General features: G+C 44.6%; 3 protein-coding genes across 6 annotated transcripts in view; 1 reads left to right on the top strand and 2 right to left on the bottom strand.

Annotated features, from left to right (window-relative positions):
• Positions 1 to 5034, bottom strand: part of LOC119442243 (uncharacterized) — a 110810-nt gene extending 105776 nt beyond the window's left edge. Inside the window, exon 1 of the mRNA XM_049661999.1 lies at positions 4694 to 5034. Within this exon, the coding sequence (XP_049517956.1) occupies positions 4694 to 4807 (114 nt within the window). The 5' untranslated portion in view covers positions 4808 to 5034. The remainder of the gene's footprint in view (positions 1 to 4693) is intronic.
• A 51589-nt stretch (positions 5035 to 56623) lies between these two features.
• LOC119442240 (threonine--tRNA ligase 1, cytoplasmic-like) lies at positions 56624 to 80535 on the bottom strand. 2 transcript variants are annotated; one of them, XM_037707041.2, is made up of 17 exons: positions 80468 to 80535; positions 80056 to 80094; positions 78783 to 78964; positions 77464 to 77579; positions 73408 to 73655; positions 72061 to 72204; positions 66929 to 67075; positions 65893 to 65991; positions 64626 to 64721; positions 64466 to 64536; positions 63286 to 63448; positions 61614 to 61751; positions 61442 to 61519; positions 61165 to 61265; positions 60366 to 60467; positions 57893 to 58080; positions 56624 to 56806 (listed from the first exon to the last, which is right to left on the bottom strand). In XM_037707041.2, exons 1-17 carry the CDS (start codon positions 80522 to 80524, stop codon positions 56664 to 56666), a joined length of 2112 nt encoding a protein of 703 aa, XP_037562969.1. In that variant the 5' UTR covers positions 80525 to 80535; the 3' UTR covers positions 56624 to 56663. The 2 variants fall into 2 exon arrangements, with proteins under 2 accessions (XP_037562969.1, XP_037562968.1); XM_037707040.2 differs by having other exon boundaries at positions 80346 to 80476.
• A 210-nt stretch (positions 80536 to 80745) lies between these two features.
• Positions 80746 to 140272, top strand: LOC119442238 (cytosolic carboxypeptidase 1). Of its 3 annotated transcripts, none has more exons than XM_037707036.2 (25): positions 80746 to 80911; positions 82158 to 82219; positions 83082 to 83200; positions 86124 to 86191; positions 88163 to 88232; positions 90579 to 90716; positions 93449 to 93580; positions 93960 to 94088; positions 100467 to 100640; positions 101359 to 101571; positions 105303 to 105406; positions 111005 to 111112; positions 111187 to 111272; positions 111938 to 112072; positions 112809 to 113028; positions 113635 to 113791; positions 116876 to 117084; positions 121392 to 121518; positions 123537 to 123608; positions 126828 to 126936; positions 127756 to 127885; positions 129744 to 129860; positions 131065 to 131241; positions 132827 to 132963; positions 137800 to 140272. In XM_037707036.2, the coding sequence occupies exons 2-25, from the start codon at positions 82206 to 82208 to the stop codon at positions 137903 to 137905; spliced, it is 3051 nt and encodes a 1016-aa protein (XP_037562964.1). In that variant the 5' UTR covers positions 80746 to 80911; positions 82158 to 82205; the 3' UTR covers positions 137906 to 140272. The 3 variants fall into 3 exon arrangements, with proteins under 3 accessions (XP_037562964.1, XP_037562965.1, XP_037562966.1); XM_037707037.2 differs by lacking the exon at positions 80746 to 80911 and adding an exon at positions 80968 to 81101; XM_037707038.2 differs by lacking the exons at positions 80746 to 80911; positions 82158 to 82219 and adding an exon at positions 84549 to 84619 and having other exon boundaries at positions 83137 to 83200.
• The last annotated feature ends 3907 nt before the right edge of the window (positions 140273 to 144179 follow it).

Genomic DNA, 144179 nt, shown 5'->3' with positions numbered 1-144179 from the left:
TTGCATTAGTTTCAGTGCACTAAGCTAGTGAAACTGGCCATCTCTTGGCGACATACACAAAAGCGACGTGCGCCTACATGGTCTTGCCAATTTTGCTTCACTGAGCCTCGTCGCGATGAGTCGTTGAGGAAACAGCTAGTGTTTAGAGCACAGTGAATACTTTCCCATGAAAAAAAAAATGGAAAAAAAAAAAAAAACAACCAGCCGTAATCTGCAAGACAGAATCGCGGTGCCCGGTCAGCTTACGAACGACGACGACGGTGCAATAACAGCAACCATATTTGTTTGCCGCTGAAGTTTCGTCAGTGTCGTATTTTCTGTTAAAGTGCGCATAAAGTAAATGTTGAACTTTTAACCTAATTTGCTAACTTGATACCGCATGTAAAAGGCCGTAATATTTATTGACATCAAAGAGCAGTATCGCAGAGAAGGGAACACGGCAGGCGGGAAGGACATAAAACTGCGAGCGTAGTCAGCCGTAGTTGCGCGCAGCACGTGTCCCATGGCGGCTGCCATGTCAAGGCGAGGCGTCACGCGAGGCATGCGTGTTAGTGAATGAACAATGTGTTTTTAAGGAACCCGTGGTGTTAGCGCCTGCGCAATCTCATTTGTGCAGTAGTATATTTGGATAGATTTATCTATGGCTGCTGTTAATACTTCAAAAACAACGCAAGGCAACTGTTTTACCCCTGTCCTTCGCGACTTTGTGGATCTATCAGCGTGCATCATGTGCAGCGTTTTCCCCGGCGCCGATTTACCATTTCGAGGTAATTATACTTCTTATTTATGCTTCTGTAAAACAGTATGAAGTGCTTTCGTTCTTTTTTTTTTTTTTTTATCCTGACGGTGGACACAAGTACAGTGCCGTCGGGCCGATTGCTGTGTGTGTAGCAGCAATAAGATGCCCGTTTCCGACAACACTGTGCAAAATTTCTGCCTAGAATTCCTTATATCTGTCCTACAGTTTCGATGGAACACACATCTTATGTTGATTTTGTGTGCTTTATAATTGTCCTGTCATGTCAGGTAGTGTCATTTTTTATTATGATAAACATTTTGAGCTAGCATATATCAACTGTCCTAAACTATTGGCGATCCACATTATTCTAATTTGGAAGCAAATATTGCCAGCTTAAACGTTTAGTGGTAGAACTAGCACCCCTGCTTTCAACTATTTCTATATGTGTGTATTTTTGCGCCCAGGTTTTTTTAACCACTTCCTCAAAAGGAACTGGTCGAAGTCAACGAAAAGCTCTCAATCAAGATTGCTGACCTGACGAAGATCTCGAAAGAGGAATCTGTAAAAAAACGTGCTGTGCTAATAAATGCTTCTAGCAATTTTACCTGTTTTTCGTTATCTGGTGCATCACAACATTTTCTTTCACAGCAATAGAACTATAAGACTAACACTAATAGGCCTATTAGACCAATACACTAATAGACCTACTAGAATAATACACTATTAGACCTACTAGAATAATAGGCCTATTAGACTAATACACCAATATCTATTAGAGTAATACACTAATAGACCCAATAGACTGTATTAGTGTCAATAACCTAATAGGTTATTAGTTTTCGTATTAGAATTTTTGCTAGGGTATTTATAGAGAATTCATAAATTCCATCGTCAGTCGTAGTCCGGATGGACTTGCCACACTGGTACTGGACATGGCTGCCCTTCCGACGTTCAGTCCTTGCCATCTTTTTTCGCGGGTTGTTTCCCCAGACATTTCATGCTACATTGCATGTGAACTTCTAATCCTTCTTTTTAGAATTTTAGAAGTTTATTAATTCACTCATGCAGACATACAAATGGTTTTTACACTATAGTTGTGTGGAAAGAAGTGGCAAAAAGGCAACATAAATGCCTGACAATGTGCCAAAACCCACCCAAACCACCAAATTGCACAACGCAATGCACAATGAGCTTTTACATAATTTTAGAACTATAGGTTTTTAAATTTTTACATTAGAAAAGCACGCAATTAGTATTCCACAAGCTGCTCACAGAAATAAAACTACAAAACCTTGATTGTAGCAAAAGGGTCATAAAAACTTCAAAAGAACGACAAATCAGAAAGCAGACTACGAGACTTAATTTAACATTGCATGCAACACTTCCATATGCCATCGCGCATCGCACCTATGCAAGTAACAGCCTTCTGGAAAGTGTAGTGTAGGGGATAATAAGGGAATCGAACAGCGCAAAATGCGGGACGTATAGTGAAGATGCCGGACACTGGCACTGCCTTAGGACAGCTTTAATCCAATCATGCCATCATCAGATAAGTGCTAGTTTCCTACACCAAGTGCAAAGGCTGCAGCTAGCTGGCTTTTCGATCCCACTGCTGACTTCTATAGCAGAATGGCTATTAGCCACCTTAAAACTGCAAAATGAAGAAATAAATGATGCAAATGATCTAAACAGTCTTCATTCTAGTACGGCAGTTATTCCTCGTACATGAGGTATCAAACAAATTTAAAAAAAAAACAAACAAAAGGATTGCAAGGAAAATAGCAGTGAAAGTGCTGCTTTGCTCACGGAGTAAGCTCTCAGCTCTATGCCATAGAGTAAACAAGGTCCGAAGAAACGGGAGTGTGAAAAAGACACATATGCAATGCTTTGTTGAATACCGTGAGTGCAGTAGTAATAGGATATCCTTTTCATGTGGGCACTGTTACAGGTCGATGTATGAATGATCGTGTACAGGAGCAATGCATCCTCGCTTAAAGGGACACACTAAGGCAAATACTAAGTCAAGCTAAGTCAAGCTAAGCAACAGAACAGAGCCTCAATATTAACGCGAACAGAGCCTTAGTAATCGAGAAATTGAGGTAAATGCAGGACACGGTTAGAGACTCCCCCAGGACATTCAGCTACTTGGCCGATGACGAAGGCACTCATTTAATTCTGTCGCTAATAGTCAACCACTCATAAAAACATCATTGCATTGTACTATAAGACAAAAGAAAATGGTACTTCACCAGTTCTATTTCATTTTTAGAAAAAGAACTCATTGACGTTGCACCGTTGACGACGCGGGCGGTCGAAAGGTTTTGTTTTTGCTGACTCTGCGCCGCCCGCACTTTCGAGTTTCAGTAGTTCCGTTATCACGTAGTGCTATGCTGGGGTTCTTTATTTTATGGCGCTGGTTTTGCTGGCTTGGGAACTTTCCACAAACTGCAAGTAGCAGAGAATTCTACTTCCATGTGATCATAGAATAGAGAAGCGATGCCGCGGGATGCTCTAACGGTCTATGCCGCTTGACCAAAAGCATCTGCCGCGGCGCACCATATCATCGTCTGTCGGGCACTGTTTTACTCGCCAACGGCAGCAAAGGGCGGTGGTAGCATATGCAACGTCACCACTCCCTGATTGGCGTGGCGGGAGATTTGAATTGCCAAACAAGCGTTACGAGGTTTCTGGAATGGTATTTACACAGTCCATGTCGACTCAGTATTTGCCATTAGTGTCCCTTTAAGGTCTCAGTTGCCAGTCATTTGGCCGAACGTCATATTAAATTTGCTTGCAAACCAAATCTCGAAAAATGCACGTTCTAATGTCGCTACAAGAGCAACGTGCTCGTGAGATTAGCAATTTCTTTTCACATATACCAACACGACTATTCTTGCATCAGCAAGCCTTCTATATATCTCTACGTTGTGGGAGGAATACGCTAGTTATCGAATGCATGATAGCCTGTCAACAACAGAGGCTGGTCATGAAGCGGCGTTTTTTCCTGATCTCTGCGCAGATTCTCTTTCCTATATATAGCAACTAACATGCAATAAACACTGGTTGTTGGCAGTGTCTGTCGTTTATACTAAGCCTCCCGTACCTTGGGCTGTTCAATTCCCTTCTAAATATACAGCAACCAGGGCACATTAGCACACTCCTGCAAGGGTTACTAAATTCACTCTAGATATTGTATAGAAAATGGCCGTTATATTCGCCTAAACTTGTTAAAAAGCAACATGAGTATTTAGTTGATCCAATAACAGGACTTGAAATCGTATCTTTGAGCAAGCTGTCGCTATTTTGCCCTATAAAGCGCGAAGGCACAAGATGCTTTTCATCGTCCGAGGCGGTGAAGTCCGTAAATACTTGCGTGAGTTGAAGTGTCTTGCCGCCGAAATACAAGAGGTGATAAATGTTGACAAGCATTTTGCTAATGTTTTTACAACAAAAACTTTTTAGCGAAATTCATGCTCGTTTTGAAATGAGAGCAATTGCACACAAACACAATAAATATTTGCCAACTGCTTATTATGTCCACCATGACATAGTATCCAGTATGCAGGTAAGTTGGTGCGCAAAGCGCCTGGACGCTTTACATCATGTTTTGTAGCCTAGCATTTGTTTCTTGACTCAAAGTTTCTCATCCATCTATCTATCTATCAAACATTCAATCAATCACAATGCCCTTTATTGGTGCGACTTAAGAAATACATACAACATACTTGAACCAATAGCATATGGGGCTAGTACCTGGTTCAATACAGACAATATCATTACGGTCAATCACACACATATTTGTTATATTTTACAGGACAAGAGAAATCATTTGCATGCAAGTTGCATGCAGGCTACATTTTATTTCAACGGGCACTGCGTTACAAGTTATCATGGCAAATAATTCTAATAACTGTTCACATTCCAGAATCTCATGAACATCACATTTTTCCTCACCCATTTCGAACTCGCATGACGGCGCAGGTGTTGCAGCATGTACTCCCCAAAGTTCCTCCGCAAGTCAAAGAGGTGCTCCTTCGGATCAATGACGCTCTTAAGTGGCGATGCCATATTTCGAAATTCCGCGGTGCCCGCTTGTTTGAGTCAGCAGGAAAAGAAGCCGCTCGTCCACAGTGGTCGCTAGGATGACGTCCCTCGTCTCGTCCTTGTGGGTACTGATGGAGAAAGACGGCTTAAGTTCTTTTCGTCTAGTCTTTAGCAAACTCTGAGGCGCTGAGACTGCCTTCAAGAAGTCCTCAATAAGAATACCTATCGACATTTCCACTGCTTTAGTTCCCCGCCATATCTTAATCACATTTCACCCTTATCGAAATTCGGCTGCCGCAGCTGGGGTTCGATCCAGCGCCCTCGAGCTTAGTAGCACAACACCAAAGCCACCCCTGTGGGTCAGAATAATCCTTAATTGCTGTATAAGCATATCACCGGAGTTTGGTGTGGGGCTGTACAAGAATGAGGTTGGCATTGTTGCCATCCCACGGCACGAGTTGCCTTAGACGCAACTCTTTCAATGTGACTTCTCCAGTTTAGTGACCCATCATACGTGATTCCCAGATATTTAAGGCAATTCACCTGGGGAATGAACTCTTGACGATACACCAATGAAATATTAATGGGAAGATCTAAAGGAAAGACAAGAAGTGCACTTTTACTAACATTCAGAGACATATGTATAAATATCAATCCAAGTTTCAAGGATGCATAAGTAATTTTGTAACGATTGATACAGTGAATTTATATCATTGGACGCGAAAAAAAGCGATGTCATCGGCATAAACGTACACATGAATGTCCTGGAGCGATGGAGCTTAAAAATATATTAAATAAAACAGGAGATAACACTGATCCTTGTGGTACTCCGCGTTTATGCCTATACCTTGACGATGAACATCCGCTTTGAAAACAGTAGAATTCCCTTTCCCTTAAAAATTCTGCGATCCACGCCATGATGTATTTCGGAAACCTGTACATCTCTAGTTGCTTTATCAGAAGTCCATGCTCCACGGAATCATCAGCTTTAGCTAGATCTAAAGTCACTAATGCTGAATATTCTCTCCTACGACCTGCAAGTTGTACTCAATTCTCTAAATGTACGTGCGCACACCATATCGAGCACCCTGGTATAAAGCCAATTTGACTGGGGCTAAGTATTGAGTTTTCAGCTATGTATGTCATCATTCGGCCATTCAAAATTCTTTCTATTAGTTTAATCAAGTTGGATGTGAGAGAAATTGGTCTAATATTATCTAAATAAAAATCCACCTCCCTGTTTTTTGAGTATCGGAATTACCTTAGCAACTTTCTATTGTGAGGGTATCCAGGCATTTTCTAAAGAATAATTTACCATATTCAAAATTTCATGCGGGGACAATTCCTACAGAATTTTTATCACGGCTGTGGTAACTCCATCTGGTCCTGGCGCTGAAGAAGGCAGAGAGCGAACAACAGCCGCCAATTCTTGAAACGTAACTTGCTTAAATTCTTCTAGCGGTAGTGATTTCAATTGGTATGATGGAACTATTGAAGTAAACCTGTCTTCTAGGTCCCTTTCCAATATTTTCCAATGATTCGGACAATTCGCGTGGCAAAAGGACGAAAGAGTCAATATTTGCTGGAACCAGAATCATCTTTCGTGAGCAGTAAAAATCTAAAAAGGGCTTTCTTGTTTTTAGAATTAGAGAGATAAGTGAATTTATTCTCGTCATACTCATATTTGGCTTTAGCTATCGTACACTTGAAAGATGCAGTAACGAATTGGTAATCACTCCCAATTTTTCGGACATTGATTACAGAGAAGTTTCTTCCAGGCAGCTTTCCGTTTTCGCTGAGCCCACGTGCATTCTGAATTCTACCACGAACTGAAAGATTTACCTGTGGCAGAGTTTAAATTAAAAGCTGAACTCTTTAAGGAACGTTTTAAAACTGCACAGAAACTCATATCTCTAATATCCTCTTGTATATTCATACGGGAGAGCATCGTAGACTTCAACTCCTTTTGAAGTTTGTCATAATTTACAAATGTGTTATGTTTCCTTCTGAAGGAAATCACAGAGATATCAATCTCAAATAGGAAGGTGGGCGCTGTTGGTTGCAGCAGTCTATAGTTTTCTACGAGGATATAGTTAAAGATGAGCTAGGAAAAAGGTGAGATCTAGAGCTGATAGAGAATGGCCGCGAACAAACCTAACAACTTTTGAATTAGGCAAGAAAGGTTATTGTCAAGAGTGCCATTCCCACAGGCGTTTTTCCACCCAAATCAGCTTTAAATCCCCAAGACACATGATGAGAATTAAGTCACCAGCAAGTATTATGTCTTTTTTGCACGAAGCTAATGCGATGTCTAGAGATCAGGTATCCTGCACTCCTGCCGGGAAATATAAATTAACTAGGGAAAAAGGGGAGCAGTCTGGAAGTGTTATGTCTAATGCTAAAATTTCACATTCAGCAGACATACATTGATAATGTATCGTGGCCTTGTGACTAAATTTTGTTGAAATCAAGAAAGCAACGCCACCACCTCTGGTAGGGCAATCCAAACGAAATAATAATCTTTTAGGAAAAACTTTTGATCATTTGAGAGCCAGGTTTCTTGTAATACAATTATGTCTGGGGAAAATTCAGAAGAAATATATGATAGCATATATGAATGTAGTAGCAGAAGCAATCGAACGGCAATTGCACTGTAAGATTTTGAGAGCCTATGGTGAAGATAGAACGGTAGCGGAAACCTGCCTGCTCTAAAATACTGTCTTTCAAGAAGTCTTTCTTGGAAAGATTCTTTTACAAATTTTTTAGGTTTTGACTTAGGGGAAATTTTGGGGGGAGGAGATCTGGTGCATTTCAGACTCTTAACTTCCATGTCTACATCCTGAAATTCTTCATAATCTGTCTGTTAGGGGTTCTGGTTCCGTCTCTATATGAGTAGACGGTCCTGCGCAAGGAGAGTTAGTTACCGGATTAGGTGACTATGTTTGGTTTTGAGCTAGATTTAGAATACTATTCGAAACTTGGGATGCTTGAACCTGGGTACAGGTTGTGTTAATGAGCTGCGCCAGCTGACTAGACAGCATTTGTGCCAAGGACTCAAAAATAGTTGTCGCAAGACGTTCCATGGCCTTTTCTGTAGCCTTCTCTACTGCCTCTGCTATGGCCTTGGATACAGAAATATCTAAGCCAGCGGGTTGACGAGCTGTTACACCTGCATAGCCCTGGGCTCTTCCTTGGACCTCAGTAAACGCTTCTCTACGTGAGCATCGCCTGCGTTCCACCACTTCAAGTATTCTTAATTCTTGTTCCTTCGCCGTGCAGTTCGAATAGTCTGCAGCGTGAGCTTCGTCTCCCCCCCCAACCTAAAAACCCGCGCTACTTCAACCTCATCCCCACTGGCACATACCCGCGGCGATATAGTTGTTCCAATGGCTCCCCCCTCGCAGAAAAAAAAAAAAAACATCGTCCCGATGACAGAGGCTTGTCAACTGCGATTAAAAAAAAAAACTGCACAGTCTTGTAAGTACGGCTTCATACGAAGCACGTGAATGACCTCGGGTAAATGACGTCGGCACTTTGAACAGTGAGAGCCATCTGGAACAACTTCGTAGATGACGTCACTGATGCGTCGAAGTATCTGTAGATGTAGGGCCCGAAGTATCTGCACAGGAGCTTTTCAGAGAGCCCACGCCGATGAATAGATGTCCAGACCCACACTTTGTCGCCGATGTTGTATGTTACGGGTCTGTGCCGAAGATTGTAGCGTCTGGCGTCACAGTCCTGTTGTTCGTGGATTCGCCAACACGCAAGCTGCCTAGCTGCTCCTGCTCGTTGTGTGATCTCTTCAGCACCCATCTCGTCATGAAATTCATGGGGGAGCATTGCGTCTAATGTTGCCGTAACCTCACGGCCATACACGAGACTGAAGGGTGCCTTGCAAGTGGTCTCTTGACGAGCCGTATTGTACGCGAAGGTGACATAAGGTAAAACCTCGACCCAATTCTTGTGCTCTACATCGACGTACATGCTTATCATGTCAGCCAGTGTCCTGTTCAGCCCATTTGTTTGAGGGTGATAGGCCATGGTCTTCCAGTGGGCGGTACCCCTTAAACGTTCAACGATGTCCAAAAACTTAGCAATGAACGCAAGGACCTCTGTCCGTGATTACTGCTTGATTAACATCCAGCGACAATATTCGATTTTACTGTGACTTATAAAAGTGGTATGTACCCAAAATATGCAACTACAATACTGTATTCAGATCATAAAAATAATCATAAGCAAGGCTAACTATAAAAAATTGTGTAAATTGTTTTGAACAGGCTGTTCAATGAAATGAGCACATAATATGTAGATTCTACATGAAGTATACCAAGCATTTCAACTGAAATTAGCGACAGCTTACGTAATGAGAGTGTAAATTGCATTCACTCGCCCTTCCTGTGCTAGCTATCTAATTGCTTGCATTTCTTAAACGATTTAGAGAACGTCCTTTAAAGCAGATGAGGGAAGATGCCCCGATGTTCACATGTTCTCCTGCTCTTTCACCAGGGGTCCCTAAGTTGACGCCAGTGGACTGAACGAGAACAATCAGTTGACACATTGCAAGGGAGCAATAACAATTAAAGCCACTATGAGCTTAAAGCAGTATGAGGTTTAGGTCACCTGTCAACTGCTGACTACCATTCAAGACACCATGCAAAGTTACCATGAATTAGTCCGATACTGCTGCATTTATTGGCACATTGTCGCTTTGTAATCACATTTTTTACTTCGACCTCCAGGCAGGGATCAATCTATGCAATTAATCATGCACGAATCAATTCCGCTTCGTCATGGCTAAAATTGCTCTGTAAATAACCAGTATTACATGGACTCTATGCAGCAAATGCTATGTACTTTTATTGATCAACTTACTTAGTGCATTGACATATGCCTAAATAGAGGTTCCTGTCTGACGTTCGCTAGGAAAATTTGTTGCACAAGGACCAAGAACCGCGGCATGCCCTGTTGCGCAAAGTGCACGAACAACGCACACACAAAAAACGAGAGAAAGAGGGGGGGAGGGAGCACTTCTCAAAATCCGTGCGTGCACATGGCGCACGTACGAACTTGGCTGGCGGCCGACTAAATGCCGCGAAGGCAGCGCAGCGTAGAGTCCGACACCAGTCACAAACTGCGAAGAATCGTGACTACCTGGATTAACAGGATACTTAACGCTAAGGGGATTCACAATTCTCACGTATGCAGTATCCACTAGATAGTTATGCACGCGAACTAGAAAAACTATAACAAGAACAAAGCTATAGTATACAAGCAGCGTAATATATTGCTACCAGTTCCGAGGCGCCAAAGAAAATAGAATTTGGCCATCTCATATTGAACAAAAAGTTCCTCTTAAGACCATGAAATACCAATCCCGTGGGATAAAAGGGGCGAAAACACAATAAGCAACTTCAATCGCAAGTGATAACAGCACGGTGCAGTGCACGCTGTGTGGCGCACGCAATATTCTGAGTGCAATGTAGCTAGCACAAGGCAAGGAAATAGGAACAAATATAGGACGAGCACTTGACATCTTCTCTTGCGCTAAAGTACTCGTAATGAATTATTAACAAAGAGCCCGTTTGTCAGTTCTCTTGTCGGCAACATTCTTGCTGAACGGGACCGGAGACTGAAATAGAGCGCATTGTCAGCAATTCCCGCCTTTCTTCGCATCCGGCAAAACTTGAGAGTTTCACGCATGACGGCCGAAATCAGTTTGAAGAATAAATTAGTGCCTTCCACTCAGCGCTCTCCAATGAAAAACTCAGCTACTCTCCAAATCTATACAAACAGATCGCTGCACACGCAGTGCCAAGTAAGAATACAAAACACTGCAATACTTGCATGACAAAGGTCAGCACAAACACGACAGCCCGGAGTGAGCGCAATTACGGAACTATGCACAACACGGCATAGAGAAGGAATTGGGCGGTTTAACGTGACCACGTGGCTGCCTTGGTCATGTGACCGACGACCTCCGAGATTTGAGGAGTGGCCTCCGGTGAAAGCGAAAGCTACGCCCTTGGCTATGCTCGCATTGCGCACTATGCTTCGCGCTCGCCTGCGAGTTTTCCCACATTTCCCTTCCCAACTCCCTCCGTCGTGCTGCGGAGGCGCGAAATGTGGACACACGCTTCTAGGAGCAATACAAGAAACACTGGGCAGTGAGGGCGGTGGAAGTTTCCGTACGTCTAGCCTGAGCGTCGCCGCTGCATCAACTGCTGCCAGTACAGGCGCGAAAACATCGTACGTGTGTGTGGGCGCACGCGTGTGCGTGTGAAGGAATGGGGAACTTCAGCGCGTTGTGCTGCCGATAACGCGGAGCTCGCACAGTTCCGTACTTTTCTCTCGATACCGCCGTTCGGAGTATGGTGCGCGCGCCGCTTGAATAAACTTCTGACGTTGCCGCTGTCGCAACAATTTTAGCGATGCCTTTTTTCTTTTTCTTTTTTTAGTGCGACGCATTTCTTGGCGAACATTTGCCACTTTGACAGTATCTATTTAGCCGCCTACGTCTCTTGGTCGTTTCGTTAACTTGGTAGGTACCAAAATTGACCTAGTATGAAAGAGTGTATGACGAACATAATGATAAGTCATGACATAAATATCATGACATGCAGTGTCATGTAGGTCATGAGAATGACCCAGCGAAAATTGATTAACACTCAAAAACCAATGGAATGGGTTCGGATGTAGTGAAGGAAACACTAAAGGATGATGGTAGAAGTCATGACCATGACTGAGCAAAAATGACAATGACTCAGCGAAAAAAGCTTAATACTCAAAAACCACTGAAATGAGTTCGGACGGGGGCACTAAATGAAGGAAACACTAAAGGATTGTGGTAGAAGTCAGTCATGACCATGACTCAGCAAAAATGAGAATGACTCAGGCAAAAAAATGATTAACATTCAAAAACCAATAGAATGGGTTTGGATGTCGTACTAAGTGAAGGAAAAGGCTAAGGTTGATGGTCGAAGTCATAGTAATGATGACTTAAGGCTTTCGCCTTAAGGTATCTTTGGTGCAGCTAAAGGGACTCCTGAGGACTCATGACACGAATGCCATGACATGCGTGTCATGGTGGATATGAAAGAGCCGCCTACGTCTTGGCGCTCTCTTGGTCGTTTCGTTAACTTGGTATAGGCTCCCTGCACACTGCTTCGCATAACATCGATTTTCACACGGTGTGGGATCTGCCGGATTTTTCCTGCTTCACGCCTGCCAATGTTCACTTCAACAAACACCGCACGAAAGTCTATGGCTTATGCGGCGTTCAGACTACGTGCGCTACGTAGGCGTCATTCGTAGAGATATCGTAAGCGTAAACGCAAAAAACGCTCTGCATTAAATTAAATGTGAAGCATTTCTTGGCGAACATTTGCTACTTTGACAGTATCTATCATCTATCTAGCCGCCTACGTCCTTGTGCTCTCATGGTCGTTTCGTTAACTTGGTATGTACCAAAATTGGCATACTATGACAAGAGCACATGACGAACAACAATGATATGTCATGACATGACATGTATGCATGTCATGTAGGTCATGAAACAGCCGCCTACGTCTTGGTGCTCTCATGGTCGTTTCGTTAACTTGGTAGGTACCAAAATTGGCATAGTATGACAGGAGTGTATGACGAACATAAATGATAGGTAATGACATAAATGCCATGAAATGCCTGTCGTATAGGTCATGACAATGACCCAGCGAAAAAGATTAACTCAAAAACCACTGACAAGTACTAAGTGATATAGGATAGAAGTCAGTCATGACTCAGCAAAAATACAATAACACTAAAATCAAAACCACTGGTTCAGACGACTAAGTGAAGTACATAGTCATGTGACTGAGCAAAAATGACAATGAATCTTAACAGGAATGGGTTCAGACGTGGGCACTCTAAATGATGATGATGGAAGTCACAGTCATGACCATGACAAGATTAATACTCAAATACCACTAAAATTGGTTCGGATGTGGTACTAAGTGAAGGAAAGGCTAAAAGGTTGATGGTCGAAGTCATAGTCATGAGCATGACTCAGCAATAATGACAATGACTCAGTGAAAAAAAGATTAATACTCAAAAACCACTGATATGGGTTCGGACGTGGCACTAAGTGAAGGAAACACTAAAGGAGTGTTGTAGAAGTCATAGTCATGACCTTAAGGTCTCTTAGGTGTAGCTAAACTGACTCCTGAGGACTCATGAGATGAGTGTCATGTAGGTCAAGAAAGAGCCGCCTACGTCTTGGTGCTCTCACGGTCGTTCCATTAACTTGGTAGGCTCCCCGCACACTGCTTCGCATAACCGATTCCCACAGGGCATGGGATCTGCCGGCTTTTTTCACGGGCTATCGAGTCATTGTTTCGCGTTTCAAGCGAAAATGTAATTTGTATCATGCAAAAAAAATTTAAAAATACTTACGGCCGGGGATTTATAGAACGATACAAGGAGGACGCCAGGAAATGTAGTCTAAAACTGACAGAACATGCGCTGCGTTGTTCCTGGAGTCGTCGTGTCACGCTGTATTTATCAGTCATAATAAACCCGCCGCAACACGCTTATCTTTTAGAGTCCCCGGCCGATAAATCGGACACCGATAATCCGGACATGCTCGGTAATTCGGACAGCTTCTCGGCACCGCCAATGGCCCCATAGACTTCATGTGTAAAGACGACCGATATTTCTGACATCCGGCAGATCACATTCGATTATCCGGACTCCGTCTGTAGTTGTAGCGTACGCCGACTCTGCCGCCATTATCTCCTCTGGCAACCTCGACGAGACATAAAGTATGGCCTCAGAGATTACAAGCTAGATCGTAATTCTTGAGGTCTTGCCTTGGTTAGCCTACCTTGGTCGCAGCACAAGGCCTCACAGATTTAGCTGCAAATGCCGATCTTGGAGGCTTTGCCTGAATTGTGAGGTAGCATCAACGTCGCGATCATAAGATCAGAGGCATCCTCGCGCATGGTCGTGGTCTTCATCGGCGGCGCGGAAATCGAAACCACAAATTTAAGAAGCTGTTTCGTTACATCCTTCTTTGCTGAACTGGTTGAAATTCTGGGTTTTTCATATTACGGGCTGAGAGGACCGAATACAGAGGTGTTGAATGTGAGAGGAATACAAAATGTTTTGTAAATCTTTTGTTTTTCAGCCGACATATTTAGAAAAAAAAAAACGCATATCTAAAGGCGTGTAGGTTGAGTGTGTTTGTATATTTATTCCTCCACGAATATGCAGAACCTTACTATATTTTTTTTGCGCTGTAGTCGCAATTGTTTTCTTTTTTGCTATGGCTCGGTTTATATGATATATTTTTCCAATTGGCAAAGAGTCAGTGAATTCGTCTAGAATTCGCCAGCACTGACGCACGTGACACTTTATAGATACGTTAGCCCACGCCTAAGGTCGTGTGTCAGCCTTGCTTCCACTTGTTCTGAATGAGCTTGTATTTATACAATATGCTTTACGTAAAAAACAAAAAAAAAAAAAAAAATCTTCTATGACCAACTTTTGCTGGGTTCAGACCTTAAGCTGTCAACCCATCAGCAGATGTTAATTATAACACATTCCCGACTGGACAGTAAGTGAAATCACTTGTGCTGAATATTAATCACCCTTTGCTTATGTAACTTTTCTTATAACGGCCTTCTTTTCGGAACAAAGAAGAATCAGAATACTGTTTTTCTTCAACACGTGAACATTTTTTTCAGCCGGGAGATATGCAATGCGATATCATTAGGGAGGGGAGGGGGGGGGGGGGGTTATCAAACTATGATCTTTCACGAGACATTCGCATTGGTCCGAACCGTAAAATTTCAGTGATGCACACTGCGAGACATTCTGTCCACGAATAATTCCACGAAGATTTCAGTCGGAATATTTTTCGGTTTTCGGTGAGTAGTACAGAAGCGGTCCCTTAAAAAAAAAAAAAAAAAAAAAAAAAAAAAAAAAACTCACACTAACGACATGAAAGCAAAGGTGAATCAAAATTATACACTGACACTTAGAACTAACGCGTACAATACAAAACCAAGTCATAATCGAAATTAAGACTTTAGGCGTTGCCTAACCTAGATATACGTGAAAACAACAAACAAATGAAAACACTGACGCTTTCTCTAGTCGAGTGTTCAGCAATCAGGTCTCAGTAGAAAATTTAACAAAAAACTAAAAAAAAAAGTGTCTGTGTTTCGCGAGCAAAAGGGACCAGAGGATAAAACAAGCGCTCTTCTTAACATCTCAGCCCTTTCATACGCCCAACACGCGACTGCATTTCATCGCAACAAGACACACAAAAATTAATACTAAAAGACAAATAACAGAATCGGCTCTAAAAGTACCATGTTGTCAATCACTTGGCGTTCGCAAACACACATCTTTAGACGCGCACGAGCCGGTCGCCCATTCTCAGGTCTACTCGTTGTCCACTCGCGACACCACAACCAAGCTGATATGCCCGAAGCATCTTTGACTTTGGACCCGCGGCCTTCAAATACTGGGAGAGCGGCGCATTCATGGACACGCGTGCACGCTGACCGTTTGACCGCTGGGCAGTCGCCTTTCTTTCCCCCAGGAAGGGAGCGGCCATTGCAGCAGACTATCGAGCATACCCAATGCTTCGCTACGTTCCTCTGCTTACAATTCCTTGACATTGGTGAGAACCGGCGGCATTTGCGGCGTCCTGAATTTCCGCGAAATCCTTTCTTTACAGACGCGCGTCACGCATATTCTAGATTTCAGCAGCCGCCTAAGCTGCGGGTTCACCCTAGTCCGCTTTTGGCGCTTCACCCGGCTCGTACCGCCGCCCGAGTCCGACTTTCTCGGCTTGCGCCTTCGTCGTTTGCCCTCGGCGCGGCTCGCAAAGCTCGCGGTCTCGGCACTCGTACTCGCAGGTGCCCTGCCTTCTCGTCGCAACGACATAGCTCCGGGCGGCAAAACCAAGCTAGCCTCGTGGTCGTCGCTAGATGTCTGCACTTCTAACAGAACATAACTGCATCCGACGCCATCTGAGCTAGCCGGTTCGCCCTGCGGTCTCTCACCGACAGGCTTCGCCTTGTGGCTACTATCTAAATAACGCCTCCTAAATAAGTCTGTATAGGAGGCGTTGATCTAAATCAAAAGAGCCACTGTCAGCCACTTTTCCCAAAGCGGCCTCTCTAGACGGCGAAACAACATCGTGTTTGCGCTCGTCACATAGCGTGTGCACCAATGGCATCACATCATTTGCTACGCATCCTGAGCTTGTAGCCATCATAATAGGCGGCCTGTCCTCGACAAGCTTGGCCTTGTCGCTATCGCCCTTGGCCTTCGCAGTCAGCCTGACTTATAGCTTCAAAATGCCTCAACAGAGCCATCTTTCCCTCATCATAGTGCCGATTCGCCTCATCAAGCAGGCGTTCCAAAACGCATGCGTGTTTACAAGGGAGCAACAGGATCAACCGCTCGTACCAGAGGTCCCGGTTGACACCTTCTTCTTCGCAAACTTTTTCAAAGTCAGCAAGAAAAGTAAGAATATTCTCGCTTGCCCTGAAAATGTGGAGACGGTATAGTGCGGAGCGCCATGCCCATGCCTGAATTTCTCGACGGCGCTCTCGCCTTGCCTTTTCCTCAGGACTTTCATGCTCCTTCGCTTCTAACTCGCGCCTCTCACGCCTCTCGCGTTCCTTTGCCTCGAGCTTTCGCTCAACAATCATCTCCCAAGCCTCGTCAGCTTCCTCGACCGTAACGTCCTCCGCCCGCATCACGTCGAGAATCACTTTTCTTGCTTTTTGGAAGCCGGCGGAAATGCCCAACTCCTTATAAATTTGAAGGAGGTCCTGCACTTGATATGACTCCATCGTGATCTCGTACTCTCGTGTTGTTTCCTCGCTAAAGTTACTCTCAATTCAAACTAAAATCCACTGTTTAAAGGAGGTAAATTAAGTCATATAGTCTACAAAACAAAGCACTCTACTAACATCTGCCTGTGCTAGAGAGGTCTGGCGACTTGACAAGCATACATCGGGCACTCACCCAGCCAAAGTGGTTGACGCCGGTTGGTCTGGTAGCTGTCATCGAGCGGTCTAGCAGGCGTCTTCGGTCCTCGTATCTCGCAGCTTGCCATCCGCTGTTGAGATACTGGTTCGCAAATCCCACAGCTGTCATCCACTATTGTGACTCGGGGTCGGGGATGAGAGACGGAGTCTTGAAGCAGACGAAGAGGAGACGAAAACTTTATACAATATGTACAAATATATACAGATATAGCAGGTAATAACTAGCAATAGTTTCCATTAGCTGGTAAAAGCAGTAAGAGCGCACCAGACCGACGAGGCGGCTGGTGGCGACTCTGTCTTCACAAAAGGCCGGTACTGCCTTAAATCCCTTTTTGGTCTTCTTGTCGGCAGGAACGAGGCAGGGGCGGAGAGCTGACGTCACCCGCGTCGCATTCTTCTTTCCACGAGGGGGAGGGGGGGGGGAGAGCTGGTGCCGCTTGCAATGTCCCGCGTCTAATTGCTTCGTCGCGGCAAAGATGGGTGCTTCTTGAAGTCCCCTTGCGCGTCGAATTCTTTATTTGTCGCGTAGAGGTGGGAGCTCCTGTCGCCTCGATGATAGGCACGTTGGCACGGCACAACAGCGGGGAGGACTGGTTGCGGTCGCACCACCCGTAGTGGTCAGCGGAACACCCTTGGAGGGTATCTCCTCAACTTCGGCAGAAATTTACAATGCTGAGCGGCAGGATAATCACCGGCAAGACCTGCGACCAGCGCGCAACAGCCAGTGCCGCCCGCCAGAGAAGCTGGTTACGCGCTGGACGGCTTACCAACGGCTTCACACACTGAACAAGTTGCCTCCATGGTAAGTGGCGTGTTTGCAAGCCATGCCGGAAACTTGCAGGGTGGCCGAGTGTAAAGATGAAGAGATGCACTCGGGCTATGGCGCTCGCACACCGGGCGCTAGGGGGCGAACGAGGAGAAGACGAGGATGAAGCAGATAATAGAACAGCTGGTCAGTTTGTATCAACGAGATTCCACTGTACATCCGAAAATTGGTAAAACCAGTGGGTGTGTTCAGATAAAGACTAAGGGGATCCCGACTATTTTTAGCTTTCAGCGAAATTTTTGTGTGAGGTGGGAGGGTGTCTGTAAAAAGGAATCAAGCTTCATTTTATGAAACTTAGCATAAATTTCTTGAAAAAAATTATTGTCACTAAAGGTGGAAAACAGCATTTTAACGACTTGCAGATTTTACAACGAACAGCGAATAAAATTTTAAATCCCTACTTTTACAATTCTCTCAGAGATATTTCAGTTTTAATTCATGGCATTATTATTATAAATTATGCAGTTCAGGAAAATTAATCGGTCTGTTCTGATTACTAAATTGCACATTAACTGTAGTTCCAGAATCCATATCTAGAAGTTCAGGCGCTCAATTCTTGGCCAATCCCCCGAAGTGGGTACGAGCCATGTGCTGAGGACATCATCATCATCAACAGCTGGTCCAGGAACGGGTGCTGTCTCTGTGTCTCTGTTCCTTTACACTGCTTTAAATGCAAGTTTTGCAGACAATTACTAAACCCTCGTTTTTCCATGTGTTTTCGTGCTTCATACGAGGGGCGTAGTTTGTTTCTCCGGTGTCCTCGGTGAGCTAATTAAACATGTCACCTTGCTCTGCAAAATGCAGAGCATGTTGTGGGCAATATGTTGGCAATGTATAAAATGAGTGGTTTAAATTCGCCTTTTCCGATAGAATAGACGGCTGCGCTGTCATAGTTACAACTATCACTGAGGTAATATTTTGCGAACATAGGGGGAACAATACGCCAAGTTTATGTCCGATGGTAAATGCGTGTTGATCAAATACAGCTTTAAAAAACTGTAAGCACGTATTCGGAAGTATCACGCTGCTGTTATTAGCTGGGTTTCGCAATGTGCCCAAGAGAACTCTGCATTTTCAGATATTTTATAATTTGACGGAATATAGGCAGCATTTTAAGTACAATGTGTCGCGGAGTTTTAACGTTTCTGGCTTATTTATAAGCGTTCCGAGTATTTATTGAACCCTCATTTTTTCCATTTTACTTTTTCATGCGTGATATATTGGGTTGGTCTGGTGTTCTCATTGAACTAAAGGAAGCAGCTTCGTTATTTTTGTGACTCTGAGGACCAGGTAATGTTTGATGTGTAGGCAAAGTTCAAAATACACGTAGATGGGTAATTAGGACTTTCGCAATAAATTACGTATGCAAGCACTCTAGTGTTTTATGAACGTGTCTAACGAGCGGGACAGAATTGAGCCCACTGCCCTGACAGAACTGTAAACGCCACCAAGACAAAATCTAGCGAAAATTGGTTGTATGCAATGAAAACTCTCTGAGAGAAGTTAAATAAGGTTGGATCAAACAGAGTCTTCCTAAAAAAATGTCGCAGTTTCGCCCGAAAGGCGAAGCATCGATTGCGATAGCAAATTATTAGACAGCTATGCGCAGTAAGGTTAGCAGTTTTATCAGCTGCATAAACTGCTGTAAACATTCGCTTACTAACTAACTTAACAAGCACAATGTCACGCGCGCACAGGCAGACACGAACACATCTCTCTCGATGACCTCGTACAGGATCGACCACATCAAAGGTGAACACCTCATTAGTATTCGAGACATCATAGAAGCTGATGTTCAGTACATGATTCGAAAAATCACTATTGTGTTTATCGACACCATGATTACACATCGTATAACGAACATTTCACTCGTGTAGTAGAATAAACGCTGTAGTTTTGCCATCTTGAATACTAATGAGGTGTTCACCTTAGATGTGGTCGACCCTATACATTAGCTGTCGAACGCTGGCGTGATGAAGAGCGGCTGCAGTGACGAGTGAATTCCCTTTCGCGCTGCCTCTCGCTTAAATGCGAATCAGGTGCGCGAGAATGCAGCGCACGCGAAGCCATCACCTATCTCGGGCCGCTTTCGAAACCATCGCAGATTACCTGAAAGATAAGGTGCGCGCAACCACCGCAGCCGGAGTGCAAGAGGAGATGCGCACTAATCCAGCTAAAAAAAGAAAGACACCTGGTATATTACGCCCACATACTTTAGTGGTTCAACTTGTGCAATGACCTAACCCTCATACACAACAGAGAAGTCTGGACAGGAAAAGTCAGGGTGAAAAAAAGGAATGCACAGTGACATGTGCAGTACAATAAGCCACACTTTAGGAGTATATACTTGAGTATGGTTGCAGAATTTGGTAAAGTAACGTATATCCCTTGAAGCCGAAAAAAAAAAGCCAATTTCGTCAACATAAACGTACACCTGCACGCCATAATAGAACATAGTAAAATGTTAAATATTATAGGGGATAGAACTACACCTTTTGAAACACTCCTTGTCAGTACATGCCGTTGTGATTCCCCTTAGGAAAGTATGAATCCGCGGGAATATACACCGCGGAAAGTTTATACAATAAAGCCTATCGAGCAACATGATGCGCTCTACACTGTCACACGCCTTAGCAATTTTCAGGGTCAGCAAGGCGCATGTACTGGTTTCTGTGCCGAGAAAGCCGATTTCGACTTTAAGTCGACATGTGCACACCAAACTGAGCAGTCAGGTCTGAATCTGATTTTGCAGTCAAATATACGGTTCTCACCTGTTCCAATTTCCTATCAGGCCGTATACAGTATACCCTCTCTATTAGTTTTACAAGAATTAAGGTGCATGCAAATAGGTCTAATGTTAACTGAAGTGTAACCAGCGCCTCTTACTTGAAGTAACGGAATTCGGCTACGTCCCATTGAGGGAGAGTTCGCGGATTGAGGCTAGAAACATCCACGCGGTGACCAAGGAAGATTATTTCCTTTTGCCGAAATTTACATTTGTCGCGATTCAGCCGAAATCTGCGTCAGTGAGGGAACAACAGGGAGCAAGGATGATCACGGTAGATACATAGCAGGGGGTACAACGAAGACATTTTGACCAAGTATGACGACGGGAAGTACCAGTGAGTAGCCAACCGTCTGAAACAAGATCGAGAGCCAAGCGACAACGCAGTGCTGGGGCCGTCTGGTGTTGTGCCGCAAGGACATAACCCACCAGAATCGGCCAGCAATGGTCTGCAGGTGCACAAGCCCCAACCCCAGAGACTTCACTCCGAAAGTAAAGTAGACAACGCAGAGCCCCTGTGCGCCTCAATTTGTAGGGAAAAGCTGATGATGTGTCTTCAGCATGGCAACCCAACTGAGACTCCGGGACTTCATCCGGGACTCTAGGCACGTGACGTGTACGTCACGGACCTCCTATAAATAACCCAGTGGAGTGAACAATAAACCTTCCATTTCTATGTTCACAACGTAGTTGTTTTGTATGCCATGTTGCGACATAACAATATGAACATATAAAATAGGGGTACCTGATTCTTTTATTCCGTCACGAGGTCGCGGCATCGAATCCTGGCCACGGCGGCGGCATTTCGATGGGGGCGAAATACGAAAACACCCGTGTACTTAGACTTAGGTGCACGTTAAAGAACCCCAGGTGGTCCAAATTTCCAGGAGTCCCCCATACGGCGTGCCTCATAATCAAATTGTGTAGGGTGCCTCGATGCCAGCGCCGCTTTACAGGGTGGGGACAGCCTTTGAACCGCCCCGCTCCGCCGCTCTGGCTTTTCGGCGCCATGTTGGTTCTTTCGCACTGGCTGTCGAGCTGAACGGACGGCGCTCATTTGCTTTCATTGTGACGTTGTGGTGTGAGAGCTTGTGTTTTGTGTAGTGGCTTGTGATGTTCGTGCTTTTTAACGAAATATAACGGGCTGCTTTGTCGCTCTGTGCACTGGATCGACCGCAAAAGAGCCGCGGGTATTTGGTTACCACCGCGACGTTGAACGAAGGAAGGGCAGCGCAAGTAAAACGTGTGTGATGGGGGAAACGACGACAAACTTGCCGGTGTTTCCAGTTGGGCCCAGGATCCGTTTAATAATGACACGGCAGACGGGAGCTTGCTACACGAAACACAGACTTTAAACAGACACGCTAACAGGATACAGACGATTTACATACACATGTACGTGGCCTATAGTTCGGAAGTTGTCCTTCCATATAAAGCACGTGCCTATCACTCATGCTTCAACACTCGCCCGTGTGCATCGTCGTTGCGGTGCCCGTGACGGTGGTTGTGACGGTGGAGCGTCGTTGTGGCTACGTCGCTGCTGTCGCGCTGCACCTTGTCGCGACGCGGAAGCAAGAGGAAAACAGCAGGCCGGTAGAACACCAGGCCACTGCTCTAGCTGGCCAGTAACGCCTGGCCTGTAACGCCTCGGCCGCTATAACGTCGGGCTCGGTCAGCGGACAGGTAGCTCAGGCGCCCCGGTGGCCAGCAGGAAGCACTGCACCAGGCCGCTATCACAGCAGGCCGCTGGTACACAGGAGAGCAGAGCCACGAGCGGGATCCACGACCAGGTCCGCACGGTAGCAGGACGCCCGGTCGCCAGTCCTCGGGCTCGCTCAGCAGGCTGGTAGCTCAGGCGTCCCGGTCCAAGCAGGAAGCACTGCACCAGGCCGCTATCACAGCAGGCCGCTGGCGCGCAGGAAAGCCCAGCCACGAACTGGATCCCCGACCAGGTCCGCACGGTAGCTGGACACCCGGCCGCCGGTACCCGAGCCTTGAACCGCCGTTTTGCGAGCTTGCGTTCGAGGCTGCCGCTCGCTTGCTTGCTTGCTTGATCCTCATCCGTGGCGCTTACCCACTACGGGGGATTGGCCAAGAAGCCGGCGGTTAAAGGTTAAACGGAAGGGGGAGATGGAGATGGAGGCTGCCGCTCGCTCTCACGCTCTGCGTGCTCTCGTGCCACTTCTTTGTTCATGGCACGTGGTGGTCTTCTTCCATTATCATCATCACCAATGCCCTTCTTGGTGCTGCCATACAACCACCAACACTTCAAGCTGGCTTGTCACGCACTTTGTTTTGGCACCGCCACACGCCACTATCCACATCATCACAACGTGACAGCTGGGTACCGACGGACACAACGAAAATATGCGAGTGAGGATCATGATTTTGTTAAGGATAATGTCCCTTTGTAATCCTTTTCATTTTCGCAGAGAAGTTGCTTAGATATGTTGGCGTGCCTTTTCTAGAGATTATAAGGCTGCAGTATGGTGTGATTGCCGTGTTTGACTTGTTGCAGCGGCGTAAGTTTATTCCAGACGTTTGTGAATTGACCTTTTTTTTTGTAGCTAGAAGTATTGAAGCACTTGTAAACTCGTTTCCTGGATATATATATATATATATATATATATATATATATATATATATATAAGCTTTATTTGGCTGGTAAATATTTTAAGGAGCGGTGGTAGGAGCCCCTCAGTCCAGGGCCCCACTGGCCTCTGCCGCCTGCCTGACCTGGCTAATTAAGGACTTTTGTCCTGCCAAGTCGGAACGGGCGAGCTGTGCCTCCCACTGCTCCATTGTGATATTATTAGATGACCTATGAGGGTGCTTAGTACACTCCCAGGTTACGTGTATTAATGTAGGTATGCCACCGCACCAAGGGCATGTGGCCCTATAGCGGGTGGGATACATGGCGTTTAGCAGTTTTAGATGGGGGAATACCCCGGTCTGTATTTTGCGCCAATCGGCGGCCTCTTCCTCGCTAAGTTGTGGGTGAGGCGGCGGGTATTTTCTGCGGACTCCGCGCTGATGAGCAAGGATGTCTTTGACATTTAAATTGATGGGATTTTGTGAGGGATAGTGTGAGGGGTTGCGGTTCGAAGATGACGCCATCGCTCGGTTAGTAGACGCTCGAGCTAACGCGTTAGCCTGTTCGTTTCCCTGTACCCCCGCATGTCCCGGGCACCAGAATAGGCGATGGCGGTGGTTGAACGATTTGGGGATTATCGCGAGGCTAGCCGCAGTCACGTGCCCCTTGAGAAACATCCTGGATATGCTTGAGAAACATCCTGGCACGATTCCTGGATATGCGATCGATGACAGTACCTACCTGGTCGATTTTGTCTCAGCAAAAATTAAACAAGCACAAAGCATCACTCAGTCGGAAGAGAGTGATGAGAGAAGCGACTTCATTCTCGACTTAGAGGAACTTTCTTCTCTTAAGGAAGATGTGCTCACCCACTTGGCAGGATTTTTGTTAAAGCCGATTATCCGCACTGTGAAGCACTGCTCTGCATGCTAGCGGCTGAAGAACCTGGACAGGAACACCACCTTGATCAACTAAATTAACATGTCCAAGGCGGCAAATTTTAATTTATGGAAGCAGACAAATTCTGTACTTTGTTTTTAATGTGAGGGTGTTCTCAAGTCTTTTGCTGAAGCTCAAGATCTGAGCTGTCTGAGAAACACTATTGAAAGCACTGAAGGAAATTATTGTAAAGAATGTAACCTTGCCAGAAAACCCATGTTATCAGCACAAAGATGTGATTGGAAAACTTCTTGAGCGATTTGTGTCCACACATCTCCGCATCTATCTGCGATGGCTTAACACTCCTGAAAAGGCAACTGAGTGTTATGCTAGCAAGACTGTCGCAGGTACGAGCGTGCAGTAGGGCAACCACATTTTAACCATGCAGATAACCTCGCTGAGAGCTTATAAAGTGGATTAATTAGTGCTTACTTTTGTAAATAAATTGTTTTTGACTGTTGAAAACTCTTTTCAGTGCATTCTTCTTCAGCAGGCACTGAACTGCTGCAGGCTAATTACGCGACGGCTCCTAATTTTTCACCCAGTTTCATAAATATGACGGGAAAACCATAAGAAGCAAGATTACCATTAAAGGAGCTTCAAACTTAACATTTCATCAAGTGTACAATTCGAGTAATATTTGTGAGTCGTTCACCAGTGATATGAGTAAATAAAAAAGGGGGTAACCTCGCAAACATATCGTGCTACCTTCAGGTTGCGATACACGCGAAAAGTGTCGGACAACCTCTTTTGAAACGAGCATCCTATGCAAGCAAACTGTTTATCAGATGGTAAAGAAGAAAATCTGCATTTAAATCGCGTCGGTGTCGTCCCTAGCACGCCCGCCGCCCTTTCTTTCTGCCCAATGGTTAATCCGCAGCCGCCACACGCCCAGCGCCTCCGTATTGGAAAGATCCAAGACGGCGCCGAAAAGCATGGGTGTCCCCACCCTGAAAGCGGCGCTGGGCATTGAGGCACCCTAAGATCGTGGTTTTGGCACGTAAAACCCCACAATTTAATTTTTTTCTTTTATTCCGTGCACTTGCCCCACAACCAGTTGGCGAACGCGCGCTTGCATTTCCCCATTAGGATTTCGAATTTTCAAAACGTTTTATGAATATTTTATTTGCTCATTCTCTGCGGTTTTATTTTACAGTTAAGGTCTTCCTGTTACGATTTCGCAAGTCCATCGTTTGCTTTGCTGCTCTCAGGAAGTGGGCTAGAGGCACGCTCTTCCGGCAAACCTCAAGGCTTTTCCTTTCATTAAGCATTCTCTATCTCTCAGGCTAATCCCTGGTTCCGATAACGACGAAGAACGTCCTCGTGCGCTCGCGCACAGACTCGCGAGGAGATCCGCGTTCTACTGAGATAGGACCGACAGACAGCCCGCCTTGCCGCTTCGTCATGGCTAGCTCAGAGAGCGAGGGCGAACCGTATTCTGGTGGTGATGTGCAGACTTCCTCTGACTCGAAGCCGCCTGATGTCAACGCCTCGCGGCGCACAAAGAAGCCAGAAGTCACGTTTAACGTGAATTGCTCCAGCGACGCTCCGCCCCCAGCTGCGGTGGCGTCGTCACCACCCGAAAGCACCACGCCTCCTGCAGACCACTGGCAGAAGCCCGACGATGGTGCACCATCGTCAACTACGCCGCTCATACACCAGCGGGAGCCTTCCGTCGCGTCTTCCAAACCGGGCAGTGAGTCGCACGCTGAGCCTAATGGGACGGATTCGCAAACCGAAAAAAAATCGCGAGAGGATGAAATGGCGACGGCGACGACGACGACGGCGACGACCAAGCGTAGCGAAACTCCGAGGGCGGGAAAACCTCCGGCGCAGTCATCGGGGGGTGCAGCAGAGAACTCACCGATCCCACTTGCAGCCGAGTCAAGCGCCTCATCGACAAAGGCCTCGGGGTCGCCGAAAAAGAAGAGTTCGTCATCCCTGCGACGGAAGGTAGAAAGCCCCGCTCCGACAACATCGACTGCCGGCAAAGATCTAGAGACGAAGAAGCAACGGAACCCGGAACGCGAGCTCCTCTCGACGGACGACGTCGGGTGCGACGTGATCACTTTCGAGCTCCAGTACCCGCCCAGAGAATTTTCACCGTCTAAACACACCACAGAGAGTAGTAGGTCGACTGCTGCGGAAAAAGGCGGTTCTGTAGCAAGCGCCCAGGGCAAGGCGCGCGGGGCTATTCGCGAAGACGCCAGAGCAACCGTCAAACCGGCATCCGAACGGACTAGCTTTGGGGTCGGAAACAGTCAATTGTCGCAGAAGGTGATAAAGAATGCCTCAGGGGCACTGCCAAAACGACCGATGGAAACGCATGGCGAACAAGCCGCGCGTTCTTTCCGCGGCCAAAGCCCGAAAGTGCACACCTTCGACGTGCAATTCCCGCTGGAGAAGCCGCGGCCATCAGGCGACCAACAGACGTCGCTAGCGTGCGAGACGGTTCCACTTATTAATTCTTCCGCCAGGAGAAGCTGCCGTCTTGAACAATTCAGACAAGCTGTCACAAAGGCACAAAGTCGATCATCCACTGGCTCGACAATGGGCGATGCAATTGGCGATGCTGTGGAAGAGCAAGAGTTGCAAATAGGATGGATGAGGAAGCAGAATGGCAGCAGGCGCACGAGTTCGTCCGTGCAAGCTAGCAGTAGAAGCTGCCACTCCTCGGATATCCCCGGCTCGCAGGAGCCGGAGCGGACCGTCGTCCAAGCTAACGAAGGCTCTCTTCACGAGGTGTGGGGACCGCTGGTCTTCAGGGAGAGCTTCCTCTATCCTCTGGCGCTGTCGCTCTGCCTCGTGCTTGTGCTAGTGCTCACCGCTCTCTTCTACCCGCTCGGTGCTTCCTCCCCCTCCTCCAGTCGTCGCGCGAGGGCGGTCCAGGAGCTACCCACCTGCACCTCTACCAGCTGCCTCCAGAATGCGATGTACCTCGACGGGCTCCTCTCCTGGGACAACGTGGATCCCTGCGACGATTTCTACGCTTTCGTCTGCCGTCGCTGGAAGAGCCAGTTTCCAGCGCCCTCCGCAGACTACTCCATCTCTTCCGACGACGACTACACGGCCTACCTCGAAGAACGGCTGCGCGCTATGCTTCGGAACGCGTCCCAGACCACCAGGAGCCTGCAGCCGCTGCAAGACCTCTACGGGAAGTGCATGGACGTGAAGCGCACGGAGGACGAAGGCTGGAATTCGTTGCTGGAGCTCATGTTCAACGTGTCCCTCGATGGCTTCCCGCTAACGCCACCCGTGCGGAGAAGCATATCCGTCTGGAAGGCGGCTGCCAAGATGCTTCGCAAGACGGGCAGCTGCGCTCTCCTCAGCGCTGGCGTCGGCTCTCACCCTTGGGCGCTCAAGGACGTCGTGTCGGTCGGAGCTCCCGACTTGCTGACGTCGAAGGGCGGTGTGGACATCAACGAAGCGGTACGCCTCTACACGATGGCCGCCTTCTCGGCGACCAAGACGCTGAGGAAGGACTTCCTGCCGCCGTCTCTCGCGCTCAGTGTCGTCAAGTTCGCGACAGAGATCGAGAAACTGGCCGAGCTGACGTTGGAGAAGAGCAGACCCGTACCCTACGTCCTTGGATCGGTGCCGGAGGTCTTGGATTTCGTCGCCGAAGTGTTTGCCGGAGTGAAAGGAACTCCCTCCAGCGAGGCCGATTCAGACGTGTTGATCGAGTCGCCCGCTTTTGTAAGCAAAATGCTGGAGATAGTGAAGGGCGCCGAGACCCACAGTGTGATGAATTACCTCGGCGTGCGACTGATGATCGAGACATCTCCGTTTATCCCCCACTCAGATCTGACCGATTTCTACGGAGTCCTCCTCTACGGCAAGCGTCGGAGCTCGCTGCCGCGCTGGCAGCTGTGCATCCGCGTCGTTGAGAAGGCGCTGTTTCCACTAGTTTATTTCTCGCTATTCACTGACCTTAAACTTCACGTATCCGTGAGAAGATTTGTTGACTTAACCAGCGAGATTATCGCCGAGTTCGTGCGCGGCATCAACGCTTCTTCGTACCTCGGTGACGGCTCCAAGGCCGCTATCCAAAACGTGATCTCCAATACGCACTTGCGCGTGCTCGGGCCGAACTGGCTGACCGATCCCGCACTCGTCGACTCCTTCGCCGACAAGACTCCCCCCATCACCGGCAGCAAGAAGGCTCTCGAGTCGTACGTGGCCACTTACGAGTACACGTTCGTCGACTCTCTGAAGCGCGGATCAGCCCAACGCTGGGCGCGCCCTGCCTTCGGCGCCGAGTGCTGGTACGAGCACAGCACCAAGACCATCTACGTGCCCATCTTGGTGTTCAACGTCACGCACGCGCTCGACCACACCATCGATGCTCTGCAGCTGTCGCGGGCGGCCCCGCGTCTGAACAGATGCGTCTTCGACGCGCTGCTCAGCGAGGCAGATTCGACCAACATAACGGACCACTGGCTTACCGAGGGCACCCGGACCAAGCTGCAAGAGCTGGAAAGCTGTCTCGGCGTCGCCCAAAAAGCGCAACCTTCCTTTGGCACGCTTAGGGACTCCTTGGCGGTGCGGCTCGCCTACGCGCACTTCCAAAAGAGCGTGAGGACCTCGGACAGGGTCTTAGCCCTCCGGCTGCAAGGCAGCCGCGTGCTCAGCGAGGCCCGTCTGTTCTTCGTCTACTTGATGCTGCAGACGTGTGAGAACAGCGGCCGGCTCGACACGACACGCGCCTTCCTCGCCGGACGACAATGGATCGTCGCGCTGCGGAACAACGGGGATTTCGCGGACGCGTACAATTGCTCCGCGGGCACCGCCATGAATCCCTCGAAGAAGTGCATTTTGTAAGAGTGGCTCCGCACGCGCTTGCGTTCAAGGACACGTCGACATTGTACGCGGCGCCGTGTGCAGCGAAATATTGTTGGGACCAGTAGTATAGTGTTTAGGTTTTCTGAAGGACCGCTCGAATCAACGCGTCGCTTCTTACTTTGTAGATATGCTAGTAATCACCGTTGTATGAACTATTTTTCGTGTCTTTTCATAGTAACCTTTTATTAGCCAAGCGGACAGACAAGACTTGACTAAGTTTAGTATTGTTCGATGCTCATGCACATTGCAAGCATATCGCAGAAATAACTACCAATTTCCTTTCTGGTGGAAGTGTGTATTCTTGTGGAACTAGACTCGAAACGTCCCGCCGACCACATGCTAATATACCGACTGTCACCTTGGTACGATGTTCCATAGCCATAGGATCCGAGCAGCCGGATCTGTTAAGTGCGTAAATGCATTTACTGCGAATGAACGTTTCAATGAAATTGAATATGATGCTTATAATATAATGCCAAGCGGCCTTCGATAGTGCTGCTTTTGAGAGGGCTTTCGCTAAAACAAGTACGGCTAAAAGTGACCTCGGAAATTTATAACGGTGCTCGTTTATGCATATTGAGACAGCAATGAGACATGTTGCTGGCAGCTATAGGCACAGAGAGCGTGCTTTCCTGGTCTTAGCACGCAGAGACGCAGTTTTATGTCTAAGCGCTTGCACATGCGTATATTAGGGCAGCATTGCGGGCAAGTTGGTAGTCCATTACTAAGGTGTTATTGCGCAACAAAAGGACATGGACGGCAGAGAAGAATACACACACCAAGCGCACATTTGCGCTTGGTGTGTGTATTCTTCTCTGCCGTCCATGTCCTTTTGTTGCGCAAAAACACCTTAGTAATGCGTATATTAGATTCAATAAAATTAACATTCCTGTGACTGTATCCAATAATGCAGACATCAAAATAGAAATGGTATCACTGTTTTATGACCCGATACCATAGAGCTATCTACAAAACTTTCTAGATTGAGCTCTGGCGCTACGGGTCCCATAATGGTTCAACTACCGTGGAAATAATTTTTAGTACCTGGGGTTCTATTCTGGTCAACGTCAAATTCCGCCATAATGTCTAATTCTGTAATGGCGGAATTTTGAGCCAAACAAAGACCCGTAGCAGCCGCCTGGGGCAATCGCAGCTGTTAAGATTGCCTAAATATTTTCCTTATTGGCTTCGAGCGGCTCCGCGATTTTGCAAATTGACCACTTTCAATAAAATATTTCGTTGCCAATTGAAAACTCGCAATGATTATGCATGTTCGATCGCAAAGACTTACCTATTGCCTCGCCGTATTTAGGAAACTATATGACTGCTTGAAAATGTAGAACGATAAAGCGTAAAAAATGATAAATATAACGTCCCAAGAACGTTTTAAGCCAGGTTGGAAAAATGCATGTACTACCCGTCATTACCATGATAACCGAACGATCGCAGCGCCAAAACTGCCTCTGGTAATTTTATAGGGAACTCTATGCATGACACCAAAGTGTTTCGTCGTCGTCCACCTCTCTAGGCGCGAGATCAGGGACCCGATAAAATGGCCATATTGCGATGAGTAACATAGCCATGAGAATCTAAGTTCTGCAAATCGCATAAATCGTCTAAACAAACAAGTTACACGCATCAGCGCCAGCGGTACATTCTTCGGGTGCTGCGACTGTGGTTCTTCAGCGCTTGTCGCTCTCCAGCGAGAAAGCACCGGAGCACGTTCAGAAGAAGACCGGAGCTTCACGTCCGCCGCTAGCCCGTTGCCCTTGTGACACCCTATTGAAGGTGAGTGCACGTCGCGATAATCTTTTGCTTCCACGCAGTATGGCCAGCGCTTGCTCTTTCATTCGACACACGCGGCTTTGAGAGCACCCACTTCTTGCCGCCCTATTGAAGTCTAACCTACTAATACGGGCGACTCTGTCACTGTTTTACCCACTGTACGTTGTTGTTGACCACTCCGAAAGATACTAGGTGCTTCAGCGGGAAGTCTTCAGCATTTGCACCCAAATTTACCAATACCATAACGAAATTCGTCCATAGAGGGATGGACGCTTTGACGTTTGGCGATGAGTAACATAGCCATGAGAATCTAAGTTCTGCAAATCGCATAAATCGTCTAAACAAACAAGTTACACGCATCAGCGCCAGCGGTATACATTCTTCGGGTGCTGCGACTGTGGTTCTTCAGCGCTTGTCGCTCTCCAGCGAGAAAGCACCGGAGCACGTTCAGAAGAAGACCGGAGCTTCACGTCCGCCGCTATCCCGTTGCCCTTGTGACAGGTGAGTGCACGTCGCGATAATCTTTTGCTTCCACGCAGTATGGCCGGCGCTTGCTCTTTCATTCGACACGCAAGCATGCATACGCCGCTTTGAGAGCACTCACTTCTTGCCACCCTATTGAAGTCTAACCTACTAATACGGGCGACTCTGTCACTGTTTTACCCACTGTACGTTGTTGTTGACCACTATGAAAGATACTAGGTGCTTCAGCGGGAAGTCTTCAGCATTTGCACCCAAATTTACAAATACCATAACGAAATTCGTCCATAGAGGGATGGACGCTTTGACGTCCATCTCGCTGTCCAATATACAGCGCTCACTCGTCTCGTTGACGCGCTTGTAGCAACCAATTGCATGTACGTCAATGGCATACCGAACACGGGTATTTAAGAACGTAACAGCCATGTACACAAAAATTACATTTCTGTTATTGCAGCGGCCCCAGTCTTGAAATTAGTACGTGGTATATATACCAACCGACACGAGCGGTCGTCACATTTATCTCTTCGCAATGGACGATATGCAAAACCCGCAAGTGCGTTTCTCCCCTCACCTAGTCTGACCTAACCAAGATAGCGAACCTCGGGCTAGAATCGTAAGTAAGGTGTCAACATGCGGTCTGGTGAAGTCATTCCTGCCGTCTTCCGTTCCCCGCGATGACGTCCAAGCTTTCATAACCCTGGCCCCAGCTCTAACACAGTTACCAGCGGGAAGCAGCCATCTTTGTTAGGGCAAGTTAGATGCGCGGGAAAGCTTGCTTACAGATTTGTATATCACGCACTGGTGTAAACACTGTAGTTCAACGAGTTCAACGTGTATTTCTATTGTCCAACACGTCCGCAAAAACATATGTGGGCACATGCGCTCATTGGCGCAGGAACACACAGTCACACACATATGCAAACATGCGCGCGATCGCGCGTATACGTGAGGGCCAAACTGTTATTCAGGAGGTGTGCTCCAATCTGCGCGATGTCCTTGATACCACGTAGCAGTTTTGCGCTGGACGTCTACCATATTTACGAAGTATCCGCCTTGCTGGCGACCTAGCTCCTGCGACGTTCACCTGAGTTTGCATGCTATTTATTGAGCGCACGAAAATGCGACGTCCTGCTTCGCCGTGTATACCAGTTATGCGAATACCAAGATTATCATTTATGCTTCTTCGTTTGTCAGCGTTTCCACATCCCAAGATTGTGGACGTGGGAAGAGCCGCCGCAGTAGCACAATTGGTATAGCGGAGCTCGTGCATAATGCGGAGGTTGTGGGTTCGGTCTCCACCGGCGACAAGTTGCTTTTTTTCGTCCACTTTCCTTATCGTCCCTTTACCTTATCACTTGTACACTGTAATTAAAAATTAAAAATATTTTCCTATATGCTTTCTTTGGCTTCTGTATCTGTTGGCTTCATATGGATGTGGCTAACGAAAATTGGACCCCTCAGTTCCCCTTGTGATTCATTTGAAAGTGAACTAGTTAAAATTATTTGTGATGCGTGCGCATGAGCATAAAGCAAGGAGAGATATGCACCTGCCATCTCGATTAGCTTTACACGCACAATAACGCACGGAAAAGAATATGAGCCTGTATAATAAGTTTAGAAGAACTTGTTGTTGGGCGAGTTTGTACATATAAGCGAATATTGTTTAACTGCGCCAGCAAACGGACCACAGAGACAGCATGGAACAAGGACGGGCGCAGACTTGCGCAGTCTCTGTGGTCCGTTTGGTCGCGCAGTTAAACAATGTTCCCCTGTATAATAAGTTGTACACGAGCCGCGGCGCGAGTGACCAGATGAATTATTTTTTTCTTCATTTTTAAGAAAATAATCCAGCGCTACTTTTTATGACGAGGACACAGAAAGACATGACAGGGCGGCCGCTGTCATGTCTTTGTGTCCTCGTCATAAAAAGTAGCGCTGGATTACTTTCTTAAGAAAGACAAAAATAATGCATCACCAACTAGCCCCGCAACGTGTTTTGTTGGCCAGATAAAGACACACAAAAAATGTTATGTGAATAATATTGTGGAAATGGGCGGCATCTGGTGACACGAAGCTCAAGCTTCCATCACTGCGACGCGAAGAGTGCATGTTATGTCCTTTCAGGCACCAGATGACGCCAACATAATGTAGATCATAAGGTATCGACGATCTAATGACGCGAAAATTAAAATAATTAAAATAAGGGCGACGACAAAGGAACGCGCATCGACAAGGATGGGCATGCGGCATATTTTCGAAATGCGCGAGCCGGGCATATGTTTTCTTTTTTTCCAGGATGGCTTGGAACCCAAAGGCACTGATCGACCCGGTTAAAGCTAAGAAGGACGACCAAAGTAAGGCGCAAGTTGTTGTCTTTAGTGCTCGGTAAATTGTAATGTCTTGCCTCTACGCTGTTTCAACAAGCGGTAGCTACCGTATACAGAACATGCTGCACCAGGAGTTCACTTCACCATGTGCACATTGTAATCTGTGTCTAGTGACACCGAAGAGTAGTGCTACTGTTACTTTTGTTCAATCTATAGTATACTAGATTAGGGCGAATTCTTGTTCTTTATAGTTCAGTCGCTATGTTCGACTTTCAGAGGCCCCAAAGGTTGCCAGGCCAGTGTACTTCGTAAGTTGCCCTTCCAGGCGGTAAACTGCAAGGCAGGGCAGACGCTAGGATCGTATGTCATCACCTCCTCCAGGAGATTATTCCTCCTCATGGCCCTCTGATCCATAATCTGCGTGAGGCCCCAGGTGTCTTTATACGGCAGAGTTCACATATTCATTGTACTGCCACGGCCGCTGGATTAAAAAAAAAAAATGTCGCAGTTTCGCCCGAAAGGCGAAGCATCGATTTCGATAGCAAATTCGTAGACAACTATACGAACCGAAGATAGTAGTTTTATCGGCCGAATAAACTTGTAAACATTCACTTAATAACCAAATTATCAAGCACGGTGTAACGCATGTACAAGTAAACATGAACACATCTCGCTCGATGACCGCGGAAACTCGCCGTCAAAACGCTAGAGTGAGGAGGCGCGGCAGCAGCAACGAGCGAATTGACCTTCGTGCCATCTCTCGCTTCAACGCGAACTATAAACGTCGAAAGCACAGTGCATACGAAGCTACCGGCACTAGTTGCATTCCAAGCACGTTCGACAAATTTTTTATGCCCATCCAAGACAACAGTCCCCGACTGGCGGCGCCGCGGCGGATGACCCCGTTTTCGATGCACGCGGCAGGCCACTTTTTTTTTTTTTTGTCAATATCGCAGATCGCTTTGAAGATGAGGAATTTTATACGGAACCTCACGGCGACTACGACGGCAGAAATGCGCTTGGAGTGTCCATATAATTGCTATCGCAATAAAGTACGGCCAGGCGGGCTACTATGGGAGCGAACGTGACAGCCGTAGTTGCATTCTCGGCCGCTTGGCTGGGCCGAACGGCGCTAGCTGACGGGGATGGGACGCGTCGGCTTCCACGGGCGACGGCATTCCAAGCACGTTCGACGAATTTTTTATGCCCATCCAAGACAACAGTCCCCTACTGGTGGCGCCGCGGCGGATGACCCCGTTTTCGATGCACGCGCCAGGCCACTTTTTTTTTTTTTTTTTATCCAGCGGCCGTGATACTGCACAGGCCCCTACGCCACGGCAAGGGAGAAGTGCCAGGAGAACAGTCGCTCAGCTTCGATCAATAAATAAATAAATTAATTAACCAACCAACCAATAAATCAATCAATCAATCAATGGTCACTGCACACGTAAGACGCCCTAGCATTTTTTTTCTTGTTCTGTAAAGCGTGCTTTTCCTCGCTATAACAACTTATGAGAGGAAGACAAACGATTACAGCACGTGGGCGAAAGTGACACGAAAATGTTATTTGTGATACGCGAGGTCACACCTCGTCACTGTTGCGAACAGCGAGCTTCAGCTTTTCTTTTTTCTTGATGAAATGACTCACATTATCAACCGAGTGTCTATGCTTTAGCTGTACATAGAGGAAAAGGAAGGGCTACCAGGTACAATGGCGAGGCCTTGGTTCCCCAGCGTTATATGGCATGCTTTTAGTAGATAGTCAGCTAATCTTATCACAGCATCAGCTGTTAAGAGCACTTCCAGCAAAAGCCCGTCCTTTCCTGTCCTTGTTCACCCCCTTTAGAGCCTCATGTTGACGTGTACTTGGCACTTTGCAGCTCCTGCTGTTAACAGCCTATCCGCGTGAGATTTTCGGTGGAACGCCACAGGCAGACACGAAAAAATACAGAAGTGAAACTTTGCACAAACCGAGAGTCACCTTGAGTACAAACTGGTAAGAGCCCTGAAGAGCGTATGGCGCACTTATAAAGCCACTAAATAATTGCTAAACTTACAATGAAACTTGGCAGAGCCAGCGGGCGCACAGCGGCAGTCGGTGGAGCGCCTCCTCAAATGTTTCTGACGGTCTTTTTGTAACCTTCTAAGGATTTCAATGATCTCTGTGCAGACTGTGTAGCTCAAGTTAAATACCGTATAGACTCACGTAAAGGTCGCAGTTTTTTTCCCTCAGTTTTGACTAGGTGTGCCCTTACACGGGACCGAACCATTTGGTCAAAATGGTGCCGGCGCAGCCGGCGACTTGTGCACACCCCGGTTGTACTAACGCGAAGCTCTCGCAGCGGCACGCGGAAATATGCAGCACGCGGAAATATGCAGCACGCGGAAATTCGCCGATGCGTACACGCGACATCAGGGCACCGAGCGCACTTGCTTCTTCGTTGGAATTTTTTCCCTCCAAATTTGGGGCTGCCAAATTGGGAGTGTGGCCCTTAGATGGGTGCGGCCCTTACACGAGTCTGTACGGTATTGTACACGAGTCTGTATGGTATGTGTTGCGCCCTGCAGATGCGGACAAACCCAAGCCAGCAGCCTCCAACCCAGGGGCGCCGCCTCCTGCTGCAGCGCCACCACCCGCCGCGCAGCCGCCGCCACCGCTGCCGATGCCCGACATCTTGGAATCCCCAGGCGAGATGCGCGCGCGACTCCTCTCTTGAGCGGTGTCTAATTTTAGTCTAGTATGAGGCAAAGAGACTTTACATTAAATTTCTCCATCGGTGCGCGAGAACATCGGCTCTCTGGACTGTTGGGTGTGGCTGCCATACACACGTGGCGCTGCTATCGCTCATGCTTTGGAGCACGTGTTCACGAAGCACTCGCAGTGTACCCGTGAAGCTGCATATGCAAGTATGCAAGTAGGAGCCATATTCTCAGTTGGTAGCAGCCTCTGCAGAAAAAAAATTCAAGGGTCTTCAAGGTCTTTCAAGGCCATGAGAAAGCATTTTCAAGGATTATGGTGGCTAACAGCTGGAATACAAAACAGTCCTAAACAACGAGCAAATATTTTTTTTTCTATTGCACACGGAACGAAAAAGTGTCTGCTAAGCCTTTTTCGCATAACCCATAACCAGCCACTACAGGCTACCTATATTACAAAGATAGTAATTGGATCACATTGGCTGAACTCCTGACCTCCATAAACCTCGTGGTCAAATACACAAATAAAACCCACTAAAGTCGAAAGCAAAACTCAAAGATATTTAAGCACTCTGTGAAATTTAAGGGCTTTCAAGGCTAGGAAAGTGAGAGTCTAACATTCATGTGTTTTTCTATGGTTTCTAGGACCACTACGTAGCCTGAATATTATTGCGCAGCATTATATAGCGAGTCGGTCGTAAAAAGTCTATGTGAAGCCAGAAAACCCCTTTCCCAGTACAGGGAGAATGTGCCCTCGGTGAGCCCACTAAATAAGCCCACTGTGAGTGCGGTTGATAGCTATCATTTGGAGTACAATGACAAAGGACTCATTGTCCGCGACAACAATAAGCGCGCCAACGCAAAACATTCTAAAAGCTCGTCCGCCATACGTAGAAAGGAGGCGTTAAACCTAGGCCAGAAATGCCTAAACCTATACTAAAAGCGGGATAGTAAGCAGTAGGGGAAGCCCTGGTAAACACCAAACCAGTGAGGATTGAAGGTAACCCAAAACGAGATAATGAGCCGCTCGTGCATTCATTACGCTTGCACTCGCAGCCGGCCCCCCTCCGCTACATATGACGGATTAACACGTTGGTTGTGCCGCGCCGGGCATCGCGCAAACCAATTAAGCATTATATGGCGGTCAGCGTGGTGCGGAATGGATATGTTAGGCAACGTAAATGCGTGTATGTCTCTACTCGTATTCCTCATGCATGTATAAATTGTAATGAAGCAGAGGCCGCCCCTGTGTATGTGCCGACTGAAGAGGAAGACTAAGTATCGTGCCGTCATCGTGAGTGAGCCCCGTGCTACGAAAAGCCCTTGCAGTGCCTATACCTTTACGTAGCACGGGGCTCACTCGCGATGGCGGCACGATACTTCGTCTTCCTCTTCAGTCGGCACATACACAGGGGCGGCCTCTGCTTCATTACAATTTATACATGCATGAGGAATACGAGTAGAGAGATAACGCACACTGAATCAGCATAACGCCCGCGCACACATAATTACTATACGCATAATACATTCCGCACCACGCCGACCGCTATATAGTGCTACGCATACCTTGGACAGATCCCGTTCAGGGATCGTTACATTTAATTTTTTAGGGGCGAAGCTCCTTATGGCGGCACCCGTTCCGTCCCCGTCGTAGTAGTAGTAGTAGTAGTAGTGTGTAACCAGTCTGAGAAAAATGAGAAAAAAAATTCCGAAGTTGTGTCCGTAGCGCGGAATCGAACCAGGGACCCCTCGCTTCCGAGCGCGCGGCGTTAGCCCACTACGCCACGAAGCGGACATGGACAAACGCACCACGATCCCAAACATTAACGAAAGGCCGCGTTTCTAGCGCGTTTCTAACGCGTTTGTGCTAGCGCGTTACGGCCCGTGTAAGAAGCTGGTGTAAGACGCTGTGGCCTCTCCACCTTACCTTCAACGCGTTTCGAACGCGCTGCCCAAAGCGGTGGCAAGTCAAGTTCAAGTCGAGGAGCGTTTATGAATACGGGGGGTATACTCTCTCAGCAGTCATGTGATGGCGTCGGCAAACGCGGTGCACGTTCCGGCATGTGTAAATGGCTGCGTAAGACGCTGTGGCCGCTCCCCCTTACTAGAGAGTACTGCACGTTTCTAACGCGTTTGTGCTAGCGTCCCCTTAAGCGGGACATCCGATGATTCCCTCCGGAGCTTCGCCCACTCATCATCATTCACCTCGTGGATCTGCTGTCATTTTTTTTTCACACTCGAGCAAGCGCGAATTAATGGGGGATGTTTTTAACAGCTCTTATTTCCCTCACCCCTAGGGTATTATATTGCTGAGCAGCGTGCTATTCAACCGTCTAGACAATTCAGCCTATATGGCAGATGCCCTCATACACTGGCTCACCAGAAACAAAATTAAGGTTCAGGGAAATGAAAAAGTATGTCGTCTTCACCATCCTATTTTTTAATTAGCTATCACGTATAGCTGACCCTTAAAGCCGGATTCACAGGACGGATGGGATTGCGCAGGGCCAGCTCGTCTGCCAGCTCTTGTGTGCGGCGTGATTAGGCGGAACTAGGTTACTACATGATCGTCGGCCGACTGAATCGATATTTCTGTTCGTCGTGTGAATCCAGCTTGACCGCACATCACCTGCCACTGAGTTCAAAAAGTTTATGCGTGTACCGATAAGCAAAAAAGACATGCTGCACTTGACTACTCAGTGACGTCAGAAGAGAATGTTCGCCCTGTTGGCTCGAGGCGTTTCGGCCAGGAATCCACTAAGCCCATTAATGAGTACATGCAGTGTAGAAAAAGGAAAAATGGTTTAATTTACATTACGTACACTGGCCCCTGGTACGGAAGCCCACTCCATAAGGAGTATATTAAACGCCTGAGTTCGCATCAGGACACGTCAGAACCACCTCACTGCACCACACGTCCCCGCTTTTCATCCCTTCGTCTTCCCTAGGAGACTGGACTGGGGAATCTGATGTCGGTAGCTCGGCCAATCCCAATCGTTGAATCCGTTCAGCCGGGCCCGCCTCCCATGCCGTAACCCGCCCCCGCATTCTTGAGTATGCGTGGCCACCTGGGAAACTTAGCTCGAAGCTGTTCTCACGGTTTTGGGCGACGATGGCCGCTTTCATCAATTAGCGGGCTCTGCGTGACGGCCCTCTTGTCAGGATCAGGATTTGGTAGTAACATTCACGGTAATTACCGTTTCCATCGATGGTAATGGTTGTTGACTCGACGCGAGCTCCTTTTTTAGCGCGTCAAAGTCTATGACACGCCTGATTGCTGTCGCTGCGCGAGCTGATTAATGGACCGCCTCGTGGGAAACGTCCAAAGCATGCGCTTGTCCAGGTTGAGACTTAACAGCCCCTACGCACCCCATCCGCAGACAGTGAAATGTAAAGAATGTATATGGCGGTCATGTCTAGCAACGGTCATTCGGGCCCACTTGTCATAAAGTTTGTTGTAAACAGAGCTAATTACGTGCGACCGAAAAATGGCACCGCGACTAGATGACTGACAAGGGGTGACGTACACATGGCGCTGCGAACTTTGGCCGTACAGTACAACAAAGAAATACACTAATTTTAAGTATGCTCTTACTATATACACACGCTCGTGGCACCTTGCCTGTTTACAAGTTTCTCGCTTTGCCAATTTCCCCACATATGATCCAATATCGACAACCCACCAACGTATAGGGACTTCTGGTCAATAAAGACAGTTGTTGTGTTTCTCCTCGCGTGTCTTACAAATATGATGGAAATTTACCATATATACTACAATTAATCGTAGTAAAATGGGCTCTTTTGGGTTTAAGAAAAGGAACCAGCGTGTGCTCCGCGAACTTCTTCGGAACGTTTCTCGGTCAAGCTCAGTGTTGATTTTCCCACTATAACTCCGTAATTCCCAAAGTATCATACATACTACGCTAAGTTTGATACCTCACAATTCTGATTTAAACACGGGAAACTTAACCCATAACCTATTGCAGGGATTTTATATACGCTGGAGCGAGTTTTCAGTTGTGAATAGTTCAGCAAAGCAACTATTAATAACTAATTAATTACTATACTGATTAAGCTTTCACGCAAGCAACCTTTCATTGTTTTTGTAATGTAAATGTGCTATCCACGGGAAGAGAGAAAAGGTGGAGAAGCTGTTCTAATTTTCACTGGTGTAGAACTGTGTTGCATGGGGTGTTATAGGGTTAATGTAAACAAACACGCCTACTGTTATCATGTATAACATTATTACAGCCCACGGTAATACGGAGTTATAATATCGGCACATGTCGTGCGCTGCGTCTCGTGCACCGCCGATGCAGAGGGTTTCGGCTCGCGAGTGCCTCCGCCCCCCGGAGGTGGTTCGACGTGGGATCCGACCAAGCAGCCCCGACGGCCGAGCATCGCAGTCTTCAAGCCCGAGGCCTTCGAGGAGGCACTCGCCGGATTCAGTGAGCACTCACCCCCTGCTCGCGAAATACAGCAGTCACAAAAGTGACTTCGGAGCGTCACAATCAAAAGTTTGAACTCTTCTAACAAGGAGTTAGGAGAGGGTAAAAATGAAAAACTGAACTATGTGGGACGCGCTGTTGCATCCCACGTCTCTCGGTTACGTCAGAACGAGGCACCGATCTGTTTTGGTATTTCGTAGCATAGAATTGGACCCCGGTGTTCCATAATCAAGTTATGCGTGGCAAAACCGAATGTACACGGATGGTCCAAACAATACTTTTTTTTTCATAGAAACACAGATAGGCGGTAAACTTGTAAGCGCGTCGTCTTTGCTCCCGTCAAGAAAAAAAAAAAGTCGCAGTTTCGCCCGAAAAGGGAAGCATCGATTGCGATAGCACATTAGTGGACTGCAGCTATACAAAGAAAGTATAGCAGTTTTACCGGCCGTATAAACTTGTAAACATAGGCACACTAACTAAATTAATAACCATGGTGTCACGCGCGCACGATCAAACATGAACGCATCGCACTCGATGACCGCGGAAACTCGCTGTCAAAACGCTGGAGTAAGTCAGCGCGGCAGCAGCAGCGAGCGAATTGAGCTTCGTGCCGGCACACGCGATCTTAGCCGCGAAAACACAGGGAGGGCGGACTCTGCCCCCGCCGTAGACGGCTTTCAGGATACAGCCGCGCGGGCGAGCGCAGAACGCCTCCCGGAGCCTTCGCCCCCGGAGCGTTCCGACCCTGCGGGAGTGCGCGGCCTCAGTAAAGCGCGGTCCCTCCACCTCCCTACCCTCCCTCCGCAGCCTTGTGCGCGACTGGAATACTGCGCGCTTCCTTCGCGCTTCGCGCCCTTGCGTGCGCGAGCCACGATTGCCGGCTCACCGTCGCACGCTTTCACTCGCACATACAGCATACGGCGCGCGGCGACGATTTTATCGCTCTTGAACTTTATACGGAACCTCACGGCGACGGCAACGACAGAAATCCTCTTGGCGTGTCCATATAATTGCTATCGCCATAAAAAGCTTCCATTTCTGAATGCACGTTGAGTGCGTAGCGGCGCAGCTGGAACGGAAAACATTTGTTTGACATCGCTGAACACGAAACGACCGCGACGTGAACTCGCTCATCCGTCCAGTACTAGTTAACTCATTGCTATGGTGTGTATTTGTCTCTTCTTACTTCCTGTGCCGTAGTCTGAACACGAAACGACCGCGACGTGAACTCGCTCATCCGTCCAGTACTAGTTAACTCATTGCTATGGTGTGTATTTGTCTCTTCTTACTTCCTGTGCCGTAGTCTGAACACGAAACGACCGCGACGTGAACTCGCTCATCCGTCCAGTACTAGTTAACTCATTGCTATGGTGTGTATTTGTCTCTTCTTACTTCTTGTGCCGTAGTCTCGATAGTTCCACTAATCTAAGAAACGCTATAGTGTCAACGTGAACTGCGGCATTGTGACGCATTGTACGGACGGCAAGAGAATTCGGCGTTATTCTAAAGCAGCGGCTACACAGTGAATGTTATTTTTATGCTGCAGAAAATGGACTTTTTTTTTTTTTTTTTTTTGCTCGTGTCGAAAGATGCAGGCACTGCCAATGCTCGCTCAAGCTGGTGCAGATCACAACTATACAATGCTAACTAGAGGTCCCCCACATGCTTATGTATAGGAGGTAATATGGTATTTACATGCAGTTACTATAATAGAGACCAATGCTGTAGCCTGCAAATCACGCGTAAAGGCGAAAAAAAAAAAAAGAAAAGAGACGACGAAATTGATTGCTGACGGGAGCGCCTATATACACAGCTGTCCGCAAAGCGGGCCTATATACAAGATGCTTTAGGTACATCTGATGCTTCGTAAGTGTACTGCGAGTTGCTTGAGCCATTGAATCACAGCGCAGGACCTATTAAAGTATTAAAGTAGAAACTGTTTGCGTTGCACCAGTGGCGCACCGACGGGGGGGGGGGGGGGGGGGGGGGATTTCGGGTGTTGTAACTCCCCCCCCCCCCCCCCCTCCCACGCGTCCAGCCCCACCAGTACAACGTACGTGTACCTTCAGCGCTCTGTTCACATTGCCATTACAATTCAGGAGGTGGCTTGAGGTCGAATTTTCCTGATTAACAAAAACACTCTATCACTGTCTTGTATTTATTCATTCACTCTTAAATTACTTTGAGTAAAACGCTGAAGAAACAAACATATCGTCATCATCTTTGGTGTCACTATATTATTATAATTACTAGGCATTTTATTTGCTGTTGGATTCCTCTGACGGAAATTGCATATTATGCAAAGTGCTTGCTCCCCCCCCCCCCCCCACCACAAAAATTCAACCCCCTCCCCCCCTGGCCGAGATCCTGGATGCGCTACTGCGTTGCACTTCCTGCAGTGTTGCAGCAAACAGACTTTTGTCCACATATTTTCCAAACCTGTACCTCCTTTCTGCATTGCCGGACTACCTCTTCGCTATTCGTTCAGTTGAGATTGCTGTCATCATTGGACATTGTTATAAAACGCGATTTCTTTTTCAAGGCTCCAACGCCGTAATCGTGCCTTGCTTGTCTCTTGCTTTTGTATTTCAGAGGCGAAGAAGCAGCAAAGGCGCGTGTAAGTTGGAAACTTTGTTTCTAAATTAAGAAATATTGACAATAAAATCATACCATCTACTCGCTCCGGAGCATGTCAGCTGAGCTTTGAAATTTTGAGGGAGAACGGCACACAAGAAGCAAAACAAAGCACAGTGCACTGGGTGAAAGACATAGTTGAGCTGTGAGTTGTTTTTCCGTCCATGCCCTCACTGTTCGCCACTTAATTACTGTGTCCTCGGCGTAGCTCTGTACATTTGAGGTGTACCGGGTCTTCAGCGAACATTTTCAAAAAAAATTTAAATGTTGCCTGTGGCAGATAGCGCAATTGTAGTTCAGTTTACTTTCAGTTAGTTTCTTAACAAAACGTCGTTTTATGCATTGAAGCACAAAACTAACTGGAACGCCAATGCATTTCTCCGCAAAGTTCGAAAATTTACATCTCGAAACTGGTGCCATCCTGAGAATTCGTTCCAAGTGGATCCGCCTTGCGAACTTCACGGCTAGAATGTGTAAATTGCAATATGGGCCATAAGGTAATCAGTTAAAAAACTTAACATTAGTGATGTTTTGTTAATTAGTCGATTATGCAATCCAATTTTTTTTTGCAAATAAAGTCCGCCTCTCCAAGTAGACCAGCTCTTCAACTAGAATTGTGCTATCTGCCACAGGTAACCTTTAAACACTTTTAAACTGTTCGCTGAAACGATCAGGCGCTTAACGCACGAAACAATATATACAGGGTGTCCCAGCTATCATGAAGCCCGATTAAAAAAAAAAGAGGAACGGTGTTACGCGAAGCAAACCTAGTGTGCATTGTTTCCAGTACAGTGGAGTTGCCGCCGGTAATATTTTAGTTACTGAGATTTAATTAGGTAATTGTAATTAATTATCTAACTCGAGAAGTACTGTCCTAATTATCAAAGTGTCGATGAGAAAGTTGTAGAGCAACGTGAAAAACTACCAATACAGCTTTCTGTTGCTCAATGCGTGCTACATGAAAGTGTTTTTCCGAGCGTGAAAGAAGCCCGCAAACGCACGCAAAGTGCCTCGAGCAGCCAGTCGCGCGGCAATTCTGCGTGTATTCGCGGGCTTCTTTCACGCTCGGAAAATCACTTTCATGTAGCACGTATTGAGCAAAAGAAAGCTGTATCGGTAGTTTTTCACGTTGCTCTACAACTTTCTCATTGACACTTTGATAATTAGGACAATACTTCTGAGTTATATAATTAATTACAATTACCTCATTAAATCTCAGTAACTAAAAAATTACTGGCGGCAACTCCACTGTACTGGAAACAATACACACTAAGTTTGCTTCACGTAACACCGTTCCTCTTTATTTAAATCGTGCTGCGTGATAGCTGGGACACCCTGTATAACTTATGCGTATTTTAGTCAAACGTTTTACTATATTCGATAAAACAAGCCGCAACATTATCGTACGTTGGCCCACCTTTACCTTTGTGCTTTATTTGGTGTAATAAAATTGTAAGAAAAAAACTTACACCATCTCCCGCCAAAGGGAACCATATGTGGATGCGAAGCCGCGGGGAGATGGTTAGCTTGATCCGCCGCTCGACGTTGACGTTTCGATTCGGCTTCGCGTTGCCGCGCCGCCTCTGGATCCACCGCTCGACGTTGACGTTTCGATTCGGCTTCCCGAGCCCGGAGTTCAGGGTCCGCTTGCCGCCGTTCACGTTTCCTTTCAGCTTCGCGAGCCCGAAGTTCGGAATCGCCACGTCGCCGCTCCCGTTTCGCGGCAGCGGCCCGAGCGCTCATCGCGGCGCTGCACAGGAGAGAGAATGAGGCGCGCGCGCTCCGTCATTTTCATACCGCGGAACTACCGTGGCGCCCCCAGCGGAGTATGCAGCTGTCGCACCACCTGTCGTGCGCGGCTCCGTAGAGTAGAGGATTCCTAGAGGAGAGAAAGAGGGGAGCGTAGGAGAGGAGAGGGGACGCGCATGCGCTGTGGGGGTGTGGGACGCCGCGGGACGGAAGGAGGGACGGACAAAGCCCCCGCCATAAGCTGCTTCGCATCTAAAAAAAGGGGGGATCCGTGGAAAGGCTTTCCCTTCCCGCTATTTAGAGACAGCCTGGATGCACGTTTCGGTCATAATATGCGGCCTAGCCTGTCCTGCGTGCAACAGGAGGTCGGCAAGTGCCCACGATCCCACTGGAGGTCATACCCACCGCCGAACAGGGAACGCGTGTGCATCTTCTGCTGAGGCAAAGCCTGTTCTCCTCCCATTCCCGCTCAGGCACCTTGGCCACGGGAATGGTGACTTCTGTACGTTTCAGGAACTATACATTTGCGTTGTATTTGGTGGAATGAAAATGTAAGAAAAAAAAGTGGAACCATGGAAACGCTTTCCCTTCCTGGTATTTAGAGACAGCCAGGCTGCACGGTTCGGTCACAACAGCTGCGACCTAGAACACACAAAACACATAGTGCGACAAAACGCCGTGAAGATGCGTCAACGCTTTCAACCATCGTGCGACGTGCTCGGCTATATGGTGCGTACGTCTCGCGAAAATGTGTACTTCGTTGACCAGACGCCTCAATCAATCTTGGAAATTAGTTTTACGCGGGCAGTGACGTTACGTCAATCCGATCCCACAACAGCGAGAGTTTGCGGTTGAGTTTGTGATCTGTAAGGCAGCTAAAGCTATAATATTACTGTTTACCGACTGGCCATGAAACCGTGCGCACCGTGGTGCCATTTGAAGAGAGTTTCGTACAAGGTTTCGCACACTTAAGATCCCACGATGTCAGACACAAACAGTGTCAAGTATTCTCATATTGCCAAATCCGCCATCTTCTCAGCTCTGATTGGCCCACACTGCAGGGCTGCCACGCCGTCTCTGATTAGCTCAAAGTACCGCCATTGCTGAATTTCATGGCGTTCAAGAATACCACCCTGAGTCGTCTTAGAGCCGCTTCGCCGAGGTTGCCTTGTGCTGCAGGAAATAATGTTCCTCGCAGCCACTTCGACGTGACGCCCGGCGAGTTGGGCATGAACCCGCCGTCCATCGCGTGGTTCGTCTGTCTCACTTTCACCATGTTCTCGCTCACGCTGGCCGTGCTGTTCATCGCCTACTACGTCAACAGGCCAGGTGAGACATACGCGTACAAACCGTTCTCCCCGTTTGCTGCCTCCTCTTCTCTTTAATATACCTCAGCGCCGGTTGCGTTGCTGAGCACGAGGTTGAGGGTTCGATCCCGGCCCCGGCAACCGCATTCCGACGGTGGCAGAAATTTAAAAAAAAAAAAACGCTACGCCATGGTTACCTCAAAATGTAAAAAGAGAGCACACAGCGAGACGCTGCTGAACAACGCCGCTGAACGACGCCACTGAACAACACTAAAACGTCGCCATGGGCCTCCAAGATTGGGTGGCGATCTCGGACGTCGTGGTATAACCAAACAACTTATGCAGTGTAGCATCCGCATCGCTGCACAAGCTGACCCAGCATCGCGTTACTCTTTAACGCCACAGCGTTAAGGGCCCCGTGTCGAAGAAAATCCGGCGTCGGCGGCCGTTGTCCGTCGGAAAAAAATCATTCCGCACCGCAACCACGCAGGCCCTCCGCGTGGCGCATAGGCGTTACTGGACTATTTGAATTTCTCATTCTCAAGTAAAATGCCTCGGAAAATTCATAAAGTACGACTTACCCACAGACATGATATCGTGGGATTGTAATTTGGATATACGAGAAAACATTAATTCTGCTATGCGGAGACACAAACCCCTTTTTGCTTGTAGCCTCTGCCTTACGGGGGTATACTCGTATGAGCCGTTGCTCTGCCCTGCTCTGCCGCCGGTATCGGCCCACCACTGTTTTATTGCGATAGCAATTATATGGACACTTCCACCGGATTTCTGCCGTCGGCGTCGCCGTCGGCGTCGCCGTGAGGTTCCGTATAGATAAAGTCTTCGCCGCGCGCCGTATGCCCGAGCGGAAGCGTGCGGGGACGCACGCTGTCACGGAGAGCGAACGCACTCAATCTTCCACGCGCAAGCAAGGAAGGAAGCGAGAAGCGAGCGCCGGAGGGAGCGTAGGGGGGGGGGGGGGGGGGGGGGGGCATTTCTACTCTGCCAACACCCGCGCTCGTCGCTCGCTCGCACCGTCTCTTATCTCCACACGGCTCTGACCTTTACATTCGCCGCTCAGTTTCCGTTGAAGCTAGAGTGTACTAGAATATGGTTGAAGCGATAGACCGCACGTACCTTCCCCGTTGCGGCGTATATGCGCTTGCTGCCAGCGTTTTGACAGTCGTTGTCTGCAGTCATTCAGTGTGATCTATTCATGTTTGTTTGTGCGCGCTCACACCACAGTTAGTAATAGTCGGGCCACATTTTCCAACGCACGCTACACATGCAATGCTGCCCGGATCGGCAGTGCAGCGCTACAGGTGTGTCCCTTCGCACGCGCTGCCCACGGGCAGCGCTTCTCATCAACACCACCGTTTCACACGCGCCTTCTCGTGGTCATCGAATCTCTCTTCATGTCGGTCTACTTACGCCGCAGCACACCTGCTTACTTAATCAGCTCATGTTTACTACAATTCATATTGCTACCAAAGCCGCTCACCTTACTTCGTATGACATTGCTGTGTTGCTATCGCATTCATTGCTTCGCCCTTAGGGCGAAACTGTGACATTTTTTTCTGTCGACGTTACGTCACGAAGAAATCCCGAAATCCCTAGCCATAGACAGCTGCGCTGTAAAAAGGAATGGAGCTGGGTAGCCCATATGTAATGCGTAGGGCAGATAACCGGTGGACAATTAAAGTTAAGTACAGCATGGATGCCAAGTGAAAAGAGGACGGCAGAAAGCTATAGGTGGGGGGATGACATGCAAGCTCAAGTTGGAATCAGCTAGCGCAAGACTTTGCATGAAAAATTTCTTTGCGTTATGGATGTACAAAACTTTTTTTTCATTTAAGAAAGTGTTTATATATATATATATATATATATATATATATATATATATATATATTCCGTGAAGTAATAATGAACTGGTCTTGGCAGGGTCCTACGTGCCGCCTGTCACAAACGTCACCAAGAAGCCCACAGCACGTACGTATAAGAAGTCATGCATACTGGAAACTGGAATGTTCAACATTTGTACGACATTATCTTGCTGATGTTCTCTTACTATGTTGCTATGGCTGTTATCTAAACTCCCGTTGTCTCCGCCTCCATAATATAATGGCCAGGAGGCCCACATGCAGTATAAGAATAAACGTGAATAACTAATTGCCTATATAGGTATACAGGTATATGGTATGGTGTTGGATACAAATCTTCGGGTCACGCTTGACTAGATTCCGAGGTGCGCGTACGTGGGCTAGGCCGCAAATGAATTCCAGTTATATCGATGCGGCTAGTGGCTCTGGAATTCGGTTATTTCGAAATGCAACTACCCTATCGAAATAACCCATTAACCCCATATCCAATAATCCTATGTGAATATTAAGGAGTCCCATGTAAAAAAAAATATGGGGTTTTACGTGCCAAAACCACGATCTGATTATGAGGCACGGTAGTAGTGGGGGACTCCGGAAATTTGGACCACCTGGGGTTCTTTAACGTGCACCTAAATCTAAGTACACGGGTGTTTTCGCATTTCACCCCCATAGAAATGCGGCCGCCGTGGCCCGGATTCGATCCCGCGACCTCGTGCTCAGCAGCCCAACACCATATCCACTGAGCAACCACGGCGGGTTCCCAGGTAAAAAAAAAAAAAAAGAACCGTATGTTCCCATATATATCGGGGACGCCACCACATATGATATATGGGAACATGCGGCTTTTACAGCGCAGCTCATAGGCGCCCGTTCCTACGGCGAGCGTCTTCGTCCGCGGCGTAACCGAACGACCATAGCGAAGGATCAAAGAGCGAACGCGGAGCGCAGCGAGGGATGAAAGACGGCGATAGCGAAGAGAGAGCGAGGAGGAAAGCGGAGAAGAGTATGGCGAAAGCGTGAGAAAAAGCACAGTGGCGCACGACGGGCTCTGCGTCGACGATGGCTGCGAGATGGCGCCAGAGTAGCGCACGTCGTCTGTTCACCGATGACGCCAACGATAAGGCATGCGGCGAGCGCGTCCACCGATACCATGTATGAAACAAAGCGCTCCATGAGTGGAGGTCAGTCTGCGGCGGCTGCTATGAATCGCGCCCACGCGTCACCCACGCACTGCCTCTCGCGATCTCCCGATTGGCGAGGAAGTCACGCCACTTTGCTGCGTTTGCAACGTGCCGTACGAGACATATTGTTCGCCCCAGCCAATAAATCGCGATATGAAAACAAGTATAGATCTGCGCTCAAGTTTCGCATTAGGGAGCATCGTAATGGTCAGTGAATTTTTTTTTTTATATGGGACCCTCGTGTGTTCATATGAGATTATTGGGGCTTAGGATGGCACCAGAATTGTTCTTCGCTTATAATTCGGCAACCAGGCTATATGCCGAAAACTGAGCTTACGATACCGCTTGACTAAAATACTGCTATCACATTAAAAAAAGGGGGAGCTCTATCAGCAGCTATTTCTTCACGAAAGCTTATTCACAATTAACGTTCTGAGGCAACAAGTGAGCTACGATAGCTGCCGCAGTGGGGAGTTCCGGATTCATCCAGATTTCTGATCCTGACTAAAGCTTCTGTATTTCTGTAATTAGCATATTCAGACTTGCAGAAGCCTTAATCCTGACTGGTGTCCTGCATAGGGCTCGTCATAGGGAGTGTACACAGCAATTAACTCTCATTCTGACCACCCAAATTTATTTAATGTGTACCTAGGTCTACACGAGCGTTTCTGCGCATTGCCTGCATGTGGTGTTTAGACTGTAATGCTCATGCACAGAGCTGGGATTCATATAGCGGTACCAGCTTATTACTAAGGAATAGGCACAGTGACATCGCGCTGCGTCACGTTGACATATACATGCAATTTATTTCATTAAAAATTTGCCTTTTCGCGTACCTGCCATTATGAATTATAGTAAAAATCTCATGGACACGAGACCGCGGACGGCCGGAGCGAGGGAGAAGCAGTTTTTTCTCAGTTTAGCCTGAGCACATCTATTTTGTCGGTTACTTATGCACTTTATTAACTACGACTTAATTTTAGATGCAGCACACAAGTAACAGCAAGCCTGGATCAGTAGAGAGTGGACAGGCAACACATTCTTTTGAGGTCAATCTTGCTGTTGCCAATTTTGCCTGCTATAGGAACTTGACTGAATAAAATTGCTCGAAGCATGTACTTCTCTGGTGTGCTTTCAACATCAGAAGACATCCAAGGGTGTGGTCGTAGGGCCAATGAGCGGCAATTCCTTTCACGAACAGAAAATTGTCATAAAGCTTTATGCAACATTCGTAAAATTGTAGAACGGGCCCAAATTCATAAGCTCAACCGAAAATTCAGGAGAGTGGCAGGAATGCTTTTGTCTCGTAATGATACAGCACTGAATGCTTAAGAGCAAGCTTTAGTTCGGGCCCAACTCCAATGCCGCCTATTCAAATACATGTAAAATGCAGAAACACTTTTCCGAGATAACCACTGGACCAATTTTAATGAAATGTGTTGCATTTGAGAGATAAAGTTAAATTCTAGTGACTGTTTGAAGCGGAATTTCGATTTAGGGCGGCAAGCTTTAGAAAGGGATTTTCAAGAATTGGCAAGTTTAGAAAGAATAGAAGCACTAAGTTTACAGATTTGTAGCTCTGCACCAAGAACAGAAATCACAGTTATGTAAACTGCATCCATCAGAACATTTAATGTGGACAAATTTGATATGCCAATTTATAACTTACGTGAAATTATTACGTTGATTACACGGGTATTGCGAAAGCAACTGACATACTAGTGGTTTATTTGAAAACCATGTATAATATATAGATTTTGTCCACTTTAGATGTTACTATTAGGTGCAATTTACAGAATTGCAATAACTTTTTTTATTGCACAGTTGAAAACTTCATAGTTTCGCTTTCTGAAAGTTAGAGATTTTTGCCAATTTTAAGAAAAAAATTGCCGATCTAAATCAGAAATTCACAACTAACAGTCACTAGATTGTAACGTTTTATTTTAAATGCAACAGACCTCATCAAATTTGGTGCAGTAGCCGAGAAAAACGATTTCTAATTTCCCATGTATTTAGATAGGAGCCCCCGAGCTAAAGCTCCCTCTTTTTTCAATATAGACGTTGAATCACAGCAGTGCTACAATTTTACAGAACTGCTAACTAAAAAAAAAAAAAAAAAAAAAAAAAAAAAAAAAAAAAAAAAAACACACACATTAGAGGTGTGTCTCCACAACCAGCTGCTGTGTCTGTACTTATTTCTGTTATCAAGTGGCACATTTATTTAACTTTCTCATTACAGCACCAAAAAATGACACCGTCAAGCACCAGGTAAGTCTACACACACTAACTTTTCAAGACCTACAACTGATCTTCAACAGGTTTATTTCTGATAGTTTAAAATGCAGCATAATTGTGAAGGCTGCCAGCTCAGATGTCTCACATTTCTGACAAAAATAATTCTTATACAGGCCCGGTACGAAGCTGGTCTTCCTGATGACTACAGGACAGATGACCCAGTCGACATCGATGTCCTTTACAAATTAAAATAAAACTCACTTCATCTTTCCAACAAATGACATTCCTTGTCTGCTTTCATGTAAGCATTGTAAAGCTAGCTTTAGGAACTATGTTACCAATGCATTTACAAAGGCGAGAGAGCCCGGGATGTATTAAAAAAAAAGAAAACCCCAACCGCGACTAAACAGCCAAAATTACGCTCAAATGTTCCCAAGTGCAATGGAATAAACTCTCATTACTATCTGAACATTTGTATGTCTCATATTCTTCGATGGTGGCTTCTATAAACGACAGCTGTGTGCAGGGTATCCCAGCTCTCATTCACCAAGTTTAAAAGAAAAGTGAAACCTTCTGTGCAGATAAAACCAATTGTATGTTAGCTGCAACCTGATGAAACGTCCCATATTCGTTGCTTTGCCTAATTAATTAGTTTGCAATGATTAATTAACTGGGTTTTTAATTAGTATATTTAGAGCAAATGTGTCAAGACAAGGTATTAGAAATCCGTCGAAAACATCAATTTAAATTTTGTGGCACATTATTTATGGCATGGCTCCTTTTTAGGCGTGTTGAAAAGACATTGATATTACTATTAGTAGAATGACATAATAATAGTTCAGCGGAAACCCGCTAGGTGGAGAGAAGTAATAAATGGGAAATGAGGCATCCCCCCAATTGTAGCAATTGCTATAAAGGAAACCCATACGGGTTCCTCGAAAGAAAAGCCTCGCAGTTGAAAGAAAAAAAAGTTGTCGCAGTTTCACCTGAAAGGCGAAACATCAATTGCGATAGCAAATTTGTAGAGAGCTATATGGAGTAATGATATTAGCTTTATCAGCTGTATAAACTTGGACATGCAGCAGCACCGGCAACACGCAGAACTGTTGTCGACGCCATCGGCGTTTTGCCCGTGTTCGCTCAAAATACGTGCGGCGTTGGTGACTGTTGCCGGAGCCTCTGATATAAATAGGCACTTGGTGCCGCAGCTAAACGTCGCCTCCCTTCCCTCCCCCACGGCCTCTCGCGCGTCGGAAGAAGGCGCGTTTGCTCTACATATATGGTGATTGTAAAGGAGGAAAAAGACGAAAGAAACGCGCCGAACGCGCGTTTGTTCTCCGCCGTGCGTTCACTCCCCGTGAAAGCGCGTGCCCCTCGCGCCCTTTCACTCGCACATACAGCGTTCGGCGCGCGGCGACGATTTCATCTCCATTGACGTCATACGGAACCTCACGGCGACGGCGACGCCGACGGCAGAAATCTGCTTTTGAGTGTCCATATAATTGCTATCGCAATAAAAAAATTGTCCTGGTTTTCTTCAACTGCGAGGCTTTCTTTCGAGGAACCCATATGGGTTTCCATTGTAGCAATTGCTACGATTGTGTGGATGTCTTATTTTTCATTTATTAGTAGAATATTGAGTAGAATATGTCATAGGGTGAGTTGGTCCAAGTCTAGCGGTTACATACTAGCACGACATGGAAATAAAGACTTGGTAGGAGGGACTAAGAAAGAACAGAGTGAGCACTGAACTTCAACTGTTTATTTGTAGTACAACACATATGCGTGCGTGCAGCAGTCACATTAAAAAACTCACAACATTATTGCGAAACAATTCTCTTGCCAACATGTCACGAGAATTGTCGGAGGCTTTCCATATTAAGAAAAGTGCCAATAACTGCATTAGCAATATATCTGTTTATCTTTGAAAACGAGTTCCAAATGTTCGACACAATGCTGCGACTTTTTTAACGTGACTGCTGCTAGCATGCGGAGGTGGTGTATTCCTGTGACTTTGTTCCACAAATGAACAGTTGAAGTTTAGCGCTCACTCTGTTCTTTCTTACTCCCTCCTACTAAGTCTTTATTTCCTTGTTGCGCTAGCATATGCCCCCTTGACATTATTACATTGAAGTAACTCCATTTGCTCCGTCTGGACAGTGTAGCGTTCACATTCAGTGATCCATTTTTGTTCTAGTAGGGCAGCGTGGGCCTCAGGTGTCTAAGCTGCATAATGACGACGAGTAATCTCAACACACTCCGCTTACGTTCCTCGAACTCGGCTGGTTGAGAAGCTTCTTGGGTGAGGCATTTTAGTTGGAAACGGTCCTGTAGAGCAATATGGTGACTATGTAACTCCCAAGATGCACTGAAGCAGGAAGGAGCGAGCCTCTCTATAATTTTATAGAGTCCTGACGTTGCTTACACGCACCTAGGGCACTTGGCTTTGTCACTTAGATCACTATACGCTAGGGCTAACGTCACCTATCAGCACTTGTGGAAGAAACCGAGCGCACTTTTCCGGGAAGCCGAGAGCGGATGTGTCAAGCGATAATAAGTGATTGCAGAGTTTCATCCACACTTCAGACACTACTTGAGCATTTTATAACTCTGGCTGCTTCGCGGAAACAAATAGACAGATGGCAGGAAACACCGGGCGACACTTGCAAAGAGTGCTACACACTTAAAATACCATGCACAGCCTGTCGCGTTTGAAAGCAGGCGAAGCATGCCAATGATGCCCGATAGAAAAATCACACGCACGCATGAACGTGGCTGTGGCAAAGTGATAACATGCACCATAATCCAACTAAAAGATTGGGTAGAATTTTGCAGCATTCATCATTGTCACAATGGGAGATCGGCAGATAGACTGAAACAATACTGCCCACAAGTTAATTACCTTCAGAGCCAGTGCAAATGTAATGCGCTGAGTAAATTAATTAGACAGGACACAACAAATATGAGATGTTTCTTCGCGTTACGGCCAACACACAAGTGGTTTCATCCGCACAGAAAGCCTAGCTATTTTTTAAAACTTGGTGCATGGTAGCTGGGACACCCTGTACATTTGGTGCTGTTAGAAGCGGGCCAGAGAGTAGCATGTCTACCAAGTAATTTTAATTATGGCATCTTTACGTGCCAAAACCACGATCTGATTATGAGGCACACCGTAGTGGGGGATTCCGGAATAATTTGTGCCACCTGGGGTTCTTTAACGTGCACCTAAATCTAAGTACACTGGTGTTTTAGCATTTCGCCACCATCGAAATGCGGCTGCCCTGGCTGGGATCTACCAAAGATCTAAAGAAATTTCAAAATGTGGTTGAAATGAGAAGTAGTGTATTAGCTTGTCCACATTAAGAGAACATTGAACATGTAGGTGGCAGCTGCATTGCTGGTAGCAATCTTGTAGGGCTCTGTTCAACCACAAGGTGTTATAGACGTCTTCCAAGTAGCATGAGTGTTCTTGTCAAAGAAAAGAAAGAAATTCAGAGCCCTTACACAATGTGAAAATGGAAGACCAGCGAAGCTGTTGGTTTTGTTTAATTAAATTTGAATTTTTTTTATTTGGTGGTTATGTTAAATGGTTAAAAAGTCAACACATAACTTTGTTGCGTCGTCACACTCCGTAGGCTGTATGTGCGAGTGAAAGAGAGTTCAGGAGACTAGATTCACACCAATTTGCACCATCGGCCGCAGCACGCTGGGCCACTGCACGTTCGGCTTCTCACTTGCTTTCGCATCCATTCGCGCTGTTAAGCATAACTTCGTTGCGTCGCCGCACGCCGTAGGCTGTATGTGCGAGTGAAAGAGTTTAGGAGATTAGATTCCCACAAATTTGCACCATTCAGCCGCAGCACGTTGGGCCACTGCACGTTCGGCTTCTCATTGCTTTCGCATCCATTCGCGCTGTTAAGCATGCCGGCACTCCTTGAAGTGCACTCTTCCTCATCGGAGTGAGCGACACGGGTCTTACCCATACCGAGTCCAAGGGGCAACTGATAACGTCGCTAGGGAAATGGCTATGTCAAGAGAGAATGAGACACAGCTATTGGTTGGTAGACTATTACATTTTATCACTGACGTTTTGACACTCATCGTCATAGACTAGCGTGTGGGCAACAGCGTTCATCACTCCGGCGTAGTTTTTGCCTCTGGGTCCCACGTGTGAAACGAGCTAGTTTAGGGCACATTACAGGTCTCCGAGCCCACAGGGGCATGTGCCCCATTTTGCTCGGAGCCTTCCTGCACAATCACCAGGATCGGCCCACTTCGTTGTTCTACGCATCGTTTAGTGCGCGGACGCGATCCACCAGAACCTAGCCATATACAGCTTCGCTGTAAAAAGCCATCAAAGATTAATGAATATGTTGTTGGCCACACCTTTATGCCAGCAGCTAAGTACTGGCATGTAGTGCATTACCACAATAATAGTTTTCTGCACTTCAGTTGAACTCAACGTCACAAGATCATACCATCAGCACTCACGTCTACATTTCCAGTATTTCGTAAACGGTAATATGTATACAGGTAGGGTAAAATTCTACTATCCAACCCAGGTGCTCTAAATCGTTGTCTACGTTGCACAGTGCACATAAGATTCTGAAAATTCTATGAAAAATATCAAGTCCTTGGTGCCGTTATTGAATTCTAATCCACCAGCACATTAAATAAACCATCATGCCATGCCGCGCTAGGCCATGCCTTTTCTCAGCCCTTTCATTGCATGGACTGCCAGAATAGTAGCCCTTGCTTTCATGCAGTAATAACACTGAAGCAAAGAGGCTTTCTAAAAGCAGTGACCTTAGAGGTTCACAGCAGGTGCCTTTGTTAAAAGCTTGTGGCAGTACACATAAAGCAGAACTTTATCCTACAAAATCTGTTTCTTTGAGGAGATGTTCTAATCTTCACTATACTATATATGATATGACCACACAACAAAAGAATGCCAATGCCTCCACATATGAACAGTGCATGCTGCTCAGAGTGTGCTGCCAGTCTGCAATCTTTCAAGTTTGTGAATGGGCTCCTCTATCACGGCTTGAAGTGTCAAAAAAATTGTAAACACGTGCTCCTTGGTTCACAACAAAATTTGCATTTAATGCCGCTGATGACTTATTCAAAACTTGTCATCGGGGAGGAATTCCCTCCTGAGGCGGTTCAGACGTTCCACAAGGTCATTCAAGGAGAACTCTCCATGCACCTTGTTATCACGTGTACGGACATTCACTGTTCCAGATGTCTTCTCCTTTTCACCGACAACTGCAAATGTGACAAGTGAGTTACATAAGTACAAATAGTTGAAAGCTCTTTGCTTATCATACACTAACCTAGAGTATGTACCAAAGGTAAGTATGAAAAAGAAGACAGAGAGAGATAAGAGAGAGTTGGAAACGAGGAGCTAATTGGAAACGGGGAACAAGGCATTCAAAATGTAATGCTGCTGTTAACCCTCCGAGTGCTGGCAAAAAATAAAAAAAAAAGCATTCAGAAAGAATTTTTACTGCACATCTGAAAAGCAAATTTTTTGCAAGTTCAAAATATATAAAACACGGGGGTAGTAAATTACAATTTCTGTCTGAAAATACAAAATAACAAAAACTATGTACGTTGACTAAAAATCTCACAGTTGATAGAAGTTCAGTTCCATCGCAACTGCTCGATGCTACAGGTACACTTTCTAGCAAACATTTGTCGAGAAAGGCTTGCAGATGCGAGAAGTCAAAGTTCTTGAAGATTGGCTATGGAGGATTAGAATGCTGCTTTCATATGACCTCAAAACACAGTACGAGGCAAAGTCCCACACCACACTCCCACACCAATGTATCTTTGCGGAATTTATTGCCAGTGTTGCTTAACCTTTGCAACAGACAACACACCGCCATGTTGGATATTCTTTGTTTGCTGTAGAAAGAATAAAGTCTACAAAGTGCTGTCAGACGAGTAAGGCCTGTTTCTGAAGAACGTACAAGCCTGAGGGGGCAGCCAAGCAACTGGCAGCCGCCATTTATATGGCTGCTGGATGAACGGAGTCCGTCAGCCCCCTAGCAGGCCAAAGAGGAAACTTGCCAGAACGCCAAAATGTATTGGATGAGCCTGGCCAATTACTGGCACTTAGAAAGAACGCCCAAACATGTGGACAAGACAGACAAGTCTTGTCCTTGGCACTTATGGGGGGGGGGGGGATGAAACCGACTAAGACTTGTTTACAGCAACGAAAATGTTAATGGTGATATGATAATTGAAGGAGATTTAACGAAAGGAGGCATCGCAACATTTTGTTTTCCTGCTCTCTTACTCTCACGAGATGCAAGCACTGAAACCATGAACAGTACAACAAAAACTCACCTAGGATAAAGTTGTACTGATCAAGCTGGGCATTGCGGATCTTCTTGTTGAGTGTGCAACCAGGGTCGAGGTCAGCGTCACAACGGAAACCTGCTTCACGCAGCTGGTCTCTGACTTGAAGTGCGTATTCATCATAAGCCGAGCCTACAGGCACCAGGTTGACCTGGCGTGGTGACAGCCAGAAAGGCCTGTGCACAGGGCATGTAACTCAGCGTGAACATAATTTCTCCTTCTCCTCCTTTTGCATCAATCACATGAGCACAAAAATGTCCCTAAATGCCACACCACTGTCCCTTTGTCCATGCCCCCCTTGTTTGCTTCTTTCCATTATCACTGCTCACAACAGCACATTGGCCAGTGTAAAACCTGGGGCGCTATAACGTAAAATGATTCCAAACTGTTTTGATTCCCAACTCCTGACGTCAAATTTACGTAACCACAGACGCAAGCATCGGGCAGTGACCTGCAGCGTTGTTTGAACTACCCAATCCAACACTCTCATCGTTTATAGGAGGTCACCTTTGTTCGCTTTCTAAACCAATAACATTGTCTACACTCAGCGTTTTTTTCTTATCTAATTGGCTGACAAGAGGCGAGGAGCACACTCTAGTGGAGAGGGTTTCAATGGGGCCAGCACAGTGAAAATTGATAACCGCATGAAGAGGGTGGTGCCGGCTTCTCCGATTGGTCCGCTTCACCTTACTTGGCTTGCAGTGGCTGGTCGAAAATCGCGGCGGCATGCAACGAAGGATAAGAATGCCGCTAAAACGGATCCTCAGCAAGGAAGAGTTGGCAGAGCGATGTCATATGCATGCCGAAAGGACTCGATAACGTTTTACTGCCACGCAAAAAGGTTTATCATGCACAAATAAACACATCCTCACCGGCAGGTGCGAGTAGCGAGGGCCTGAGCGATTGGCGGGCAGCCATCTTCTATTCCTTTCGGAACGGGGCAGTCCCCGTGACTATTCAGAAAAATTTTCAGTTTTGTTCGGCATATTAATGCATTTTTTTCGCGTACACGTCACTTTGATGTGGTGAGTTTTCGCGGTTTTGTGAGGTCGTGTGACAGACAGGCGAAGTGGGCGTCGCCAGAAAACATTGGACCAATAACTGAGGGCTAATGGTGAAAAGGCGTCAATCAGGAATGATTATTTTTCTTTTGTCCGGTTTAATAATGCATAATCAGTGTGTACACGTTATAGGGAGCTATTGTGGTTTTCGTGACGTCACGTGACAGACAGGCGAAGTTGGGAGTGGCCCAAAAATGTTTTGACCAATCGTGGAGGCTGATTGCAGAAATTGGAATCAAAACAGTTTGGAATCATTTTACGTTACAGCACCCCTGAATGCTATATTATGATGAGCTCCTATGAGCTACGAGAATGCTATTCATCACATAAATTAACAGCGTTGTCCTTTATTCTGTGACGCTTGGAACATCAAGAATGACATTCGAACACATTAGCAACATGTTTAGGACAGAGTATTTTTTTCCACACCAGGTGTGCCCATTGTTGTAAAAAAATAAAACCCTCAATTCTTTTTTTATGTTATAAAATAGAATTTTAAGAATTGAAAAGCGTGCCTGCATAGCACACACAAGCTGCACACGGCAGCTGCAAACTTCAAAGGCCACTGGCAGCCATTCTTGCAAGAAATGCATTTTACCTGTGTGTGCTGCTTTGCTTCCACTTATCCAACGTGCAAATATGAAAACCTTTGCTCATTTACTTCACTACACTTGCTTTTTACATTGTCTCATCGCCTGCTGTTCAGTTATCAAAGCACAGCATGCTTCATTGCATAATCAGTGTGTCTCCCTTCTCACACACAAATATGTATGTACTACTACAGCAAATGAATTTGTAAGTACAACTGCTAGAGGCTTTTAGAATGCTCAACTGCTGAATAATGCGTGTGTGCGCCGCAAAAAAAAAAAAAAAAGCACATTCTGTATAAGTATGGTATGGTATAAAATTCAACATAATGCAACAAAAGAAAACAAGTGGATCTTTTGCAACAAATGCATAAAGGGGGCAAAATAAATTATATAACGTTTTGTGTGCAAGTTCCACCAAAGATTTAAAAAAAATTAAGTAATAAGCTGGGATGTAGTTTACATGTCAAACTTCATCTTTAGATGTGACCTGCACACAACAGTCTAGCAGAGAGCAGGCAATAAAAGCGCCAACGTCTAAGCGTTCTTGGAGTTTTTCTCTTTGCGAACCTTTGATTTATAAATACCTGAACATTGTTGTGCACAATTATTTTTGCATGTGTCGTACTCATGGATTTTTCTTTTTCTTTCTCAAAGGGTTGCATTTGGGTGTACAGGTTATATAGAGGAGTGCCTTATACACGGGAAAATAAAACAGGGAAGTAATGGTAATTGATGTGGTAGCAAAGAAGAGCTTCGACTATATAAGGCTCACGTATATAAGTCTAACGACTGATGAACAAGAGAACTCACCATTTCCCAGCGAAGTTCTCGGTGAGGATAGCAATCATGCGCTCTACAGAGCCCAGGATGGCCCGGTGAATGATGACTGGGCGCATCTTCTCTCCACTTTCACTGCAGAGCCGGGAGAACAATGGTTAACTTATATTCAATCTTTTATGTAGACAAGCCATGCGGTACAGTTGAACAGCACAATAATGTTATGCCGTGCATCATTACATCACAGCTAGTAACATAAATAACATTAATGGCCTGTATGTCTGAGTGAAACTTAACATAACCAAAATAATTGTCAACAAATGTCACCAAAAGCTCCCATCCAATTACCACCAGAAATGTCTTCCCTTACCCAAGTAAGAGAAGGTTAATCTGCATGCTCAAATGTGACCTGTAATATTATAATAACCTGTATGTTTAGAAGCAACTAAAGCACCATAAAAAGTTTTACCTTGCAAAAACTTGCATACTATAGTCAACTGTATGCTTCAAACAAAACTTTATACTATGGAAGGCACTAGAGCTTGAGTTCGAGCAGCACGCTTTATGTGGTGCAGTGCATCATGACTTGCCAAACTTAGCAAAAAGAAACACTCTGTCTCCACCCCCTCTCATTTTCTCTTTTGTCACTTATGCTGCGAACAATGGAAGCTCAAGAATCAAACCAGTAAACTGTGGTCTCCACCTAACAGCTGTTTATAAATTATATCCCAGCTTCCCCTGCAGTACAATGAATCTCCAAGATGCACACAATCAGCGAAAATGGTGCTGATTTCTACACAGAGACCACAACTGAAGCAGTTAAATCTCCTACCTAATATAACTTAGGTTAAACCGGATGGGCAACTGGAAATCGAGCTGGATGGTGGCGCATTGGTGCTGCCGTCGCAACGCATCCATGATCGTGATGTCAATCTGCAGAGAAACAAAGTGCACCAATTTGGTAAGCATGTACAGGACTGAGAATAAAGTCCCCCCCCCCCCCCCCAAAAGAACGTAACCAGCAATTTATTCTTTCATACATTATTACTCAGCATTACTCACACAGCAGTTTAATATTTCATACAAGAATTCTGTATCACGTAGCCTACCTTAGGACCGTAGAATGCTCCATCACCGGGGTTTAGGGTCCAAGGATAACCAAACTCATTGAGAGACTGCTCTAGTTGCTGTAACACAAAATAAAAAAGCACCTAAGTATGAGAAGATCAGCTACAGAGCAGAAAAAGAAAAAGAACATCTATAGTGATGCGAGAAACCTGCCTTTTCAGCATCATTCCAGACTTCAATGTCTCCCAAATACTTCTCTGGCCTTGTGGAGAGCTTGAGCTCGAATGTGAAGCCAAAGATAGAATAAATGTGCTTCAGGAAGTCCAATGCACCCTTCATCTCTGTAACTATCTGCATAACAAGAAGAAAAAAATGTTACTGCATATTGCCATTACGAGCTATGTTGCTTAAAAAAAAAAAAGAATTACTACACACACTTCTGGTTCATTTGACATGCACTACAACTGATTACAACAAATGCGGGCACTAAAAAAAATCATTACATTCATTAAATCTCATGCTGTAATCGTGCATGAACCTAAAAATACAAGCAAATACAGAATACAAATGTCCTAATTATGCTTTATGACTACAGCTAGAATGTCACTTTTTTCATATTGGTGCAGATGGTGGTTCTGCATCTGTTAAAACACTGTGGCATGTGAATTTGTCACATTTATCTTCTGTTGCATCCTTTGATATACCGTATTTGCACTAATATAACGCACACCTTTTTTTTTTTCAGAAAAAAAAAATGGGTCCGAAAATTGCCTGTGTGTTACAATCACATAAGAAATCAAAACCGTGTTCACGATGTTGGCAACAGCTACTGCCAGAGTCATCAGAAACAGTGTCGTTGTCAACAGGAGATGGTGGCAGAGCATGTTTTCTTGAAGGCTGCTGTCATTATGTGCTCGACTATGATCACTTTATCAGATACTATATCTTGAACGAGATTTCGCGCGTGCGACACCGCACCGGATGCATAAGCTTATACAGCCACAAGCATTTCTGGGACTGTGCCAAGCTCGCTATCAGCGCAGAGTGCTAGGAATGCTCTCGGCCTCATATTTCGAAGAGCCCAATGTTTAGAGTCACGCAATATCTTGTGAAAGTGATAATAGTATCTCTAAAAGTGATCGCTCGAGAATACTGCCCTGTGTGCTTAGTATCTGTGGCTGATGAAGTGGATATGGCGATGATGATGCATCGCTTTCATTATGGAAACTTCAAAAAAAAGTTTTCCCTAAATGAAAGTAAATTTTGCCTGTCAATTTTTTAAAGCGAACGTGAGGGGCATGCTATAACCTTCCTCTTTAAATCAAGGAAATGTTACATTCAGGTGCAGTTTAATTTTCTTACTTTAGGCCCACGACAATTGGATGCGCATTAGATTCGGGGGTGTGCTAGATTTGTGCAAATATGGTACTTACCTAGATGCTTCACCTACAGCCTGATTTGTCAACAAACTCATTGTGCTTAAGCCAATCAACTTATTGTTATCTGTAACAGTTAATTTTGCTATAAAATTGAATGATTAAATTATGACTGATTCCTGCAGAATTCTTGAATAGACATGGGACCATTCTGAGGCCCACCTTACTTGAATTTGGCTGAACTTAGTCAAATTTGGTCTATACTGGTAAATCTGCTTCAGACTCAAATGAGTTTACAAGAATGCAACCTGAACAGCCTGAAACCTGTGCCCTGAAATGGCTAAGTAGTACTAAGTGTGACACCTGTCACTCCCTGCCCATGGCAATTAAGCTAGCTTATTCATTTTCAACTCATTCTTTATCACAGAATATTGCAAAACAGTGTTGAAAAGACAACAGCAGTTTGACAATGACTGCATCTGGTGATGTTATGTGCTGCTGGAACACACCTGGTGGGGTGCACAGAAGATGTGTGCGTCATCTTGTTGGAAACGGCGCACTCTTATGAGACCTGTCAGGGCCCCAGAAAGTTCGTTGCGATGCAGCACACCAAAGTCAGCCATTCGCAGTGGCAACTCCCGCCATGAACGAGGACGTACATCAAACATAAGGCTAAGAGAGAGAAAAAAAACAAAAGTAAAATAAAGGACGGCTGTGATGCCTTTGTGAGCGACGTTGAGAAAATGGTCAAATATCTGCAACAATGAATACACTGCACATTACTTATGCAGAGCAAAGGCTACTTTGTTGTGTGTTTGCAGCACGATGAGTTCAATTTAGTGATGCACTAGAAATCATGTATGTTTTCCTTTTAAAGGAGAGCGAGTTGTGTTTTATTACCTGCAGATTGCTTGAGACATGACTCGGCGCAAAAGCCTGCAACACCATTTAGCCCTTACAAATTCAAGGCACAAAACAATTAGGATGAATTTGGCCTTTATGGGCTGCACTGTTTTGTTACTGGTACTTTTGAATGCTCCAGTAATGCAACCTACATAGTGTTAGTACCAGCTTCAGAGGTACCAGTCTCAAACTTACATTCCTGCCACATTACAAACACTTCCAAAGCACAGTACCCATACGAAATCCTACAGAATTTTATTTTTAAGTGTTTGAAAGGTATGTGTAAATGTAAAAACCCGGTCTTAGATGAACACCAAATATGTTCGCTCATTTCATGGAATCGCAACCATGCGTGGGACATCAGGCATGGGAGAACCTGTGCTCTTGCCACTTGTATGCTAGCATCAGTCTTCCCTATTGCACAAGAGGGCAAATAAAGAGGAAAGCTCTTTATCATGCCCTGAATATTTCAATCTTTATTTTTGTTTTGGTTTCCTTTCTTTTTTTCCTCTTTAGGCTTGCATCCATGGTGTATAGTGCAAACTGGAAAATGACAACAAAAAAGGACTTGGGAAATGGACTCGTTTCTTGCCATCTGTTCCAGCTTGTGCCATCTATTGTGAATGGCTACAAAAAAACTGGCCCGACTTCCTACTGTGAAAAGAGAAGAGCCGATGTAAGGCCACATGGCCTTTAGCTATTGCTCCTCTCTTTGTATATAATAGAAAGAAACTGAACTTTAAAAAAATTTACAATTACGTAAAAAGGGAAAGCAAGGATTCTTACCAGTGCCCTGGGCAGTTCATTGGTTTCAGGGCAAACTTTTCCTTCTCAACATCAAAAGAGAACATGTTGTCCTACAAGAATAATATAATGATGACAGCACAATTAACAAATGCTATACAAGACAGAATATGAGCAGGCAGCTGCAGTGTAACACAATTACCTGATAGTGCTGCCAGTGTCCAGACGTCTGCCAGAGCTTGCTGTTATAGATATTCGGACTGACAACTTCCTGAAATCCTCGCTTTCGGTACTCAGACTGAAAGGCAGAAGTTGAAATGTTTTTTTTTTATACCACTCACAAAAGGCTCCAGTTAGGTTAACTGCATTTCAAGCAACGGCCAACAGGAAAAATAGCTTAAAAAATAAAATAAAAGTACAGATTTTAACAGCATGGCATGATAATTTCTAATTGTTGGCATCAGAGTAACAGCTAAAATTTTGAACTGGTTATAAGCAGCCATCAGAGCAAAATAATAATAATAATAATAATAATAATAATAATAATAATAATAATAATAATAATAATAATAATAATAAAAATCAGTAAAAGGATAATAATAATAGGTTGAGGTTAACTGTCTATAGCTACAGTGAATATTAAGCAAAGGGGAGCGTAGAAGTCCGTTGCCCTAGTGCAATGATGCCATGAAGTAAGGTGTACTAAACCTGTGGCAGCCATTTTTACCAAACCTTTCTTTATCAAAAAGTACAAGCAATAATACAAATACAACAATCAGTGCATTTCAGCTCCACCTAGTAAAAGTGAGTTGCCATAAGGAATGACATAAATACTAGTGCCAACCGAGATGCATGTTTGTATACTTTCAAACCGACTTTGGCCTTGCAGTTGGGCTTCAAAAAAAAAAAAAAAAAATTATGGCATTTGACGCACCAGAACGATGATCTGATTATGAGACACGCTGTAGTGGGGGGACTCCGGAATAATTTTGACCACCTGGGGTTCTTTAACGTGCAGCTAAATCTAAGTAGACGGGTATTTTCGCATTTCGCCGCCATCGAAATGTGTGCCACTGTGGGCGGGATTTGATCCTGTGACCTCGTGCTTAGCAGCCCAGCACCATAGCCACTAAGCAACCACGGCAGTTGCAGTTGGGCTTGTCGCATTTTTAAGTGTAAAGTTGGGTGGGAAAATATTCTGTTACACTCAGAGCAAGTGTTTGAATGTAATGCGAACTATTTTCTCAAACACATAAGTAAGCACACATGAAAAAAAAGGAAAGAAGTGTCGTATTTCTGCAGATACAGTAACTACATTCAAGCGCTTTCAGTTCCAATGCCAGCGAAAAAAAAAAAAAAAAGGGAACTCTACTAACGTGAGCAGGGCTTATAATTATTGTAAACACAATGTTCTTAAAATGGTTTTATCGCGCACTGTGTCAAGATTTGCACAAAGGCACTGGACTCGCCTTGATCAGATCCACAAGGGTATTGTAGATGTGCGCTCCATTGGGCAAGAAGAAGCAACTGCCAGGGCTTAGCTCATGGAAGAAGAAGAGCTCTTGTTCCTACATAAGAAAACCACGAGCGCACAATTAAGATTGCCAAGCACGCAGAGGCAGGAGGCTATGAACAACGTCATAACCTTTATGCAGGAGCAAGAATAACCAGGGAGGAAGACAAAGTACAACACGTTAGCACAGTGGTGTGCAAGATGCTAATATGCAGTAGCACTTGCCGCGTTGCATTTGCTCGGCAAGCATGCTTTTTCACACTGCACTACTGTAAAGCACTGACTCTTGGCAATAACAAAAGTATAAAAAAAGTGCTTGCATATGAAAGTTTCGCAATGTTAATGTAGATAAGGAGTTCTAGAAATAGGGGACCCAAAGTTAGGGGACGCTATTGGGTAGGAGTACAAAAGAATGCAAAAGGGGTACAACAGAGTTTGGGTTTTAGGTCACCCAATGTCTATGGGTGCCCTAATAGCTAATTCTAATAACTAATAGATGACGCTTTGCAATTAAAATGCTGGTCCCATGCTCTTACTAAACTGCACTAACTATAACTCCTGCCCATATAGCATTTGTATGATGAAGCTTCTAACACTGGCTATTGGTTCTAGGGTGAAGTTAAGATGATGCCAGCCGGCACTCGAAAATATGTCACTATTGCTCATCACTTCACTAGGAGAACACAAGGGCAGTCCAAGAACAATCTGTGCCTAAAAAGAAAAAGGAAACAACATCAACGTGAACCCAATAAGGCTCTTCAAAAAATGCACGAACCCGGCCAATCTTGCGATGGTCCCGCTTAGCGCTTCCTCCTGGAAACGCTGCCACTCCTTGAGCTGCTTGGTGTCGGGGAAGGAAATGCCATACACTCGCTGCAAGCATCACTTCACTAGGAGAACACAAGGGCAGTCCAAGAACAATCTGTGCCTAAAAAGAAAAAGGAAACAACATCAACGTGAACCCAATAAGGCTCTTCAAAAAATGCACGAACCCGGCCAATCTTGCGATGGTCCCGCTTAGCGGCTTCCTCCTGGAAACGCTGCCACTCCTTGAGCTGCTTGGTGTCGGGGAAGGAAATGCCATACACTCGCTGCAAGCACTCTGCGTCTGCCTTGCCCTCCCAGTATGCTGAAGAATTCTGGACAGAACAGGAGAGCATTTTTTTTTTTTTTCATTATGTGCAACCACAAACTCATACCAGCAACCACAAACTCATACCAATCTAGCAGACATTATGAAAGTCATTCTGCTTCCAACAAGGGAAATTCAACAGATCTGAAAGGTCATCATGGTACCTGAGAGCTGTATTGGAAATTTCAGCTATGCTTGTAAAACACATGTTAGGAGGTTACCAACAGCAACCAGCTAACTTTTACATCTTTGTGACTAACATGCCAGCAACACTTGTCAACGCTAATAATAGTGATACTAATAATAATAATAATGACAATATAAGTAATATAATTGTTATTATTTCGCATTCAAGCCTAAAGAAAAGACCTGCCAAAGCCACAAAAGGCTTGTGGCTTGGCAGCTGACATGCTGATGGAAAGTGAAAGCTGGTGAACGTTGGAAACATTGCTAATGCAATAAATTAAGTTTCATAAAGGTCAGCGTGAAACAATATCATCACACTTCTTTTACTGTTTTTAGTATTAAGCAGAAGAAAGCAATTTAAGAAGGCTCAGAAGGCCAATTTAAACATGAGCATAAAAAATTCAAGAGTTCTATTGATAAATTATTATATACAGTAAAACCCCGGTGATACAATCCCCCCGGCTGGTACGAATTTCGGTGTGATACTAATTCGTAACATTCCCTAGCCAAAATACATTGCTTTAAATACGAAAAAAATCGGCTTTTCCGAACGCGTTGCCACGCTGCTGCGGATCATACGAATGCATGAGCAACAGTGGCGGCAGCCGAGCCAGCAGAACGACCGGCACAGACAAGCCGGCACAGTGGGATCTGGGGGGGATCTATAGTCACCAAGCAACCGGCTACGTCACGCAACTGTGCAATCTCTCATTGGTTCCTCCATCAAGTGCACCGGACCACATCACAGCCTAGCTGATGCTTTGACCATGCTTTGACCAACGAGAAAGAAGACGAGGACCGCTGCAGCTGCCCCGACGACCAAAACGCTCCCTGCACTCGACGTGCTTAGGCATTCAGCGGCGTGAGAAAACATTCCCGAGATCACGTGCGCACACTTATACGCCTTTGGGAAAGAAGAAAACGTACACGGTTAGTAGAACCCCGTTGGATACCTTTTTCAAGGGACCCGCAAAAAAAAAGTCGCAGTTTCGCCCGAAAGGTGCAGCAACGATTGCGATAGCAAATTAGTGGACAGCTGTACGAAGTAAGGATAGTAGTTGTATCAGCCGTATAAACTCGCAAACATTCCCTTACTAACTAAATGAACAAGCACGATGTCACGCGTGCACAGGTAAACATTAACACATCTCGCTTGACGACCGAGGACACTCGCTATAGAAACACTGGTGTGAGGAAGCGCAGCAGCAGCAGCAGCAAACGAATTGACCTTTGCGCTGTCTCTCATTTCAGCGTGAACTAAATGTCGAAAGCACAGCGCATACGAAGCTACCGGCACTAGGTGCACTTTGTCAACATCGCAGACCGTTTTGACAATGAGGTCCATGCGGGTGCGCACTTTGCGCATATCGCAGATCGCTTTCAAGATACGGCACCCGCGCAGCTGCGTCGCATGCCGGTCGCTTGTTGCAACGTACAAGCTGGCTGCACCGCTAAATTTACGTGACCGCCACATTCAAACGCAACGTAAGATGGAGGAACATTACAGATTGGCGACATATCACGGGGAACACGGAAGTCAATAGGATTTAGGTCGGGACCACGAAAACGCGACGTAGCAGCCGGGAAAACACAGGAGCAAGGAAGGTATCAATGGGATTACTCTATTACAAATCTTTCCTGGTAAATATAAATTCATTTTTTTTTATATTGTGTATGTTTTGATGATACGAATTTCGAGTGATACGAATATTCCACGTGACCCCGCGAGATTCGTATCCCTGAGATTTTACTGTAATGTGCAATCCATGTTGCTGCTCAAAAAACCATGTATGGCATGTAAAAATGCTAATCAACTGTACTAACACCGTAATACTTGAATATAATATGATCACAAAGATAATACAAGGGGTACTTTAGGTTCACAAAAAGGGAAAAAAAGTTCCACCCAGTAGTAATATGCATCACTAACACTTACCGCACGTTGGTAATCCCGTATAAACAGGACTATATGTCGAGATTTAAATAATAATAATAAATAAATAAATAAAAATAAACAGCTAATGTCACCCTTCGTATTAAATAGCGGTTTTTAGCACACTGTGAGCCGTCATCTAGGAACCTGCGGGGTGCACATTTGTGAACGCATCCACATTCAATCGCATTATAACCACGTTTTGTCACACCGATTCACATTGCCATTTCTGTGTTATGTGGTCAGCGTGGCATTCATGTTCTGTAGTGCGTGTCGTTCAAAATGAAATCAGTAAAACCTTGTTAATCCATATATGCTCAATGAGTAATTCCAGCGTAACCCTTCAACCGCCCAATTTAACTTCTGAAAAACGTACCAAAATCGCCAATTTTTTTAAGTAGTCATAATTTTTTCCATGCAATTCCGATTTTGAAAATATATGTTACGTCAGTGATTTCTGTTTAGAATTAGTACACCGAGCAGCAAAGTGTGCTACCGCATAATGGTTCGTCTCCGTGACGATTAGGTCAATGATGCCCCAGTCAAAAAATACATGAAACCAGCCGAGAACGTCATTCTCATCAGTGGGCTGTCGGAAGATTCCGGGCACTGAAAAGAAGGGAAACCGCGGAGGCACAGGTGGTGAGTTATCGGCGTTCACGCGCTGCCACACACCTGCACTGCTCAGTGTGTCACCATCGTCGTCATTGCCGTCGCTCTCGTCGCCATCTGATGCAATATTCAGGGTAAAGACAACGTCCGAGTCACTGTCGGAAACAAATTCCATGTTGTCACTAATGCTGCTTTCTGTACTGCTCCAAGAAGCACCTCTTTTCCTTGGAGCATCGCCACCACCGGCATTCTTCTTGCGAAGCGCCATTATGAAATGACTGTTGCTAGACTTAAAACATGCGCGAGAGACACGAAATTCGGTTTTTCATAGACAACTACCGCCATCTGGGGTTGAAAATTGCAAGCAATGCAATTGACAACCGTGATACGTAACGTCTTTGGCGGCGGAAGGAGCAGAAAATTGGGCCGGACGAGTGTGACTTGTCGTCGACGATATTGGTACAAACTCATGCGACGAGTACAGCTCGGGGTTGGCGGCTAAAGGGTTAAATATATAGTCATGACGAATATCCTGCCCTGTCGCCATTGAAACTAATGTATTGTCTGACCACTTAAGTAGTCGCTTAAAGCATGCCAAGCCGTTAGTGTGTAGTATTTACTTCCTTTTTCGGCACAAACAAGCGTGAAATTGATGAAATGTCATGTGCGCAGACCATAGATAGTTAAATTGGGGCACACGGACCTCTCCCGGACAGCTGTCACCACTGATAGTGACTTCAAAACATGGTAGCCACGACGTGTTTCCTGCGCCTACAGTTTCTAGCGCTTCCACATCATCCTCATGAATGACGACGTGGATGATGGTCCTCACATGTCCAACACAGTTAGTGTGTTGACCATCATGAGCACATTCGCAGAGAAGTGGGGCCTGGTGGAGAAACTGGCTCGCAACCTTGCTGAGCTTGAGGATGCTGTCGTCGCTGCAAGGCCGCCACGGCGACAAGTGAAGATCACAAATTTTTTGCTGCCTGCTCGCAAATAAAACTCGTCTGCGTGTGGGTGACAGAACAGCCGGCTCATTTACTTTCACTTTTCTACGATGATGCGTTGCCGGAGAATTCCACCTATATGTGCTCATCTGTGCCATCCAGAGCATTTGATATTGCGCGGCAAGTCTATGAGAAGGCAGTGCATCTCGTAAATTGGCTCATCCAGTGTTTACTGGCCTCATATTATATGTGGGTCTTCACGATATATGTCCCCCCTACCTCAATTCATTTTTTCAATATTAAGAGTTTTGATTTGAGCTCAATTTTCCCATCCAGGCCTCATTCAGGACGCACGTCCAGGATAGGAACTGTATGTGTGCTTCAGAGGATGGCCCATATGCAGGGCCATGTAGATGGGCTGCAGTGCCCGTTTTCACTCTGAACATTCAGACAAATGACAGCTAAATGAGTGCTGTCAAATGACAAATGAGTGCTGTCATCCAGCATTCAGACAAATGCTGGATGACAGGCCCTGCACTAAACATACGTGTCATACAGATGCTTTCATAAAAGAAAATTCTGAAAGTGACAGCTCTGTCAGTCGACTAGCCTGCTTGTCCTTGCTATGCTTTGCTGTGCCCTTGCTAAGGATGAAAATCAAGCAGGTGGATTACTTGAAGAAGCAAACATTACTTACAGTACAAATCACAATGTTTATTTCGTTAATTAATAAATTTTCATTATATGTTATTTAATCACCGACATTATGGTACACACTGCAGCATCAAAAATAAAGCTGGATAATAACGGAGTCATATCCACTAAGCAGAAGTCTGGAGATGAGCTCTAGCTTTGAAATAATAATCCCCGAAATCTGCCAAATTTTGCATTGGCATTCTAATTTTGTTTCTGCACTGAGCCAAAGAGGCTTTCGAAAAGATATATTGATTAGGACGATAATGTATTCCGCAGCACGTTCAGAAAAACATATCTCGAGACTGGTGGCGCTCCCCGGTTTTTCCGCTAATTGGATTTGACCGCATACAAACCAGCATCATTTCTGAAATTGTGCCACGGGCAGTAAAGTAATTAATTATGAAGTTAAGTATGGCACCTTGGTAATTTACTGAACACTTCAACTTTTTTTAAGTAAAAGCTGCTGTTTTCAGTCCTATCTGCGACAGGCAATTTTCAAAATTTGTTTGAAAAAAAAAAAAAAAGAAAAACACATAGTGCAAGTTATTACCAGCAAAATAATGGACACGGAAAAAGATATGAACATGGCTGCATACACCAATCATGGGCTTTCACCTTTGTGACCTGAAGTGCCTTGACTTTTCCTGTGTGGCGCACATGAGGTCCTCTGCAGAGATCAATCAGGGGACCACACCTGTACACAGTCGTGGTGGGTGTCTGCACCTTCTCCTTCAGGATGCGCACCTTGAATGGGTTGTACTGCATGCGTACAGAAACAGGTTTGTCGAGCAGTGCCATACAATGACATTGCTGTACCTAAAGATTAGTCAAGTTTTGTAGGGCACTACAGAAGTAATGCTTTGTAAACCTTTCACGAAGTTATATTAACCAGCAGTGATTAAAGGTCTTGATTTAAGAATGCTGCCAGAGCTACTGCTTCAAGCTTTACAACCTCTCAGAAGCCTTATAACACCCTGAGTAACAAAGAATAGCCTGCATGTGAGGGCATGCAGTTGCAGCCTTCCCTAATTTTTGTAAGCACTTTCCGCATGACAAACTAGCTCATGGCAATAACATTTGGCACGATTGATGTCTTCACACAATTGCCTTCAAGTCGAAGTAAAGAGAGCCTGGATTGTAGAAATCAGTCATATCAGGCTATGAAAACATTATAGATGACTCTAGTAAGCAAAACTTAAGAAAGAATGTGTTTTATGCAACACAGAGATCATTTAATAACTTACAATGAGATTACCAAACATTACTATCTAGGACGCAGGCAATTGCCACTGCCACGCTCAAAACTAAACAGGCCTCAGGCAGTCCCACTGAGCTTATTGCAAACCGGTACATACTCCACGCCATAACCACATTTACAAAATATATCCAGAGGAGATTAGCATAGAATGCAAAGATTGTAATGGCATCATTGAAATCAAACATATGCTCGCAGGGTGCCCCGCAACCCTTCCCAGCCTCCTGGAAGAATGGACACAATGGGAAAAAAGAATCCAAAGACCATTGCTTCAAGATAAACTAAGGGCTGTCCAGAGTGCTCATGATGTAGCTGAAGGGCTTGGCCTGACAGTGCCAACGTGGGAGCGGCCCGCCTCAGCTTAAGTCGAGCCTCCGGACCTCTTTAAATAAAGTTTTCACACACACACACACACACACACACACACCAGAGAAGCTGCAGTCATACTCGGGAGTAGTTTGTTGCCAGCCTTATCAAAGGCTGCCGCACAAAAGCTTGATAAAGCCTGTTGGGCAACTGCATGAAATCAAAAGTATAATAAGCTACTAAAATTACGCCAGATATGAATAGAAGAATTAGCTTTTCCCGTACAACTGTGTTATTTTGGTAATCAACAATGAACTTTAGGGCAATGAATGAAGAAAGAGAATCTTGGTAAGTGGAGCACATGCATTGTCAAAAGTTGTCAACCCTTCACGCAGCCTGACCTCAAACATGCGGAGCAAGTCTTCCTTGGCCAGCTCCAACCGCTCAAAGGGCTGCCGCTCCTTGACAATGTTGCGCATGAGCGTCTCGATAGATGGGTGGTCGACAGCCGACACGCCCCCTTGGTCTACATGCATGTCGTAGTAGAAGCCCCCTTCGATGGGTGGTCCATAGCAGAGGCAGCCTCCGTAAAGGCGTTCCAATGCCTCCCCCAGAATGTGCGCGCTGGAGTGCCAGAACACCTGTTCTCCTGCACAAACGTTGTCAACAAATACAGTTAAACCTCAATATAACAAACTTCAATACAATGAAATTCTCAATAAGACGAAGTATTTCACATTTCATAACCTCTTGTCCATAGAACACCACGTATTTATAACCTCAATACATATAACGAAGCTTGTTTATATGCGATTCCAATATAACAAAATTTCAGTGCTGCAGCAAAGGAATCATCATCATCATCATCAGCCTATATTTTATGTCCACTGCAGGACGAAGGCTTCTCCCTGCGATCTCCAATTACCCCTGTCTTGCGCTAGCGTATTCCAACTTGCGCCTGCAAATTTCCTAACTTCATCATCTCATCTGGTTTTCTGCCGACCTCGACTGCGCTTCCCTACTCTTGGTATCCATTCTGTAACCATAATGGTCCATCCTACGCATTACATGGCCTGCCCAGCTCCATTTCTTCCGCTTAATGTCAACTAGAATATCGGCTATCCCCGTTTGTTCTCTGATCCACACCGAGGATACCGAGAAATAAATGGAAACTTCCGTGTACGCAGATCATCAAACGATAGAATTACAAGCGGCTGCTTGCGAATGCACCTCACAAATCGCGCAGCGTGCGATTTGAGAGATGATGGGCTCATAATGGGCTCATAACGATGGGCTCATAAAAAAGATGAGCTCATAATAAAGCTTGAGCCTGTCCACATGAACAATTTCACGTCCCCCAGTGACGGTGGTCACTTGGAGCTGTCCAAACACCATGTTTGGAAGCAACATGGCCCAATATAGTCAACTGCTTTGCACCGAAAAAACACTTCTTTAAGTTAAGCTGAAGGCGAGCTTGCATAAGGCAGGTAGGTCAAAGCGTTGATGTGTCTGGAAGTCGGGTGAAAACAGTACAACGCCGTCTAATAACAAAGGCATGTTTGCCACTTTAGTCCATGCAAAATAGTGTCCATCATCCGTTCAAATGTGGCCGGCGCATTGCAAAGGCCGAACGGCATGACATTAAATTCATACAAGCCGTCGGGTGTGACAAATGCGGTCTCACAGTGATCAGCCTCGGCCATGGGCACCTGCCAGTATCCAGAGCGAAGATCTAAGGAAGAAAAATTAGGGGCAGCTTCACACTAGTGGTGCGAAGACTGGGCAAACAGCGAAGCTGGTGACCTCACCTAGCTTTATCTCGGTTCGGGCAAGTTTTTGCGAGGTTATGCTTCGAGACTCGGCCACATTTTGCACGAATCCTCTGCGAATTGCCGACGTTTCGCTGCCGTTTCAGCGGCGCGATACTCGGGATACTCCACACGGTGCGGTGATGTCATGGCTCGGCAAAGCTAAGGCAAAGCAATGCGGCACGCGCAATGATGTCACGGCTCACACAGCTGTGGCGAGGCTCGATGCGGTCGGCGCAGCTGGGGCGAAGCGTTGCTAGGCGACACATGGTGACGTCATCGCCACGCGGAGGTTTCGCGCTGTACACTCGACGGACCATCTTCGAGCTTAAACATCTTCGCTAGTTCACAGGGGGTATGTGCCATTGCGCTTGGACCCTTTCTGCACTACCGCCAGGATTGGCCAACATTTTCTGTTCGCTCTGCATGGACTAACAGTCGGCTTAAACAGCTCAGCTGTTAAAAAATTCAGCTCCTTGTAGGCAGTCAAGTGTGTCATCTATGCACAGTAAAGGATAAACATCCTTTCGCGTGATCTTCATTTGATTGCCACACAACCTCTTTTTACTGGCTCTCATGCTCCTCTGCGGCAGCGACCTTACAGGGTTTCGAGCCACAGAGAGGCGGGTTATTGACGAGGAGGTGACATACATGCTTACTCGCGGCGTAATTCAGCCATCAAGTAGTCCATAGGCATCCCCAATCGTTCTTCTTAAAAAGAAAGATGACTCCCTAAGATTTTACGTCGATTATGGTCATTTAAATAAGATGTTTTACTGCTTACTAAAGAGTGACAGCATCAGGCAACATGAAGAGCTGAATTGATGAAGACTGAGAAGCTCGTCGTGCTGCATTGGAGTAAGGTTACGGTCGATTGAAGCGGTAAAGGGTTGTGGTGAAGAACTTGAAGGCACACGATCTACAGTGGCGATTTAAGTGGCAGGTGGGTCTCCGTGCGTGTTGAAAAGCAAGCGCATTGGTTCAGCATGACCAAGGCAATCGCGACGTGACAAATGAAGCGGAAGCGCCGTTGAGTTAGAAAGACACATGTATGTAGCACCAGCATGAAAATCAAGCACAGCGAATGGCAGAGGAACCATTCAGCAACGGGCGAAGAGGTCAGTCGTCATAAAAAGCACACTACTGTCACACAGGGAGTCGCACGACAAGGGGACGATCACAGACGACCACAGAGGTATGTCAAAGTCTTCTGTGACGACAAGTTTGGCAGGAGGCTGCTCTTCAAATGGCGTGTCACAAAGAGGAAGGAGCACAACCTCGGCGCGAGCGCAGTCAATGACGGCATGATGGCTCAAAAGGAAATCCCATCCCAAGATGATGTCATGAGAACAGGAGGTAAGAACAAAAAATTCAATAAGGTAAAGCTCCTCTCCAATGACGCCTCAGGCTGTGCAGGCGCCAAATGGCTATGTGTTGCGTACTCGCTGTGCATAACGAAAGACTTGAAAGCGACGTCATAAAATACATTTACCTTGCAAGAAGGCAAAATTTCTATTTCAAACTTCCAGCATGGCAGAAGTAAGGTTATGTACAGTGGTGGCATCACACTGGGATACAAATAATGTGACCTTGTTGAAAGCAGCCAGGCATATGCACTAATCATTCCAACGTTTTATGAAATCACAGCCCAGTAATTTGAAGCTGTGAAATTTTGTGTCATTTTCAGGAACTGAACAGTCACTCTCCTTTTTTATTGTTATATTACTATGCCTAGTGCTTTTACTTATCTTGGTATAAGGGAAACTGCAACTTCCTCTATACTTATTATGGGCATGTATTTGCATATCAATTTGAAACATTACAGGTTGAAGTGTATGGTTTTTGGAACACAGTAAACAAAAGTGAACTCCCCACCCCCTTCTGCTTGCCCCAGTATGCAATACATTATTGTTTTCATGAAAACATACAAATACCACAACAACAAAAAAATAAAAAGGAAAGAGGAGAAGGCTGCCTCCTGGAAGGGACACCGCACCCAGCCACTTGGAGAGGAGGAAAGGGAGGAGGTAAAGAGAGAAGAGAGTGAGACAGTGCAACACAGCACACATAGAAAGGGGAGGTACACTGCAGACAAGAATGTAGCCCTATAGCTGAAAGAAATATTAGAAATGCTTCGTGGGCCTCATATCAACGTGAACCTTAACCATTTAGAAATAAAAAGTCAGTCTTAGAAGCTTGTGAAAGACCAAGTGCACAGCAGCACAGAGTAACAACTGCTTAGAGTTGAGCATTGTAAAAGCAAATGCTCGAAGATTTCACTGCAGTAGGAAAGGGCTCAAAGTACATGAATGCAATGCCCATGCAACAAATGCAGGCCATGCGAACTTTAGGGAAGAACAAAATGAACACTGCACTGCTAAGGGTAACGCAGTTTCCCGTTTTCTATTTTTTTTCCTTCTGCCAACAAAACAATATGTCACACTTCTTTCGTCTACAATGTTTTCATAGCGAAGGTTTCCCTAAGAGTTCAGGTAAGCACTCGCACCTGTGTAACAACCAAATCAAATTTGACCCCATTTGCACCAAATGCATGCATACTAAACACTACTGCGTGGGGGGCTATTGGCATCTTTTGTTGCAATCTTGCCTCACGTACTTGTAGCATTTCTTATCTCAGGGTTGACTCACCCTCTTTGTCATCAAACTTTAGCAGCTCCAAGGTGCAATCCTCTTCAAGGGGACGATCTAAATCCCAAAGGACCTTGTTTACCTTTGCAATAACAACATTGTCAGCCAGTCCCTTGCTGCAGTTGGAAAGCCAGAAAGGCAAATTGTGAATGGCAGCTCTTTGTAAAACAACTAAACAATGCAATTAAAATAATTTGTAGGCCTCATCAAGATGACATAGATGAGATTACGCGTCCCTATAAGAAGAAACGTCTGAAAAAACATGCTGCAGATGATATCTTCATAAACATGACAAAATATCACTTTCTTTTTCTGGTAAAATCCCCCTACCGCGGGTGTAACAAGTTTACTGTCTAATAAGGACAGATCTGCTATGCATAAACGACACAGAAACCATGCAGACATCATTAACTGTGTACATCATTTTGAACATAGTATCACAGCAAAAAATTTGTAGTAAGCTGCAGGAATGTTACATGATCTTAGCTAAATAACAGCCAAAAGTGAAACACGGGAAAACAAAATAAAAGACACAAAAGGGGTGTTCCTCCAGAGTTGCAGAAAAAAGAAAAGACAGATTGTAGCATCGACACACAGCTGTGAGCAAGAGACTGCATGGACTGACGCAAACACTGAAAGGTATGACATGACAATCATACAAGAAAAAGTACTAGTACCAATCACATTTTTGTAGTTCCAATGAAATCACATTGTTTTCCCCCTCTATGACTTTTTTATTATCAAAACATGTACACACCCCAGTGAAGGTCACAGAGGTGGCTTGAAAAAGAATGACAGAATAAGCACAGGCAAACATAACGCACCCAAACCATCTCCTTTCTTTAGCCTTCAACACACTTTGATTAACTATGTGAACACTGCTCAATGTGGAAGAAACAAATACACTTTGTTGCACATGAGGCAAGGAATTGAAACATGCACGTTCCATGCACTCCAAGTAAAACAAGGAAGTGCTTGGGCTTCATAAAAAACAGCAGCATGCTTGTTAGTTTGAACTTAGTTGCATGTAAAAGCTTTATTGCCAATGTTTATTTTCCTTTAATGTCATTTCGGAAAGTGTTAACAAAAGCAAACCAAAAGTGAACAAATTGTGAACCAGTAATAATGACAGCCTAATCATTTAAATAAAAGGCTTGCTTGTGTTTTTGTGCCATCTTTTTAATGAACTGACGTGCCTTAGTGCTTTGTGTGATGAACACACAGCAAACAGATAGCAGAATGGAGACAATATTTCAAGAGAAATGAAGCACTGCACTGCATTTCAATGCAGTTAGATAAATTGCTAGCATGTAACATACCTTATGCCAGCAGCAACTTGGTATGGAGTAGTCTTCCATGACTCCGCAGGCACTTGCTTTCCATCGGGCAATGTAACCGTGATGGGTACACTGGTCTTAGCTGCTAGCTCTGCATCATAGCGTGCTTTCAGTTCATCCCACAGCCGGATACGCTCTTCAATGAACGCTGGCCATGGCTTCAGCTGCCATAATGAAAAGAAAAAAATTCTTGGTTTATATGTGCCAGAACCATCATCCGATTATGAGGCACACAGTAGTGGGGGACTGCGGATTAATTTTGACCACCTCGGATTCTTTAACGTGCACCCAATGCATGCATGATACACAAGCATTTTTGCATTTCGCCCGTACCGAAATGTGGCCGCCATGGCCAGGGTTTGATATAATGCAATTAACACAACAAGAAGCCTGGAGGGTGACGTTTTTTCAGCAAACAATTTCATTACAAGTAAATTGTGAAGAAAAAAAGTTTAGGCAGAACATCGAAGGGGCAGTCTGAGCAGCAGCTGGAAGACAGTACGTTGCTTGCATTCTCTCATCTGAGGATTAATGCAATGAAGAGGGTATATCCTAAGTTTAGGGTAGCATACTTCTCTCTTTTGTATTTAAAGTGCCCAAAAGTCATATATCCCTTTTAGGCACTAAACCAATGTCACTTTTGACATAGACGTCTTGATTTTATTTGTTTTACACGTAACCTTAAAAAAATTAAAAGATTTTGATTGTTGAGAAACAGTCAGATCAGAAGAAAACTGTACGGTTGCTGAGTTCGCTTGAGTATCTCTGGGCTGAATGGAACTGGCGGTGCTTAATTCTTGACAGCTACAAAGATAACGGGAAGCATGCAAGAACGACGACTCGGCACGTTTACATCAGCTCTTTTGTCGAGTTCCGCTATTTTCTGGAAACACTGCACAACATCTACAACTTTCGTGGGCTGATCTATTTAAAAAAAGACAATTCTTTAAAGAAATGAAGAAGATTTGCTTCAAACAAAAGTGTTTTTAATTTACACAGCTTAAATACTAGAAACGAACATCTGCAAATGAATGCTGCTAAGTGCCGTGCTCAAATCAGCTGAATATAAGCAGAAAAAAAGTGCACCTCAATACCCACTGCCGACGTTCCTATCAAGGAATGATTTTGCTGGATTCTTTAAAAGATAGCAATGTGAACGATCATCCGGAACCACATGCCAGGTCGAAGAGCCCTGATCGCATGGATGCAGCGCGTCGCTTATATTGACATTACAGAGAATAACTTAAAACCTTACCTCTGTGACAGGAGCTTTCGATTCCGCTTTTGCGGCAACCTGCAGAAACAACAAAAGTAAACGATCAATACGCGTACAAAGGGTGCCGGCGCACTTCAATACCGGTACAAGATTGCGTCAACACGGTAAAGACATTCGTATCGTAGCCAAGTAAAATTAAGTGCAGGAGCCTTAAAATTTTGTAAAAGGCGTGCTACGTTTACACTGCTAAGAACTACCACAGGCATGCGCCGCACGAATGAATGAACTAATGTTAAGCTAGTCGTGTGACGATAGGGAACATCACAGACCCTGCTCTTCGTACGAACCAAGGCAGGATAACCATAGCGCTTCGCTAGGCGGAAACACAACGGCAATCGCATTGTCGAACAAAGTGTGAGAGTAATAAAGTAACTGTTTAGTTTGTTCGTGCCTTTTCGTGGTCGCCTAAACTCATCGCTTCAACTTCGTCCGACACGTTGGCCGCCATGATGTAAAAGAGAAAACTTGCCTGGCCAGACCACTCGAAGCCGACTCGCAGTCGACAACAAACCGCATAATGTTTCAGTTTCGTTTTCGTGGCGTTTATCTCGGCCGCCGCAATAGTTTCAAGTTTTTGCAGTCTGTACGAGCAGTTATATTCAATGACCTCTACTGCGCCATTAAAAATAATGCATTTTGCACACACGTATAAATCTCACGTCGTTTTGACGAGCGTGAGAACTACAACATCCGTAGAGTCAGGCGCTGGTAGAGTTTGTAAGCGCTCGCCAACGCGCTAGCGCTCTTCCATCCCCCATCCTCGGCACCTGGAAGAGAAGGAAAGGTGCGCTTTCGCGGAGGGCACAGGGAGCGCTGCTCGCGTGCAGGACATCGGGTGAGCCAAACAAATATATTCTCCATGTTATCAGTTGCTTATACGTGTTCTCTGGTGTTATCTTCGCGACGCTCGTTGAAGAACGGCACGCGCAGTTTCTTTCGTGCAGTAAACATGCGAAGAGACAAGTAGCGTCTACAAAGTCTTTGTGTCGTTGCTGTGCTGAATGTCTTCATGACAGTGCTCTTAGGTGCAGTGTGAATGCATTACTGTTTTTCGACCTTGCTGCTTAATTTGTGCGTTACTTGATTTAGCCGGAATGCGTAAATGTTTTACAGCTTTAGGTTTCCGTGACCCCCGTTTGCCGGCGCGGACTTTTCACTAAGCGATCGCCGTGAAGGCCATGGCCATGCAGAAATGCCGAGGATCAGCTGTTAGCTGGTGGGCCATTTGCAGCGCAAAGACTGGCTCCTAGCCAAACTTTTTCGTACTCCTTAAAAAAGCACCATCCATTTCGCTGACAAGCATCTCTCCAGTGCGCGCTAAGATTTACCGTTATGTTTACACGCTTGTTAATAAAGTGCGCCCTTCGCACTATAAGCTAGAGTACAACGTATCCACAATGCATTCTTGACTGAATAAATTAGTTCTTTTAGAATCGTTCGTGTCTATTCTTTGTTTATAGAACGTACGTGTACGCACGAAGTTATTATTTCGGTTTCATTATCGCTCAACGTCCGTCGTACGATTGCAATGACATTTATAGAGCTTTCACTGGTCGAACTCGTCCTTATTACAAAGCTGACCTTGTGTTGCCACTTGTATTGAAGTCTCAAAATACGGTTCTTGACAAGAGCTAGGTTGACCCAGGCATATACGATTACATTAATTCAAATTGGGAAGTAATAAAATCAAACCTTCAAGGTTGTCATCATATATGTGATTACACATGTAACTATATACTGAGTTGTTTACTGCAATACACGGTTTCTAAGTAAATATTATGGCAACGTGTTTAGCATATTATATTGCAATTTGTGCGTGCAAAATTCTGCTAGGCTTCAGTTAAGACTGCTGAGGCATAAATGGCCCACTAAAACATGTATGGGCCTCTGTGTGGAATCCTAGAAAACTAGTAATGCTTTGCCACATTTTTTGTGATCAACGTTCAACAAGTCAACTTACATGCCCTGTGTAGTATATTTGCATCACTCTCATTTGCCATAAATGTGCTTTTAATTACACTTTGGTGAAAACACACTGTATGCTCTTGTTATAATATTATTATTTTCTAAATTCTGCACAGGACACTGGCGCAGTCGTGCAAAAAGCAGGCCCAGCCTAGGCCAGCACCATGGCAGCGCCCACGTGAGCTTGAACAGAAATACATGATGGTCTTGCACATTTCATTGCATGTGCATGATCCTGTGTACATTAACACAGTGCTTACTTTTTCTGGTTGTGCATTTCTCCCTGAATTCATCTGGAGTTGCAGCACAAGGGAGTCTCTCACTGCTACTGAGCATTTAGAAACTCGTTCATGCACTGAGATCACACTGCTGTATTTCTTCTTTTAGTCTTCAGTCAAGATACTGTTAGAGAAGAGGGCATGATATTTTCAAATATCTTGTCTATTATGAGTAGGATGCACAAAATGGCACTGTCACGTTAATCCAACAATCATAGGAAGTAAGTAAATTGATCTTCTGGCGACCCTGAGTTGAAGTCAATGTTTCTTTTGCTTATAAAGAATACTTTCAACCGACAATTTTTTTTTTTTTTTTCTGAAATGGTAGTTGTGGGCTGACACCTGCAGAAATTTTGTTGGTCAATGGTTCATTTGAATTCACAGTTATGTAAAACAGCCTGAATGGTGCTGATGAAGCAATTGTAGCTACACAGAACTCTTTTTTGCAAAGCTTCCATTTCATGTACATCTCTTAACAGGCACGGAATAAAGCAGTCGCAAGTTCCATGACTTACAGACACTTGCAAGAATTTTCATTCTGATCTTTGTCAGATGCACGTATTAGCTTTTTTTGCAGACTCCTTCTGGCATCTGGGTTGTACCGGGCCTATGGATTTCTCAAGCTTCCACTACTATTTCCAAAACCACTGCACCCTAGAAAACTAGTAATGCTTTGCCACATTTTTTGCGATCAACGTTCAACAAGTCAACTTACATGCCCTGTGTAGTATATTGTCTAGAGAAGGGCTAAACTGCTTGCAGAGACGCGGAGAATCTGTGGAGGTTGCGCCAAGTGTTGCCTGTGCTGGGTGGCCCCCCTGACCCCTGTGGGATGCTGGGGCCACAAGTTACTTCACTGCTGACTGCTTTAAGACATGCTGGTGAGTTTGCTCACTGCAGAAAAGGCTATTCTGTACAGCCAACTTAATTAAAATGCGAGCCGGAGAATAAAGTAGACAGGCTTACTGTTGTGTACAAGATAGCATTGCTGTGTTGCCAGTCTTGAAGCATGAGTCATGTTAATGTTGCTACACAGTGATCAATGAGAAAAATTTAGGTACGCGTTTTCATTTAGACTTGCTTACATTTGCGTTAATGCTAGTTGAATGCTCCTCCATGCACTTGACATATCTTCCAATTGTGCTATGTGAGAAAAAAAAAAACAAAAAAACTGTGTACTTTTTTAAGAAAAGAAAAAGAAATCAAGATTATAAAATATGAACATTGCAAACTTACTACTGTCTGTGTTAACTTTCTTTAATTGTACTGCAATAACTGTGATATGTTGAGTCAGTGAGCAGTGGGGACACATTATCTGTCTTCCTTACATAAAATAAACATATGCAGTACAAGAAAATTAAAAAATTACAAAACGGCAGTTTTAGAAAGAAATTCATGTGTTATGATATTTTCAGTTACATTTTGACTACACTGATTAATGAGACAAACAAGAAACAAAGAAAGCTACTTATCTCTCATTCAATCAACATCTCATGTAGGTCGGAATGCAAACATTGCTTATGTGTATGTTACTCTCATACTATAAAAGGAAAGTATTTGTGGAGGGAAAAATCTCTGTCGGGAAAATAAAAGGCAGCCTCCTATTGCATGCATTGAGACATTCCCTGCTGTCAGCGTCTGGGCGCTATTTTCTTCAAGCAGGATGTCCTGCCAAGTTGTTTATTTTTATGTTACTCAGTTTCATTGACCCTCCCAGAGCTTGTGACGCACACTGTCACTTCGTGATTTCTCGAACAAGACTTGCAATAGCAGCTGGGCTAGTCTCTGTTGGCTTATTCTCTTGTCCGGAAGTGTGTGGGAGGGATTCAATGAAAAGCAGCAATGAAAAGCTCAGGTCCCCTTCGAACCATCGTTCTTTTTTTTTTTCTTTTTTAAATTTCCCGCAGACCATACACACGATGGCCTGCACGGTTGTTTTGTCCTGCGGTCTTTGCTGTTTCAGAATCACTGCACGGCCTTCATTCTGTTGATTCTGCAGAAAGGAAGGGGAGCAGGGACAAAAATAGCACAACTAAAGTGTTTTTCTTTTTTGACCCATTGCGGTGCGGCCGCCCCTCAGTGTCAGTGCCAAATGTTGCTCCCGTCATAGCATGGTCCTTAATCTAAATGAGAGTTGTTTCGTAACGAGGCAAGGCTCCAAAATGAAGTGGTTGCTTTAAAAAAATATAAAAAAGAAAAGCTGTTTCCCACGTTTGCACTGCTGTCAAGACCTTGGATCTGGGTTTATGTTCGGACGTCAGGCTCATCCTCTCCAGAGACACCGTTTGCGATGGATGCTGGTAGGACGCTTTCTCAGTGTGCTGCTCTTAATTAACTCCCGTCTGTTCGACCTAACTAACACTTTTTTCAACCTCCTTAAACTTTGCACTTGAGCTGCAATGTCACATTTTGTGGAACGTTTTGAATCGTGCATGCATGTTCAGTTTGCAGTCATCCATGTACTAGTTGTTATAACAAGAAGCCAGGCGTGGTGTGTGGTGATCTTGCCTAGGTATCACTATAACCATTAATAATCTATGTAACATTAGAAAATTGTAATGTTTGCATTGCTATGCAGCTGTACCAATGTTTTTTTTTAATTATTCACACCTCATGATAGGCTGCATGTGGGGCGAAATAACAGCATTTTGGAGTTACATTGATTGTCCTCTTGAAATTTAGAATGATTTAAAGTGGTAATGATCTGTTATCACAGCGATCATTTATATGTGAATCTTTTGTCCAGCTACGTTCCAGAAACAGAATGCTGAATGTGGAGACAATAGCAAAAATGTAGTCAATCATTAAAAAGCACCTTTGTGATTCAAATTTTCAAGGAACATATCTTTTAGACCAGGAAAGCTTCTTTGTTATTTCTTATGTTACGACTTGTCTACATATGCTCATGATGTAGGATCTGATATGTTTTTTTTTTTTTTTTTTTTCAGATTTGAGTTTGGTCAAAATACTAGATCTGTGTTGAATATTTCTGGTGCTTGGAATAATAAAGTATATTTCTACTAATTTTAAATAATTAACCATGTAAAATGAGCACATAATATGCTACCTAAAGATGTTTGTAGGCAGTGTTCAGTAGGCTTTGCGATAAACATGCAAGCAATTTAGCATTGTCGTAGGTGTAATATTACACTGCCCATATATGCTCACCTAACTATTGTTGTTTACAGTCGCTGCTATTGACATCATGAAACTTATTTTGTGTTTGTTTCTGTTAATCACGTATCGGAATGACAAAGCTTTCTGCCATTTCATGAATTTTACCATGCCAGAAGGCATATTTCTAACCAGTGAAATGCTGGATTGGTGCTGAATACTTGATGTCAGCATTAAGTAATCTCCATGGATTCTGCATAAGTTAGAGTTGGAGGGAAGAAAAACATAGTTGCGTTGGAAAACTGAAGTTCCTTAAGCAAAGTTCACAAAAGTGTCGATATTTTTATTATTTGTATCCCTGTCACATAGGCATCTTGGATCCCCATCAATGTCTATCTTCACTGAACTTTTCATTTTTTTACCAACTTCATAGATGCGTGATTGTGTGCAATGGGATTGAAGCACACTTGAAAATCAACATATAGCATTGGTAGGAGCATCCTTAAAAGTGCCTGTTTGGCAGGGGTTAGCATTTATTTTTGTAAAACAAATATGTGCAGTTACTGTCTTTTTTGTTTTCTTTTTCTATTTTTTTTATTTGTAGTGCTTGAGTAAGCTTACCCTTCATGTATGATATGTATCTCTTCCATGTACAAAAGTGTCATATATTTGTGCTGTCTCTGTCTGCAGAGAAAAGGAAGCAGCTGACACCAGCACAGATTGATGAGTGCATCCCGATGCTTCTCGCACTATTGGAAGTATGTCCTTACCACAATTTTATATGTGCACTAGTACAGCTGTGCACAGGAGCTGTCAGATTATGGAAGCCACAAAAACAGCTGAATTTCTTCACAGAAAGCATGTAGTCAGGAATCAGTGCAGACGCTGTCTTCAGTCTGAGACAGATGTGTGACCAGCCAACCTGCATGGGACTTGAAAAAACAGAAAGCTGAGAGAGTTTTTAAGATGCGTGGTTTTAATTGTAAGGCATAGAAAACATGGACGCAAGAGGAACAAAAAGGCTTTCGTATTGTCCTTTCAGTTCTGCTTGTGTCTGTGTTTTCTACCCCTACCCTTTCAAACCATGACCTGCATGGAACTTAAGTTATCCCACTAAAGAAGTCTTTCATTCAGAAGATGCAAGTGGCTAAAATATTGATACTGAGATGAATCTGTAAATTGAAAAGGGAATAAAAAATTGGGGATGGCTAAATCTGAGAAATGGACACAGTTGTAGGCAATATGTACTTGAAAAGGAGGAAGATTAGGACGGTTCGGTCATGAATTATAAATACAACTGCTGTATTGACAATGATGCAGTGAAATTGACTGTTGTGGCAAGAGAGAGAGAAACAACTTTATTTATCCCGTCTAAAGGGAAAGGGGCTTCGAGAAGAAGGCGAGAGAGGTTGTCCTACTCGTGGTAGGCCGCCTCTATCACCTCAGCCCACCTCAGGATAGCTTCCTGAAGTTCGGGGTTATGGCTGCGCATGGCAGCCTCCCACAGCTCCCGACTACTTAAAATTCTACAAAGGTGAGGGGGCGGGGAGTGGTTCTTGCATTGCCACATAATGTGGTTTAGGTCCGCTCTGCTAGCGGGACAAAACTTGCAGACTGAGGTAGGGTATATTCCAGGGTAAATTTTCTGACGTAAGGCAGGGGATAGAAAAGTGCGAGTCTGCAGTCTACACCACAGCAACTCGTGTATGCGTGACGACCGACACATTAAAGGTGGGAGGGTTCGGCGACCTAGGCGGTAATGCCCGCAAATGTCGTGGTATGAAAGTAACTTGTCTTTGGAGGTGAATGCTGGAGGTAGATTAGTGCCGTCTGAACCGTCCCCTAGCCTAGCAACAGGAAACAAGGTTAATGTAGGAAAAGGTCACACGGCCATGTTGACAAACTTTTCGACACAAAGAAGCTGAGAGAGGAGTGAGGATGTGAGATGGGCAGAAGCTCATCAAAAAGTGACCCCATGTAAGGATAGCATAGAAAATCTGTACTACTATTGGGTGTGTGTCCTACTCTATGCACATCGTAATTCCAAGTTGCATGTGCCAATAAATAGAAAATTCAGTTCTTTTGTGGCTGCCATATGCTCCACAACTTTTTGTATATGGCTATAAGCTTTGCATACTAATGCATGCATATGTGTTGTAGCCATCGTTAGTTCCTATTCTGGCAACAGTTGCATATAATTTAAATGTGTCATTGGGAACATTGTTTTCAGCCTTATTATTACTGGCCACAAATTGTTCGTGACAAAGATTGTCTGTGAGCGAGGCATTTTTTTTTTTCAGTGTTTATAAGAATAATAAGAAGCAGAAATTCGTTCTAACCTGAAGCTGGAGATATGTGCCTTGAGGTTCAAAGCACACAGCCTAAGAGGGAAATGAGAGACGAGCAGTTGTCTTGGAAGCTTTGGTGTCACAGTGACTGCTGTTTACATTCTGTATAACTTGATATAGGTGCACAATGAAGGTATAATCTCAGTTTTATCAAAATTGGAAGACTAGTGTCTGTTGAGTAGAGGTAGAAACTGGTTCAAAGTATGATGATGAACCAGCACGAAAGAAAAAAAGGCAATAAAAAAAATTGGAAAGAAGCTAATGAAAACACCTTGCATGCATGTTTTCTTGATGGTCTCACATGGCGCAGCTGCAGAGGCAGTGACTAAACATATTTTTGCGTATTATGCATCTGTTTTACATTTACTCTTTGATTTTCAGCAACCTAAAAATTCTTCTGTAGTTCGAGATGTGGTCATGGCCTTAAAAGAAATAGTGAGTGAACAGAAAGGTGGGTACTTCTTTGGTGCTAGTCTTACTTTTCTGTATGACATGACTCTTATCAACTTTCTGTTGCTTAAATTTGATGTGAGACCAAGCTCGCACGGTATCTCATTAATAAAGCTTGTTTCACTGCAGTGCAGCTTTCTATCAAATGGTTGCATAGACAGTGACTCGCTTGCTCACTCAATAAGAATAGTGACACCATTAAATTCATGGGAAAGGCTTCACATGATCCAGTTTACTTTTCGCTGTATGAGAGTTCTGTAAATATGAGTCTTTTAAATGTGTTATCATCATTACAGTTTTTTATTGATCCTGTGAGTGTGCAAGAGTCTTTGGAAAGATGTTATGAGTATATTTACACTCGTTAAAACATTTGTCATGACATTTGTAATGAATATTTGAGTTTGTATTTTGAAGTCGAAGTGTAAAGTTGACAAAATTTACGCAAAACAATCTTCAGACAATTTTTCTAGAGGTCACTTGGCAATGTTTGTTTTGCTAGAATCAGTTGTGCACTTAAGTAATCCTTAAGTTAAGCCAAATAAATGAGTAGACCTAATTAAAAATTGACTAAAGCATAATACAAATGTAGTGATATACATAACAAATTTCAGCCCACTGTTGCTTGACACCAGTAAGTAAGGAGATTCTTTACACCAAGGAAGATATCTATACAGAATGGGACATCTTTGAAAACAAACAGTGTGAAAATAACATATGACAAAAGAATTGGACAACATGGGTATTGTCGTCTTCAATTTTTTTGTCCTCTGTCCCCTTCGTGATTTTTGTTTTTGACAATGTTAACCTACCAACTCTCCCAACTCACTATTTTGATCTATAATGTTACACATCTTCAGGAACGGGGAGTGAAGAGGAGCAAGGAGCACTTTTGTTCTGGTATGCAGAAATGTACAGAAAGTACCATGTCTTGCACAAATATGACTCAGTTGAATTTATGTGTGTGATTAAGCACTTTGTGTTATAGTATTCGCGACCACAGTATTGAACATAACGTGAGATTTTGTATTCCGTGTTACATATAGGAAAGACATTCGTCATGACTGAAGCACAAGACTCCAAGTGCTGCAATTATTTGCTATTGATTATTGTTGCAACAACTTCATTACCAGCCTAATTATGCTCATTATCCCACTCATTAGTTTTGCCCTCAAGAGAAACGTGTTTCAAGAACGAAATTATGTGAAGCACAGTGTGCAGCTAAAATTTGAGTGGTATAGAGGTATTTCTCTTCGCTTGCATTTGGTGTCACCATCATACATATGATGGTATATGATGACACATGATGGCCATTGGTCAGATTTCCTTTAGACATCATGACTTAGCAGTGCTTCTGGCAGAAGCAAAAATGTAAAGCCATGGTTGGCACCTGGTGGGAAACAGTACCACCGTGTGGACACGATAGCCTTCAAGATCAGGCAGCCCGATAAAAAGTCACACCACCTAACTGGAGGTCCTGCCAACGCAAAAGCTTAACATAATGGTGGGTAGAGCATGGCACGCGCCGTTATGCTTGGGCATGGCAGCACAGCTGTGAGCCTAATAGGAATGATAAAAAGGAAGTCACAGTGATGGCGGCAAGGCATATTTGAATTTGTTGTAAAATATTGATTAAGAGGTACCCTAATGCTAGACACATTTCCATACCTTCTGGATGATGTGCTGCAAGGTGCCTTTAAGGGGCCCCTCACCAGGATCGGGCATTGCAAACAGACAAGCATGGCAAGTAAATCGCATGGTGGCAATCTTGTCTGCAAAATATCAAGCCACTGCACGGTGCAAAAACAACAGATTTCAAACGGAAGCCTGCGTGTCCTTTCTCTCGAGGAAGCCCACTTCCAGCTAGAGAGTTAAGGTCACACTCACGAATGCTTCTACAAGTCTATGTATAAAGATGCACTGCCTGCAATGTCACCGATTATGGTACATGACCACAGAAAACCGTCTAATGCAGAACGCACAATGCCGCCATTGGGAGTGCACCGCGCGGCAAAAAGAGGAAAAGAAGATGAAAAGTGAGACTGGGCTCGCGATGTGAATGTGACGTGGTTTCTCAGCTCTAGTAGAAGGCGAGAGTGTCTATGTAGGCAGCGAAGTTCACCTCCTGGCAGCATGGCAATGCAACATTTCAGTATATTTTGTCTCCTCCAATAACGAACCAATTTGAAAAATTCTTGTGGTAAGGTGCTCCTAGATGGCATCTTATAATAACTTCCAGTGATTAACCAAATTTGCAATGTGGCCTTGAGAGAGGCCCTTTAATCATGGGTTTTCATACATAATATATTTAGCATTATTCTTGCACATTCTTGCCCGTGTGTGCATCCAGGTCGAACTCGTCTCCTGGTTGAGCGATGTGCAACACAGGTGCTACTACCGATTCTCCTGAGGCACCGCGACATGGGTCTGTCCGAGCCGGCATTTCTGGTGGCCCTCTGCAACCTGCTGTCTCGTGTAGCTGCACAAGGTGATGACTTTTAAAAGCACCAAAAAGAAAAAGTCTTTATGCGCTAAAATGAGAGGAGGTGTGCTAGAAGCTGTCAGAGACAAATTTGCATGGTTTGTTAAAAGTGTACCTTAGCACAGGGACCATAATGTGATCGAATGAAACTAGTAGAATGTTATGACTCCACTCAAATTGTTGTGGCGATGACTAAACACAAAACAAGAGATCTACTGCATCTTTCCGGTAAAAAAAGTTTCAGCCTCGAGTCTTTACTGTCTGTCATGTGTTATACATAGTAGCAGAATTAAAGGGCTAAAAGAAACTAGTAGAATGTTGCAAACCTTCTCTATCTTCACAAAGTTATGAGCAAATGAAAAAAAAAAAAAAGTCTTAAGTGCTAAAATTAAAACAGCCGCCGTCTTGCTGTTAAACACTGACACAAACTTCATCTCATTGCTGCGAGTAGATCATAGCAGGTGAACACGAAAAAATTTTTAAAATAGTTAAATGTTATGACTGCTTGTTGCTGTTGCCTGAAGGGGATCTTTTGTGGTCCCTCAACCAAAATTGCGGGGCGTGGTGAAAATGAAGTTGTTTCCGGTCTTTATCATGTCGTTATAGTTTATCTGTTTTGTGTTCACCTTGGCACAGATTCCCCAAAAAGTACATAACAAATTAACCTTTATGTTGGCTCCATGGTTTTTCCAAGCTTAGTTACTCTGATTCAGTTATCCAAAGTTAAATAAGTTGTTCCTGAAGAAAAAACTGTGACTATAGAATAAGATAAAATGGTAAGCCCCGTTTAAGCATTCCTTTTTTTTTTTTTCTAAGAACCACGGGAGCATGCTCAGAATAGAGTTATTACACTTACTGGCATACTTTTCTCTGCAATGCAATCATCAGGAGACAAGGAAGTGGTTAGAATTACAAGGTGCTTAATATTGTACTACTATTACAGTATGTGCACCACACTTTTGTGTTGCACATTGTGAAAAGTAAAGCAGGTAGAGGCACTAAAAGCAGATAGAGGCAATAAATTTCCGACCTTTGTCGGAAAGGCTTGTCATTGAAAAAGTGTGAAGTGTTTTGAAAAGCTTCCTGTCGCTAATTGCTACATTTCAAATTCGAACGTAAAGTTTTCTATCTGTCAGTTTTGTTTATTTCATCATCATATTTTATGTCCACTGCAGGAGGAAGGCCTCTCCCTGCGATCTCCAATTACCCCTGTCTTGCGCTAGCATATTCCAACTTGCGCCTGCTTGTTTATTTATTGCCTGATAAATGTCTGCAAATTCCACCGAAGGCAGCTAGGAATCATCCTCTGGCAACACAAGCGGTGTTGCCTACATGGAAGTACTATTTCAGGGGAAGCTGAATGTCTGAATTGACAGAGAGTCTCATTTTTACAGGGCAGTTACAAAGCACATCCAGTTAAGTACATAGCAGGAGGACCATACTTTTGAGGTTTGTTCGAATCAACCAAAATGACAAATTATCCGAGTTTAAACTTTCACAAGTTGACTGCATAACCCTTTTTAACACCCTATATTTCGAAATATATTTAAAGGAAAATTAAAGGTAAACATTATGTCATTGTGGACTGTTAAATACTGTTCCTGAAACCTCACAGCGCTTAGTTCATGCCAAGAAAAGACTTAGTTTAAGAGAAAATCGCTTCTGAAGGGTCCGTATACCTTTAGCGCAATTCAAATCACCTGCCCCCGAGCAGGGGAGTGGTGACATGCATACTCCATCACCGGCCTTTACTCCTGTCGGTGAGTAAAACGGCGCCTGACAGACGGTGCTATGGTTTTTGCACAAAACGCAAATGCGTGGCCATGGAGAGACCAGGCCAAGAATGAGCATTGAATTCGCCGCTGCAGCTGCTTTCGGTCAAGTGGCATGGACCGTTAAGGCATCCCGTGACATTACATGAATGTGGGCATTCTCTGCTAATTGCTGTTGGTGTGAGTCTCTCGCGCTATCAATACTAGCACAGCACTATGTGATAACAAAACTACTGAAACGCGAAAGCGCAGGCAGTGCAGAATCGAGCGAAAATGAAACCTTTAAACTGCCTGTGTCATCGTCAAAAGTAACATCAGTGACAGTTTTTTTGTTTTTTTAACACTGAATAGAACTGGGCAAGTAGCATTTTATTCCGTCTTATAATGCAATGCAATCATCTTTTTATTACAAGAGGTTGAGTACTAGAGACAGAAGTGTAATGAGGAGTGCCTACGTTATTGCTGGCCAGCCAGCCAGCCAGCTATTGGGCTGGTACTCGAATGTCCCTGGTGAGTCGCAAATCATGTCCTGCATTTACCTCAATTTCTAGATTGCTAAAACTTTGTTCGTAATTATATTGATGCCTTAGAGGTTCTCTAGCATTAATCTATCACTTTAGCTTGACTTAATATTTGTCTTTAGTGTCCCTTTAAGTTATCGCTCAGCCCAAGACGCACCTGCATGAATTGGAACCTCGAATGTTAATGTTCATTCCATCTGTTGTGTATGTTCTTGCTGCTCCACTATCCTAAGTGTTAACTTGTTCAAGATAAAAAGAAGTAAGAACTACATGCTTCGGACCACAGATTCCCTTTGGTCTGCTAAGGACTACCACCACTGTCATTCTCTGAGGCAGCAGTGGCATAGTGAAACTCATCATAAGATTGGTCTGTTGGTTGTTATACTTTGGTACAGTAAATGTCATGTGTGGCTTTTCACCTAATGTGAGTTGCATTACCTTCCAGATCAAAAGTTCTGCTTGAGGGCTCGTGTTCTGGGTGCATACAAAGTTCCATTGGAAGAGCTTCGGAAATTCAAGGTCAAAATCAAGGTTAAGGTTGCCATCTTGCTGCTGCTGAAAAGACTGCTTGGCAACAGTTGAGTACTTCAGCATGAGTGCCTGTAACATTTCATCCTTAGAATGTTGTTTACCAGGGAACAGGAATTTGCATGTCTTGCAGACCTTTGGCTTGACATTTAGCTCACATGCTCTTGTCTACGAGATGCATTGAAAAGATCTACTGAAACAGTTTTTCAGTATTCTCATCAAGATATTGTTGCCACCTGTCTCTTGACTTCATGACATTTTATAGAATATCAAGGCTTTCCTGGAAAGTGCACTGTTTACCATGTCAAATTAATAGCTTGTCAATCTATTCCGATCTAATATTTTGCTCTGGTGTCCAGGTGTATTGACCATAGGAATACTAGCTGCTCACGCTTGAGGTGGCCTATCACTGCCTCTTGTTTTCACAGAGCAGAATGCAACTCTTCTGGGTAATGAGGGCCTGCTGACAGAGTTGTTCTACTTGCTTGAGGGCAACAGTACTGTCTGCCTCCAGACTTCCCTGACCTTGGAGTGCTTGTCTCTGGCCACCTGCTCGAGTGAGTGCACCACAGTTGCAGTAATCAGTGCCCGGTGTTTACTATCATGAAACAAGTGAAACTCAAATGTTAAAACTTTGAACAAGAACAACAAAGTTGAAAGATAATGTCGTAGGTTGGGAACCTATTATACTGTGCTTGATCAGAACATTATATAACTTATACTATATAGAACTTATATTTGTCGAGGAAAACGAATTGGACCCTTATATGAGATTTATTAGCAAAATCGTGGCATTTCTCGTGCTAGTATTTGATTTGTCCTCTCTGTGTTTCATTTGTCCATGCTAGTAGTAGTAGTAATTTCAGTGTTGGTGGCACATGGTTGAAGTGTTATAGAAGGCGGCTCCAAGGTAAAGCTGTCAGGGTTAATGTCTTGTGATTGAATAGTGTGAATATGTAAGGGTTGTGCAGTAAGGTGGTGCGCAATCAACAGCGCATATGAAACGCTAAATAAATGGGCAGTCACGATCGAGCCTCAATGTAATGAACACATTTATTACAAGTTATTGGATCTAACAAAGTAGGTCTATAATGTTTATAACTGATATCAGCATATGACGAATATATGCTTATAACGAATATCGGATATAAAACAAAATATTTTTGCATTGGCTGTGACTTTGTTCTAACAAGGTTTGACTGTAATATACAGTGTAGACCGCTTATAACGTAAGTCGCCGGAGTCACGAATATCTGCACTATAAGCAGTACCGCACTATAACCAAAACAATGATTTTCAAGCCCTGCACGTATGCAAAACATGTAGACCAAGCAGCCGCGCATTTCCGAGAAGCGAAGCGTGCGACTGGGAGTTTTGCATCCGTCTAAATTTACGAATGTTGAAAGGTTAATGTCCAAGTACCCATGATCTTCGCAGGAACCAGACAAAGTAATAATTAAAAAAAAGTCTCAGTTTCGCCCGAAAGGCGAAGCATCAATTGCGATCGCAAATTAGTAGAGAGCTATAAGGAGTAGGGATAGTAGTTTTATCAGTTGACCCGCCGTGGTTGCTCAGTGGCTATGGTGTTGGGCTGCTGAGCACGAGGTCGCGGGATCGAATCCCGGCCACGGCGGCCGCATTTCGATGGGGGCGAAATGCGAAAACACCCGTGTACTTAGATTTAGGTGCACGTTAAAGAACCCCAGGTGGTCCAAATTTCCGGAGTCCCCCACTACGGCGTGCCTCATAATCAGAACTGGTTTTGGCACATAAAACGCCATAATTTAATTATTTTTTTTTTTAGTTTTATCAGTTGCATAAACTTGACACATTCGCTTACTAACTGAATTAACAAGCGTGGTGTCAACGCGCACAAGCAAACATGAATGGACTCGATGACCGCAGACAACCACTGTCAAAACGTGGGCGTGGGGAAACGCGGCCGCCGCAGCGAGCGAAGGTTCGTGCGGTCTATCGCTTCAACGGAAACAGCGCGGCGTAAGCACAGCGCATACAAAGGTCAGAGCCGTGTGGAGATCGCTTTCAAGATATGGTGCGCGCGACAACACCGACAGCCGGCACAGGCGCGAATGCATTTGTTGGCAGAATAAAAGCCCCAAACCCCCCCCTCCCTCCCTCCCGCGCTGCCTTCCCGCTTTGCTCCTTTCGCGTGGGAGATTGCGTTGCCAGTTCCCCTTGCGTCCGGTTGCAAGATACGCATTTGATGCCACAGCACAGTGTCGCCACCCCTCCCTCAGTCCCATACCCCCACGGCCTTTTGCGTGATGGAAGTCGCATTTGCTCTCTGCTGTGCGTTCGCTCTTTGTGAAGGCGCGCATGCCCCGCGCGCTTTCACTCGCATATACGGCGCGCGGGGACGATTATATCGCCCTTGGACTCATGCTCCATGTCTCGTGCTCCTCCTCCACATCGCCCTCGTTGATCTCCTCTCCCATTGGTGGGCGCACCTTGTCAAGAAGCGTGCTCGTTACCGCCCTTGTCGGCGAGATTTTCCCGAGGAAGCCGCATTATAACCGCTATTTCGTCTCACGCGGCTGCACTGAAAGCGGTATGCGTATACATGGAGTGCTATGGGAAAATTAACGGGAGTCTGAAAAGATCGTACTATATCCGGTCCTGCACTATAAGCAGTTACGTTATAAACGGTCTATACTGTAGTACAGTGGAATCTCGATGATACGAATCTCACGGGGTCACGAAAAATATTCGTATTAGCCGAAATTCGTATCATCGAAACACAATTAAAACTAGCTAAATTATAGAGTCAGAGGTGAACTCACTCAGGCACACGTACGTAAGAAGCACTTCCAGTATAGACCACTAATAAGGTAACTGTTTATAGTGCAGAACTAGCCTCAATGCGGACTTTTCCGACTCCCGTTTACCCTCCCATGGAACTCCATGTATACGCATACCGCTTACAGTGCAGCCGCGTGAGACGAAATATCGGTTGTAATGCGGCTTCCGCGGGAAAATCTCGCCGACAAGGGCGGTAGCGAGCACGCTTCTCAACGAGGTGCGCCCACCGATGGGAGAGGAGATCAACGAGGGTGATGCGGAGGAGCATGATACGTGGAGCATGTGTCCAAGGGCGATAAAATCGTCGCCGCGCGCCGTATGTGCGAGTGAAAGCGGCTCGGGGGACGCGCGTATTCACGGAGAGTAAACGCACAGCGGATAGCAGACGCGACTTCCGTTGTTCGAAAGGCCATGGGGGTATGGGAGGGAGGGGGGGCCACGCTGTGATGCGGCACCAAATGCGCATCTTGCAACCGGGCGCAAGGGTAACTGGCGACGCAATCTCCCACGTGAAAGGAGCAAAGCGGGAAGGCAGTGCGGGAGGGAGGGGGGGGGGGGCGCTTCTACTTGGCCAACAAATGCGTTCTTGTACTTTGCGCCTGTGCTGGCTGTCGGTGTTGTCGCGCGCACCGTATCTTGAAAGCGATCTCGTCACGGCTCTGACCATTATATGCGCTGTGCTTACGTCGCTCAGTTTCCGTTAAAGCGATAGACCGCACGAACCTTCGCTCGCTGCGGCGGCCGCGCTTCCCCACGCCTGCGTGGAAAAAAGCACAAAAGGAAAAGCACAAAAGCAACAGGAGCGCCACCGCTTAAAACAACTCTTCTCGCCCAGTTACGGGCTCCGCGTTGTCCGGCGCCGCGTCCGCACCTCCGTACCAAAAGAGAAAGGGAGAAAGCGCGTGACTGCGCGCTGTTCTCTTTCGCGGCCGTCGGTGGGGCGGCATTTATTTGTATCAACCAGCGCGGGTCAAAAATCGATTCGTAACAACCGTTCTCTAGCACGTTGCAAAGTAAGGGGGCTCGGCGGGGACCACAGAAAAATTCGTATAATCCGGAAAATCGTATTAGCCGTGATCGTATCATCGAGATTCCACTGTATTGTCAATAACAAACCAGCACACCACCAGGACATGATGTGATGCACTTCGAAACCATTGTAATAGAGGGTGCCAATAAATGGAGGCACCACAATTGTTGCTGGTATTTACATGCCACTTTCGTTAAGTTTGGCTGTTAACTACCTCTTTTTTTTTTTTTTTACTTTAGAAACCTTAGAAGTTTTAATTCAGACTCATTTACATTTATCATAACTGGAGGTACTGTGATGTTTTTTTAACTGCACAGGTGTTCGGGAACATTACAGATTGGAGCTGATTCTTCATAAAGCCATAGACAGTGGCGTAGTAACAGGGGGGCCCGGTAGGTCGTGGGCCCTGGGTGCCAGGTCCAGTTAGGGGGGTGTCATATACAGTGTAGACCGCTTATAGCCTAAGTCGCCGGAGTAGTGAATATCCGCACTAGCGGTACCGCACTATAACCAAAACAACTATTTTATTGCGATAATGGACACTCCAGTCGTATTTCTGCCATCGCTGTCACCGTGCTCTACGTTCCGTATTCGCTTACTAAATAAATTAACAAGCACGGTGTCACATGCGCACAAGCAAACATGAACACATCTCGCTCGTTGACCGCGGAAACGAACTGTCAAAACGCTCGAGTGACGAAGCGGGGCGAGCTAATTGACCTTCGTGCTATCATGCCTCTCGCTTCAACGCGACCTATAAGCGGCGAAAATGCGCCGTGCGGCAGACTTTCCCCGTCCTAGATTGCTTTCAAGATAGGGCCAAGGCGATCGTATCGCCGAAGGGGATCGTCGCGGATTACGTCCTGCTTCTGTTCACTGAAACCATTCCGCATTGCTTTGCTGGCGAAAATCCTCTCCTTCTGTTTGCGCCAGTCCCGAACGCAAGTTTCGGATTTTCTAAACGCCCGTGATGCGACCCGATTTCCGTCTGTCTCCGCACATATGATCGCTTTCCGTTTAAATTCGGCATCATGATGAACTCGGTACTTCATTCTGATAGAGCAGACGCAGAGAACGTGAAGACAGACGATAGACTATTGCCTAAGAACGTGTACTGCAGCACATGGAGGAAGTTACAATAGCTAGGCTCGAGAGTAGCTAGGCTTGACGGGCGTGCGAGGCGGCCATTTTGAAATGCCGACGGCTCTATGGTAACGCAGATTTAGGGTCAGTACTCGATTCTAACGCGCACACCATTTTTGGGCCTGTTCTATCGAAAAAAAAGTGCGCGTTAGATTCGAGTAAATACGGTATTTGTGGCTTGAGGCGAGCGTTTGCCATCTAGGTTGACTGCCGAACTTCCAGGCTGCCGCACTGTAACCGGTATTTCATGTCCCACAACTGCACTATAAGCGATACGCGTGTACATTGAGTGCTATGGGAAAATTAACGGGAGTCTGAAAAGTCCGTATTATATCCGGTCCTGCACTATAAGCGGTTGCGTTATAAGTGGTCTATACTGTATGCCTGAAGACTTCCTCCTTCCGCCGGCTTGACTGGGCGTAAATGGTAACCAGTAGCCCGAGTTCATGTACCCGATGTACCAGATATGTAGTGCTGCAGAATTGTTGGCTGCAGCTTTATCAACATCCTACGTAATAATTGCACGAATGTGCAGGCTAAAAATTTTAATTCGCTAAGCGGTCACTGAACTACTCACCTTAACGGAACGTTTCATGTGTGGTGCGCTCGTGCGGTGTGCTCGTGCGGTGTGCTCGTGCGGTGTGCTCGTGCAGTGTGCTCGTGCGGTGTGCTCATGCTCAGAGTGGGCGTCACTAAAACATACAGTCTGGCGATGCGGCTCTTGGGTCCCTCTTCCGTTCAGTCCGCGCTGCGAAGACAAACAAAAACAACAGCAAGAGAAGATTCCCCTGTAGGCGCTGAACAAGCGCGCCCGGTGCTCGCGTTTACGGCGAAGCGTGCCTCGAGAGCGACGGTGCAAAGTTAACAAGTGCGGCCAGACTAGGTGGAGCGCTCACTATGGGTGGATGGAAACAACTTTATTAAAAATCCGGCGAAGTTTAACGACCCGGGCTGAGGTTTCCCATGAGAGGACTTCGAGGCCTTGCCTCGTTGCCGCCTCCCGGGCCCGCTGGACTGCCCAGTCTTGTGTCTTGAGGTTACAGCTGCGCATGTTTGTTTGAAACTGTGGAAACGCTTCAAATCTTGACGTCGCGTCTTACTGAAATATGACAAATTTTCAGACGATGAAATCGTCACAGAGATCCTCCGGTTGCGAAGGCACCTCAAGGCCGCCGGAAAGCACCTTGATGCCACGAGGATATGGACCGCACAGCAGTTCCTGGAATTTATCGCCAAATGGAATGTCTTTGAGTCCCTCCAAAATCTTACCGTTATCTTTCGCTTGTTCCTCACGATCTGTGTGTCAGTTGCATCATGCGAAAGGAACTTTTCCAAGTTAAAGCTGATCAAAACGTCTCCGCGCTCCACCATGAGTGATGAAAGGCTGTCAAGCTTGACGATAGTGACCATAGAAAGGGAACACGTAAAAAATATTAACTTTACTACTGTAATTAATGGGTTTGCAGAAGCAAAGGGTCGGAAAAAACTTCTGAAGAAAATGAGCCCTTGCCGGTCATTACGTTTTAGTGTAACATGCTCAATGTCCCATCATGGTTTGTGTGTCGTCAGTATGTACAGTATAGACCACTTATAACGTAACCGCTTATAGTGCAGGACTGGATATAGTACGGTGCAAATATTTGTATATTTGTATATTTGTGCAAATACCGTAAATCAACCTGTTCCAGAATGTTCAGAAACAACAGATTATTGTGAAACGCTAGAGTTGAAATATTGAGCTCATAAACAGAAAGAAACATCCAATGTTCATGTGACCGAAGACGTGTGTGAACATTCACGTGAGTGAGATTGATGTGAGCGAGATTCATGTGAGCAAACAAAGATTGCAAAGGACCATGTTTGGGAAAAAAAAGGTAGTGTGAATGTGACTGTCCTACCATGTAGTGAGGAACTGTTCCATGTACCGTTTCATTTTGTGCAGAGCGCAATGTGCTTGAGCTGGTTCAGCGAGGCCACCTGAAGCATCTGTTGGCCATGATAGAGACATGCAACGTGGGTGCCCTTCGAGGGGATGCTGGCCTCAACCGCAAGGAAAGGCTTCTCTATCGCATGATGCGGGCGGACCTGGAGTGTCTTGTCAACATTGCGAGGCATAGTATGTGCATACTGCTCCACACCTGGTGTTTTCCTGTTTTTTCGTATAGTATTGAATATTGGAGGCCGAGTCTGCTTGTTTTTACGAGATGTCACAATGTGCTTCACAGACATTCACATGAAGAAAAAGTCAGTTCCATCATGGAAATGCTCTTTTGTGCTCTTGGAAGGACGGATCGCTCCTAGAAGTGTTCACCATGTGATGAACCCTTTATGCCACTTTGAGGTGCCATGAATAATGCAACCGTATTGTCAGATGTATTGCTTTGCCACTACAAGCCCTCCAAGCGTGCAGAGTAAATAAGCAGAATTTTGTGGCTGTTTAGTAGCAGGTGTCACCTGCTGTTAAACGATGAGCCACTCATTAAACTGCCAGTAAGTGTCACCTGGGCTGGGTAGCTCTGTTTATTCGTTGCATTGGGTCGAGCTCAGGCTTGTGCAAAGTTCAAGTTTAGGAACATGGGGGAAACAACCTGGAAGACAACATACTCGAATGTTGTTTTTCCTCATGCTCTTTTTGTCTTCTCTCCATTTGGTTTAGCCTTAGTTGTCCATGATGGTAGGGAAACAAGAGAAGAAGGTGTTGGTAAGTTAAATGGTTTTGGCTGAACAAACTGTCCAAAATATTTGGAGGGTTAACTGTAAAAGTTGGTCACAATTGAAAATGAGATGTTCATCATAGAATGTTAAGGTTTAGACTCTCATGTATTAATGTGCAGAGGCCGGTCGACGGGAGTTGCGGAAGCAAGAGGTGCCGCAGTTGCTGTGGCGTTGGGCTTCATCTCTTGGCCCCGGTGAGCAAGGTGACCGCCTTACGAGAGGTGTGTGCCAGGTGGTTCACAGGTGTCTACCTCCTTGGCCACTACCCATCACCAGGGCCCATGGCCCCCTGCAGTGGCCTCTTGGTACAGGCAGCAATGAAGCCCTACCAGGTACATCAGCAACAGACATTTATCATCTAGAGCAGACATGGCTGCACGCGGCCACCCATCTGCTGCCATTTGGCCCGCCGATGAGGGGGGGACTAAAACATAAAAGTCGTAGTTTCGCCTGAAAGGCGAAGCACCAAGTACGATAAGAAATTAGTAGACAGCTATACGGAGTAAGGATAGCAGTTTTATAAACTTGGAAACATTTGCTTGCTAACTGAATTAACAAGGATGGTGTCAGCACGCACAAGCAAACATGAACACATCACACTCGATGACCACGGATACTCGCTGTGAAAATGCTGGTGTGAACAAGCGCGGCAGAGTACAAGCCGCACCCCTTCCCTTCCGCGCTGCCTTCCCACTTTCCTCCTTTCGTGCGCGAGGTTGAGTCGCCAGTTTTCCTTGAGCCCGGTCGCGAAATACGCAGTTGATGCCGGAGCACAACGCTGCCCCCCCCTCTCTCTCTCTCCCATCCCCCGACGGGCTTTCGTGCGACGGAAGACGTCGCAGTTGCCCGCCGCCGTGCGTTTGTTCTCCGTGAAAGCACGCGTCCCTCGCGCGCTTTCACTCGCACATACGGCGAGCGGCGACAATTTTGTCGCCCTTGGACTTCATACAGAAACTCATGGCGACGGCAGAAATCTGCTTGGAGTGTCCACATAATTGCTATTGCAATAATAAATGTGCTAAGCGTGCTAAGATGATGGTTTACTTTAGATCTACCTATATATGCAAGCAGGCATTCTCAGCGATGAAGTACAAGTCCAGATATAGACCTTTCCTCACCGTGTATTCTTCACATAACTACCTCAGACATGCAGCCTGACTTGTTCAAGCCCGAGAAAAACTTTACTTTTCTCGATCATCAACAACAAATTGAAAAAAAAAAAAACAGTACGAAGGGTTATTGCTGTACGAGAAGCCACAATTACAGGCATATTGCTTTTGTATAAAGTTCATTTAATTTCTTTGTATGAGTATTTCACATTTTGATCATTATTTCTGTGATTGTTGATTGATTAGTAATGTTGAATAAACATTTTTATTGCTGGTGAAATGGATTCAATTGTATTTTCAATATACCTATTCAAATTTTCGTAACCCCATCGCAGCACACTTCTACTGGCAGCAGGTGTCAAAACAATAAAAGTAGATCAGAAGTTCAGCTGATTGGTCCGGTCCTCCAAGAAAGTCTTAGTTTCTCGTGTGGGCCCCCAGGAAATATAGTTGCCCACTCCTGATCTAGAGTGTTCTTACAATTTAGTATCCATGTCGTTAACATTGGGTACAGAAGCAGCCATGTAAGACATAGAGTTTCTCACTATATTACCTAGAAGGGAAAACTGGCGCTGCTGCGCTGTGGTATCCATGGGAATGCCGGTATATTGTGACTTCGGATTGGCATCGTTCTTGGTGAGCTAGAATGCCTTGAAGACTCGCCTGGCTAGCACCGTTCTGTCTGTCACAATGATTCATTTCCTGCTAAAACAGCACGTTAAAAAACTGATTTAGCTTTATTATTACACAAAAACATGTTTTGTTTAATTTTGAGGACTTACTATATTGGATGCACAATTCTATGAAACGTAAAAAGTATCAGCTGGCCGCTAAAGTTGGAGGGTGGATGGCAAGATTCTCGCTCGCTTCGGAAAAACTTGTCATCTGCTTGATTCTGCATTGTAGGTGAGTAAACTTTATTGAGAGATGTAATATGGGTGAATGAAAGCCTTTTATGTAGATTTTACTTTAAGAACGCATTATTTGTGTAGCCATATTCACATTCTAGACGAATCCTCGTTCAACACCAGCCAACACAAGCCTTGCAGACACATATCCCGTCATTCCCATGAGGGCACGGCGCCCTTTAAGAAACTCGCATAGACGGTGGCGCCAGTTTACCTTCTAGGTGTTATAGTGAGAAACTCTATGATGTAAGATGAAAGGCTATGCAATCTTCATTGATGATAAGAAGCAAGCTCAGTGGGGATGTCAGTTTAAGTTTTATGATGCAGAGAAGCAATAGGGAGGTGTGCTTTACGTAACCATCGTGCAGGCTGTAAATATGGCAACGTCGATGAGCAGTCCAGAACATGTGTGTTGGTTATGTTGCCTATGTGGCAATATTTTCCCCTTGGTGCCTTGCTTTCCAAGCTAGGTCTTGAGAATGTTGCAAATGGTGCAGTGTATAAATGCTTGAGCTGATAGTGCCTGAAGGTGTCCATGCACTTGTGCTGGCATTCGTAAGTTTTAGCACTGTGAATTGTATGCATGCCAAATGAACATTATACAATATCAAAGAGGGCAGTATGTCAAAGCACACGGAGACAGGGCGAAGGATGGTATACGAAATGCCGAGCTACATATTAGATGTGGTGGAAACATAATACATACAAATTGGCAGTCTTAGCTGAAGACCTCCAGTATACAGTAGACTTCTGTTAATTTGATTTTTTGATTAATTCGATCCTGACCGAAGGTCCCAGCAGGCGCCTATACATATCTATGTGCCCAAACTTCGTTATTTCGATCTCAAAATTGGACTTCGCCAAATAATTCGAACTTGACTGGTCAGCTTTGTCGCAGTACAGCCGTGTTTGCAGTGAAGCATATGAAAAATGGAAGGTGCCACTGGGTCAGGGGGCGCAGTACGCGTTCCTTAATTATACACGCATGTATACATTGTCTCCGGTGACAGTGCGATCACCCAGATGCTAAATAAGCATCCTGGAAACAATTCAGAGCTGTTTCTGATGTTTCTGCAGCTATTTGATGCTTCGTTTCGCCCACCATGTGTGTGATCGTATATGAGACCATTACCGGGGCCTAGTACGCGTTCCTTAATTATATGCGCACTGCATGCTGCCGTGCACTGAGAAGCAGAGAAAAACCGTCTGTGTTTTGGTAAAGCTAGCAAAAAGGAAGGCGGTAAGATGAAGCTCAGAAAATCAAGGGGAGGTTTAGGGACAACAAAAGAATGAGGGCCTATCTAAAATTCTGGAGGCCGATCAGTAAACTTATTAGGCGTTTAGGTGCTCTTAATGGGACTGGAGACGGCGCATGTGTGTGTGTAGATGAACACCTGCCATGTCCCATAACAGTGGCACCTTTCCCAACATGGTGTGCTTCGCGGCATAACACGACTGTATTGTGGCGAAGCTAACTTTAAAGGCTAACATTAAAGTGAGTCAATAGCTTGTTTCAGCGTATTTTCTGTATTTTGCCTAATTTCACCCGTCGGATAACTCAACGTTTCGTCGGATCCGCCAGGGTCGAATTAAAGGAAGTCGATTGTATAAGAGAAATTGAGTACAACTTATATATAATGATGTTTATGGTTATATATGGGCTCAAGCATTCATGTTAGATTCGAAACCAAATATATTGAACTCGAAGGGGATCGTGAAATAGTTCGATATACAGTTAAACCTCGATGTAACGAAGCCGGTAAAATCGGCAGTTTGCTTCATTAAATAAAAGTTTCGTTGTATTGAAATTTGCCGATTTATGTGACTAAATGTAGTCCGATAGGAGACGCGCACTTGCAGAACGCGGTGCAACATTTGATATATTGAATGCGGCAATAAATGGGAGTTCTATACAAGCGTGCAGCTTTCTATATTTTACACAGGATCTTCTAGTGGATAATTTGTGTGTTCAGTATAGAAAATAATTCGATATAACTAGGTTTGATACATTCTGGTTCGACTATATTTTCTTTGATGATGTTACAGTGGCTGAGGAGGTTCCAGTGACCCATGCTTCCAGTGATCATGATGAGCTGCAGTCTTCCCAGTCAGCCACTTCATCAGAGCACGAGGCTGAGCTAGACGACTTAGTGAGTGTATATCCAGGCCTCTTCGATGAAACTTCCTGGATGTGATGTGCATCTGCATGAAGATGGATGGGAAGCACGGACAAAATCATATGATAAAAACATGCACACATGCTTTCCATGTGTGCATGGTAAACGGCACTCCGTAAAATTACGAGCAAGCACCCCCCCCCCCCCCCCCCTCAAGCAAGTCGAAATTACTGGGAAAGTTAGGGGGGGCGCTATCCCAGAATGGCACCAAAATTCAAGATGGCAACGATAAAATTGTCCCGCCGCAAAAAAAAGAAGCACAGTGGAATGGAATTAAAACTTTATTAAGCCAAATATTTGTTAGTGCAGTTTATCACTGTTAAAACAATTGAAAGAACTGCAGATATAGCGCATCGACACCACACCAGCGCGTCACTGTGACCGGTGCCACAAACATTGGTTATGCAGCTTCTATTCCTGGCAAAATGATGTCTGCTAGAGTAAAGTGACACGTAATGTTCACTTTATTATAAACCATGTCCACAGTCAAACGTTTAGCACTAACGAGAGTTCCGATACAAGTCAAGCTCAGCTGCAGTGCATGGCTACCGACGGCGGACAGCGAAACCGCGGCCCGGCCATGCTCGCATCGCAGCTGGCGGCGCCGCAAATGTCAGAATGTTTACTTCTTTGTGTGAAATTATTACAAGGAGAGGGCAAGCGGCAACAACGGTAACAAAACATTGCTGCTTGGGAGCGTCGGCGGTTTGTTCTGAAGCGCCGTCTGCTACAGATCTGAAGTGAACCGGAAAAGGCCTAGCGACGATATCGGTGGCGAGTGATCAGCGGCAGTGAAGCCGCCAGCGACGCCAGAGCGTAGCCGCGACCACTCCTCTATCGCTGAGTGGTCACGTCGCTGTGCCACAGGGAAATCTTCTGTACTGTGTGACAGGCAGATCTCGCCGTGGGCCGGCGGACTGCCGGCTGCAGTTCGCCCCGATGCGGACGTGTGCACCCGGGGCGCCCGGATGCGACCATGAGTTGATGAAACGGCGCATCAGGGTATCCCGGTGCACACCGGTGCGATTTGCGGAATTTGCCATTACAGTAAAAGCTCGATGATACGAATCTCACGGGGTCACGAAAAATATTCGTATTAGCCGAAATTCGTATCATCGAAACACAATTAAAACTACTGTCGAATCTCGATAATTCGAACTTGAAGGGGCCGGAAAATTTGTTCGAATTAAAAGGACGTATTTTTGAAGTATTCGTGCACCATAGCACGATGCACGAACGGTGCGAGTCGTGAAATATCGCGGCGCGCAAGCGCATAGCAAGCGCGGGCCACGAAACTGCCCACGCCAGCTAACGGTCGCTTCCCGATAACGACAGAAAACGAAGCTTCAGGGAGCGAGCGGGCGGCGCCGGCACACAGGTGCGCGCGGAGACCGTCGAAGGTGAGGGAGGAGGGCGGAAGGGAAGCGGATTTGGCCGCGTCAACTCCGCCGCTTCGGTGGCTCCCCTCGCCTTCCCTCTCAACTCCCTCGTAGCTCTCTCACCTTCGACTCCGTGCGCACATCTCCGTGCGCGCCCGCCGCCGTGCTGGCGCCAGCTTATTTTAGCCGCCCCCTGAAGTTTCGTTTTCTGCCGTTATCGGGAAGCGAGCGTTTGCAGGCGTGGCAGTTTCGTTGGCCCGACTGTGCCTGCGCCGCTGCCACAGCATGCAAGGTCAACATGTGACTAGAAAATAGAGAAGGGTTCACTGCCATTTTATCCGCGTGGCTGAGACGTCGGCACTAGTGTGTGCTAGAATACGGTTGTCTAGAACACTCTAGTCGGCACGTACACGCTTGTTCCGGCGCGATGCAGAAACGGCGACCTTGCAATTTGAGAGAAGGGGAAATTTCCGCCGCGGGTTCTTTTTTTTTTTTTCCCCGTTCCTTCACGCGCGGCATTGAGGGGTCTCTCCTGAGCTTTTGCTCTATGGCGGTGTCGGAGCAATGCCGGAGCAATGCGAGTCCGCGCTGTCCGGCGCCGCGCCTCCGCACCAAAAGAGGAGAGAGAAGCGCGTGACCGCGCGCTGTTCTCTTTCGCGGCCGTCGGTGGGGCGGCGTTTATTCGTATCAACCGGCGCAGGCTGAAAATCGATTCGTAACAACCGTTCTCTAGCACGTTGCAAAGTAATGGGGCTCGGCCGGGACCACAGAAAAATTCGTATCATCCGGAAATTCGTATTAGCCGTGATCGTATCATCGAGCTTTTACTGTATTTTCATAGACTGGATGTGGCAGGCCAGTGTTGCCTGGGCGCGGTGCGGAAGGGGGGGTGCTTTTCCGGAATGGCGCGGAAATTTGAAATTAGAAGTGATTTTGGGGGGGGGGGCTCTTGCACGGGTGGGGGCGCTTGCTCGGAATTTTATAGTGCTTACTTGTAGAGTGTGCAGCTATCTGACAAAACAGTAAAATGACTCTGTCACTGCTGTAGTTCTTCATTTCCTTACAGAAATTCTTCTGAACTTGAGCATGCAATTATGAGTAGCGCTCTCATCTACTCATATATTTAAGTCCTTTATTATCAGTTGACCTTTCTGTCAAGTGTTTCAATGACAACTGCCTCATTATAACAAGGAAATTTAAGACAAATAACATTTACTGTGCAATATTTATACCAGCGACACTCATTATAATTCGTTCAATAACATACTCATTTTCAAAGCTGCCACCACGTCATCTCTGTGCCAAAGCACAACTTTGGCTGCCACCTGCTGTACAGTCACCACAGGTTAGACCTAGCAGTCTAGGCTATCATAGTGGCTGGTGACAGTCTGTCATGGGAAGCACTGCATCATTATGTTCGTACAAGCAGACCTCATCAGCAGTTGAGTGTGAGATCATGCTAACCGGCTAGGCTTTACGGCTGTAATAGCAGAGATAGGTATGCATGCAGCCACCTCTGTGTAAAAAAAAGCAATTGGGAACTGTACTTAGCAAGGGAAACCTGAAATACATGGAGGAAAGATGTTGAAATGGCAGATTCTGGACACACATGCACTTCTTGGCTTACAGCTTGGCTTGTTTAGATCAGCAGCCGATAGAACAATGTGGCAATCCCATGTGATCACGCCAATCGTTCAGTTTTATATCAGCGATGCTGCAAAGTGCGTGTATGTAATTTATTGTAGTTCTCATGCCTAGGGTTCCCACCTGGCAGTTTTCCATCGCCACAGCCAGTCTTTCCCTCATAGTGCCAGCTGCTAGTTTTGCCCCCACACCGGCGTGTCATTTGCTGGTTTTCCAGTTCTTAAATCAGCACATAACCTACATCGCAAGCGCTGCTTTGAGCATTAATACAAAGCACACACCTTCATTGTCGCTAGCAGATTCCTTCCTAATTGTTAAACTGAATTTCACTGTCGTGAAACTGTCAAGTTACCCGAAGTTGCGAGGCTGAGCGGTCCATATCCTTTCAGTTTCATTTTTTTCTTCCATGTTTTCTTCTAAGAGTCCAAGTAGAACTTCTCCTTCTCTTCGGTGCATCTTTGTGGCGGCCACCCACTGCTGGCGCTTATCACATCAGCTGGCAGGACCAGATTATGCCACATGAGCGAAATGGAGGCACATTGTTAGTTTTTCGTAGTTAATGGAAACTATGTTCAGCAGGTTATTTACTTTACCTGATAGCCTTTTTTTGTATCTTTAAAGTGGTATGAAATTTTATATAGAGCAGCACTTCATTTTGTTTGTATTTTTTACCCGTGCAATGTATAGGCACGACAAGCTGCCAACGTTCCGCCAAAATCTGCAGGTGGCCCTTTGCTGCCCAATCGGAGGCACCATGCTTGTATTTCTTTTGCATAGACGTGATCTCTATTTCTTTTGCAGATATCGGAGTGCGTGCTTATAACAAATATCAAATATAACAAAGGTATTTTCGTGTTGCATGCAACTTAGTTATAACAGGGTTCAACTGTACCTTCGTGCTGTACATAGTTTTGTCCCATAATGTTTCTAGAGTTTTTTTTTTTTTTGGATAAATGCCAAGGAGAACACCAAGGCATTTTTTGGTGAAAGTTTTGAGATTGTTATCACCAAACTGGTGCTGGTCTTGGGCTTCCTACTTTGTGCATATAGCCTGAGCAGACTGGCTTCAATTCTACACTTGCAGTATGTGAGCAGAACTGATGAAGAAGATAGCGAAACGTAATCAGTTAGTGCATAGACAGTTATGACACAAATTCTGATGTTTACAGCTGCCATGAATATTAGGCAATAAAAGCTGTTGCCACTGCACTAACCTCTATAAGCTCCGATAGTGAGGTATATGCTTTACATAATTTTGAAGGCGCGATATCTGTAGCAAAATCTTCTTGTGCATAAGAGCACAAACAAAAATTGTAGGCCCCAATCTAACAGCAGCTTATGTTCCAGTCGGACTGGGCAAATTTATTGCCACTTTGAGCTAGTTCAATTCACTTCACTGAGTGCCATTTTGCTTGGTGTTACAAGGCTCACATTAACTACGTTATTAACAATGGTAACCGTATGCTAGGGTACCTACGACGTAACTTTAGTAGAGCTGCTGTAAGTGTGAAACTAACGATGTATAAAACACTAGTGCGCTCGAAACTTGAATACGCATGCTCCATTTGGGACCCCTTTCAATCGCACTTAACTTATTCACTTGAAATGGTACAGAATAACGCATCACGTTTTATATTATCCAACTACAATTGTACTAGCAGTATCACGTCGATGAAACACACCCTTTCCTTGCCGTCACTTGTTTCACATCGCAAAGCATGTCGTCTTACACTTTTCCATAAAATATACCATCATCCACTTCTGAAAACCCAGTTCGTTACGACCCCATCTTATCGTTCAGTACGCTTAGATCACCACCATAAAGTACACGTTACTACTTGCTGCACTAACACTTTTTTTATTCTTTCGTCCCACGCACATCGAGTGACTGGAACCACCTTCCTCAGATGTTGTTTCCATTTCGGACCATGATCAATTTTGTGCAACCATTTACAGTCACTTATTTGATGACGCATGAAGTGTTTTTTTTTTTTTTTTCTTCTTCTTAACGCGGCTCTTCGCATTGTATCTTCATTCCTACTTTTGTTGTATTAGCCTAACATTGTCTCGTCCTGTGTATTGTAGATGTCATTAGAATTGTACATATTATTACATTTTCTATTTTGTTTACTATTTATGTACCCCACTCCCCTCTGTAAAGCTCTGTGCGCTTGAGGGTAAAATAAATAAATAAATAAATAAATAAATAATAAATAAATAAATAAATAAATAAATAAATAAAAGTGTCAGTTCAGTATCTGTGGTAGTGGCAAATGGGCACTACAAAAGCCACTTGAAATGATTATTGTTATTTATTTATTGTAATACATGTTGGGCAAAGGAACAACTGTTAGCTCAAATGCAGTGCCCCCATGCAGCGCCTATATGTTTTTTTGGTTGATATGTGCCACACCTGGTAGTAGTTGCAATCGGCTGTGTCTGTTTTGGAATAAACACAATTAATTCTTGGCTGAGTCGGCATGTTCTGCTGTCGTTCGTGGGCCGGATAATCTAATCCTTTCTTAGAGCAGTACGGGTTTCTTTGCAGCCTGACACAACAAAATGTGAGCCTTTGCCTGAAAAATACCATTTGGAAGTGGACTTGGACTCATACTCAAAGTTTTTCCCAGAATTGAAGGACCGTGAGGCAACTGTAGTGAGTAGCCACCTTTCTATCCTTCCTGTTCACATTTTCCTGCATCATCACGACAATGTAAGCCATTGTTTTAGGATGTTGGCCCAGTTATCACTGGAGAGGTTTCCTTGCCTGCAACCACAAAGAGCTCAGAAGATGGCGATCCTTTGGCAAATCTCAAGTAAGAATCAAAATTAGTCCTAATTGACTTTAACCTGTTAACTGTGGCAAGAATTTCTGAAATTCCAATTCCTGTGCATAATGGCCAACCAATGGGTCACTTGTAATATTTTTCTGGTGCGTTGTGACTTACCAGTGAGTCACCAGGGAGTTGTGCTCCTTTGAAACTTCCTCAAGCTGCGAACGGTTGGTGCGACGTCTCGTCAAATTAGAAGCAAGAATTTTTCTCTCCTTTGATTTCTAATAAAGTTTTCACTTGCACACGGCAGGAAACCGCTGCACAGCCACACAGTCACAGAGAAGGAATAACTGCTGTGACCCCCCTGTGAACTGTGTCGCAGTGAATGTGTTAACTTGCATTCCGGACACATAAAATTTTATCATATTGTTCCGGTTGAACTGGTAATGGCACTTGGAAAAAGATGTGGCGTGGGGTGAAGAGGAAAATGAAGCTAGGGAAGAAGGTGAAGAGTGCTGCTGTTAAATATTATGTTGACGTCAGTGCAGTGTCCCCATAACAATATGCTTAACTGGTCTGAATTATACTTTTCCACGGTACATTTTGTGCATGAACTTTCTTTTCCTTTTTAGAGAGCAATGAAATCATTTTGGGCCTCTTGAAAGAGCTCTTGTATTACTAGACTGTATTGCCTCTTTTTATTACAGGTGTAGCTATGAGCATTTGGTGCAAAGCACCCAGAGTCTTGTGCCTTTGGTGAAGATTGCCTTTCCAGAAATGGTGGGCCACTTACACACTGAGTCATTGGAGCGGCTGCATTCGTGCCAAAATTCTGGCGCCAGGTGAGTTGCAAAGACTTTCATACTTGTGGTTTTTATAAAATGCAGTCAAGGCTACTTATACAACCTTTGTTGCTAACACCGTAAATGCAATTCTGGTTTCACATCCTATGGTAATGCGCAGGCAATCTTCAGACCAACCTTCTTAGAAAAAAAAGGCATGCTTTATTATCGGGTAAATCTGCACACACTCATTGTGAGCTGCCGTTTTTGCATTGATATTCGCCGAAAGCAGGCTGAACATTGGTGTGGGGAAATAATGCGTCTCCAATGGATCCATTGTCTTCCAGCACCACTAAGACAGATGATTTGCCATTGGGGTCATCACCTAATGAAGAAATGTTGATTTCTTCATTAGGTGATGTTTCACCACTATGGTGAAAGGCAACTTTCATTGTTTCATTTCTTTCTTTGATGGGGAAATTTATTTTGTTCATTACATCCATAATTTCATTATATCCCATTTCATTACAATGGGATTTAATTGTATGCTAAATGCAACAGCTCCCTTCAGCATGAAGCCTGTTAAGGTGCTTTCTTTGATGCACTGTACATTTCAGTGACCTTTTACTAGTTTCCTAGATTGTGGACATTTCTGTTGAACTAAACTCCTGATAAGTCGAATTAATTTTCACTGTACTTCCATGTTCATTATAAATGGAATCCGGCATGACAAAAACAAATATGTTTCAATATTACTCAATCAGATGCCGCTGACATTTCTGGTTACACTATGCAGAAACAAGATACTTGAAGAAGTGCGGATTCGCCTGGAAAATGCTAGGGATTCGAGCAGTTTTGCAGTTGTGTATGACTATGACAGTCTAGCCCTACACAGCCTGCCTCCATCAAGACCTCTGATGAACAGTGATGTGCCACGATCTCTTCAGGAAGTAGTCTCTGAGCGGCTCTGGTTTGAGTCTCGCTTTGAAGGTGGAAACCTTCGTAAGGCCGTTCAGGTAGGTATTTACAGGGTTTTGACTTTGTGGTGTGCATATGACTGCTGCAAAATTTTCATTATTGAAAACAGTCTTTTAGCTGTAAAATGTGTGAACTGAAGGAAAAGTGGATCATTGAAGTAATTTCAATAAGTATTTAGCTAAATTCATCAATAGAAAACTTTCGAGTGTCTAATGGCGTGAAGAAAGAAAAAAAATGCAGGAGGCAGTGGTGGGAGGGCTTCTGCAAACGCTGCAGACGCTGGTCCACTTGGCTGTCTGAACTTGCTTGTTTAAACGCTAAATTAATACGTCCAGTGTTGTTTCTTTGTCCTATTAAACTTACGATAAAAGTACTAGCACTCAATGCATTGTCATACAACCTAATCTATAAACTGCCATCTCTGTATGAAATTTGATCCTAGCAAGCCAGCATTACACTAAGAACAATTTGTTGAAGCCAGTAATACAAATATATGCAGTTAACATTATAGCTTGAATGTTTTGCTGTCTGTTTCAAACTTGTTACAGAGAATTGTGATGTGATGTGCACTTTTTTAGTGTTATTGGAGAACTATGTGTTACCTGCAGCTCCAAGAGGTAACCAGAAAGATAACTTTTTTTTAGATTGGGCCATATGAGTACAACCTGCTCATGAGTCCAGACATCAACACAAGCCTCCACCATCGCTGGTTCTACTTTGAAGTGGCAGGCATGCGCAGTGATGTAGACTACACATTCAACATTGTAAACTTTGACCGCAGTGGAAGCCTGTACAAAGAAGGTAAGCCACTCTTACTACTGAACTGATCAGTGCCCTCATGGTAGGTGCTCTGGTAACCAGGCACGTACAGTCGAACTTCGATATAACGAATCTTGATTTAGCAATATTTAAGATATAACAAACTTTTTATCATTTTCTTAGTTCCATTGAACACCATGTATTTATTTCCACAATTTAATAAAGTAATTTTGTTCTGCATTCTCAATTTAATGAAGTTTACAACTATTGCACACACCTGGAGCCTGTATGGCGGTTACAAAAAGAAAAGCTTTCTTTGCCAGACAGTGAATTAGTCATTTTCACTTTCACATGCAAATGGTGCCAGTGAGCGAAAAGAAACACTGACCCTCAAGTGGAGGATGGAATGTACTGCTTCGCCATGTGTTGTGCTAGTATAGAAATCACACTCAGCACGCCTAATTTGTGCCCTTAAAGATGCAAGGGGCAAGTTGTAATAGAAAAATGCCAATTGAAATGAGCTCGCATGATTGGAACACGGTGACAACCGGTGGTGATGACAGCATCATGTGTTTTCTTGTCATTGTATTATGTCGTTATAGCGAATGAATTTTACCAATGATGTTGCAGTGATCTGGGCCTCGTGACTTGCTACACCATTATTGTAAAGAAACAAAATTTGGTAGCCCAGTGTTGGTGGGACGTGAAGATGACGATGGCACACTTGTACATATGGTGCCATGTGACTGCTGCAGCTAGCAGTAGCATGCTTTATGCACAAGCTTTACTCTCAATGCTATCTTTTTCACAGTCTGCCAATTTTGATTCCGTAATTAGTGGTCACATTTCTTGCGACATTCTGCTTATAAGGGCTTCCTGACAAGGTACTATTCACCGTGACTATCCTAGAACCTGTAAAGCAATTTTTGCTTCTAGAACACAGAAACCTCGATGGAATGAAATTTGTGATTTAACTAACTGTGTTGTGCCATGTATGACTTTGTTATGTTGCATTTCGTAAAAAAGTAATGCCTAGCTAAAAAACGAGAGCACAGTCTCCAGAGAAACTTGTCTAAACATTGTAGACATTATTATTATTATTATTATTATTATTATTATTATTATTATTATTATTATTATTATTATTATTATTACATTGAGCACGTGCATGAAAAGTTCATGAGTATATGTCAACATTGTTTTCTGACCTCGCGCATCAACAACTTCAAGTCTGAATAATCATCCTACGCTTCCATCATCACTTAGCCGCAGACATAGTCGTATCGATGCCCTTTTTATACAAAATCATTCATGGAAAGCTTCTGCAGAAGACTGCCAGGGAACATCGGCCCTTCCACGTTACTGCCTCTTTCAGCAGACACTCGCCTCTCCACAGAAAGGAAAATCTTTACAACGGTCATTTTCTCCATGTTGATATCTTTCAAAACGTACTGCCTTCTTTCTGTTCCAAGCTTCGCACTTTCTCTTGAGCCTTCTTTCTAGCTGCACTCCTCTCCTGATTTCCCATAGTTTGTCTCTCCTTTTGTACGTATTCTCCGTCTCTCAATTGTGTGTTATTGCTTGCTATTCATTATGTACCTGTTTATTCCAGCTTTATTATATTTTTATTCTATTTTTATCCCATAATCTTATTCAGTAATTCGATTTTCTGTATCTCATAACTTTTGGTCGTAGTTGTTTTACATTCTTGCCTTTTTTGTTTTTCCTTTTCTGTGCCCCTGCACCCAGACCGATGTGTTGTTCCTGGGCACATTAAATAAATTACTGATTAATTTATTATTATTATTATTATTATTATTATTATTATTATTATTATTATTATTATTATTATTATTATTATTATTATTATTATTATTATTATTTTAAAGAGGTCCTGAACCTCTGCTGCTGAGCATAGGGTTGTTGGTTCAATTCCAAATTATTATTATTATATTATTATTATTATTATTATTATTATTATTATTATTATTATTATTATTTTAAAGAGGTCCTGAACCTCTGCTGCTGAGCATAGGGTTGTTGGTTCAATTCCAAAGTGCAGCAGCCTAATTTAACTCTTTCCCTACCATGGGGAAAATAGGTGTTTTTTGTTTGTTACGGCAGATGTGTTTTTCTGAAGGAACTACTACACTCAATATTTAATGTAATACATAAACAGAAAGCAAAAGCAATGTACTTTTCACTCATAAAAGTTTTATTAACGAGATGCATGTCATAAAAAAGATATAAATTGTTAAAATCAAAATTGTGCAATAAAATTGAACAAAGTTTGTAAAGACATGCTTGGTATCTACTAAGAAAAAAATGTTATGTAAATTTTAAGATATACAAAATGTATTGCCGTCTATTAGGCACTATGTCCAAAAAAATTAAATTTTTCATTGAACAGGTATTTCACTACAAAAATTTAACTGCAAGCACTACCTGAGTTGGGCATGCTGGGCTGTGGCTGCCGATGTTCCGGGCTGGTTTGCATCATCGTCGTTTTCAGACTCAAAGTCCGAAGAAAAGTCAGCATCCTCTGACTTGCTGCTATTCGATGTACGATAAGATCAGCCGCAGAGGCAGCGGAATCGCGATATCTGCGATCTCCCGAAGCCCGCGTGCCGTTTCCGGAGCCGGACATTTTTGCGTTCTGCTTTGACGATCGCGAAAGTTCGGAGTGCGTTTAAGAATCACCGCTTGGTGGGAAAAAAGTGAACTGCTTAGAAAACAAAAATATAGCTTCTCCTTTTTCACGTCCGATGGCGCAGTGTGTCCATGAGCGGCGCGAAAGGTCTCGAAAGCGGCGTTTCAAACCACGGATAGTGGGCAGCTTTTTTTTCGTTCTCCTTTGACGATCACGAGACTTCGGAGCACGTTTAAAAATCACCGCCCGTTTAAAGACCACCCGTACATCAAAAATGCCCAGGTGGTCAAGATTAATTTGGAGCCTTACCCTATGGAGTCCCCCATGGCCTCACTGTGACATTGGGACAAAAAACCCTAGGAATTATTATCTTTACTGTTAGTAATAGAAGTTGAAATAGAATTCAGGCTAACACGATTCGGTGAACACCATATAATTAAAAATTTGGAATTGAATTGCTGAATGTGCCATTGCAGGCCAGTGCCCCTTGCTGTTCTCGGTCCGAGATGCATCCAACGGCCGTGGCTGGCGTCGTGTGGGTGGTGGCATCAGCTACCAGCGCAACCTGCACTGGCGAGCTGACAAGGGACCCCTCTTCACATTGAGCTTCACTGTCCGTTTTCCTCATGCTGGAGATGTGTGCTACATTGCCAATGGCTTTCCTTATGGTTTCTCTCTCCTTAAGGTAACTTACCATTATTTTTCCAGTATTAGTTGCACCACATTGGTAGAAACTAGCTTTAGGTACATGGTATCCAATAATCTCTAGCTGCACTGAATACTGTCATATTTTCAATCATTCTTGCCATATCTGTAACTTCATTTTATCATGCTTAGTTCTAAATAGTTCACAACTTGAACGGAATTTTTGTCCAGTTCTCAGCTTTTAGTAGCATGAGAAAATAACCCTTTTAGACCGGTTGGTCATTTTCACCTAGGTATTTGTTTGGGACTACTGTAATGCAGCAAACATTTATATATAGCATGAGAACATGGCGAGAAACATTGTATGAATTAACTTTACATATCGGAACTGTCCTGCTCTGTGGCCATGATAAATAATCCTGGGCTTAATGTGCAATATCTAGTTCTTTCATTTACCAGCAGACGTAACTGAAAAGAAAGAATATTTTGTGAAGCAATAAAAGTAGGCTATATAGTCTTCAGCACAGAGCTCTTTATCACACATGTGTTGATTTTTATGCATTAGCAACCTGATGATACTGAGTGTATGTTGTTGAAAGCTACTGCTGCAGAAGTGCTGCAAAAAAGCACATGTTAAGCAAGTGCACATAGCTCATACATCTCTTGCGATGGGCCTTCGTGGGAGATGTTTATTGTGAGCTCATTGTATTCTTATTTGTACCATTGATATTCCAGATTGAAAGATTAATGCAATGTAATGTGATTCGTGGTTTTTGTATGTGCATTTGTATGTGCTCGCTACGCAGTCTGGCTAATGAGATGAGCACTTCACATCACTTCCATATGTTGTATCAATAACGTCAAAAACTCTGCCACATGTATTATTTCAAAGGTTCTCTTTCACTTTAGTGGGCACCTCACCTGTAGGTGCCTAATTTTGCTGGAATAAAGAAACTTTTGTGTGCCTCACTTGTGGAGGTTATTGCTACATAGTTTTATATAATATAATTCATGTTCAATCCTACCCTGTCTCTAAGTGATCCACGCCAAGACGTTGCTTCAGAGGCCAAGCAAACAAAATTGTGGCAAGGTCCTTTGTTATCAGAGGGCTCATAGTTCTAATCTATATATGCTATCTGTGGCAACGAAAACCACTGCCAGCAATCATTATTAATCGTCAATCATTAATCGTTAGGATGGCTGATGTTACTCAATCCAGGTTTTTGAAAATTATTGTGAAGGGTCCAGAAGGGTCCATTCCCAAATTCAGAAGGGTCCATTCCCAAATGGCTTTGGGTGGCGGAGCCCAATGCCACACTTGTTGCATACGAGGACATTAGGGACTAGTCCCCACATAATGAGAAAAAGGCAGTTCATATTCAAAGCAGTTGGAAAAAAATCATGTTCATCCTGAATGCTTGTCAACAATCTCATGCACCTTAAGGAGCATTGCATTGTTCCTGGCTTGCGGTTTAATAGCAGTCACAATTAAAACTAGAGATGGGCAAAACGGATCACTGAAGAACGGCTCGCAGTTCATATTCAAAGCAGTTGGAAAAAAATCATGTTCACCCTGAATGCTTGTCAACAATCTCATGCACCTTAAGGAGCATTGCATTGTTCCTGACTTGCGGTTTCATAGCAGTCACAATTAAAACTAGAGATGGGCAAAATGGATCACTGAAGAACGGCTCAGCTCACTGAAATGAACCGGTTCATTTGAAAGGGTCACCGGTTCACTTAAATCTGTAACCTGTGTTATGCATATTTTATAGTTATTTGGCTTTGAAAAACGATATATGCATAATTGAGTATCCATGTTACTGGTATTTTGACTATGTTTGGAGAATATCTTTACATATTTTAAAAGCGTAAATTTTTAGTTGTAATGAAACTTTCTTTTCTGATGGTGGGGATAAAATGCTTATTATGCTGCAATAGGCGGAATGTGACATACCTTTTTCAGAAAAAAAATATATGTAACTTCATCGTCATTACAGGGGCTTTTCTGTTCTTGTGGTACTTTAAAATCAACTTTGGTCAAAATAAGAACAAAAATTATGCTAAATTATCTTTCAACTTTATTCATTTATTCCCATACGCACGCTCACTAATATGAGTGAGCTGTAATGCCATACAAAATGAATGTCGAACTCATTTCTTGAAGTGCAATACAAAAATTATACTAAAATCAACTGCTGCGCTTAACTCTCGTTTTTATTTTTTTTCTCTTGAGCGCACGCGCAATACTGGCGATCATGCCATCATGCGCCACGACAAAAAAAGAAAAAAAAAAGAAATGAAGTTCTATTACAACACAACAGATCATTGCCCTCGTTTTATTGACGTGCTAATGATACATGCTCAGAAAATGCACAGAAGCGGATGCCATGGGCGAAATTTTCATGACTACACTAATTAGCACAAATGAAGACCAGGACGTGAACTGTACGTTCACCTGTTGTCTTTAAAGACATGGAAAACCGTCTTCGAAGTGTTGTTGCACCAGCGCACGATGCGCGATTGGTGAGAGTTGTGAGACATCGTTCGAACAGCAGCAGGCAAGGAACGGTGCCATCCTTTGCCAATTAAGGCTTCTTTACTTCCCCCTTCGGTGGCATCAGGTGCCACTCCATAGGACAAACAAAAACCCAAAGGCACTGCCGCGCACACCACACACAGCGAGCGAGTACGAGTAGTGCGAGTCTGCCCACACCGGCCACCACTCGTCGGTCAGAAAACCAAACCTCGAAATCCCAGCAGAAGACCCGGCTCTGACGGAACGGTTCGGCACAGCTCACTGAACAAGAGAGAACTGGCTCCGAAAGAACTGCCGCTCACTTACTGAACCACGGCTCACTCGACTCACTCGTTCTTCAAAGAGAGTGGCTCAAAAGACAGCCTGAAGGCGAGGGGGTGGAGGCGACTCTTGCGAGGAAGGGCGGGAGGGCAGTTGCTTTCTCGCACCGCCAACAGGGTGCGCGGAAGTCACACCCAGCAGAAGACCCGTCTCTGACGGAACGGTTTGGCACAGCTCACTGAACGAGAGAGAATGGGGCTCCCTTTCTCCAAAAGAACCGCCGCTCACTTTTACTGAACCACGGCTCACTAGCTCTTTAAAAAGAGCGACTCACGAGATCCGGCTTGCTCCTGAGCAACCCATCTCTAATTAAAACCATCTGGACTACAATGTATGGGTATTATCAGGAGAGATCAACAGAGAAACAACATGTATGAGAGAGTTGCTGAGAGCTCCCATTGTAATAGCTATGGGCAATGTCAGAAAAGGCTGCTCGATGAAACCACGCAGCTGTTTTACTTGCGGTAGCAAATACTACAGGCAGGGCAACTAAACCGGATTAAAAGCATAACCATTTACAATAACATTTGAAGAGTGTGGAGAGAGTGACAAAAGTGGTAATGAACATTTAGCAATTTTCATCGCTTGCTCATTCTGTGTAATTAACAAGCTCATGCATGGTGCAATTTGTGTGCCACCTGGTAAGAACTACAGTACCTTGGCACATTGTTAGGGCTCAGAATTTTACAAGAAAGTGTCATCGTTACTTGTAGACATTCTATGGGTCATGGGTGCGGGAACTTGCTGCATACAAACTGTGATGGCTTATCTCTGCTGAGTCAATGTGCTAGTCTGTATAGTCTCTTCCTGACTAATGCCATTGATAGTTCACCTTTCATCACACCAAAGAGAACCCTCAGTAAGACCTCGCTGATGAGTAATGCCTACGAGTAATGCCTGTGACAAGCAAGGCCTACAGAGTAGGAAAAATCATTTTAATATCGATGTTGATCCTCTCACCCGACAGGCACCTCTTGGCCGGTTCTTTGTTGCACCTGCGTCATGCTACCACAAGTACATTCAGTCATAGATGACGGGAGAAAAGTCCTACTCAAGTCACTACTAATTCGCAATGAATGTGGGTTTGTTTAATAATATTCGAGACCTGCAGTGCAGTAGACGATGGACAAAAATAAGGTGCAAACATCTTTTTTTCTTTTAAACCATTCCTTTACCTGAAATCACCATGTTTTTTAAACTTTTCACCCAATTAGACATCCTTTTCATTTTGTGCTTTGCTCTGTCTCTCTTTGGTTAACACAAAGGCGTTATTTACTCCACTTAAAAGAACTACCCTCAAGCAGATCTGTTGTATGTAAAAAAGCACAGCCAGATGTCATAGGCTGCCAGCAGCCTAATTAGAGTTATTCACATCTCTCTCCAGATCCTGTTTGCTAGAGAAATGGCAAAAGAATCCGATGATGCTCATTTTACGTACCTGAAAAACTACTGTCGTCGAAACAAATTTTCTTCTGCTATATGTGCAGGCACACCTTAACCTTTGGCTCAGCTCATATGACCGCAGTAGCATATTCCTGGAGCGACAGGAACTGTGTAGGACCATGGCTGGCAATCCCGTGCCTCTGCTCACCATCACAGCCCAGCCCTTGGAATGTGAGTCAGTTGACAAGGGCATGGCAACAGTCACACAAAGGATGCTTGTACAACACACTTCGAAATGAAAGCGAGACCATTGGACTTGACACAAAGCTGCTTTGAGATGTGGTACCAACTGTGTTCTCATATTTCCGCACATTTTACCCGCAACACCATTTCAAGAAGTTTAAACACAAGCAGACCATAATTCGAAACATTTTCTAGGCTCATAGCTTCAAGTGAAATAGACACTGCACTTGAAGACTGTCCCTTAGCAATTCCTGTGGTGAGGAGCTGATTGACAAATGTACTTCCACTCCGCTGAGTTCGAGCAGACATACAAAGTGCCTGGTTGCAATATTTAGGCACAGTAATTCCCAAGGGGCATTAATGAAGTACTGTGACCTCTCCTGCTGATTAGTAGCATTGTGTTCCAACTGGAATTTAGGTGGAGTGTCAAGTGTAAGATAACCTAATAGTGCAAAAGGAAATGATATCAGCTCTTTGATATAAGCTGTTTTTCATATGTATGGCGCAATTTTTTTACACTATGTAAGATCAACAACGAAGACACAAGCTAATTAAAATTTGAAACTGTGTGAGCGTACTAGGGACTATCCATGCAGTAATATATTGTATTTTCCTGAATGTAATTTTTTTTTTTTTGTTAGTGCAACTTATACAGTACATATAGCAAGTACAGTAGTACATAGGTACTATAGTACGTATGTTTTTTTTTTTTTACTTGCATTCGAAACTTTGCACAACAGAATTGAATGCTCGCAGAGGTGGGTGCTATTTCATACTGCTTGGCCAGAGCCATAGGCCCTCGGCTTGATGCGTAGGCAGCATGCAACATGGCAGTGATGGTGACAGGTGCGACGTGCGATAATCTTGTAGCTGACACATACGCACGGTGTAGTGCCAACCGTCCATTTTGAAGACTGAATTACACCACTATGGCAAATGCAGGCAAATCTGAAAATGCTTGCAACACATTTGAATAATTTCCTGCTTGTCTAAGTTGAATTTATGCTAATAGCACAGTCTGGCATGCTGCAATGCGCACCTTGTGAAGATGTGCAAAATCTCTATAGTTGCATTTAAAGGGGTCCTGAACCACTTTTTATTGAAGTGGAGGAATACATTTGAAGTGAAAATAGGCTATTTCAGAATCACTTTGCCGCAAAAAGTACTTCAATGCGTTCAGCAGAAGCGGAGTAATTGGCAATCAAACACCAGCCTCTGCTGTGCTGCTCTTCCACCTTCAATGCCTTGCACTGCGAAGGCTACGGCGGTGTGGGGTGAGGCCACAATGCTCCACCTCGGAAATGTCACCATGGCACGCCGTTCAAATTTCATTTTGGACTTCTGAATTTGGTGCGTACGAAGCGCTAAACATAAGCCAAACGCGGTTGTCCTCAGCGAACCGCAGTGCGCTTAGCCACTGGACTCGTGGCGGCACCTCGCGGCGGCCGCGGTGTAGCCGACCGAAGCGACCAATAGCAACCGTGTATTGGAGTGTGCTTTATTACGAAATAAAGCACACAGAAAAGAGCGAGGATCATGGGGTCTTTTGAAACGAGAGCGTTTGAGAGAAAGGTGACTTCACGTTCCGCTTGCGAGCTCCACAGACCACGTACAACAGCAGAACTTGGCTGAGATGTTCACAACAGCGTATGCTACTCGTGAACTATGTTATTTCACCAAGCCCGAGGGGTGGTTCAGGGCCCCTTTAAGCTGACTCCTGTTGTGCATGGAATTGAAAGTAGGAACTGAGCTGCAGCACTTCTGCTCACTCACTCACTGTTTGATTGATTGATTGATTGATTGATTGATTGACTCATTTATTCAGCTATTCATTCATTCTGGTATACAACTGCTTATACACAACTACAAAGTAATCTTACCCATGAAGTGCTCTTTCATTTCGTTTCTGTTTCAAGTGGTACCTATAATTTTGGCACTGCAGTGCTCTCTCCCATTAAGTTGTGTACGTATGTTCTCACCAACAACTTCCTTTATTCTGTGAACAGTATCCAGGCCGCACGTAGTGCTGATGGCTCGAGTACATCCTGGTGAAACAAATTCTTCATGGATAATGAAAGGTGAGCATGGATCTGAGTATCTCCAGGTGTTAACCACCTATTTATGTAAAATAAAAAGACGCCATTTCTAGGAGGACATCTGTTTAACATGTCAGCAGTATACATTGTTAATCATAAAACACCCTGTATTGGTGTGCATTCCCTTCATCTGGAGCTCTTATCTCAAAAAAGCCTCCCAACCCGTTTTCATCAAGCCTTGTATCGCAACAATTGTTGTTATGTTTCCTCTTTTTTCTGTGCAATACAAGCCTTGATGTTGGAGGAATGAACAAATGATTGTGAAACAGCTTTTCATTAGTTTGCACACTGCAGCTCGTTTTATGACTTTGTAGGCAGAAGCATAATACTGTGAAATCTCTTTGTAACTAACTTCAGGGGACTGCAGCAAATTGTTCGTTATTCTGAAATGTCGTTATATCAGAGTCCTAAATTTCACCATTCTGTGCTTCAATTTTCATAGTTTCTGCCCACCCTCGCTTTGCCGACGCACAATATAGTAACTGCAGTGCATGCAAAAGATGCTGGCAAAACTACCGACAAGGAAGAAGCTCCATATATACTATATAGACTCGTGTAAGGGCTGCACTTTTATTTCAGAAGTTTGACAAGGTGCAGCCCTTGCACAGGACCAAACCTTTTGGTCAAAATGAGTGGGCGCAGCCGGCGACTTGTGCACACCCTGGCTCTAACCATCTAGTAGCGGCACGGGGAAGTACGCATCGTGCGAAAATTCACCAATGCACACGTCAGCCTTTCCGTCAGAAAAGGGCAGGCCATGTGGCGTCCTCCATGAGCATGGAGGTTTCACCGAAATAAGGAAGATACATGCCTTTGTTGCAAGGCACTCGCAAAACCCGATGAATCGTTGCCTCCACAACCAAAAAAAAAAAAAAAAAGTCCCCTCCGGTGCTTTTTTCCTCTTGCTCAGTCTCAGGTTTTCCAAGCTTTGTGCCATGTCTCCCCATGAGCATGGTGGAACAATGTGAGAGGTGTATGAACTAGCCTCCAAACGAGAGAGAAGACTCACTCATGTTGTGCGCTTTCTGGGACAGATGGTGCGGGAGAGCGGGGGTCATTCGTCGGGGTCCCGCCAGCTTGGCGTATGTGCATTAGGGAGGCACGCCCAAGCAATATATATATATATTTATATGCAATAAAAGGCATTCCAAAGTTTGTTTTCGTGCATTTTCTTTCTTTTCGAGGGCTGGTTATGGACTGTCTATGCCTAGAAAATTGGTAGGCGCTGTGTAAATGGGCATCAAAAAAACGTGCAGGTATCCAGGCCGCTGCTCCACTCTGCGGTTTCTAGTACGTTAAATTTACCCCCCCCCCCCCCCCCATGTAATAATGACAACCACAAATGAAGCTTTAAACACAAATTTGAAGCAGCTAAACGCCGATGCTAGACCCTTAGTCACATGACAATGCCGGGAAATTGCAGAAAGACACATTCTGACACTTATCAGTGTAACGCGCAGATGCCATACATTCGCTGTCTCTGGCATGATTTTTGTGCTCCTGCAAGACGAAGCAAAGGGTGCTTTGTGCAATTATTTATGCGGAGATGTCGTTCTGTTTTTTATGGATTGTAACAGCCAAATCCATGGCACTTTTACTTGTTGCGTTCAATAGCGGCACTCGCAGCTTAAGTGCCTCGAAGGAGCCTGGTTGGCATTTATTGATTTTAACCATTATGCCCGTAGTCTATCCCGTATTGTTGCGTTGATTCGAACACCTGCATGTGGGTAAATCCGCCTTCGCTGTTGTACGAAGCATTGGCTCAACTGTCTTCTTTAGTTATAAATAATTAAGTGCCTGTCAATCAACGAAGTTGTGAATTTTCATTTTCTCTAGCCACCATGGCGTCGCAACTTTTTATTCATCCATGGTTACTTACGCAGTTTCTACGAGGGTGAGCCTGTCGTTATGAAGTTGTGCACCCGTAGGAGCGAAATTAGCCCGTTCGGGCATTTTCCTTATCCATCCAAAAGGGTGTATTCATGATAATGGAAGTAGTATGCATATTGAACTTCTGTCGTTCGATACGACGACCTAAAGCCACTAAATCGCGGGATTGTTTTGGGGGCACCTACAAGAGTACAGACGTTTACTAAACAGAGATAACGTGAGTGTTTGTCGATGCACCCAGCGTGCGGATGCTACAGAGAGCTCTAGAACGTGTACAAGAAGAAAATTTTATTGGTGCGGCAAAACATAAGAAAAAACCTTTACGCATTGTAACTGTATACTAGATTGTGCTGCGCTGACCATTCATCCATCATTGCACACGACTTGGTGCTAGAAATGTTCTTCACAGACATAGTCTGTCGCCTAAAGAAATTGATCCTTCCTTGTGATTGCGCGCACTGTTCAAACGATCATTGTCTTTAGTGGGAAAAAACAACAAGAACATTTCCTTACATGGTTTGTACCAAGCATTATGACACGGAAAAAAGCATTTTTTCCCCCGTTATGCGCTAAATAGCTGAACACATTGCTGGGAAAACACGCGCAAAACGACCGTGTGGCCTCATTTTCACATTAGCTCAATGTAAAAGAAGGGCCACCCTGCAGGCCCCGAACTACTGGCGCCACCTACTGGCTCAGCACCAGAAACTATAGAGAGTTGCAGGGATGCTCTCTCCACGGCGCCGCCGCGCAGTTCATAAACCTCTCATATTCCTCCACTGTGCCCAGGAGCAACTTGCAAGGTGTCCGCTTTCTGTGCTGTGTCATCTGCTAGCCTACCACTCCAGTTGCAGTGAAAGATACACTAAAATCTAAGAATCCCCAGATTTTAGAATATGAATTCGTACTACTGAGGCGTTGTTAACATGACACGGAAATTGAATAACGATCGTTATTCTGAAAAGTTCTGTATTCTGAAATTCGTTGTATTGAAATATTTTTATGTTGAAGCTTTAAGCAGTCAGCGCAGAATTTCTGATAAGTTTGTTAATCTGGTGTTTGTAGTAACGAGATTTCACTGTAATATGTATGTTTCTCCTTGGTTGCATTCATATCCTTTTGACTATTAGGGCATCACATTGTTTCCTTTTAAAAACATACTTTTGCAGTTCTTATTAATGTTATCACTGTGCCAATAATATTTCCAAACAAAAAGTGCGACCTGAATTAAGTTTTTAAACAATCTGCTATCATCCTAGTTATTAGTTACTATCGCAAAAGTGTCACCACTACAAGTGTTGTTATTTTCAGGAATAATTGATTTTCTTATGAGTGACAAGCCAGTTGCACAGAGAGTCCGTGAAACCTTTGTGTTCAAGCTGGTGCCTATGCTGAACCCTGATGGCGTTATCAATGGATGGTAAGGAAGGCTTCCTCTCTTACTGTCGCACTCTAGACCTGAATCATTGTGTTCTTATGGCAGTATGAGCACATTCCTGCTGTTGGAATTTTGTCGCATCATTGTATAGAAGCATGGAAAGGACTTCACCTTTTAACTTAATATAACTTGAAATTAATGTTCTAACCTAAAATGCTAACTTAAACGTCTACACCTTCTAACACTGTGCCTTAATTACCACTGTACCACTACACCTAACTTAAAATTTGGTAAAGAAAAACAAAAAGCTACTGCTGGTAAAACAGTTAAGTGCATGTGATAGTGGATACTTCGTTCTGGCTAGTTGAAAATAAACCATTTCATGTACAGTATGGTTATCGAACTGGTAATTACAATATGACTGCAGTATTTCTTGAACTTTATCAAGAAAAAGGGGCTAATAAGATGCATTAGGCAGGCATACACGTATGCAAAAATAATCTGCAAGCTTTTATGCCATATCTCAGCTGTAATCATTCGTGAAATATACAAATTATGTCTTTTCTTTAAGAGTGGATCGTACTGTAGATTTCCTTATGTCTTCATGGACAGTGAAATGATAGATTTCAACAAACCTAGAGCTGTGGAAATACAGTAGACATAGTCTACACTGCATAAAAGAAGAAAATGCCTTAACCTTGAGCTGATCTGTGTTACTTGGCCAAAATGCAGAGATGAGTTAAGCTCACAATTGCAAAAGAAGTCAACAGTCATTGAAATGAAAGAAAACATAGGGTGAAGTCGAAGCATTTTGACGGTGGTAATACAATAAATGCATCTGTCCTCACTGTTTTTGTGCAGCCACCGCTGTTCGTTGGCAGGCCAAGATCTGAACCGTCAGTGGTCATTCCCAGACCCAGATTTGCACCCCACAATCTATCACACCAAGGCACTTCTTGTCTACTTGGCACACCAAGGACACACTCCGCTGGTCAGTTGTTCAGCGAACTTGAGATCCTTTTACAGTGTAGACCGCTTATAACGTAAGTCGCCGGAGTCGCAAATATCTGCACTATAAGCGGTACCGCACTATAACGAAAACAACGATTTTCGAGCCCTGCACGTATGCAAAACATGTAGACCAAGCATATAGGCACGCTTTGTACTATCGCGCGCACATCGAGATTACATTTTCGCCCGTGAGCTGGTGAAAACATAATCGTGATGTAGCTGGTGCTCTTCAAGCTTGACAGCTTTGCACCGAGTCAAAGCGAAACAACGGTTTGCCGCAACCGCTGCGGAAAAAACCGTGTCCGCTATCGACGCGATTATGAACGGCGACTTTGCGGTGCTGAAGGCACGCGCCCGATGCACGCACCGAGTCTGGACGAATTAACTACCATTCGCTGCAACAACTGCAGTCAAAACCGCGGTCGCTATCTATGCGATCAGCGATGGCGACTACGCAGTTTTTAGGCACGCGGCCGACGCGTGTACCGAGTAAAAACGAAACTATGTACTGTTCGCCGCAACCGCTGCGGAGAAAACTGCGGTCGCTATCGAAGCGATCGTGGATGACGACTACGCAGTTACGAAAGCCCGCGGCCAATGCGGTGTTATGCGCGGTGGTGAACGCAAGAATACAGGCTTTAAAGACACAAATAGGCTCGAAGCGTTCCGGTGTTGCTGTCATTCACGTACGATTTCAACTGATGGCTGTGGCGATGCGGACTCCGCCGCTTCGTTTCGGTTGGACGCTAGCGCCGTTCTTGCTCTTTTGCGTCGCACATTTGCGGTGCTCCTCACTCACCGAGCTCCGAAAGTAGTCTGAATCAACCGATGTGCGGCCAAATAAGTCCGAATTAACGAGAGTTTGATTGCATTGAATAATGCATACACCGGCCGGGACTAGAGGACGAATCGGAATTAACCTATTTTCCAAATTAACGAGGGTCGACTTAACGAGGTTTTACTGTAGCTCCAAACAAAATTTGCGGAACACTGTTTAAATTGCCAGCGTCGCTGGCGCTATATATCTGCACTTCACGACACCCATCGCGACGGGTGCACAGAAACTGAAGCCGCATTCAGTGCAAAACGCACTGCCCGCTGATAAGCAGCCAAGCAAAAGGTTTCTCCGTCGCCTAGATAACCTACGCGCAAAATTTTTCCGTTCGTTTGCTCCATGTCTCGTGCTCCTCCTCCGCATCGCCCTCGTTGATCTCCTCTCCCATTGGTGGGCGCACCTTGTTGAGAAGCGTGCTCGCTGCCGCCCTTGTCGGCGAGATTTTCCCGTGGAAGCCGCATTATAACCGGTATTTCGTCTCACGCGGCTGCACTGTAAGCGGTATGCATATACATGGAGTTCTATGGGAGGGTAAACGGGAGTCAGAAAAGGCTGCGTTGTAGCCAGTTCTGCACTATAAACGGTTACGTTATAAGTGGTCTATACTGTATATTGTTATGCAATTAGTAAATATATATCAGGAATAGAGTTGGTGGACAAGCTCTACGAGTATTCATTTCAAGCCACACCTCCACCATTGTTGTAACGCTACAAAAGCTGACTGTCATGAATGTGTTTTGCCTAACAGTCAGTAACATGCAACTTTGCAGTTTCCCATTTTTTATCACTGCAAGAAAGCTGAAACTTGTTTGCCCTGAAATACCTTAAATGGCCATAAAAAATTCTGAAGCTTAGCTGCTGCTGTTGAGTATGATCGGTTGAAACTTCTGAATGACTATTTAAATGTTTTCTTGGATGGATGCTTTTCACCTATAAAAGTATATGATGCCAGAAACAAATTCTCATTTCTGGTGTTGTGGACCTTGGGGCATCAATGCTGCAGGTGATGTGTGATTTCCATGGCCACTCACGCCACTTCAATGCATTCCTCTATGGTTGCTCGCCATCTCGTTCATGGTTGCTTCATGACAAACCTCAAGAAGATGATGATATTTGTGAGGTAAGTGTTTGGTATATATTGTCGTATAGATATGTGCCTCGTAACAATATTCTGTAGCTCTTGTACTTTTTAAATTTTAATGAAACTTACTAACTATGTAGTCCCAGTAGGTGACATTATACAAGTTGCAGCCAGGCCCTCGCAGAATCTATCAGGATCGCAAATAGTCTTAGTGCCTCCTAAGTGCTCAAAGAGTACCACTGAGCACATAAAGTGCCTTGCCCTTATCTTGCAAGCTATTCATAATGTGACCAAGGCTTCGGCCCTCACGTCAGTGGGACAGATAAAATATAATAAAATATAATATATAAAATATAATATATAAAATATAATAAATAAATATAATATAATAAAATAGATAAAATATAATAAATGCATCAGAGTAATTCGTTTCAGTGATAAAGGTGGTAATGAAAATTGATTACACAACATGAAGCATATCATGCTTACACATTCTTCAAAACAAAGATAGATGTTGATTTTCTTTTGCTGGGAGTGATCGTTCGTATCTTGAACACTTGCAAAGATATTTGTTGTGCTGTTTATTTTTTTTTTTTTTTGTAAATTTCAAGTATGTCCTAGAGTCTTAGGCTATTCCCCAATGTTTGGAACTTCAATAGGAGAGGCAGTTTAGGTAGCAACATATAGTTACAGCTGATGTGTGAGCCAAGGTTTATGTAGTTATTCTGTGGCAAAACGAACTTCACAAAGAGCTAGCCCTATCTCCAGTGTGGGGCAAATTTCAAAACAATCCGAAACCGTTCGTTTTCTTGACAGACATTTTTATATTGCTTTTCTCGCTGGCATTTTTTTTTTTTTTTTTTGGCTGTGCTCTATGTACATGACTTAATGCTGCGTGATTTATTTGACATCCTGTTTTGTTGTTCATACTCGACTTTTCCTTCTTAGTGCTGTGTTGCAACCCATTTTCGTTCACTGTTTTCACTTTTATTTGAACTCTGCTAAGGCTGCTTTCTCTTTGGAGGTGATTTAAATATGTAATTGTGCAGTAGTCCCAGGTGTAGCATCTCGCCACGTTTTATGTGGAGCACAGTCCAGGATATAATATGAGGTGGTTTCTTAGGCTGGTTGGTCTGAGAAAACAGAGAAGCTCACGTTACATTTGTGTACATAGAATATATTTGCAGCAAGGTTGCTAGATTGCAGAGAGCATATTGAAGACAACCAACTGTGTGTCACGCAGGTGCTAGCTGCAATCCTGCACCAGGTGAGCCCTGCATTCACGTACGAGTCGTGTTGTTTTGATGTGGAGCGGAGTAAGGAGTCAACAGCCCGAGTGACAGCCTGGCGCCAGTTTGGTATTCGACTAAGCTACACGTATGAGTGCTCCACAGGTGGATGTGACCAGGGCATGTATGCTGTGAGTATGCTGCTTCTCTAAATTATCCATTATCAACCACTGACTTCATATCTCTTGTATGTATGTATCTCTTGGACAAGTACAGTGAACTTGCAAGAATTTCCGTGTTTTTACCCTCAGGCTTAGAACGCTAAAGAGGGGAGTGGTTTAAGACGTAAAGAAGTAGACAATTACAGAATATTGAACGCAACTGAAACATTGAACTTGAAAATATGATTGAAGCATCAGTATTTAAAAAGTATTAAGAGAGAGAATGCTAGTTCATGAGGACATTAAATTACAAATAGCAGAATGAAACAGTGGAGCACCTTTTATTGTAGCTATGCTATTGAAAAGGCAGTTTGAATTTTGAGGTCTGCTTGGAACGAATGAATCAGAAAGGGCCTTCATTTTACAAGTTGTAATGCATACTTTTTACAGCAAAACTTTGTTAATACGTACCAGCGTAAGAAGTAGCTCCAGTTTAAATAGAGTCGCGATGAATCCCTCCGCCCTTTCGCCATTGAACATAATGTATTGGCTGACCGCATTAGCCGTAGGCACTTAACGCATGCCAAACGGTTATTGTGTAGTATTCACTTCGTTTTTTGACGCGTACAAGCACAAAATAGACTAAATGCCGTGCGCACGAACCATGGATAGTGAAATTACGGCACTTGGACCTTTCCCGGACTGCAGTTGCCACCGATAGTAATGTCAAAACATAGTAGCCATGGCGTGTTTCCTGCTCCCATAGCTTTAGCGCCGCCAAATCGTTGTCATGGATGACGATGTGGATGATGGCCCTTCCGTATCCGACGCGGCTAGTGCATTGACTGTCATTAGGGCATTTACGGGGAAGTAGGCCCTGATGGAGAAATTGGCTCATGGCCTTGCCGAGTTTGAGGATGCGGTCATCACTGAAAGGCTGCCGCGGCGGCAAGTGAAAATCACAGATTTTTTGCTGCCTGCTCACAAATAACCCTTGTCTGCTAGTAAGTTCGAGTGATAATTATGGGTTTTTGTCCAGTAAGACTATAGCAGCTCATCTGTCGGTTAATTGGTACATCGCTTAGTGCATACCTGATCCACATTCCTCACCAACTAAGTATTTATGAGGTTTTACTGTATATCTATGATCAATGCCTGTTGCTGTGATGATAGTTATTATGATTAAAGCAACAGACTGAGTTGCCAAACTTGTTTTCAATGCATATTCGTGGGTGGCATTTGACATCAAACAATGCATAAAGGGCCCTCAGCTATTACTGTGCATTCTGCGAGGTACGCACTGTGCTCCAGGGTTTTTTGACAGGACTACAGGAATAAAAAGTAGCAGCTGGGAAGCATATAATGCTAGTATGCTGATAGCATTAAGAGTCTGAACTTTAAGTAAGATTATAACCAGGCAAACATATCAGCGAGGAACATATTAGCAGGTTTCAGCTATATTTACTCTTGTACTACTTGTAAAGGTTTGTCTTAGACTCGTGTGAAGTCTGCACTATATTTTTTTCTGTGAGTGCCAGAAGTGCCACAAACGAAGTCCCCTGCTTTTTACATGAGTTGGAAAGTGTGTTATTTTATATTCGCTCCTTCATTGCAGGGTTATCACCTAGGTGTGGCTCAGCTTGAGGAGCTGGGCATGCAGTTTTGTGAAGCACTTAGTCGTCTGGAACTCACACCTGATGGTGAAGTTCAGCTGGACCCATCTTGCGCTGAACTGCTGGACGTGTGTCGGCGGTATGCCTTTTCAAATTTACCCTTGCTGTTGAGAATCATGCCAAGTACACAGCAGGGGCTGTGTTCTCATTGGATCACTCTTCCAGTAGTAGTTTCAGTTTTGCATGACGTAGCTTTCTGCATGACTAATGGAGCAACAGGCATCCTACCAGTGCGTTCACGGACTGTGTGTTGTGAAAGTGATGCTGACAAGAGGCATGCCATTCCTTTTTCCACATCCACTGTTTCTAGCATAGCTGTATATAATCATCACATTCCGAAAGTGATATTCCTGACAGTGATTGATTGAACAGCCCTGGTACTTCGGAAACAAGGCTAAAAATTTCTGTTGTGTTAAATGCATACCTTATTCTTATTCAAACAAGTTTTGCAGTAATCTGCAACCTTGTGGATTACTGCAGAGCTGATTTGAATAATTTGTTTCAAGCCTCGAATGCTTTATATCAATTAATACAGCCTCGTGCAGACTGCCAGTGGCAAAACTGCATTGCAGTGCACTTAGTGTAGTATGTATACATTTGTGTGTGAATCTTAGACATTGCCCATGCTGACAAAGCAGTAGGGGAGAAACCGAAGAACGTCATTGATATAATTAACAGTCACACTGTTTCGGCACTTCCAATATTTTTTTCTTATCTTACCAAAAGAAGTACTGAAATCTGTAATATGCCTCCGAAATATGAAACTAGGCAGGGCCTGTGGTTCGTTTGAACTATGCAGCACTAAAAAGGCCCCCTCACCAGGTTTGGCCATTTTAAACAGACAAGCATAATATTATGTATACATCACGCGCTAATGAACGTGTTTGCAAAGTATTACAGCATTGCGCATCACACGAAAACAGCTGAAATTTAAAACCAAACGCCACATGCCCTCCCTCTTGAGGAAGCTTTGCTCTCAGCCAGAGCCAAGGTCACACGCACAAATGCCTCTGTGTAAAAATGCACTGCTAGCAACGCCGCTCACCTTGACACATGACTTCAGTAAATCATCCAATGCAGAAGGCTTAACTCTGCCACTGGAAATGCGTTGCACAACGAAAAAGGAAGAGAAAAAAAAAAAAAAAACGGGCAAGTTTGCACTCAGTCGTGCAAAGCTTAGGCACAGTGAAGCTGTCGATCCTCAAGTCTTACTGGCTGCTACTGCTAGGTATTAACTTGGTTGCTGCTAGGTCTTAACTTGGTTTAACTTAACTACGCATGTATGAAGGTATTCTCGAGCGATCATTTTCGGAGGTACGTTCCCTTTCGCGTGACTAGCGCTGGACGCTTCGGTGCCTACAAGCGAGAGTGTTCCTGGCATGCCACAAACGCAGGCAAGCTAACCAAGGTTGGCACAGTGCCAAGAACGCTGTTGCTTGCCGACGCCGAACGCGTTGGAGGCTAGCTGCTCGATATCAATCAGCCAGCTTCGTTGTGTCTTGAGCTTTGCGCGGCCTAGTGTAAGCTTTCGCCTATTTTTTTTCCTCCTGGCTCAGCGCGCCCTGGAGAGAAAGAGAGGCGGGAGTCGGCAAGGGAGGTAGCTGGTGAGGAGGAGACTGCATGCGCATGCGCCGCGCTGTCCTCCTTCACCCTCCTGGTTGCCATGGCTACGGTGCGGCAGTTTCTTGATACGAACCACAAATTACGGCTGGCTTAAACAGCTTCGCTGTTAAAAAAAAAAAAAAGGAGGCAGGGATTGTCATGTGAACCCAACGTGGCCCCTCGGCTCAAGTTTGGGAGAACGCTGGGATGGAACGCTGCTTGCGGATACTAGTCGAGGCAAAGGGGGAGGATGTCTCTTTTGGCAGTTGCGTTCGCCTCCTGGTAGTATGGTAACAGGGCATTCAGTTTGTTCTATCTCCTCCAATAATAAACCTATTTAAAAATCTATTTTGGTAAAATAATTCCTAGATGGTGTTTTACAACTCGCAGTGTGTAACCAAAAGTTGCAACGGGGTCTGGTGAGGGGCACAATAAGGAAAAATATTGTTGGAGATGGGAGGGCTCTCTTTAACACTGTTACCAGAATACCTAGAACATGATTTAAGGGTATGGCACAGAAGTGTGACTTGTGCGACAGGGTTCCTTTCAAAGACTGCTTGAAGTAAACCTGGAGCTGGTACTAACCATTCAACCTCTCTTGAAATTGGGAGTAGTCTGTAGATTTTTCTGCAGTATTGCCCGGCCTTTTCTAGAAAGCACCTTGTTACATGTTTTAATGCGTTAGCATTCCTTAGGTACTTCACACACTTTCCAGGGGCTACCTATCTATCTTTGTATGTTTGTATATTCATATCTAACCATTTTCCCGCCTATCTGGGTCACTGGGTAGTCAGTGGTCGAATGGGTAGCGCATCGGGATGCTGTGCCTAGATAACTGGGTTTGAAAGCAGCTATCAGGCCAACTTGTGTCGCTGACTATGCGACAATGTGTACATACGTGCCGCTATTCAATGAGCCTCTTTCACGCCGACATTGGTCACTGTAGATGCTGGACTGGGTTGGCATTGCTGTTAAAAAAAACACTATCACGCTGAAAGTACTGGGTATGTGCCACTCGGTCTGTGCTAGTCTCAAATGAACGTTTTCAATGCCTTTTATGCCAACTTCGGTTACTGGGTATGTGCCACTAGTGTGTGCCGCTCTTCAATGAACATCTTTGATGCCAATTTGGGTAACTATACTCACGGACAACTTTCTGTGGCAATGAAGGAAAAGCTTCGGAGGCAAAGCGCGCGTAAGTGAGAGCGCTTCTGAAAGGTGTCCCGCGTATTAATGCACGTTCGTTTAGGCTAAGGAAGAGAAAACATAAACACCTTATTAGCAACAGTTAAACAAGACAGAGCACACCACGGAGTATAAAAATTTACTTATTTTGCGTCTTTTCCCTTCCGCGTCTGGGAAAACGCGAAGTCATCGCGCTTAGAAGCTGTGTCAATTTAACGTCTGTTCCGAGCTACCAAAAGCACTACCAAACACTGCCGGACTGCTTTGCGCGGTAACACATGTGCAGCAGCTCGTAGCTTTCCCTTCATTGCCACAGAAAGTTGTCCGCGAGTTTAGGTATGTGCCACTGGGGAATGTGCCACTCTAAATTGACAAAAAAGAACCTTTTAAGTTTCTGCAATGCTGGGCGGGATCGAACCCACGTCACACGGGTTCCTCAAAGACCTGGCGCTTTAGCAGGCTGCGCCACAAATGCACTGGGTATGTGCCACCTTTCAATGAACGCCTTTCGCACCAACCCTATTGCGAGCTGCGCCATGAATGCACTATAGGTATGTGCTGCTCTTCAATGAGCCTCTCACCAACTTGGGTCACCGAGTATGTGCCACTGAGTGTGCGGCAAGCAACGGAACAATTCTTAGCGTTCACAGGCACCGGCGCGTCACACTCCTCGTCTCTGAGGCCATGCGCGCCGACTTGGCGGCAGTGCCACTAGAAGGCGCACTGTGTCCAGAAAGAAGTGCAGTAGAGGAGCTTGGTTGCTACATGACGCTTTCTCTGGTGCCATGCATTTCGGAGACCACGTGCAGGCTTCGCAGTGACGGTGCTAGATGGTGCCGAGTGTTCTTACGGAAGCGTGAAAGAGGAGTCCCGCTGCAGCCTGATACATGACTCATTTTGACTGTGCAATACGTTGTGTCACTATATTGAGTCAATGCTAACGCATTACTGTCGACAGTTGTCGCGAGATGGGTAGTGCCACAATTTTTGCTTCTCTGTGGTTCAGTTATGTTTTTTTCTTTCCTAGCAACTGCTATTCAGGCTAGTGAAGCTTTTGACATTCACTGCCAATTCATGTGATCATTTTATTTTCCTCGCCTAAATGAGTGATTAGAGTGGGTTCGTCTTAAAACTACTGTATATGAATTCGTATCAGCACAACACCGTTGGGTAATTTTTCATGGTGTAAACATTTGTTTTCTCTGTAACACGTTGAAGACAGACGAGTACTAGTGCTTATGGACTAAGTGAGGCTAGTTGTTTCCATCTAAAAAGCTTGCAATGACAAGTGAACGTCACGAAGGTCGATATAAGAAGTGACAAATCTATTTGAAACCCGAGCAAAAGTTTTGGTTAAGCCCACATGCTGCCCATCATTCCTGTGCTCGATTGAGTCGGCATACAGGCCTGGTGGCTTGGCTGATGCAGGCACCAGGTTTATTTCTAAGAATATTTATAAAAAACTTAATAGTTTGAGAAGCACTGTGCTCGAAGGTTTGTGGTCCACTAGGCCTACTTGTCTCACTCGTGAACTCCTAGGTGCCATGATCTCTCATCTGGTCATTTTGTGTCTATGACTCTTGAGAACCTAATGGCGAGCTCACTCACAAGAAAACCACTGCTAAACATCTGCAAGGACTTAGAACTGCAGTCAAGATCTTAACTCCTGTTGCTTTTTGGGTGAAGAAACAGTGCTTCAGAAGACTATGTACAGGAGACAACACACTCAAGCACTTTGATCTGTTCTGCTGTGTGCTGCTGTACGTCTTGTAGTCTGCTGTATGTTGTGTTCTAAAGCTTTTACTTCTTTATTCACCCAAATAGTATGCGCCAACTGTCCCAAATTACCGCTCCCCTATTGGTTTACTGCTAGGGAAGTGAAACATTGGACAAGGCACTGCAATTAAGTTACAGTATCTTCTGCATGACAAGCTCATGCATTAATTTAAACAAGTTCAGGCATGAACAACACTTGCGTCAGGATTGACTTTCTTAGCCCTACTTGTGCGAGAGTGAGCCTCGCACAAAACCATAATTGCTAAGGCAGCAAAAACTTCACAGAAGCGATTGCTGCGCCTTCTCTGTGAGGTGTACAGATGTTCATGTTGGCCTGCCTTTCTTGCAACAGGCGTGTCCGGGAGAAGAAGCGTGCTCCATGCAGCAGTGGCAGCACCGACTCACTCATTGACGAAGAAGAAGAGGAAGAGGATGCAGTTCCCATTGTGAAACCATAGCTTGCCTGGTGCCACTTGTTTTACCATATTTTCCACAGTTGGTTTTACACGGGACTGTTTTTAGCACTGTTTCAAGATGGTACCTTTCTCATCGAATGGTTGTTGAACTTGCAGACAGTTTGTCACTCTGCAATGTTCCTTTTCTTTCTTTCTTATCATGAAGTCACAAGATCAGCTTGGTCAGAACTCAAGGTGATATTTTACCTAGCAGTATTGCTGGCTCTGTCGCACACTGTGTGTTGCCACTTTGCAAGTGGGGTCCATGTGACATGCACCCATGAGTGTTGGCAGCACATTATTTCCTGTAGCGCTTTTATTGTAGTGTAACCAATCAGCATATTTTTATCTGTAACATATTTCTGTGTGAAAATCATTACAAGTGCTTACAGCTTGACAATAAAGGCCACATAGTGTGCACAGCTAGTCACAGTTTACAGAATCTAGTCACCAAGTGTAGCTATTCTACAATATAAATTTTTCCGGGGTAATAATATTTAATACTTCTGATTCTTTTACTAGCAAGATTTTGCTCATATAACATATTTATTATCTGTACATCACAGCAGTAAAGTATAATTTTGAAGTAAGACTTGAGTAATAACGCACCTTTCCATAGTGATAAAATATATATTTTTCAGCTGCGAATTATGTTAAAGTTAAAAAGCTTGGCATATTATTGTCAATAACATTACAGCGATAATTTTAGAGGTGAAGGGGCTAATTTAATAAACTGAAAGCCAGCTAACTGAAGCCCTTCTGCTGTTACCGATGGCAAACAAACAAATGAGAAAAAGGTGATATCTGACAATATTAAAAACTTTGTTGCACACAATAAGCAGGAAACACATAGCACACAAAGGCAGACTGTGGATTTTGCTTGGCAGTTCATGTGACTAACTATGGCCTTCTATTAAAATATGTGCAACAGAAACAGTGTACTGGTGCATTAAGCCATTAGTGCATTCATCATTGGTTTTGTCACAACTTTAGTGACATTCCAAAAAACAAAGCTGGCATTCAGTTACGACCATTTCTAGCTCTATTACAGTGGGGAACGACTGGGGTTCAGTACTATGGATAGCCACTTCATCTCGTGGTAACATTACCAGCCCGAAACTCTTGTGCTCATTCATCCCATAATAAACTGCATGCGTTTATTATGTCACTGCTGATCCTGCATTGCTCTGAGACAGTATCACTCCACAAAGGCTATTCAACTAACAGGGTTAAACAAACGCAATACTATGAGTTTACAAGACCACCATATTTACATGAATATAACATAAGGAGGCATCACTTACGCATTGGAAGATGAAGAAATATTATACTCTTACAATTGCAGTGTAGGCCGCTTATAACGTAAGTCGCCGGAGTCACGAATATTCGCACTATAAGCGGTACCGCACTATAACCAAAGCAACTACTGTATGTTATTGCGATAATGGAAACTCCAGGCGCATTTCTGCCGTCGCTGTCACCGTGCTATAGGTTCCGTATTCGCTTACTAAATAAATTAACAAGCACAGTGTCACGCACGCACAAGCAAACATGAACACATCTCGCTCGTTGACCGCGGAAACGAACTGTCAAAACGCTCGAGTGACGAAGCGCGGCGAGCGAATTGACCTTCCATGCTATCATACCTCTCGCTTCAACGCGACCTATAAACGGCGAAAACACGGCATGTGGCGGACTTTCCCCATCGCAGATTGCTTTCAAGATAGGGCTATGGCGATCATATCGCCGAAGTGGATCGTCGTAGATTACGTCCTGCTTCGGTCCACTGAAACCGTTCCGCATTGCTTTGCTGGCGAAAATCTTCTCCTTCTGTTTGCGCCACTTCCGAACGCCCGTGATGCGGCCTTATTTCCGTCCGTCTCCGCACACGTGATCACTTTCCTTTTAAATGCGGCATCATGATGAACTCGGTACTTCATGCTGATAGAGCAGACTCAGAGAACGTAAAGACAGACTGTAAGACGATTGCCTAAGCACATGTACTGCAGCACATGGAGGAACCTACGGTAGCTAGGCTTGAGAGTAGCTAGGCTCGACGCGCATGCAAGGCGGCCATTTTGAAATGCCGACGGAAACACAGATTTAGGGTCGTACTCGATTCTAACGCGGACGCAATTTTTGGACCTGTTTTATCGGGAAAAAAGTGCACCTTAGATTCGAGTAAATACGGTATTTGTGGCTTGAGGGGAGCATTTGCTGTCTAAGTTGACTGCCGAACTTTCAGGCAGCCGCACTATAACCGGTATTTCGTGTCCCGCAACTGCACTATAACTGATACGCGTATACATAGAGTGCTATGGGAAAATTAACGGGAGTCTGAAAAGACCGTATTATATCCGGTCCTGCACTATAAGCAGTTATGTTATAAGTGGTCTATACTGTATAATGGAAACGTGAACTAACATTACGCATCTTTACCTATGGGTGTTATAAGTGTTATAATAGGGCATTTTAGTACAATGAGATGGGCAATTCATTATCACAATGCTCACCTAGAAAGAGCGCCAGCACATATGCTGGGGCCTGCGCGAGTGTTATACTATATATTACATCGTACATCACACCATGCTATGCTAAAATGGTTCACATGTTCTAAATTTAGCACAGTGCTCTTCACTGATTGACTGGCTAAGCACACACCAGGGCAGTTGTGTTGTCCAGCAAAGCCGCATGAATGTGAATTGCTACAGTGAGTCGGGCCACTGGATAAGCTATATTACTGTAACTGGCCTGCAAATCTCTTCAGAGCGCCGACTTGCGCGCTCGCAATTCGCACACTTGTGCCTTCTGCCATCACGATGTTGGCTTTTTCCAAAGGTTACTTGCCCAGTGGCAGAGTATGCTGCATTTTGAAGAGAAAAAGGAAAAAGTTAGTAAAACAAATCTTATTATATTCAGAGCACTGTCTGGAATATTAAAGTTGAGGTGTACTTTGACTATCAGTTCCACACACACTATAAGTCATATTCATGCAAATATGGCAAACAACCCACTCAAATATGAGTGGGTTGTTGCTGGTCATCATCTTACGTTAGTACAGGCTTTTTTTTTTTTTTTTATGAACTGATGGACTTGTGCATTTGTTAAGGTAACCTGGGCTGGAATGATGCAACAATTCTTCCCATCCTTAGTCATTGGCAAGAGCAGTGCCCCACCTACGTTATAACCAAATTTGGCTGCCTTGACTGGAATTGTAGATAATAAAATGGAATCAAGTAAAAAAGAATTGTTACATCACACCAGCCCAGATCTTCAGCAGCTGGAGCTTGCTTGGAGAACATTGTAGACCATCAAGAGTAATAAAATCTCAACAGCTCATTTTTTTTTAATACTTCCGTGATGCAATTGTTTGGAGATTAGGATTATGTGCTCAGGTTAACTGAAAGTGCAGTTGTGTGCATATAAGCATACATGTTGTTTTTATTACCAAATTCTTTCTTTTTGTACCACGAGTAGTCTTCGTGCAAGTTTCTGCTCTGGAGGTTTGGGGATACTTTAGTAATGGCAAGGTACACTTGCCGTGAAAAGCTTTCTTGAATATGAGGAAACTGCAAAAATGCTTGGATACTTGGCAATATAAGCATATAGCCTACCATAGAAGTGTACTCGGAACTTGAGCTTAGGGCCTCTGCAGTGCAACCTTTTGGCTGCATGCTAATGCTGTTAAGTATTTGAACTTCTTCACTCATTCCAAAAACTTTTGTGGGAAGGTGTACATCAAGATCGCACCACACGTTTCTTTTGGGGCTTTCGAAATTTAGCCGTATGTTATCACTTGCATAAAATCCTTGAGCAATTGTTAGCAATATAGACACAAATACTTTCTGTATTAACGGTCATTTAATGTTGTTCTCTTGTAACACTGCTGATGCTCAGCACTCAGTCACGCTTTGTTGGACACCCTGTGCTCATGATGCAATTTCATTTAAAAACGTTGCTCTATGCACTGTACAGATTGCACTGGTGCACAATTTCTAGATGTGCATTTTCTCGCGATGCGTGAGTTGACGTGACAACCTTCACGCTTATGCACACTCTTGTTTTTATTCAGTGGTAAATATCTTGTGCACACTGTACGCTTCAGTGTTGCACCATATTTAGGCATTCATTACATTTATCATGTATAAATTGACATGAATTTTCAAACTTGCAATTTGAGTATTTGTTCTGGCCTAGAATCAGTGTGTTTTAAGGTAGTGAGCTATTTTCTGTTCTGCATTGAGTAAGTAATAAAAAACAAGCAGTCTTTCAGAAAGAATTGCTTACGGGCAAACAAAAATGTTTGAGTCATTGAATTGTATTCCGGGGTTTTACGTGCCAAAACCACGATTTGATTATGATGCATGCCATAAATTAAACACCAGGGATCTTTAACACGCCCCTAATGCAAAGGACGCGGACGTTTTTGCATTTCATCCCCATCCAAATGCGGCCACTGCGGCCGGGATTTGATCTCGCGACCTTGTGCTTAGCAGCGCAACACCATAGCCGCTAAGCCCGCGGGTTGTCTTTTCATTGGCCACAGCATGTGCAGGACATAAAATAGTCAGGACATGTCTTGTATCTTTCTTGCAATTCATATAGTTCTCTGCAGTTACCACACTCAAGTTAATACAGAATAAAGAAAATGCGCAGATTGGAAAGACATCTTGCAATGGATGTTATTCTCAGTGTTTCACAGTGTGACAAGCTGTTAAGCATAATATATAGCATTCTGCTGTGATCCATGCAGTTGGTGTAGTGTCCCAGAAATAAACAATGTGTTTCGACTTTCTCCTCACATCAATACATGTTTTGCCATCTTGTCATTTCCTGAATGGCCAACAGGGACCATGGTCAATACAGAACCAACCACCAGTGCGACTAGCTCATGATGATGTAATATTGGGAAGTACAAGGTTATACATGCTTTCAACTTTGGTACCAATAAAAAAATCACCGCATATCCACGAAGTGAATGATGATGAGTGGGCGAAGCACCATGGGATCATTCGGGTAACCGTGAATCCCCCGTATATATATATATATATATATATATATATATATATATATATATATATATATATATATTGTGAGACGTCGGCCGTTACGATGCCTTTACTTCTGAGCAGCCACCCGAGTCAGAGACGAAGCACCGCACGAGACAAAAGATGATGAGTCGTATGTACAGATGACGACGACATGCCCAAAATGCGCTCACACTAACTTCCCCCCTTCAGGAAAGCGTTCAGCAAGACCGCAAGCTAGAAAGGCTAGGTACGGCGAATGTAGGGTTTCAGGCGAGATACGTGAACGATTTCCGTAGTGCGGCGGCGGTCAGTAGCTGAGCTGACAGGAGTGACGCGGTAGTTAACGGCCGAAGTTCTTTGCAAAACGGTGTAGGGGCCGAGATATCTGTGGAGAAACTTTTCACAGAGGCCCGGTGCGCGAACAGGTGTCCACAAAAGAACTTCGTCGCCTGGGCGGAACGAAGCAACGCGACGCATCGCATGATAGCAAATTTTCATTTTGTCCTGAATGGTAGTGGTGTTGGCGTGGGCAATTTCACGGCAGCGGGCGATGCGACCAGCAAATTCTTCAGGAATATACACGGACGGAGCAGCAGGTGCTGAAATGAGTGTAGTGTCCAAGACGAAAGATGGCACACGACCGTACACAAGAAGGGACTGCAATTGGTTGTACGTTGGACGGCAGTATTATACGCAAACGTCACGAAAGGTAGAATGGTGTCCCAGTTGGTGTGATCGGGTCGAACATACATTGACATCAATGTCGGACAAAGTTCGATGAAAACGCTCTGTAAGACCATTTGTTTGCGGATGGTACGCTGATGTGGTCTTATGGGTGGTGTAAGAGGGCTGGAGGACTTCACGAAGGACATGCGATAGGAACGTCTTGCCACGGTCACTCAGGAGGACATGAGGTGTGCCGTGGCGCAAAACGATACCGTGCACGAAAAACTCGGTGACTTCTGAGGCAGTACCAGAGGGAAGAGCAGCTGTCTCAGCGTGCCGCGTGAGATGATCCACTGCGGTAAGGATCCAGCGGTGACCAGCGGGCATGAGTGGGAGGGGTCCGTACAAGTCTATGCCCACAATTTCGAAGGGGATTGACGGGCATGGTAGAGGCTGCAGAGGACCGACTGGAAGGGATGTCGAGAGTTTTCTGTGTTGGCATGATGCGCAGGAGCCAACGTATTTGGCAACAGAGATGGAAAGGCCCGGCAAGAAACAACGTGTTTTGATGCGGTCGTAGG

This window comes from Dermacentor silvarum, chromosome 2, assembly GCF_013339745.2.
Source record: "Dermacentor silvarum isolate Dsil-2018 chromosome 2, BIME_Dsil_1.4, whole genome shotgun sequence".
NCBI classification, from domain to species: Eukaryota; Metazoa; Arthropoda; class Arachnida; order Ixodida; family Ixodidae; genus Dermacentor; species Dermacentor silvarum.
Note: the sequence above shows the minus strand (reverse complement) of the source record. Positions and strands in the feature narration are given on the sequence as shown.

Coding starts and splice junctions, on each gene's coding strand:
- LOC119442240 (XM_037707040.2), bottom strand. CDS start 80,417: ATGCGATTGCCGTTGTGTTTCCGCCTAGCGAAGCGCTATGGTTATCCT. Junction 64,722..65,892: donor CCCTTGTGGATCTGATCAAG/GCGAGTCCAGTG, acceptor TCTGCCTTTCAG/TCTGAGTACCGAAAGCGAGG. Junction 60,468..61,164: donor TTTAACCTAAGTTATATTAG/GTAGGAGATTTA, acceptor CCGGCTCTGCAG/TGAAAGTGGAGAGAAGATGC.
- LOC119442238 (XM_037707036.2), top strand. Junction 93,581..93,959: donor GAAAAGACTGCTTGGCAACA/GTTGAGTACTTC, acceptor TTGTTTTCACAG/AGCAGAATGCAACTCTTCTG. Junction 113,792..116,875: donor TGGAAGCCTGTACAAAGAAG/GTAAGCCACTCT, acceptor GTGCCATTGCAG/GCCAGTGCCCCTTGCTGTTC.